Source organism: Mobula hypostoma, chromosome 11 (assembly GCF_963921235.1).
Source record: "Mobula hypostoma chromosome 11, sMobHyp1.1, whole genome shotgun sequence".
NCBI lineage: Eukaryota > Metazoa > Chordata > Chondrichthyes > Myliobatiformes > Myliobatidae > Mobula > Mobula hypostoma.
The window spans coordinates 50,017,258-50,161,436 of NC_086107.1; the positions used below are offsets into that span (position 1 = coordinate 50,017,258).

Here is a 144,179-nt window from a genome sequence, read left to right on the forward strand (position 1 = left end):
GTGTACGGTTTTGGTCACCAAGTTACAGGAAGGATATTAATGAGGTTGAAAGAGTGCAGAGAAGGTTTACAAGGATGTTGCTGGGATTTGAGAAACTGAGTTACAGAGAAAGGTTGAATAGGTTAGGACTTTATTCCCTGGAGCATAGAAGAATGAGGGGAGATTTGATAGAGGTATATAAAATTATAATGGGTATAGTGAATGCAAGCAGGCTTTTTCCACTGAGGCTGGGGGAAAAAAAAACAGAAGACAAGGGTTAAGGGTGAAGGGGGAAAAGTTTAAAGGGAACATTGGGGGTGCTTTTTCACACAGAGAGTGGTGGGAGTGTGGAATGAGCTGCCAGATGAAGTGGTAAATGCGGGCTCACATTTAAAATTTAAGGAAAATCTTGGACAGGTTCATGGATGAGAGGTGTATGGAGGGATATGGTCCAGGTGCAGGTCAGTGGGACTAGGCAGAAAAATGGTTCGGCACAGCCAAGAAGGGCCAAAAGTCCTGTTTCTGTGCTGTAATGTTCTATGATTCTATGGTTATTGGCCCTAATGTGTAAGAAATCAAAATCAGACTTGCTCTGAACCAGCCTGTCATAACACAGTACTGACCTGCATGTAATAAATCAAACATCATATTATTTCTGTATTAGAAATATGAGCAGTAGGTTTGTAAAGGGCTAAATTACAGCAGATGAATTGCCATTAGAATTGATTACCTGTACAATTGATAAATTTACTGTTCTATCTATGTCTATGCTGTTGTGTATGTGGCCTGGTTACACAATAATGTTATTAATAAAAACGCTGGAGATGGGAGCTAAGTTTCATGGTTCTTTACTGGCAGAATCTGAACTTGGCACACACACAGAGATCAAAACGTGCCTAATAGCGCATGCTCAATATGTGCCTAATAGCGCATGCAGCGATGTGTCCTTACAACATAAAATAGTCCCTTACTATACTGTAGGCCATACAGTACACTCCTCCCCTTTTATTTTAATAGTGTATCAACCGCTTTTTTTTACTGGGGCATTATGCTAAACAAGTATGTTTACCCTTAACATTCAAATGCCTACCATTTGTTTACTTAGTAACTTAATAATAACAAATTATAACAAAGTAACATAATGTTATCGAATTATAACAAGCATTTTTTTCTTTTGTATTTTTTCTTTTTTTTTACTTTTTTTAACGTTTGGACTAAGACCCATTTATAACTCAAGTCTTTGGGGAGGTCTCCTCTGCCTCTCTGGGTAATGTCTGACTTGAAATGTCTTCTTCGGGGAATGAGTCTCCACATGTACCTCAAATGGGTCTTCCATTTTTCAGTACATGGAGGTTCAGCTGCTGTGTTTTGTCTCCATAGGTCACTGTCACTTTAATTTTGCCATTGGGACGCACTTTCTGTCCTGTGTAAGTCTTTAGCAGAAGTTTAGTTCAGTTCAGAGGTATGTGCGAAAACAGCCGTTTGTACTTGTGTACAGATATCACTGTTAAAGCTGAGCCTGTGTCCAGTTCCATTTTCAGTCTCACGCCCGCCACTTGTGGAGTGATCCATATTACTCTTTGATCATCTGTCTCTTTCACGCTGTGAAGCTGCAGACAAGACAATTCACTTTCGTCGGAGTCATTTTCATCAGAACTGCCTTCTTTCATTTTGTGTACATTGTTGTATTTTCCTTTCTGGGGTTTCTTGTTTCTCTGTATTTTGCTCTTTTTCTGCTGTTGACTAGCTTTGCATACTCTGCTAGTGTGGCCCTGTTTGCCACAGTTTCTGTATTCTTTGTCTTTAAACCAACAGTCCTCAGGGTCATGTGACATGTTCCCGCAACGGTAACATTTCTGTTCAGTGACATTTTATTTGTAGCGCATTCCAGAGATTTTTGTTGTATTTCTGAAGCACCCCGTGCTGCTGTTTCCATTGATATTGCAATGTTCAGCGCCTTCTCTAAGGTAAGGTCTTTTTCACACAGGAGGATCTTCTGCGTGGTTTCACAGTGTATGCCACACACAAACCTGTCTCTCAATGCGTCCAATAGACCAGCTCCAAATTGACAATGTTCTGATAATTTGTGCAATTCAGCACAATATTCAGAAATGCTTTTATTTTTGCTCTGATTCCATTTTTGAAATTTAAATCTGCAGCAATGACCAGTGGTTTGGGGTTTAAATGCTGTTGGAGAGTGTCTGCTATTTGCTTGAATGTTTTGTCAGCTGGCTTTTCAGGGGTTAACAAGCTCCGTAGCAGGCTGTATGTTTTTGCTCCCATAATATTGAGCAAGACGCTGGCTTTCTTTTCATTAACACTGTTAGCCTCACAATATAACTCCACTCTCTCAATGTAAGTTGCCCAGTCTTCAATGCCACTATCAAATGCTATATTGGTTCCAATCATCGCCATCTTTGTTATGTTAATTAAGCCCCATTCTCCCCTTATTTTTCTTTTTGACTCACGTGTCCTTCTTGCTAGCGCCATGAGTGCACTCCGTCTAGATAGGTGTGTTGTTCCTTTTTATCTCCCATCTGGGGCAGGCAGACCCTCAGCCCCTGGGGGTCAGTACCGGCTGTGGTCTCGACTGGACGTACTGTGGTTCCGACTGTATCTCTTGGTCTCCCGACGTTCCCGACCCCATCTGTGCTCCCTCTTCCTTTCAGACTCGTGGCCTTGCTCTGCCTTCTTCTCCCGCTCCTTGGCTTGTTCCTTGCGCTCTTCTTCCGAGTGTCATTATCAATTAAAACACAGCGTTCCGATAAGATGTAGGTTCGTTAACCTCGTTGCCAATTTGTTGTGTATGTGGCCTGGTTACACAACAACGCTATTAATAAAAACTCTGGAGACGGGAGCTAAGTTTCATGATTCTTTACTGGCACAATCCGAACTCAGCACACACGTACAGATCAAAACATGCCTAACAGTGCATGCTTAATACGTGCGTAATAGTGCATGTAATGATGCGTCCCTACAACATAAAGTAGTCCCTTATTATACTGCAGGCCATACAGTACATATGCATTCCTCTAGTGCGCTTCGATATGTATTGTTACACTTCTGCTAGGTTCCATACTTTAGCATCAACACTAAAGGTTGTTTTACGTCATTGTGGTGCTGGCTATCAGTTTAATAAATCAATCATGACTTGCTGTCCAGTCAAGGGGTAAATGTACTTGTGCAGTGGATGCTGTCTATTTGTGCCCTCACTGAACATGAGTTTTGGTTGTTCTTATTTTTCAAAGATGGTGATAAATCAGATTGTCAGCTTACTTCAGCTGGTCGCACACTCTGGTTGACAGAGCTGTAGATTTGACCTCACATCAGTGGGTGAATGATCCAGGGTGATGCTGCAGTACAAGGGCAAGTTGACTATACTTAGATGTGAGGTTCTATAGTTAAGCTATTAAGCCCTGATTTTGTCATGGATGTTACAATCTGTACTACAAGGACTAATATACCAGAACAATGAAATCACACAAGCTGAACTGTTTTTATTCAAACTGGTCTGAATTAAAGCAATCCAGCTTGTTTTGCTGGAAATGAATGTGTGAAAGAACACCAGTGAACAGTTTCCCATTTTGATGACAAAAGAAGGAAAAAGGACTTTAATGGAATCAAGTCCAGCTTTTCTCCAAACATTCAATTTAAATTCAGTGTGTAAATACTTGGGTGCAGAATTCAGCATGTCAAATTCATAGTCACAAGTTTAAAACATGGATCTTCACACTTATAAATCCTAATTCATGCTATTTTGTCCACAACTTTAAATTTAAACATTTATCTCAAGAATTAACCTGAATAAAGAGAGAACATATTTTATGACTGGTTATCTCTAACCTGTTACAAATTGTACAAAGGTTATTATGGAAATGTCCCACAAACATTGTCAGGGTGTTTTTAAAATTCATTTTTTTAAGTACCATAACGATTTCAATGAATTAATTTCACCTTTGAAGGAGCAGCTCTGTATCTGAATGATGGGACAAAAGATGGAAGACAAAAAGTCATTCACTTCACAAGGACTTTATTTTAAGAGACTGTGTGCCAGTTTTTCATCTGATACATGGAAGCAAATAAAGCATAGGTCTGTCAATAGCATTTCTTGAAACACAGCAAAACATCTTGTTCTTAAAATTTGTATTTTTCAGTCCTTATTAATGTCTTGTATTCAGACATACAGGCACAAGAAATGTTCTGCAAATATCAAACAGTAAAGAAATAAATGCCCAGGATCAATAGGGAAGGAAATATTTGCAAGATTGAAGTATCTACAATGTTCTGAAAATTTATCATGAAATCTTTAAAAATCTCTCTCAGCCTCCACAACAGAGAGTTTCACACCTCATCTGAAGGACACCCAGCAATGCTGCAACATGTGAGCAATGAATCTGTTCAAATTATGATCTTAAAAACTGGAGCTCCATTCAACAGCCAGAGGCAAGATATATGAATTGGGCCAGCAATTCAGAAGCATGCGTTTTTTTTCCAGTCATGTGTCCTTGGTAGTTTAATCTTTCATTAGTTCATTTCAGAAGAAGTATCAATTAGTATTCAGCACTTGATGTACCAGAAAGATTAAGATTAAATAGTTAAGAAATCAGTATTTGGGACAAGCTTCCTCTTTCAAATCATGCCCTTAAATCTCTCCCAAAGATACTCTTACACCTATTCTCCTTAAGACATTGTTCCTTGCCCTATTCCCAACAAATTCAGTGTGATTCATTTTAAGAGGAATACAATATAAAACAAGGGTGTAATGGTGAAGTCTATGTTTGGAAAATTGAGAGCAGTTCTGGGCCCACAGCTAGGGATAGATATACCTTCATTGGATATGGTCCAATGTAGGTTTCCCCCTAGAAAAGCCTATCACACTCCATTATGCTAATCTTATCCTCACTCTCCTAGAGATAAAGGGTGGGAGTATCTGATTTAGAACTGGCAAACTGGAATGAAAATCCAGTCCAGGTCCAGGATGTTTCAGACTATTCTGAAAGGTGTGTCCACACCTGAGCAATAACAGCTGAAAGTACTTGGGCTACCTTCCAGCACCTGTGAAGATAATATGTGTGGCCTGTAAACCTTTAATCCAACTGAAATTATTCAAATTTAAATCCAGGTTAAAGTTCAATGGTCTTATATCAAAGTTTATTGTCATTCAGCCATATATAGTACATGTATATTGCCAAGTGAAACAATGTTCTGCTGCACCAAGAAGCACAGCACAGTACATATAACACAGTCAGACACCAATAAAACAATATTACTACAAATAAATTAACAAATAATAAAACAGAATCTGGAAGACTGACAATTAGCATAAGGTGCATTTATGACACAATTTAAAAAGTAAACAGTATAAAGTGTGACGAGAATACACATAGATAAGATCTTAGCTGTCCTGCGTGATCAGCAGTTGGTCTGCCACCTGTCTTCAAGAGAGAGATAAGGAACACAATGAAACAGCATCTGGAGATGTGTAATGAAGGGACGGGAGAGAGAGAGCTGTCTGGAGCGGCTCCCCCCTTTGAACCCTGAACTGTTTGAAGTGATGGACAGGCGATACCCCAGCAGGGGGATAAAAAGGGACCGGTTCGCTAAGGCAGGACACACACGACACCCAAGGTAACGAGACCCTGGAAGCGGTGCGCCTCTCACGAGTCGGTGGGAAGTATCGGACCTTAAACGCACAGGGTGGAAAGGTACGATCAGCGGGAACCCGGTGTGTGTCCACCCTCGCTTGGGTGCCGGGTTCACTGCAGAGGATCGACCGCATCTGGAGGAGGGGTCACAGTCGGTGACCTCAGGTGACATCACAAAGGACCCGCCCAAAAGCTGCTTGTGAGCCATATCGCCGGTCTGTGAGTGGAAGCCGTTTCTGAATGATCAGTCGTTCCCGTTCTCTCTCTCTCTCTTCCCCCCCCCACGTTGACCATCGCCATGGCAACGATTACTCTGAACTGAACTACTAAATTGGACTGAACTTTGTGTCACTTTGAAATTGGTCATTTATCCCTAGACAATGATAGAGCTTGATTGATGCTGTTATCTTAATTCTGTGCACATGTGTGCTTATCATTGCTGAACTGTTGCATTTATTATCCTTTCGATTACTGTGTTGCTTGTTTCTTTAATAAAACTTTCTTAGTTCTAGTAATCCAGACTCCAACTGAGTGATCCATTTCTGCTGGTTTGGCAACCCAGTTACGGGGTACGTAACAAAAGCTACCGGCACTTCATAAGTAATGAGAGCTGGGAGGTGGCAGAGAGTTCAGTAGTCTCACAGTCCGGGGGAAGAAGGTGTTTCCCATCCTGACTATCCCTGTTCTAATGCTGTGATACCTCTGACCTGATGGTAGAGGTCAAAGAGACTGTGGGACAGATGGGGGGGGAATCATTGGCAATACTAAGTTCCCTACGTTTACAGCACTCTTGTTATATATCTCAGATGAGTGGAAGAGGGACCATGATGATCCTCTTAGCAGTTCTCGCAATCCTTTATAGGGTCTTGTAGTCTAATGCCTTGTAATGTCCATACCAGACGGTGATGCAGCTGGTCAGGACCCTCTCAATAGAGCTCCTGGAAAAACTGGTTATAATGCAATGGCAGCGGGGGATCTTTCAATCTTCTCAGGAAGTGGAGACACTGCTGTGCTTTCTTGCCTAAAGAAGTGGTGTTGGGGGACCAAGTGAGATCATCTGTATGTGCATTCACAGAAACCTGGTGCTCCTAACTCTCTTCATGGATGAAGAATGTGAAGCGTGGTCAGCCTGCAACTTCCTGCAATCCACAAGATCTCTTTAGTCTTGTCCACATTGAGAATCAGGTTGTTCTGCTTGCACCATTCTGCAAGCCACTCTACCTCCTCTCAGTATGCCATCTGCTCATCGTTGTTGATAAGGCCAACTACTGTTGTGTCATCAGTGAACTTGATAAATCAGTGTGAGCTAGATCTAGCAGTACAGTCATGCATCATCTGCATAAACAGCAGTGGGCTGAGCTCACAGGCCTGGGGGCAAAGGTGATCAGCATGATGAAGCTAGAGGTGTTGCCATCAACATGAACTGATGGTAGTCTGTCTGTCAAGAAGTCCAAAATGCAGTTACAGAGAGAGCTGTTGAGACCCAACAAGGGAGTTTATCCCCCACCTTCTAAGGAATAGCCAGTTATTGGCATTTGGCCAACATTTTTGGTCAGTGAATATGCATATGCCAGATGGGAAATTTATTTGCATTATGTATATGATGATGGCTCAGTTTTCCTTTTTTAATTCTTTCCACTGTCTTTCCTAATAACGTTCTCTCTTTTCCATGTCCTATAATTTGTTAATCAAGCTGTTCTAATTTCTGTATTTCCCCAGTCCCAATGAACGGTCTTTGAACTGAAACATTAACTCTGTTCATTTTTCCACACATCCTGATGAAGGGTCTTGGCCTAAAACGTTGACCGTATATTCCCATCCGTAAATGCTGTCTGACCCGTTGAGTTCCACCGGCACATTATGTGCATTGGTCTAGATTTCCAGCATTTGCAGTACCTATCGTGCCTATTTTTTCCACAGGTGATGCTTGACCTGTTAAATCTATTTTATATATCTTAATATTCCCATTTGCTTCTGTCTCTTGCAAAATAAATCTCAATCGCTCTGCTTCCATTACCTATCCAGTTAATGTTTACTCTGAGGCTGCCTCCATTTTACCTTTCCTCCATTTTTTCTCCCCCACTCCTCGCTCACACATTTCCTTCTCCCCTCTCAGAATGTGTAAATTTGCTCCAGAGAGCTTATTTTTCCCAGGACTTACAATTTGTCATTGTTGAGAGCAGGTAAAAATATGCATGGCTTCAAATAAGAAGTAATTGGGTCATCTCATTTAAAAATCGTCAGATTTGTTGCTTAAAGTTACAACGACATTAGCAACACCACCAAACGTTAGATAACTATCTTGAATAATTTATTTGTTATTAAATTGGTGTATATTTCAACAGCCTCTCCTCCAGACATATTAAGATTATTCATCTCTCTGACATGTAAAAAGTACCCTCTCACAAAATTGCTTCTGCATATGATTAGTGTTACTGTGAAACGAGTTTTCTTGAAGCTTTAGCATTGTAATACTGTTTGTGTGCCGTGATGGAAAAACAGAACTGCCCAGACTCTGAAAAAGCCTGAAAGGAAATGGATTTCGAGCCACAAGATCATTACACAACTACTGTTGACAGCTTCACTCCAATGGCCTTTGTAATCATGCTCTGCAGAAGGGAAATATTTTCATTTGAAGAAATTGAAGCTGTGGTTTTTGTTAATTTTAGTGAGTTGATGTTAAAAAATCATGAAGGAAAATAAATATATATTTAATATATGCTAAAAGTTAAAAGCATTGCCCCAGTTATACCAGTGTGCAATCCTTGAAGGCTCAGAATTAATTAAGTCTCACATACTTGTCTAATCCTTTTGCTGTGCTGCAGTGTTTTAGATATGACTTGTCTTAAACAAAAAAAACACAAATACAAAAATCCAGAGTTGTTTTGTGAGGTTATAACAACATTCATGGAATTATAAAGTAGAGGACAGAAATACAAGTTAGAACAAGCACTGTATCAAAGTAGAGTATGCAAGGAAGGTGTTCACCCCAACAAATCATGCTTATTCTATCTAAGAGCCTTAACAGTCAGACACTCACTCATCCACTCCCAAACTTGTATTCCATACCCCAGCCCTTTTTGCTTCATCATGGATTAAATAAATTCCTAAATGAAGGTTATTATTGAATCTATATTCACCACGCATTCTGAACCAACCAATGCATTAAAAAAAATGTTTCCTCACGTCAGTTCTGTTTGGCTTGTGTATCAACTTAAATCAAGACCTTGTAACTATTAATTGTTCAGATGCTGGAAATAGATTCTCTGCATTTACTCTATCTAAACATTTCATGTCCATCTAATCTTGCATCTTTCTTTTCGGTCACTCTTGCATCTTTCTTGGTGAATCTCATTGGGTGACCAGGAGTGGAGAGGGTCAGCAACTTTAAATTCCTCAGTGTTATCATTTCAGAGGATCTGACCTGGGTCCAGCATCTAAGTAGCATTACAAAGGAAGCACAGCAGTGCCTCTACTTCCTTAGAAGTTTGCAAAGATTCAGCATATGATCTAAAACTTTGACAAACGTCTATAGATAGGTGGTGATAGGTCTGGTATGGAAGCACCAATTGCTTTGGATGGAAAAGCCTACAATAAATAGAGGAGGCAGCCAAATCCATCACAGGTAAAGTCCTTCCCACCACTGAGCACATCTACAATGAGCACTGTTGCTGGAAAGCAACATCTATCATCAAGGAACCCACCATCAAGGTCATGCTCTCTTCTCACTGCCGCCAACTGGAAGGTGGCACAGGAGCCTCAGAAACCACACCTCCAAGTTCATGAAAGGTTATTTTCCCTAAATCATCAGGCTCCTGAACCAGGTGAGATAACTTCACTCAATTTCATTCACCTCAATATTGAACTGATTCCACAACCTGTGGACACACTTCCAAGAACTCTTCAACTCATGTTCTCAACACTCACAACACGCTGGAGGAACTCAGCAGGTCGGGCAGCATCCGTGGAAAAGATCGGTCGACGTTTCGGGCCGGAACCCTTTGTCAGGACTGTAGGGGGAAGAGGTAGAGGCCCTATAAGGAAAGTGGGGGAGGGTGGGAAGGAGAAGGCTGGTCAGTTCCAGGTGAAAAACCAGTAAGGGGAAAGATAAAGGGGTGGGGGAGGGGAAGCAGGGAGGTGATAGGCAGGAAAGGTGAAGAAAGAATACTGGGAAACACAATGGGTAGTAGAAGGAGGCGGAACCATGAGGGAGGTGATAGGCAGCTGGGGGAGGAGGCAGAGTGACATAGGGATAGGAGAAGGGAGGGGGAGGGAATTACCAGAAGTTGGAGAATTCTATGTTCATACCAAGGGGCTGGAGACTACCTAGACGGTATATGAGGTGTTGCTCCTCCAACCTGAGTTTAGCCTCATCATGGCGGTAGAGGAGGCCATGTATGGACATATCTGAATGGCAGTGGGAAGCAGAGTTGAAGTGGGTGGCTACTGGGAGATCCTGTCTGTTTTGGCGGACGGAACGGAGGTGCTCGACGAAGCAGTCCCCCAATCTGCCTCGGATTTCACCGATTTAGAGGAGGCCACACCAGGAGCACCGGATGCAATAGATGACCCCAACAGACTCACAAGTGAAGTGTTGCCTCACCTGGAAGGACTGTTTAGGGCCCTGAATGGTGGTAAGAGAGGAGGTGTAGGGACAGGTGTAGCACTTGCGTTTACAGGGATAAGTGCCAGGTGGGAGATCTGTGGGGAGGGACGTGTGGATCAGGGAGTCGCAGAGGGACCCATTCCTGTGGAAGGCGGAGAGGAGTGGAAAGGGAAAGATATGCTTAGTGGTGGGGTCCTGTTGAAGGTGATGGAAGTTGCGGAGGATAATGTTATTTTGTGCTTCCAACTCATGTTCTCGATACTTCTTCATTATTTAGTTATTAGTATTGCTTTGTTGTCTTTTTTCTTTTTTGTACAAGCACAGGTGGTTGTCTTTAGCATATTGGTTGTCTGCCTTGTGTGCAGTTTTTCACTAATTCTGTTGTGTTTCTTTGTATTTACTGTGAATGCCTGCAAGAAAGTAAATCTCAGGGTTGTATATGGTGACATATACAGTGGTATGCAAAAGTTTGGGCACCCCTCGTCAAAATTTCTGTTACTGTGAATAACTAAGCGAGTAAAAGATGAACTGATTTCCAAAAGGCATAAAGTTAAAGATGACATATTTCTTTAATACTTTAAGCAAGAAAACTTTTTTATTTCCATCTTTTACAGTTTCAAAATAACAAAAAAGGAAAAGGGCCTGAAGCAAAAGTTTGGGCACCCTGCATTGCAGTATTTAGTAGCACCCCCTTGGGCAAGTATCACAGCTTGTAAATGCTTTTTATAGCCACCTAAGAGTCTTTCAATTCTTGTTTGGGAGATTTTCACCCATTCTTCCTTGCAAAAGTTCTGTGAGATTCTTGGGCCGTCTTGCATGCACTGCTCTTCTGAGGCCTATCCACAGATTCTCGATGACGTTTAGGTCGGGGGACTGTGAGGGCCATGGCAAAACCTTCAGCTTGTGCCTCTTGAGGTAGTCCATCGTGGATTCTGAGGTATGTTTAGGTTCCTTATCCTGTTGTAGAAGACATCCTCTTTTCATTTGCGTTTTTTTTACAGACAGTGTGATGTTTGCTTCCAGAATTTGTTGGTATTTAATTGAATTCATTCTTCCTTCTACCAGTAAATGTTCCCCATGCCACCTGCTGCAACACAAGCCCAAAGCATGATTGATCTACCCCCGTACTTAACAGTTGGAGAGGGGTTCTTTTCATGAAATTCTGCATCCTATTTTCTCCAAACATACCTTTGCTCATTGCGGCCAAAAAGTTCTATTTTAACTTCATCAGTCCACAGGACTTTTTTCCAAAATGCATCAGGCTTGTTTAGATGTTCCTTTGAAACTTCTGAATAGAACTTTTTGGTCGCATAGAACCAGAGGGACATCAGGGACTGCTATGCACTTAGTTTCATCGAACCATGGCTCACAGCCACAATTTTGAACGCAGCACTGCAACCCAATAACTTCATCTTTTTCCACAAAGACAGGTCAGTTGACTCATTTAAAGATGGGGGGGGAGCATGCTTTGTGATTAACTCATCGTGGTGCACAGATGTGATGGTTCTCTCTCAGTCCTGCTCACCCAACCTGAAATATATAGCAGTCATGTATCGTCCATTTTATCTACTGAGGAAGTGTTCCCCCATCATTCCAGTAGTACTGTACAATCCAGCTCAGGCCAACATCAGACAAGAAGTTGAGGAGCTGAGCATCGTGATCAGCAGGCATGAAACAGTGTATCCTGATGCCTTCCCTATCATTGCAGAGGATTTCGACCAGGCCAGCTTGAAGAAGTCTCTGAACATCTACCACTAACATATCACCTGTGAAACCAGAAGAACCACTGCTATGCTGGTATACCACCATCAAGAATGCTTACTGTGCCATCCCGTGCCCACACTTCGGAATGTCTGATCACCTGGATGCACTTCTACTCCAGCATATAGGCAGAAACTAAAGACCACAAAAACAGTGATGAGGACTAAAAAGGTATGATCAAGGGAGACAGAGGATAGCTTACAGGACTGCTCAGAGTTGGTGGACTGGACAACATTCAGAGATTCATCTTCAGATCTAAATCTGAATATGCCACAGTTGTCATCAATTTCATCAAAGTCTGTGTAGATGAGTGTGTGCATTTGAGAATATGCTGGACATGCCCAAAACAAAATCTGTGGATGAACAAGGGGATTCATAGTCTGCTAAGGGCTAGACCTGTGATATTAAAGACGTATGACTCAGAACTTAACAAGAAGTCTGGGTGTGACCTACAAGGCTATTTTAAGAATGAGAAAACAATTCTTATTGAAGTCAGTGATGGAATCGAATGCACATCACCTCTGGCAAGGTTTACAGGCCATTACTTCCTACAAGGCAAAACGTAACATCATGAATGGCTGTGATGCTTCACTCCCAGATAAGTTAAATGCATTTTATGAATGCTTTGAAAGGGAGAATAAAATTACACCTGTGTAAATCCTTGCAGCATCTCTGTCTTGGAGGCCAACATCAGGACAGCTTTCATGTGGATAAACCTTCACAAGGTGGCGGGCCCTGATGCTGCACCTGGTAGGGCTCTGAAAACCTGCGCCAAACAACTGATCTTCAGTTTGAGGTTTCCACCTGCTTGAAAAAGTGACAATCAATAGAAGCCAATCAATATACTCTTCACTACACATCTATAGAAGTTCATCAAAGCTTTAGATGCCATGCCAAATCTTCGTAAACTCCTAAGGAAGTAGAGGTACCTACTTCAAAATTGCACTTACGTGCTAGGCTGAGGACAACTTCTCCAAAGTAGTAACACAGAAGAATTTAAAGTTGCTGAGCCTCTCCTCCTCTGATTCCCCAATGAAGACTGGCTCACTGGCCTCTGGTTTTCTCTTCCAGTCAATAATCAGCTCCTTTGTTTTGATGACGTTGACTGAGAGGTTGTTATTATAACACCACTCAGCCAGATTTTCAACCTCCCTCCTATATGCTGATTGATCACCACCTTTGATTCAGCCAGTGGTGTTATCAGCAAACTTGAATGTGGCATTGGAGCTCTGCTTACCCGCACAGTCATAAGAGTAAAGCAAGTAGAGCAGGGGGCTAAACACACATCCTTGTGGTGCATTTATGCTGATGTAGCTCATGGAGGAGGTATTGTTGCCAATTGTAGCAACAACCTTGCTCTCAACATCAGTAAGACTGTGGACTTCAGGAAGGGGAAGTTGAGAGAGCACACAAAAGTCCTCTTTGAGGGATCAGCAGTGGAAAAGATAAGCAGCTTTAAGCTCCTGTTTATCAACATCTCTGAAGATTTATCCTGGACCCAACACTTTGATGCAATTACAGAAAAGGCTTGGCAGTGGTTATATTTCAGTATCAGTTTGAGGAGACTTGATATGTCATCAAGGGCACTCACACATTTCTACAGATATATCGTGGAGAGCATTCTAACTGGCTGTATCACCATCTGGTATGAATATATCACTGCACAGAATCAGAAAAAGCTGCAGAAAGTTGCGAGCTCAGCCAGTTCCATCATGCATAGTAGCCTCTTCAGCACTGAGGAAATCTTCTAAAGGTGATGCCTCAAAAAGGTGGCATTCATCATTAAGGACCCCCCATTACCTAGCACATACCCTCTTCTCATTGCTACCATCAATCAGGAGGTACAGAAGCCTTAAAACACACCCTTGTCATTTTAGGAGCAGCTTCTTCCTCACTGCCATCAAATTTCTGAATAGACAATGAACCCATCTACACTAACTCACTTTATATTTTTATTTTGCTCTCATTTTGCACTACTTATTTAATTTAATCTATATTATTAAAACATTCTTATTATAATTTATAGCTTTTTATTATGCTACTGCAAAACAATGTATTTCATAATGTATGCCAGTGATATGTTCCTAATTGATTTTTTTTTTAGAAATTGATTGCAAGCAATTACATGTATTACATTTGTCTTTACAGATTATGATGAGCAGTTGTTAAACTTCATTTCTGTATCTTTGTTTTATTACCCTTGACCTTTTGACATTACAAAATATAATGTCTGAATCTTTTTTTGGGCAGTGGGTACGGGCATTGTGGAAAATTCCTGAGGTCCACAATTTTTTTTGTATTTCTTGTTTTGTAATGTCTGAACTTGAAATTTTAATGTTGTGCCCTTTTCCTCTAGAGATCTTCCCGCTGGGAGAAATAGCTCCACTCTATGGACTCAACTCCCAGCCTTTACCACTATTAAAACATTAATAGAGTACCCTTTAAGCTTCTAAATTCAGGGAATACAAAACAAGTTTACATGGGCAGTCCTGCTTTCAGTGTCGCAATCCCTTGACTGTGACTTCAGCACCTACAACTGAAAAAACACTCGATACTGGAGCTGCAAAGGCTGTGTGTAATTAAAGATCACTTCTTCACTTTGGTATTCCATTATCCTTGAGATCCCTCCCACCAGTTTTATTGCTTCTTACACTTCTTGGTTGGCTTTTAATAAGCTGTCCACCAAGCCATATGAATCTCTTTGATTGCCCATATGTCGTAATTCCTCACAGTTAATACCACTTCCATTTTCCTTCTCCCTGTCCCAGCAGTGTTCTTTCTCATTCAACTACTTAGAAAGTTATTTTTGATGTCTGCTATTAAATTAGTCTTCACCATCTTGTCCACTGTACCCTATTTTGGAAAGGTTTTGTGATAACACTCTTCTGTGAGAGGAAGTGCATCAAGTTAGAAGCTGGACTGAGCTCCGGTTAGGACTCCAGTTGAATACTCATGCTGTTTCTTCACCAAGTGAAGTTCTTTTTGTGGCTTTAATGGTAACTGCCTTGATTGTGGTTTGTCAGACTACGAAACAAGCTTTGAATTTTATAACATACTTATAAACACAATCAGAAGCTTTAAGACAATGTTCAAAATCCTTGGTTGGATTTAAAGTAGGTTGTTCCCCAATAGCTCCAATGAACTCTATTGCCTCAAATTTGTCTACTTAATTTGCTGGCATCTGCCTTTGGAAGCTTCCTATTCCGATCAATACTATCATCTGTTCCACCAACTATCCTGTCTCAGCTGCAGACTTAGCATTAACAATCTTTCATTCAGTCTATAATATAGGGTGAGAAGCTGAGGACTCAGTAGAGATCCTGCAGAGGTATTGCACATTACTAGAAAATCATATATTACACCAACGGATGTTCATTATATTTAAACAGTATTTATTTTTTTAACCAAGACAGAAATTGTGTTTGAAAACTTTTGGATCAATGTGTCAACTCAATTTGACAAAGAATAATAACTTTGGGTGAGACTGGCAGAGAGGTAAGAACAAATGGAAAGATACTGTCGCCAGCACAGTATCAGATTCAAATTAAAAATAAACAAGGCTTGGTCAGAATTTTGGAAGCAGAGTTTGCATCAGGACTTATCAACTGAAGGAATAATTTTGAGTGACTCTTTAAATAGCCACAGAATGTTGCAAAAGATGATGCCATTTTCATAATTTATCCCGTGCAGTAAAAAAAAATCTTCAGGACTTTCAGGCAAGTTCTTCAATTCCTCCCCACAATCAACTCACATATAGATCTTAAAATAATCAGGCCAACTGATGCTGGGTTTCAGGATTAAATCCACTCATTATTTCTATTTCAGATATTCAAATTAAGTATTCTTCTTATAGACACAACATCCCAAAATATTTCTTAGTTCCTTGAATAACTAAAAAGTGCAAAATATTGAAGTTTTATTTTCATCCAAACCATTGTGCAACACAATGCCTATTTTACAAAAGAAGGAAGTGGTTGGAAATTATTCTTTGAAAGTGAAAATTTGAAGACTGCTCAGAAATTAGTAAGATTGCAAAGTGTCTTTTACAAAGGTTCAACCAGGCCAGATGGGGCTCGGTACAACACTTTCTAACAGAACTACCTGCCTTTAAAGATAGAAAGACAATTAAGCCTGTCACCATCAATGCTATACTCATTCTAAATTACCGAGTCATAAGGTACTTTTCAAAGCAAATGAAGATCAATGAACCTTCCCAGAGAGAGAGAGGAAAATTTGTAATACTGGGTACTTTAATCTACCCATTTATTTTGAAGTATGCCATATAATCATATCTGTGTTATTTAAGAAGTTTCTTGCAAAGACACATAAATGATTCATATATCATTTTGGGAGCAGTTTTCTCAATAACAAAGATTAATTATTATGGACAGCAGTCAATGAAGATTTATCACTGCTGTGTACATATTTCATATTCTCAAACACCATTCATATTTCTCTTTATGCTGGCTGTCACAGACTGCAGAGGGAACAACAGAATGTTATAGTTAGCACTAATTTATGGTCATCTCTTTAGGAGAAGATAGTCACTGGAAAAGCCAAACACAGTTACAAAGACAATGCAGGTACGCACCTTGTCATCAGGGTCGTCCTTCCAGCCAAGGACTTGAGAAGAAGAAAGCTGAAGATAAAAGGAAACCACACATAACTTTAAGAAGCAGCAATCACAATTTCAGCAAATTGATCAGTAACATTTTAAGTTGAATACAGCACTTAGTCCCTTTGAACCAAAAGGACCATGGGCGCACATAACGATTATCACGATGCTCTAACAGCTCGGGGCTCCACAGCTCGGAGCCAATCCCAGTGTCCTCTGAAAGGCGTCTGTGTATGTCCCCAACATGGAATGCAATGGGTTTTCTCAGGGTCCTCCGTTTTCCTTCCACTGTCCAAAGATCTATCAGGTCTGAAAATTGGTCATTATAAATGGTCCTATGATGAGATTAGGTTTAAATTGGGGTTGCTGGACAGTCCAGCTCAAAGGGCCAGAAGGGCTTCTTTCTTGCTGTATCTCTAAGCAAATAAATAAAATGTAAACCTATAGATAATCAGCCTCCTTCTTCAAGAGGATTCTGATTGATATAGAATAAGCAATAAAAATTCAATTGAAAAAGAAATATACTAATGAATACCATATTTTAAAGCAAATATTTTGCACCTTTTTAAAATCACAACATTGAAATAGAGACTGCTGAAAAATTGCTATGAGTTGATTTTGGGATTTTCTACTGACCTCATTGACCAACGATGGGATGACACCATGTAATTTCATGAGCACTGAGCAATATGCTCAGGGGGAGCAATATCCTTGCAGGTAGGTTTGCTAGCATGGTTCGGGAGGGTTTAAACTAATTTGCAAGAGGGATAGGACCCGGAGCAATAGAGCAGTGAAAGAAGTGCATGGAGTAAAGCCAGATCTAACATATAGAGAGGCTTTGAGGAAAGCGAAGCAGAATAAACGGTGTAAAGACAGTAAGGTAGAAGGGCTGAAGATTGTGTACCTCAGTGCAAGAAGCATCAGGAACAAAGGTGATGAACTGAGAGCTTGGATACATACATGTAATTATGACTACAGAGATTTGGCTGGTACCAGGGCAGGAATGGATTCTCAATTTTCCTGGATTTCAGTGCTTTAAAAGGGATAGAGAGGGCGGAAAAAGGGGAGGAGGGGTGGCATTACTGGTCAGGGATACTATTACAGCTACAGAAAGGGTGGGTAATGTAGCAGGATCCTCTTTTGAGTCAGTATGGGTGGAAGTCAGGAACAGGAAGGGAGCAGTTACTCTATTGGGGGTATTCTGTGGGCCCCCTGGTAGCAGCAGAGATACTGAGGAACAGATTGGGAGGCAGATTTTGGAAAGGTGTTAAAATAACAGGGTTGTTATCATGGGTGACTTTAACTTCCCTAATATTGATTGGCACCTGATTAGTTCCAAGGGTTTAGACGGGGCAGAGTTTGTTAAGTGTGTCCAGGACGGATTCCTGTCACAGTATGTGGACAGGTCGACTAGGGGGAATGCCATACCAGATCTAGTACTAGGTAATGAACCAGGTCAGGTCACAGATCTCTCAGTGGGTGAGCATCTTGGGGACAGTGACCACCGCTCCCTGGCCTTTAGCATTATCATGGAAAAGGATAGGATCAGAGGAGGACAAGAAAATTTTTAATTGGGGAAGGGCAAATTATGAGGCTATAAGGCTAGAACTTGCGGGTGTGAATTGGGATGATGTTTTTGTAGGGAAATGTACTATGGACATGTGGACGATGTTTAGAGATTTCTTGCAGGATGTTAGGGATAAATTTGTCCCGGTGAGGAAGATAAAGAATGGTAGGGTGAAGGAACCATGGGTGACAAGTGAGGTGGAAAATCTAGTCAGGTGGAGGAAGGCAGCATACATGAGGTTTAGGAAGCAAGGGTCTATTGAGGAATATAGGGAAGCAAGAAAGGAGCTTAAGAAGGGGCTGAGAAGAGCAAGAAGGGGGCATGAGAAGGCCTTGGTGAGTAGGGTAAAGGAAAACCTCAAGGCATTCTTCAATTATGTGAAGAAAAAAAGGATGACGGGGTGAAGGTAGGACCGATTAGAGATAAAGGTGGGAAGATGTCCTTGGAGGCTGTGGAAGTGAGCGAGGTCCTCAATGAATACTTCTCTTTGGTATTCACCAATGAGAGGGAGCTTGATGATGGTGAGGACAATATGAGTGAGGTTGATGTTCTGGAGCATGTTGATATTAAGTGAGAGGAGGTGTTGGAGTTGTTAAAGTACATTAGGACGGATAAGTCCCCCGGGTCTGACGGAATATTCCCCAGGCTGCTTCATGAGGTGAGAGAAGAGATTGCTGAGCCTCTGGCTAGGATCTTTATGTCCTCGTTGTCCATGGGAATGGTACCGGAGGATTGGAGGGAGGCGAATGCTGTGCCCCTTGTTCAAAAAAGGTAGTAGGGATAGTCCGGTTAACTATAGACCAATGAGCCTTATGTCTGTGGTGGGAAAGCTGGTGGAAAAGATTCTTAGAGATAGGATCTATGGGCATTTAGAGAATCATGGTCTGATCAGGGACAGTCAGCATGGCTTTGTGAAGGGCAGATCGTGTCTAACAAGCCTGATAGAGTTCTTTGAGGAGGTGACCAGGCATATAGATGAGGGTAGTGCAGTGGATGTAATCTATATGGATTTTAGTAAGGCATTTGACAAGGTTCCACACTGTAGGCTTATTCAGAAAGTCAGAAGGCATGGGATCCAGGGAAGTTTGGCCAGGTGGATTCAGAATTGGCTTGCCTGCAGAAGGAAGAGGGTCGTGGCGGAGGGAATACATTCATATTAGAGGATTGTGACTAGTGGTGTCCCACAGGGATCTGTTCTGGGACCTCTACTTTTCGTGATTTTTATTAACGACCCAGATGTGGGGGTAGAAGGGTGGGCTTGCAAGTTTGCAGACGACACAAAGGTTGGTGGTGTTCTAGATAGTGTAGAGGATTGTTGAAGATTGCAGAAAGACATTGATAGGATGCAGAAGTCGGCTGAGAAGTGTCAGATTGAGTTCAACCTGGAGAAGTGTGAGGTGGAACACTTTGGAAAGACAAACTCCAAGGCAGAGTACAAAGTAAATGGCAGGATACTTGGTAGTGTGGAGGAGCAGAGGGATCTGGGGGTACATGTCCACAGATTCCTGAAAGTTGCCTCACAGGTAGATAGGGTAGTTAAGAAAGCTTATGGGGTGTTAGCTTTCATAAGTCGAGGGATAGAGTTTAAGAGTCGCGATGTAATGATGCAGCTCTATAAAACTCTGGTTAGGCCACACTTGGAGTACTGTGTCCAGTTCTGGTCGCCTCACTATAGAAAGGATGTGGAAGCATTGGAAAGGGTACAGAGCAGATTTACCAGGATGCTGCCCGGTTTAGAGAGTATGCATTATGATCAGAGATTAAGGGAGCTAGGGCTTTACTCTTTGGAGAGAAGGAGGATGAGAGGAGACATGATAGAGGTGTACAAGATAATAAGAGGAATAGATAGAGCAGATAGCCAGCACCTCTTCCCCAGGGCACCACTGCTCAATACAAGAGGACATGGCTTTAAGGTAAGGGGTGGGAAGTTCAAGGGGGATATTAGAGGATGGTTTTTTACTCAGAGAGTGGTTGGTGCCTGGAATGCACTGCCTGAGTCAGTGGTGAAGGCAGATACAGTAGTGAAGTTTAAGAGACTGCTAGACAGGTATATGGAGGAATTTAAGTTGGGGGCTTATATGGGAGGCAGGGTTTGAGAGTCGGCACAACATTGTGGGCCGAAGGGCCTGTACTGTGTTGTACTATTCTATGTTTTATGTTCTATGAGCCAAGAAGAAGCCACATCCAGTGACCTCAGGTGTACTATGACAAGATACTGTCTTGATTGCAATATAATCCTCGCTCATTTGCTGTGACCTGGATTCATTATGGACTGAATGAAGACATTACAGGAAAGAAGCAAGAGTGTATGGTTTGCTGATCATTTTCACTGCTTGGAGGGAACACATAAAAATGCTAGAGAAACTCAGCAGGCCAGGCAATATCTATGGAAAAGAGAAAACAGTCGATGTTTTGGGTCAAGACCCTTCATGAGGACTGGAAAAAAAGATGAGAAGTCAGAGTAAAAAGTTGGGGGCAGAGGAAGAAGAAGTAAAAGGAAGTAAGTGACAGGTGAAACCGGGAGAGGGGGAGGGGTGCGGTAAAAAGCTGGGAAGTTGATTGGTGAAAGAGATAAAGGGCTGGAGAAGGGGGAATCTGATAGGAGAGGGTAGAAGATCATGGTAGAAAGGGAACAGAGATGAGCACCAGAGGGAGGTGATGGGCAGGTAAGGAGATAAGGTGAGTGAGAGAATTGGGAATGGGGAATGGTGAAGGGGGTTGGGGGGTGGCGCATTTATCGAAGGTTTGAGAAATCGATGTTCGTGCCAGGTTGGAGCCTACTCAGATGGAATATAAGGCTTTGCTCCTCCAGCCTGAGTGTGGCCTCATTGCAGCAGTAAAGGAAGCTATGAACTAACACATCAGAATGGGAATGGGAAGTGAAATTAAAATGAGTGACCACAGGGAGATCCTGCTTTTTCTGATGGAGGCATAGGTGCTTGAAGAAGCAGTCTCCCAGTCTATGTCAGTTCTCACAGATATACAGGAGGCCACACTGGAACCCCCAACAGACTCACAGGTGAAGTGTCACCTCACCTGGAAGGACTGTTTGAGCCCTGAATGAGAATGAGGGAGGAGGTGTCGTGGCAGGTGTGTCCCTTGTTTCACTTGCAAGGAGGGAGATTGGAGGACAGGGATGAATGGACAAGGGAGTTGCATAGGGAGAGATCTCTGCAGAAAGCGGAAAGTTGGGAGAAAGGAAAGTTGTGCTTGGTGGTGGGATCCTGCTGGAGATGGAGGAAGTTATATAGAATTATGTGCTAGACACAGCGGCTGGTGGGATGATAGGTGAGGACAAAAGGAACCCTATCTCTGGTAGGGTAGAGGGCTGATGGGATAAGGGAAGATGTGCACCAAATAGAAGAGATGTGAGTGAGGGCTGTGCTGATGGTGGAGGAAGAAAATTGCCTTTCTTTAAAGAAGGACATCAAAGAGATTTATTTATTGAGAGATACACTGCAGAGTAGGCCCTTCTAAGGTGCCTAAAAGCCCCTCAATTTAACTCCTAGTCTCATCAAAGGATAATTTACAATAACTAATGAATCTATTAACAGATACATAAAATCAGAAGACCATAAGATGTAGGAGCAGAATTAAGCCATGTGGCCCATCGTGTTTGCTCCGCAATTTCATTGTGGTTGATCCAATTTTCTTCTCAGCCCTAATCTCCTAGCTTCTCCGTGTATCCCTTTGTGCCCTGACAAATCAAGAATGTATCAACCTCTGCCTTAAATATGCATAAAAACTTGGTCCTCACAGCTGCATATGGCGAAGAATTCCACAGATTCACCACTGTCTGTGCAAAGAAATTCCTCCTCATCTCTGTTCTAAAAGGACGTTCCCCCCCCCACACCGTTTTAAGGCTGTGTCTCCTGGTCTTAGACTCTCCCACCATAGGAAACATCCTCTCCACTTCTACTCAATCAAAGCCTTTGACCATTTGATAGGTTTCAATGAGGTCAGCCCTCATTCTTCTGAATTCTGGTAAATACAGGCCATCAAATTAAGCCATCAAGTGCTTTTCATATGACATGCCATTCAATCTGGAATCATTTACATGAATATCTTTGGAACCGTCTCCAGCTTTTGCACATCCTTTCTGAGATAAGGGGTCCAATCCTGTTCACATTACTTCAGGTGAGGCCTCACCAGTGCTTTATAAAGTTTCAACATTACACCCTTGCTTTTATGCTCTAGTGCTCTTGAAATGAATGCTGCCATTGCATTTTCCTTCCTCACCACAGTCTCAACCTGCAAATTAGCCTTCGGGGAATCCTGAACAAGGACTCTCAAGTCCTTTTGTACCTCTGATTTTTGTATTTTCTCTCCATTTAGAAAATAGGCAATCCTTTTATTTCTTCTACCGGACTGCATGAGTGCACACTTCCTGACACTATATTTTATCTGCCATTTCTTTCCTATTCTCCTAATCTATGTCCTACTGTAGCTTCTCTACTTCTTCAAAGCTGCTAGTCCATCCACCTAACTTTATATCATCTGCAAACTTTGCAACAAAGTCATCAATTCCATCATCCAAATCACTGATAGAAAATGTAAAAAGATTCAGACCCAACACAGACCCCTGTGGAACACCACAAGTCACTGGCAGCCAGCAAGAAAAGGCTCGCTTTATTCCCACTCTTTGCTTCCTGCCAATCACCCACTGCTTTATCCATGCTAGGATTTTCCTTATAATACCATGGGATCATAGCTTGTTAAGCAGCCTCATGTGTGGCACTTTGTCAAAGACCTTCTGAAAATCTAAGTACGCAACATCAACTGATTCTCCTTTGTCTATCCTGCTTGTTATTTCTTCAAAGAATTCCAACAGATTTGTCAGGCAAGATTTTCCCCTGAGGAAACCATGCTGACTATGGCCTATTTTATCATGCACTTCCAAGTACCCTGCAACTCCATACTTAAAAATCGACTGCAACATTTTTCCAACCCTTCAGGCCAGACTAATTAGCCAATAGCTTCCTTTCTTCTGCCTTTCTTTCTTCTTGAAGAGTGGAATTGCATTTGCAATTTTCCAGTCTTCCAGAAACATTCCAGAATCTAGTAATTCTTGAAAGATAATTACTAATGCCTCCACGATCTCTTCAACCTCCTCCTTCAGAACTGTGGGGTGTACATCATCTGATTGAAGTGACTCATCTTCCTTCAGACCTTTCAGTTTTCCAAGCATCTTCTCTCTAGTTATGGTAATTTCACACACTTTATGGCCCAACGCCTGGAGCTTCCACCATATTGCTAGTGTCTTCCACAGTGAAGACTGATGCAAAATACTCACTCAGTTCATCCGCTATTTCACTGTCCCCCATTACTACCTCTCCAGCATCATTTTCCAGTGGTCCAGTATCCACTCTCACCTCACTTTTGCACTTGTATTTGATGAAACTTTTGGTATCCTCTTAAATATTATTGGCTGGCTTACTTTCGTATTCCATCTTTACCTTCTAATGACCTTTACAGCTGCCTTCTGTTGGGTTTTAAAAGCTTTCCAATCCTCTAACTTCTCACTAATTTTTGCTCTATTGTATGCCCTCTCTTTGGCTTTTATGTTGCCTTTGACTTCGCTTGCTATCCATGGTAGTGCCTTCTTTCATTTAGAATACTTCTTCCTCTTTAAGATGTATATATCCTGTGCCTTCTGAATTGCTTCCAGAAATTCCAGCCATCGCTGCTCTGCCATCATCCCTGTCAGTGATTTTTTTTCCAATCAATTCTGGCCAACTCCTCTCTCATGAAGTCCTGACGAAGGGTCTCGGCCTGAAACGTTGACTGTACCTCTTCCTAGAGATGTTGCCTGGCCTGCTGTGTTCACCAGCAACTTTGATGTGTGTTCCTTTCTCATGCCTCTGTAATTCCCTTTACTCCACTTTAATACTGATCTGACTTTAGCTTCTCCTTCTCAAATTTCAAGGTGAATTCAATCATATTATGACCACTTGCCCCATACGGGTTCTTTTACTTTAAGCTCTAATCAATTCTAGTTCATTGCACAACACCCAATCCAGTATAACTGGTCCTCCAGTGGGCTCAACCATGAGCTGTTCTAAAAAGCCATCTCATAGGCACTCTAGAAATTCCCCCTCCTGTAATCCAGCTCCCTTCTGATTTTCCCAATCTACCTGCATATGGAAGTCCCCCATGAGTATTGAACATTGCCCTTTTGGCATGCATTTTCTATCTCGCATTATAATTTGTAGGCCATATCCTTACTACTATCTGGGGATTTGTATACAAATCCTATCAGGGTCTTTTTACTTTTGCAGCTCCTTAGCTCTACCCACAATGATTCAACACCTCCAACCCTGTGCCACCTTTCACTGTTTTACCAACAGAGCAATGCCACTCCCTCTGCCTTCCTACCTATCCTTTTGATACAACGTGTATCCTTGGACATTAAACTTCCAGCTAGAATATTTCAGCCATGATTCAGTGATGCCTAGAGCAGCTCATCTGCCAATTTTCATGTACCTAGTTCCATATACTGCGTGCATTCAGATGTAACACCTTCAGTCTTGTATTCACCTTTTATGATTTTGTCGGACCATGCTCAACCTTTTGATTCCTAACTTTGCCTGAAATCTTACCAACATCTGCCTCAGCAACCTATTCACTAACTATTCTGGCATTCTGGTTCCCATCTCCCACAACCAGTTTAAATCTACCGTGCAGATCTAACAAACTTTCCCGCTCGGATATTAGTCCCCCTCCAGTTCAGGTGCAAACTGTCCCTTTTGTGCAGGTCCTATCTTCCCTGGAAGAGAGTGCAATGATCCAAAATTTCTTATGCCCTCCCTCCCACGCCATCTCCTTAGCCACATATTAAACTGTATAACCGTCCTAGTTTTAGCCTCACGCTAGTGGATTGACACATGACACAGCTTCTCCGTGGATTGTCATCTTGTTGTGGTGGAAAAGCTTGTGTGGTCCTGTGATCCCGAGGGAAATGCCATCTGGAGCTATGCTCTTAGTAGGGTCACCCATGTCAGTAAGGTCAAGGGTGAGGTCCCTGACAAAGAACAATCCAACCAAGCCCTCAACAGTGGGACAGGTGGACGAAGTTACTTCGAACTCAACGGCTGTGAAGGCCGATGAAGGCTGCAACAAATCCATCAGCTCCGATCGTCATGGTTTCCATGCCATTGGAATCAGTTGGTTGATTTGTGAAGTATCGTGTGCTTCTTGGAGTGCAACATCAAGTACACGTTAAACAAATACACGCACAGGCGTCTTCACACTGTGGTCCACTTCTTCAGAACGAAGTCCATCATCTTCGACCTCGACGGATAGCTACGACAACGACATGATACAGGTAGCAATCCTAAGACCTCAAACCTGGAGGTCCTGTCCTTTAACTTAGCACCTAACTCCCTAAAATCCCTATGCAGAAGCTCATCTCAAGTCCTGCTCATGTCATTAGTACCTACATGGATCATGACCTCTGGCTGTTCACCCTCCCAGTTAAGAATGCTGAGCAATCAATCTGAGATATCCTGGACCCTAGCACCTGCGAGGCAACATACCATCCCAGAATCTAGCTCTCGCTCATGGAACCTCCTGTCTGTTCCCCTAAATAACAAACCCTTTATCACCACAGTGTCTCTTCTTCCCCTTTCCCTTCTGAGTCACAGAGGCAGACTCCATGCCAGAGACCCGACCACTGTAACTTTCCTCTGTTAGGTCATCCCCCCCCCCCCGCCTACTGATAGTATCCAAAGTGATATATCTGCTGTTGAGGGGGATAACCACAGCAGTACTCTGCACTGGCTCCTTAACCCTTTTCCCCTTCCTGATTGTCATCCAGTTTCTTGTGTCCTCCACCTTGAGTGTAACCACCCTTCTATATGTCATATCATCCCTTCAGCCTTCCGAATGATCTCGAGTTCATCCAGTTCCAGCTCCAACTCCTTAACACAGTTTGTTAGAAACTGCAGCTGGATGCGGTTCTCACAGTTGTAGTGGTCAGGGATACTGGAGGTCTCCTTGCCTGCAAGAGGAGCCCTGCATTATCCTGCCTGACATCTCTGCTGTCGTAGCTGAGCAGATATAAAGAAAAAAGGAAAAAAAATTGAGCTTGTCTTTTCTTTCCTTTCTCTGAGAGAAACCTCTCTTTGCTGAAGTGTCGAAGAGCTACAGCCTTAAGATCACTACTCTGACTCTGCCCACTCAGATGACGGCTGCTGCACTTGCCACTGTCCTTAAATTTGCTCTTAAAAATCAATCTCAGCTGCCAACTGGCCACTAGTCAAAACTCCATTATACTGCTGCCACCAGCTCTTGCCTTTTATCCTTGGGCAGTAGATCTGATTGAAGTCCCCTCCTCTGCAAGCTTGCAATGTTGGATTGGCAGCTGGTCAAAGCTCTATTATGCTTTCACAAACCACTCCTGCCTTTTATCCTCAGGCAGTACACCTGATAGAAGTCCTCTCCTCTTCAAACTTCTGATGTCCGGATTGGCCGCTGGTCAAAGCTCATCTTTGGATAGTGGAAGGAAACCGGAGCATCCAGAAAAGACCCATATGCACACGGGAAAAACATACAAAATTTTCTTATAGAGGATGGAAATGAACTCCAAACTCTGACACACCGAGCTTTACTCTAACCACTATTCTACCATGGTGCCTCATCAGGATAGTGGGCTAACACAACTATTAAAAAGGTGCAGAAGGTGTAATTGGAAAGAGAGAATGTGAAAAATGCAACCCAAACCAGTATTGGTCTATGATAGCAGTGCCTGCAGCCAAAAACCCAGCCTCAATAATGGTGAGCTGATCTATTAATTTAATAATTCTAAAGAAAATGAACCACTGCACAAAAATGTTCTTGGACTGAAATTTCAATTCCAATACCTCCTCAGGAACTGTTTAGTCAAATATTTTCTTGCATTTATAGACTTCCTAAATTTGAACATTTAACACAACTTTACAGTCAATGAATCAGAACTCCGCATGTCAAATAGCCACTATGAAGAGAGATCGAGTCTACATTTCAACTTAATCTTTTTTCATCAGACCTAGAAAAGTGAACAGGGAGATGTGTATAAGTTGCAAAGAGGAAAATTATCAATGTAATAGTTACTTTAAAAACTGGTAAATGAAACAAAACAGTACAGAGACAAATTGAAAAGAAGATAAAATCATATTGATATGGGCAAAAATGTTTACCAGAAAATGTTAAATTTAAAACTTGTTCCAAAGAGTTTTAATTGGCCTTGTGGGGAGATGGTACTATTCCTCAAGCTTACATTGGGTATTGTTGAAGCAATGTAAAAGGCCAAATAAAGGGAGATCAAAATGCGAGCTTGATAGAGAATTTAAGTGACACAAAGCTGGAACTCAGGGTTGCCCTTGTAGACTAAATAGAGGCTCCTGTACATCTGCATTTTGTTTCTCCAGTGCAGATAAAATCACATCATGGACATTGCTTGCATTTGCAGAAATACAAGTGAAATATAAGGAGCTTCTGCTTTAAGATGGCACTGCTGAAGATGAGCAACAATGTACTGACAATGAGCCAATCAAGAAATACAACTAAATATTTCATTAATAACATTTCAATTATGGTAAATGATCACCACAAACAATGAAGCAGTGAGCGAAGGCAAGGCTGAGTCAAGGGTCAAAGCGTGCAGGTGCGAGGCAAAGTCGGGGAATGTACGAGGATTAGTTGGGATGAGGTCAAGACATATTCAAGGTGTAGTAGGGGTGAACAGAGTGGAACAAAGTCAGAGCGGAGTAGAGGCAGATTCGAGGCCCATCAACCTAAACCGAGAGTGAGGTTTGATCAATCTAAGTGCCAGGCCGATTGGGAAAGGTCAGGTACAGGCCGAAACGTGGTGATGGAGGGATGGGAGGGGGAGGTCCAGGCCCAGAATGTATCAATATGACAGGATCCTGGTCTTAGAGTGAGGAATGACCCCATGTATGGACAATTTAAACAATGGGCCAGATGGATTGAAAAGACAAGGAGTCAGGTCCTGAGGCAAGGGTCAAGCCAGTTCTGTTCGCTGCTCCATGACGTGTACTCCACTCTTTGAAGCTCTGGCTGTGACGTGCTCCGGCTGTTCTGGACTTCATGTCTGAGGACTCACTTTCATTCTAAATGCTACTTACTCACTTCTATTGTTTGAATGATTTGTATTTTTTCTCTCTCTGCACATTAGATGTTTATTATTTTTTTATGGGTTCACTTGGGTTTTTTTGCAAGGAGACAGATCCCAAGGTTGTATAATGTATACATACTCCGATAAGAAGTGTACTTTGAACTTGGAGCTTTAAACTTGAATTGTTGCTTCACTGGGAAGTACAGTTTTGTCTCTGGATGGGAAAAGTGCAGGTATTGCAGATCCATGGGAAAGTGCTGTGTGGAGGGGAGTGTTTGGTGAAGATGGAAGAGTAGGCCAGGATTCATAAAGGGATCAGTTCCTTCAGATGTGGAAGAGGGAGAGATGGAAAAGATGAGTTGGTAGTGGAGTCATTTTGGAGGTAGCAGAAGTAAAGGTGGTGAAATCTTTATAAAGTGAAGACTCTTGGGATGGAAAATAAGATGAGGGGAACTCTAATCTTCCTTTGGGGTGAGAGTAGATATGAAAAAAGTAATGAAGACATGGTAGAGAACCATGTCAACTATGAGAAGAAAGAGGTAATTTAAAGAACCTTAAAGACACTGATGAAGGAAACCTCAAGATGGGAGCAGATAAAACAATGATGTAGAAAGTTGGAGAATAGAATGACACTCTTACACAAAAATGATGAGCTGGAAAGATGTTGTGATACCATGGGAGTTTTGGGATAATACTGGATATTAGTAACAAATCTATCACCACACATTGGGGTAGATATGTCGAGTCAGAAAAAAGAAAGAAACAAACCATGTGAATCTAAGAGCAGAGTGGGCATTAGCAGTGAAGGTAATGAAATTAGAGTTCCGTATAGGTATAGAAAGCAGCACAAATATAATTATTAATGTAATAGAGGAAGATCTGAGGGTGGAGGGGAATGCAAATACAATTCAGATGAGGACTGCTCCACATATCCAATGAAGAGAAAGTGTGTGGAATTAAAGAAGTTGCTCAGTTAGCAAAGGAGTTTGACAGTAGAAAAGGACTTATTGGACCTCTGTTCAAAGAAGAAGTGCAAGACCTCCGAACATCATGCTGGGCAATGGGGGTCATAAAGTTATATGGCATGATAAAGGCCCTTCAGCCCATCACATCTATGCTGAACTTTTACCATCTGCACTGATCCCATAACCTTCTATCCTTTGCTTATTTAAGTAACTATCTAAATGTCTCTAAAATGTAGTGATTGTGTCTGATTCCAGCACTTCGTTGAACAGCAAGTTCCAGTTATCTATCACTGTCTAGAACAAAAATATTTTCTATCAAATCCCCTTTAAAACTCATTCCTCTCACTTTAAACCTATATGCTTTTGTTTTTGATGTCCTACCAAGGGAAAAATGCATCCATCTGTCCTTTCTATGCCTCTTATAAATGTATGTATTTCTATTAGCTTGCCTTTCAGTGTGTGTTGCTCCAGTGAAATCAAAACCAGCTTATCCAATCTCCCCCTTTAACTAAAGTCCTCCAAACCAGGCAACCTCCTGGTGAGCTCCTCTGCATTCTCTCCAGAGCAATCACATCCTTCCTATTGTGTGGCAACTAGAACTGTATTCAATAATCCTAGTGTGGTTTAACCAGTGTTTTGTAAAGTTTCAACATAATGTATCAATGCTTATATTCTATGCACTGACTCTGAAAGCAAGCATGCCATATGCACATTGGCACCACTTACGTTGGTAGAAAGGTGGAAAATGTCCTGAACAGCTTTTATAGGGAGCTAGGAAAAAGGCTGATGAGCAGGACCTCCACGGTAGTAATAACTGAGTTGCTCCCACAGCTTTGTGCTAGTCATGGCAAGAATAAAATGATGGTGCAGCTGAATGTGTGGCTGAGGAACTGGTGCAGGGGGCACGTTTCAGGTTCTTGGATCATTGGAATCTCTTCTGGGACAGGAGTGACCTGCACAAGGGAGATGGCTTTCACCTGAACTGGAGGAGAGCCAATATCCTGTCTGGGGAGTTTGCTAGTGCTACTTGGGAAGGTTTAACCTAGTTTGGCAGGGGGATGGGAACTAGAACACTAGGTTAGAAAGTGGAGGGATGGAGAGGGAAGGTAGATGTCAGGGCCAGTCAAACCTTCCCTTCCTGGGCTGTATTCTTGAGAAAGATATTTTCAACCAACTCAACAACTTTCAGCATAAAAACTATATTCTGGAAAAGTTCCTGTCAGGTTTTAGAGCAAACCAGCAAACTGTAGCAAGGAGACGGCCCTTACCAAAATTGTCAGCAACCTTGGGCTCAGCACTGATGCCAACAAAGTGTCACTTCTAATTCTTCTTGATCTAAGTGTTGCCTTCGACACTATTGACCACAACATTCTCTTAGATCACGTTAAGAACTGGGTTGGCCTCTCTTGTAGTGCACTTAATTGGTTCCATTCATACATCTTAGAAAATGTTTTGACTATCTTGGAGATCAATTTTTAAAAGGGATTTTTGTTCTAGATAGTGATAGATAACTGGAACTTGCTGTTCAACAAAGTGCTGGAACTTCAGTGTTGCTCAGGGAATTTGTCTTGGTTCCTTACTCTTCTCCTTAAACATACTCCTCTTAGGAGACATCATTAGAGAGCATAAATTTGATTTCCTTAGTTATGCAGTTGACACACAATTGTATACATCTCTGTTAAGCCTGATGATGATAACACCCGATTTTCTCTGACTTCTGGTGTGGCTGCAATAAACAAATGGATAAGCAATAATTTCCTAAAACTAAATGAAGATAAAACTGAAATACTTCTGGTTGGTGCCAAACCCAAAATAGATAAACTTCTTGATAAACTTGGGAACTCAGCTTTGTTTGTAAAATCAGAAGTAACTAGCCTGGGAATTATCCTTGATTCAGATTTGAATTTTAAATCCCATGTAAAGAAAGTGACCAGAGTAGCATTGCTAGACTTAAGAAGTATTGCAAAGGGATGTTTGTTTCTTCTTTCTTTTCAAATCTTTTTATTGTTATATTATACAAAAGAAATAACATGAGTACATTGAAGTAACAACACTTACAATGTCTCAAAAAACACACTATCTTAAAGATTGAAAGAAAATTTGTGATAACAAAAAAAACCTACTAAGCAGAAAAGTGAGGGAAATAAAAGAACCCATTTGGTGTACAACCCCGGAGTCAAGCGTCATACAAAAAGCTTCTAAAAATAAACATCAAACCGCCAGCAAGAAAAGAAAATATACCAAAAAATTTACAATTAGATTGTGGAAAAAATCTATCAATTAGTTCAAATGATAATAATGAGCAAATGAGCCCCATCTTTTCTCAAAATCAAATAAAAGTTCAAAGGTTCGACTTCTAATTTTCTCCAAACTAAGACACAGTATAACTTGAGAGAACCATTGTGACAAAGTGGGAGCTGATGTATCCTTCTACTTCAACAAAGTGAAATGTTTGTTTCTGTCATGTAACGATGCTGAAAAACTAATTCACGCCTGTGTATCAAAAAGATTAGATTACCACAAAGCACTTTTTACTGGCCTTCCAAAGCAATTATTGACAAATTTCAACACATTCAGAATGTTGCAGCTAGAAATTAAACCAAAAACCAGGATGAAGAAACATACCACACCCACTAGCTATACTGCATTGGCTTCCTGTATCTTTCAGAATTGATTTTAAAGTTCTCTTACTTATTTTTAAAGCTGTTAATGGTCTGGGACTGGAGTACATCACAGAATCATTTTCATTTTATAATCCTGCTCAAGCTCTCTGGTCTTTTTTCACTGATCTCTTAAAATTAAGTTATCTTCCTCAAAAGGTAATCGGCAGGTCAAGTGAGAGGGTCAATTTGAAAGGAGATGTGAGGGGCAAATGTTGTTTACAAGATAATGATGAGTGCCTGGAATTCTCTGCCTGTGAAGATGGTGGAGGCAGGTACATTAGGGACCTTGAGATAGACATAGGAACGTGAAGGAAATGGAAAGATATGGACATTGAGTAGACAGAAGGGATTAGTTTGGTTAGCCATTTGATTACCAATTGAATTCATCTGCAGAATGGGAGCTCACAGAATGAGTTAGAGATAAGTCCTCTGGACTCTGAGCACCAGTTTTAAAAAGCGAGCAGGGCCTGATAGGACTCATTTGTGGAACAGGAGATTGGTTGGGTTAATTGTAACTGGGGTTAATTAGCAAGGGCCAATAAAAGAAGCGGAGTTTGAGTCACAGTCACCATTGTTGGAATGGCCGTTATGTGACCTAGCTAGTGTTAGAGTGTTTAGGCTTTGGCTCAACAGGTGCGGGCTAGTACTTAAGTTTGAAAAGTTGGAGGCATAACAAGTGTAGGCAGTGGACTGCTCCTCCTGTGAGATGTGGGATTTCAGAGTACCCAGCAGTCTCCCTGATGACTATATCTGCAGGAAGAGCACCCGGCTTCAGCTCCTGACTGACAAGATCAAAGAACTGAAGCTGGAGCTGGAGCAAGATGTCTGTGCAGTGAGTAATGGAAAAGATTTTACAGATTACAGAGGAAGAGGTGTTTGCTACCCTGAGGCAAATCAGGGTGGATAAATCCCCAGAGCCTGACAAGGTGTTCCCTCGGACCCTACGTGAGCCAAGTGCAGAAATTACCGAGGCCCTAGCAGAGATATTTTTAAAAATCTTAGCGACGGGACAGGTACCAGAGGATTGAAGGATAGCCAATGTCATTCCACTGTTTTAAAAAAAGGCTGTAACCAGAAACCAGGAAATTATAGGCCACTGAGCTTGACATTAGTTGTGGGAAAGTTATTGGAAGGTATCCTAAAGGACCAAATAGAAGTATCTGGATAGACATGGACTGATTAAGGATCGTCAGCATAGCTTCGTCTGTGATAGGTTAGGTCTAACAAATCCTATAGAGTTTTTCAAGGAAGTTTCTAGGAAAATGGATGAAGACAAGGCAGTGGATATTGTTTACATGGAATTCAGTAAGGCATTTAACAAAGTCCCACGTGGGAGGTTGGTCAAGAAGGTTCAGTCACTCTGGCATTCAAGATGAGGTGGTAAATTGGATTAGACATTGGCTTTGTGGGAGAAGTCAGAGAGTGATAGTAGAGGGTTGCCTCTCTGACTGGAGGCCTGTGGCTAGTGGTGTGCCATAGGAATGGGCACTGGATCTGTTGTTGTCTGTCATCTATGTCAATGATCTGGATAATAATGTGGCTAACTGGATCATCAAATTTGCAGATGACACCATGATTGGGGGTGTAGTGGATACTGAGGAAGGCTACCATGGCTTGCAGAGGGATCTGCATCACCAGGAAAAATGGCAGATGGAATTTAATGCAGACAAATGCAAGGTTTTGCTCTTCAGTAGGACTAACCAGGGTAGGTCTTACATAGTGGAGAGTAGGGCACTTATTCCGCACTTTCATGGCACTCTGCATGAAGAAATTTCCCCTCATGTTCCACTTAAACATCTCACCTTTCAGCCTTAAGCCATGACCTCTGGTTTTAGTCCCATCCAACCTCAGTAGAAAAATCCTGCTTGCATTTATCAAGTCTAAACCCCTCAATTTTGTATACTTCTTTCATATATATAAAAAGTGAAAAAAGAGGCGAGAGTGGTTACTGGTCCACTGGAAAATGATGCTGAAGAGGTAATAATAGGCTACAATGAAATGGTGGATGAACTTAATAAGTATTTTGTGTCTGTTTCACTGTGGAAGACACTAGCAGTATACCAGAAATTCGAGTGTATTGATGGCAGAGTTGGTAGTCTGTTGGAATTCTTTGAGGAAACAATAGGCAGGATAGACAAAGGAGAGTCCATGGTACTACAAGAAAAATACTAGCATGGATAGAACATTGGCTGATTCACAGGAGGGAAAGATTCGGAGTAAAATGGTCCTATTCTAGTTGGCTGGCAGTGACAAGTGATGGTCTGCATGGGTCAGTATTTTGGACCTTTTTTTTGCATTGTTTGTCAGTGATTTGGATGATGGAATTGATGGCTTTTTGGCCAAGTTTGAAGGCAATACAAAGGTAGGTGGAGGAGAAGGTAATGTTGCAGAAGCAAGGAGTCTACAGAAGCACTTGGACAGATTAGGAGAATGGGCAAAGAAGTGGCACATGGAATATAGTGTAGGGAAATGTATGGTCATACCACTTTGATAAAAGGAATAAAGGTGAAGACAATTTTCCATCAACCCCAACCTTCCATGAGGCAAGAGATACAAAAGCTCGTCGGGATGAAGGACAACTATCATGCTGCTATAGACTCTTAAATGGACCTCTTGAACAATAATGGTGAACTCTTGACCTCAAGAATTATCTTGTCCTCGCCTTGTACCTTGTCTCCCTGCACTGCACTTTCTCTGCAACTGTAATACTTAATTCTGCATTCTGTTACTGCTTTTCTCATGTACTACCTCAATGTACTGATGTGATGAAATATATTTATATGGATAGCATGCAAAATGAAATTTAATCACTCTACATCAGTACACATGACAATAATAAACCAATTGACCAAGAATATTAAGAACTGGCTACGGCAGCCATCCTGTCCCTCATATAAGTGTTGCACTCTACTTAAAGAATAGGCAGTGCTCAGAAAATCTTTCTATCATAGTATTCCAAAAAGTTAAATAATTGAACATAACCATCAGATACAATGGGTGGAATATGTTTCAAAGCAGGCCATCCTCATCTTGCCTACTTCTCATTTTGTCTTTAGGTTGGATTAAAGCCTAGGGATCAAGACCAGATCTCTCCACATGAACTACAGACACAATATTTCATTCATGGCCAAACAGAAAATTTGAAAAGCCTTCAAACTGCACAAAGGCTTCATTTATCAGCTTAAATAATTAACTCCACTCATTTCAAATTAATGTTTGTTAATAGACTGTTGTCAGACACGTTCCTGTGCTTGAAAGGAGTGAAAGCCTGTAATTGAAAGTTCAAAGTTATCATAGTTTTGGCACTAATGAGAATCCCCAACCACCAGCTTGGAATGGTTTCCATTACATAGAGATTGATATTATAGCGAGGCCAAAATCCAGAGCCTGTTCCAAAAACAGAAACAAGGAATAATCATTCAAAGTCATTGTGGATTATTGATGAACAAATGCTTAGCTGCACTTTGTGGAGAAAATAAATGATAAAAAATCACACACATCAAACAGCTATTAACCCTTAAATCATAACCAGCTGTACATCGTTACGTATACTGTAGAACTCACTGGAATTTGAAATGCATCTATTGGAACTGCAGATCATCCATCCTTTTTTTGGATAGTGTTACACAGCCCATTTATTTTTGGTCAGATAAATCATAAAATGATTGTACCAATATAAAGGTAAAGTCATGTGGTTTAATGAAAGGACAAATATGTTTGACCAATTTATTTGAGTTTTTTGAGGACAATACAAGTAGCATGTGTAAAGGAGCATCAATAGCTGAGCAGTAAATTTGGATTTCTAGAAGGATTTGATAAAATGAGTAAAGAAATTTGTGCTGCTAATTACATAACTGCAGGTGGGGTGGGTTAGATTCTTATGGTAGTGAACCTGGTTCTGCTCAAGGGCTGTCTGTGTAGAACAGGCAAGCTATATCTGAACAAAGCCAGAAGCAGTGTTCTTGAGGTTAGTGATGTTGTTTTGGGAGTTATTTTTGTAGTGGGGACAAAAAAAAAAACAAAAATAATGGTAGAAAGCTTTTGGGAACTTTTGAGGAAAATAATAATAGGAAATATAAATGTATGAATCTAAGTGTCCATAACATAACACGATAACAAGATTGCATTATGGAGGCTATTTTAATCAATGTCAAAACAGAGTTACTACTATTTGTAGTTGTCAAAAATTCAGCAACTATAGATAAGGGGAAAAGAAAATGGGTGCAGTGTTATTTATTCAGGATGGTGTTATAATTCTAAAGATTCCTATTTTGCATGGATAATGTAGCTGTGGGCAGGTACAGTTCTATATTGAGATGTTTAAGTCAGATAATTTTATCAACAGCAGAGGATATCACCATAGCACCCACTTCAAAACACTATGAAACAGGTTTGTAGATCAGACAATGTGCCTGTTACAGCTTTGTCCTTATATCTATGGCTGTACACTGAAGAAATCTACATTTGTGTATCTCTCTCCCTTTCTTTCTCAATTTCATCATTTTGTTAGCAAGACCATAATGTCCTATGGTGTCGGTGAGGTCCAAATAGAAATGAAGGTATTCATTTTCCATAAGTCATTCGATCTTGTCAAGGATACACTTTCCAGTGGATTCATTTGTGAGATAGGGTATAGTGGAGGTGGCGCTGATGTTTTGCAGCAGAGGCATCAAATCTAGTAGAATGCTCGTGCAAAACATGTGATTACTTAGTAGACAACGATCATCACCAATGTCCAACACATTTTTACAAATAATTCTTTACATGTGCTTATCAGTTTCTGGGTTGTGTTGACTTTGTCCTTGTTTTGCTAGCCATCTTCATAGGGACATGAGGAGTGACATGGGGTCCAAAGTCACACCAAGACAAGTTGGAGTGGGTCATACCCCACACTGTGCTGCTGATGCTCACCTTCTGTGTGTCTTTGGTCTTCCAGTCTTCTCAATGATAAGCAGTGACCACTGCCTCTGAGAGTTTGTCCTGAACTTCCTCAGGAGGAAATATTTCTCCATGAAACGTGCTGCACAATGGTGCAGTCTTCAGTGCCACTGCCACCCAACTCCAGTGACCCGGATTTGATCAAGGTCTTTCATGCTGTCTGTGTGAAATTTGCATGTTCTCCCTGTAACTTTGTAGGATTCATCTGGGAGCTTTAGTTTCCTCCCACATCTTGAAGTACTGCAGGTAAGTTAATCGATCACTGTAAATTACTCCCAGTGTAAGTGAGTGGTAGGAGAATCAGGCAGAGTCGTCAAATAATAAAGCATGGAACAGGCCTTTCAGTCTAAGCCACCTAAGCTAGTCCCCATTTGTCTGGGTCTGCCTATCCCTCTAAATCTTCCTACTCATGTACTTATCCAAACTCAGCAGGGTATAGCTTACATGAAATAACTGGGGGAATGGGTTTGATGGGATTACTCTGAGAACCGACATAGGGCCAATGTGATGAATGATCTACTTTTATGCCATAAGAAAATATGAGGGTATGACATTTCAGTTATTGTTCGGTATGGACTCAATTTTATTGGAGGTTTGTTATGTGGCTAGGGTAAAGCCCTCTGTCTGTGCAAACTAGTATAATTTCAATGGTGCAAAAATACTTGCAGCAAAAACAAAAAGAAACTGTAGGATGAGTTTAGCAGATCGGGAAGCACCTGTGCAGCAGAGAGATAGTTGATGTTTAGGGTCCAGGACCTGGATGTGCCCTAATACATTCACTATCTCTCTGCCTCCACAGACGCTGCCTGACCAGCAAAGTTACTCTAGGGGTTTGTTTTTTGCTCCAGATTGCAGAGTCTGTAGTCTTTTCTGCAAAATTGTTTGTCCAGCCTTGTGGAATTCTGGTGTGGAGGAACTGGAGGGAGTTGCTGCTTTGTTTTTTAGATGGGCATACAGCTAGCAGAGAATGATCCTTGTAAGTTTCAGAATTAGACCTCCAATCTAGATGGTGTTACAGGTTTATGATGGATCTTTCCAAACTTTGCTACCTCTAAAATTCTTCTCAAATCCATTGCCAAAGAGGGCTTGAAAACCTGGTCACTGTTGCTAATCATAGATCTGAATCCCACTTATTCTTGGAGATTGCTGTCGCAATGGGAAGATTTAATATTCCAGAGGTATTAGCATTCCAGAATTTCATAGGTTATTCATGAAAATCAGTAGGAGAGTACAGCTTCCCATTCTCATTCCAACATGTCGATCCATGACCTCCCCTTACACCAAGATGATGCCACCCTCGAGGTGGAGGACCAACTCCTTATATTCCGTCTGGGTAGCCGCAAGCTTGATGGCATGAATACTAATTACTCCTTCTAGTAAAGAAATTTCCCTCCCCCTCCCCTCTTCCTCAATTCCCCACTCTGAACTTTTACTGCTTCTCACCTGCCTATCACTTACCCGGGTCCCCTCCTCGTTCCATTTCTATTCTACTCTCCTATCAGAATCCATCTTCTCCAGCCCTTGACCTTTCCCACCCACTTGGCTTCACCTCTCATTTTCCAGCTAACGTCCTTCCCCTCCCCCCCACCATTTTATTCTGGTGTTTTGCCCCTCCCTTCTCCGTCCTGAAGAAGAGACTTGGCCCAAAACATTTCTGATTATTCATTTCCATAGATGCTGCTTGACTTACTGAGTTCCTCTACCATCTTGTGTGTGTTGCTTTGGACTTCCAACATTTGCAGACTTTCTTGTGTTCAGGAGAGTACAGCTTCTTGGCTGTGGATTAGCCTGTCAGGTAAGAGTGTGGAAAACATTACTGACTTCTATCATTGACCCGGGATGCATCAAGCTTCCAGAGCTTTATCTTACCAGCCTCTGGAACCCCTTGATTCCTAGCTGCTGGAAAATCTCTGATCTTACCTCCATGGAATTGTTTAAGACATTTCTGATACCTTCAGAGGTTACAGAGGTGGTTTTAGGCATGTTACCAGGCATGAGGGACCAATTACAAAAGAAGTTTGAAGATGTAAGAATTGCTTTTCCTGGAACTGAGAAGAAATGACCAAATTTTAAAGATGACTGGAGCTCCTGAGAAGGGCAAAAGGAAAGTGAGTCTCTCTGATATATTGGTCAATAATAATGAGAGGTCAACAATTTACAAGCATTGGCAAAGATGTAGTGAGAATAGCAGAATTTCTGAGACATTGTGGAAGCAAAATCAAGAGCCTTCTGGCTTAAAAATTAGTGGCACCTAACTCCATAAATTATTATAAAAGGGAGTTTGATATGTATTTGAAGAACTTAAAGGCTAAAACACAAACAAGGGATTATGGTCAAGTTTCAACTCATCTGTCAAAGAACCTGTGTAGGCACAACACTGATGACTCTGTCCTGAAAGTATCAGTAGGCCAGGCCTTGTTCCCAATAGGAAATCACCCATACTTGCTATGGGAAGCAGTCACTTAACTTTTCTAGATCTGTTCATAGCAGCTTCCACTCAAAGTCATCCCTATTAAAATGTCCAAAGCCCTAGATGATAGGAGTGTTTGTGCAAAGCAATGCCATCTTGTTGGAGAGGATGGTTACTAATGAAACTGTGGCAATAGGCTTTGATATCTCAATAGGCCACATGTTCAGACCTAGTCAACTATTAAACCTGTCAAAGATTATAAATGTCTCTGAATATCTCCAATATTCAAAAATCAATTAAACAATGACAACATTTAAGATATCATTCAAATTAAACATAAAACAATGCAAGCTGAGGCAGGTTATTAAAGAGTTGATAGCATTTAGGTAATACAACTAATAAACAGAGAATAGAGCTTTGTACTTTATATCTGCTCCTTTTTTATTGAAATGAAATGTGTCATTATTGTCAGTACATATCTAACCTGGCACTCGTTCAGTGAAGGTTTCCTCAGTGCAAGAACTGCTTACAAAGTCCTGATGAATTCAACTTTAGAGTACAGTTGGTGAAAATGCACAAGTAAATTCAAGACATCCATGTTTATTTAGGAATCCTGAATGCTGTAGTTTATTCATTGAACTTCCAGTTCAGTGGGCAAACACTGGCATTTCCCAGAAGGTTACAGCCCTATAAATATACGATACAATGAAGGCTCTTAGTCACTTGACATCAAGGAATGGCTGGGAGTATGAATACACAATTACTGGCTCAGACAATATTTCACCTGTGATACTGAAGAAATGTACTCCAGAGATACAGGTGAGAAATATAAAAATAGGAGCTTTCATTGATACATAAAAATTCACATAAGTACTTTAGTGTGCCAGAGATCTCAGGGCAATTAGGCACTTTGCAGAAGCCAACAAAAAGAAGCTAGGTTTGAATAGAACAACCATCGCAATAGTCAGCAAGATTTTTCAAAGAGCAAACTTGTAGTAATTGCAGACAGTTTCAAGAAACTTAAGGTTGTAATAGTAGATGATTTTAACATTCCATATCCTGGAAACCGGGTTTCTGGCACTGAGCATAGGTCTGCGGTGCAGAAGGAAAAGAGGGAGAAGAGGGGAGCAGTAGTGATAGGGGACTCAATAGTCAGGGGAACACACAGGAGATTCTGTGGATGTGAATGGGACACCCAAATGGTATGTTGCCTCCCAGGGTCAGGGACATTTCAAATTGCATCCACAGCATTTGGAGATAGAGGGAGAGCACTCAGATGCCGGTACATATTGGTGCAATGACATAGGAATGAAAAGCAAAGTGGTCCTGAAAAGAAGATTTTAGAGAGCTGGGTAGAAATCTGAGAAACAGGACCTCCTGGGTAGTAATTTCTGGATTGCTGCCTATGCCACGCACCAGTGAGGATAGAAACAGGATGTGTGGCTGAGAAGCTTGTGTAGAAAGCAGGCCTTCAAATTCTTGGATGATTGGGATCTCCTCTGGGGAAGGTATGACCTGTTCAAAAGTGACTGGTTACTCCTGAACCCAAGGGGGACCAATATTCTCGTGGGCAGGTTTGTTAGAGCTCTTGGGGGGGGGGGCGCGGTTTAAACTAATTTGGTGGGGGTGTGAGAACTGGAGTGAAGGGACTCAGAACAGGACAGTTGTTGAAAAAGCAAAGGAAGTCAGACTGTCAAGAAGGGCAGGCAGATGGTAGGACAAAATTGCAGCCAGCAGGGTGAGTATCAGTGCGTTATTGATGCAGAATACAAAAGGGTAGCAAATACAGTACTTAAAGTGTTATATCTCAATGCACGGAGTATAAGAAATAAAGTGGATGATCTTGTTGCAGTATTACAGATTGTCAGGTATGATGTTGCAACCATCACTGAATCGTGGTTGAAGAATGGTTGTAGTTGGGAGATGAATATCCAAGGTTACACTTTGTATCACAGGGATAGGAAGGTGATGGCATGACTCTGTTGGTAAAGAAATGGCATCAAAGCAGTAGAAATAGTATCAGAAGATTTTGAATCCCTGCGAGTTGAGTTAAGAAACTGCAAGGCTGAAAGGACACTGATGGCAGTTATATACAGGCCACCCAGCAGCAGCTGGGATGTGGGTCACAGGTACAACAGGAAATAGAAAAGGCATGTCAAAAGAGTAATGCTATGATAGTCATGGGAGATTTTAATATGCATGTCAATTGTGAAAATCAGGTTGGTAATGGATCTCAAGAGAGTGAGTTTGTTGAATGCCTCTGAGAAGGCTTTTTTGACCATTTTATCATTGAGCCTAGTAGGGGATCAGATACTATATACTGGATTGGGTGTTATGTAATGAACTGGAGGGGATAAGCAAACTTAATGTAAAAGAACACTTAGGAGGCAGTGATCACAATATGATTGAGTTCAATTTGAAATTTGATAGGGAGAACGTAAAGTCCGGTGCAGCAGTATTTTAGTGGAGGGAAGTCAAAGCTAATAGAAAAACAAAAGAGAGGGCATACAACAATACAAAAATTAGTGCTAAGACAAAGGATTGGGAAGCTTTTAAAAACTTACAGAGAGCAACTAAAAATCATTAGGAGGGACAAGATGCAATATGAAAGCAAGCTGGCAACCAATATCAAAGTGGATAGTAAACGCTTTTTAGCTTTCCCTGTTGGAATTCTTTGAGGATATTAAAAGCGGGATAGATAAAGGGGATGTAGTGGATGTTATATATTTGGACTTTCAGAAGGCCTTTGACAAGGTGCCACACATGAGGCTGCTTACCAGGTTAAGAGCCCATGGTATTACAGGGAAGTTACAGCATTGGCTGATTGGTAGGAGGCTGCGTGCGGGAACAAAAGGATCCTTTTCTAGTTGGCTGTCATTGACCAGTGGTGATCCGCAGTGGTCAATATTGGGACCACTTCTTTTTATGTTGTATATCAATGATTTAGATGACGGAATAAATTACTTTGTTGCCAAGGTTGCAGATGATATGAAGAATGGTGGAGGGATAGGGTGTATTGAGGAAACAGGTAAACTGCAGATTAGGAGAATGGGCAATAAAGTGGCAAATGAAATAATGTGTTGTAAACTGCATAGCTATGCACTTTGGTAATAGAAATAAATGTGCAGACTATTTTCTAAATGAGGAGAAAATCCAAAAATCTGAGATGCAAAGGGATTTGGGAGTCCTTGTGCAGAATACCCTAAAGGTTAACTTGCAGGTTGAGTTGGTGGTGAGGAAGGCAAATGCAATGTTAGCATTCATTTCAAGACATCTAGAATACAAGAGCAGGGATATGATGCTGAGGCTTTATAAGGTACTGGTGAGGCCTCATCCTGAGTATTGTGAACAGTTTTGGTTTCCTTATTGGTAAAGAAAGATGTGCTGGTATTGGAGAGGGTTCAAAGGAGGTTCACAAGGATGATTCCAGGAATGAAAGGGTTATCATACTAAGAATGTTTGATAGCTCTGGATCTGTACTCGTTGGAATTTAGGATGAGGGGGGATCTCATTGAAACCTTTCAAATGTTGAAAGGCTTAGAGAGTAGATGTGAAAAGGATGTTTTCCGTGGAGGGGGAGACTTGAACAAGAGGGTCACAGCCTCAAGATAGAGCAGCGTACATTTAAAACAGAGATGTGGAGAAATTTCTTTAGCCAAAGGGTGGTGAATTTGTGGAATTTGGGTGTATTTAAGGCAGAGTTTGATAGGTTCTTGATTGTACTCAGCATTGAAAGTTACAGGGAGAAACAAGGGAGTGGGGCTAAGGAGGAGGGAAAAGGATGGGTCGTGATTGAATGGCAGAGCAGACTCGATGAGCAAATGACCTAATTCTATCCAATGACTTAGGGTCTTATGGCCTTCCTAAAAGGGCAACATAGGTTAGAGTTCATCAAATGTGTTCTGGAAGTTTCCATTATATATACAATGCCTATAAAAACATTCAACCCCCACCCCCAGAAGTTTTCATGTTTTACTGTTTTACAACATTGAAACACAGTAGATTAAATTTGGTTTCTTTTGACACAGATCAATAGAAAAAGACTCTTTCATGTCAAAGTGAAAACTGCAAAGTGATCTAAATTAATTACAAATATAAAACACAAAATAATTGATTGTAGAAGTATTCACCCCCTTGAAGTTGGTATTTAGTAGATGTGCCTTTGGCAGCAATTACAGCCTTGAGCCTATGTGGATAGATCTCAATCAGCTTTGCATGTCTGGACATTGCAATTTTTCCCCATTCTTCTTGACAAAACTCTCAAGCCCTGTCAGATTGCATGGAGATTGTGAGTGAACAGCCCTTTTCAAGTCCAGCCACACATTCTCAATTGGATTGAGGTTGGGACTCTGACTTGGTCACTCCAGGAAGTTAACTTTGTTGTTTTTAAGCCACTCCTGTGTAGTGTTGGCTTTGTGCTTGAGGCCATTGCCTTTCTGGAAAACCAAGTTGCAGATCTCTTGCAGACTGCATCTGGTTTTCCTCCAGGATTTCCCTGGATGTAATTATCATAATTCCATCAGTTTCAAGATGATTATAAGGAAGAGAAAGTCTTCTCCTTGGATTAGGATTCTAAATTGGAGAAAGGGCAATGTTAGTCGTATCAGAACTTGGTCCAAACAAGCAGAGTCCACTGTCAAGAAGGCCCACCGGCTCCTTTACTCCCTGAGAAAGCTAACGAAATTTGGCCTGTCCCCTAAAACCCTCAGTAATTTTTATAGATGCACTGTAGAAAGCATTTTTCTAGGGTGCATCACGACCTGATATGGAAGTTGTCCTGTCCAAGACCGGAAGAAGCTGCGGAAGATCATGAACACAGCCCAGCACATCACACAAACCAATCTTCCATCCTTGGATTCACTTTACACTGCACGCTGTCGGAGCAGTGCTGGAAGGATAATCAAGGACGTGACCCACTCAGCCAACACACTTTTCGTCCCTCTTCCCTCCGGGAGAAGGCTCAGGAACTTGAAGACTCATATGGCCAGATATGGGAACAGCTTCCTTCCAACTGTGATAGGACTGCTGAACGGATCCTGCCCCGGATCTGGGCGGTACCCTCCAAATATCTGGACCTGTCTCTCGTTTTTTTTTCACTACCTTACTTTCCCTTTTCTGTTTTCTAATTTATGATTTACAATTTAAATTTTTAATATTTACTATAAATTTTTTACTCCAGGGAGCGCGAAGCACAGAATCAAATATCGCTGTGATGAATGTATGCTGTAGTATCAATTGTTTGGCGACAATAAAGTAAAGTAAAGTAAAGACCTGGCAAGTGTGGACTGGGACAAGTTGTTTTCTGGCAAAGGTATTCTTGGTAAGTTTGAGGCATTCAGTAGTGAAATTTTGAGAGTACAGACTTTATATGTTCCTGTCAGCATAAAAGACAAGGCTAACCGGTTTAGGGAATGCTGTTTTTTGAGAGATACTGAGGTCCTGATTAAGAAGAAAAAGAAGGTGTTTAGCAGGTATAGGCAACAAAGAGAAGCCAGAGGTGAATTAAATTTACCTAATTTTGAATGCCAAACAGCTAAACCTTCTTGACTAGCCTGTCATGTGGGACTTTGTCCAAGGCCTTATTATTGTCCATGGAGACAACTGCCTTTACATCATCAACTTTCCTGGTAACCACTCAAAAAACTCTATCAGATTGACCAGACACAACCTGCGATGGAAAAAGCCATGTTGACTATCCCTAATCAGTCCCTGTCTATCCAAATATTTACATATCTGGTCCCTTAAAATACCTTCTAATAACCTACCCACTGCTGACCTCAGGCTCACCAACCTACGATTTTCCATCTTATTCTTAGAGCCCTTCGTAAACAACGGAACAAGACTAGCTCTCTTCTAGCCCTCCAGCACCTCACGCATTGCTGAGAACATTTTGAATACCTCTAAGAGAGCCCCCTGCAATTTATGTTCTAGCCTCCCACAAAGTCCGAGGAGGCACCTTTTCAGGCCCTGGGGAGTCTAATTTGCCTCAAGATATCAAGTACTTCCTTTTCTGTAATCCATAGACGGACCATGACCTCACTGCTGTTTTGCATCAGTTCTATAGAATCTGTTTTCTTCTCTGGTATAAGCACAGATACAAAAAAAAACATATAAAGATTTCCCCATCTCTTTTGGCTCCAGGCATAGAAAACCATCTTGATTTCCAAGAGTACCAATTTTGTCCCTTGTTGTCCTTTTTCTCTTATTATATCTGTAGAAGCCCTTGGGATTCTCCTTCCTCTTGCATGTTAGGCAACCTCATACTATCTTTTGGGCCTCTTGCATTTCTTATGCTCCTCAAGCATCTCATTTGTTCCTTGCTGCTTCTTTGGAGATGCCAGAGGGTGGTAGTAAATGGTTGCCTCTCTGACAGGAGGCCTGTCGGCGGTAGTGTGCCACAGGTATCAGTGCTTGGTCCATTGTTATTTGTCATCTAGATCAGTGATCTGGAAGATAATGTGGTAAAATGGATCATCAAATTTTGGGATGACATCAAGATTGGAACTGTAGTGGACAACAAGGAAGACTATCAGAGATGCAGTGAATTGAATTTGCTTTATTTTTTACATCCTTCACATATATGAGGAATAAAAACTTTATGTTATGTCTCTATCTAAATGTGCAATGTGCAATCATAGTAATTTATAATAATTAATTATAAATAGAAGAGTCAATGTAATATATAGTACACTCAAATCAGCATGAAGAAGCTGTCCCGGAGCCTGTTGGTCCTGGCTTTTATGCTGCGGTACCATTTCCCAGATGGTAGCAGCTGGAATAAATTGTTGTTGGGGTGACTCGGGTCCCCAGTGATCCTATGGGCCCTTTTTACATACTTGTCCTTGCAAATGTCCTGATTCATGGGAAGTTCGTTACTACAGATGCGCTGTGCTGTCCACACCACTGGTGTGTACAGACCACGTGAGCTCCTCGGTGATGTGGATGCCAAGGAACTTAAAGCTGTTTACCCTCTCAACCCCAGATCCATTGATGTCAATATGGGTTAGCCCGTTTCCATTCCTCCTGTAATCCACAACCAGCTCCTTTGTTTTTGTGACATTGAGGGAGAGGTTGTTTTCTTGACACCACTGTGTCAGAGAGATGACTTCTTCCCTGTGGGCCACCTCATTATTGTTTGAGATAAGGTCAATCAATGTAGTGTTGTCAGCAAATATAATTAGCAGAATAGAGCTGTGGGTGGCGATACAGTCATGGGTATACAAGGAGTAAAGGAGGTGACTCAGTATGCAGCCCTGAGGTCCTCCTGTATTGAGATTCAAAGGGTTAGAGGTGAGGGAGACCACTCTTACAACCTGCTGGCTATCTGACAGGAAGTCCAGGATCCAACTGCACAAGGTAGGGTCAAGGCCGAGGTCTCTGAGCTTCTTGTAGAGCCTGGATGGAACTATGTTGTTGAATGCTGAACTGTAGTCCAAGAACAGCATTCTCACATAAGCATCCTTCTTCTCCAGATGTGTAAGGACGGTATGTAGAGCAGTGGCTATTGCATCATCTGTCGATCGGTTTTGTCAGTAGGCGAATTGTAGGGGCTTCAATTTTGGGTGGTAGCAAGCTGCAGATGTAATCCTTGACCAGCCTCTCAAAGTATTTGCTTATTATTGAGGTGAGTGTGGCAGGATGCCAGTCGCTCAGGTATGTTACCTTCATCTTTTTTGGTACAGGGCCAATGGCGGATAATTTGAAGCAAGAGGGCACTCTACACTGGAACAGGGAGAGATTAAAAATGTCAGTAAACACAGCTGCCAGTTGCGCTGTGCACATCCTGAGTACTCACCCTGGGATGCCGTCCTGTCCCGCAGCCTTACGACCGTCCACTCGTTGGAAGCATCTGCGTACCTCAGCCTCAGAGATGACCAGGTTGTCGTTTGTAGCAGTGGCTTTCCTTGGAGGCTCGGATTTAGCGACATTGAGCCGAGCATAGAAGTGATTGAGCTCATCCGGGAGAGAGGCTGCGATGTTGGCGGCACCACAACGTTTGATCCGAACCAAATGGAAAAATGGGCTGAAAAGTGGCATATGGAATTTAATGCAGACCAGTGTGAGTTGTTGCGCTCTGGAAGAACAGGTGAGGGTAGAACTTGTGGAGTGAATAGTAGGGCACTGAGCAGTCCGGTAGAATAGAGGAATCTGGAAGTACAGATACATAATTCCTTGAAAGTGGTGTCACAGGTAGACAGGATCATAAAAAGAGCTTTTGGCATGTTGGCCTTTATATTGAGTATTAAAGTTGAGATAATCTGTTGAAGTTGTATAAGATGTTGGGGAAGCCTAATTTGGAATATTGTGTGCAGTTCTGGTCACTTACCTACAGGAGAGATATTAATAATATTGAAAGGGTACAGAGAAATTTTACAAGTATATTGTCAGGGCTTGAGAACCTGTGTTATAACGAAAGGTTGGATAGATTAGGATTTACTTGTATTCCCTGGAGCATAGGAGGGGAGAATTGTTAGAAGTATACAAGTTTATGAGGTGCATTGATAGTGTAAATGCAAGCAGGCTTTTTCTCCTGAAGTTGGGTGAGACTAGAACTAGAGGTCTTGGCATTAAGGGTGAAAGTGGAAATGTTTAAGGAGAACATGATGCCAGGGTCAGGGATGTCTCTGATCACGTGCACAGCATTCTGAAGTGGGAGGGTGATCAGCCAGATGTCATGATACACATCGGTACCAATGACGTAGGAAGAAAGAGTGAGGAGGTCCTGGAGAGTGAGTATAGGGAGTTTGGTAAGAAGTTAAAAAGCATGTCCTCGAGGGTGGTAATCTCAGGATCGCCACCTGTGCCACGCGCCAGTGAGGGTAAGAATAGGATGCTCTGGCAGATGAACACATGGCTGAGGAACTGGTGTAGGGGGCACGGTTTCAGATTTCAGGATCATTGGGACCTCTTCTGGGGCAAGTGGGGCCTGTACAAGAGAGTTGGGTTACTACAAGGGGACCAATATCCTTGCAGGGAGGTTTGTTAATGCTATTGGGGAGGGTTTAAACTAGATTTGTAGTGGGGTGGGAACCAGAGTGCCAGAGCAGATAGTGGAGCGGTGGTGAAAATAAGTGATGTTAAAATTCATGCAGTCACAAATAGAAAAGTTGTGTGTGATGGTAATAATCTTCTGAGATGTGTCTATTTCAATGCAAGGAGTATTGTGGGGAAGGCTGACAAGCTGAGGGCAAGGATTGACACGTGGAATTACGACATTATAGCCATTAGTGAAATTTGGCTACAGGAGGGGCAGGACTGACAGCTTATTTTTCCAGGGTTCCGATGTTTCAGACATAATAGAGGCAGAGGAATGAAGGGTGGGGGGGGCGGTGTGGCTTTACTAGTCAGGGAAAATGTTACAGCAGTGCTCAGGCAGGGCAGATTTGAGGGCTTGTCTACCGAGGCCATATGGGTGGAGCTGAGAAACAGGAAAGGTATGACCACATTAGTGGGGTTGTATTATAGACAATAGTCAGCGAGAATTGGAGGAGCAAATCTGCAGAGAGACAGCAGACAACTGCAGGAAACATGAAGTTGTGATAGTAGGGAATCTTAATTTTCCATATATTGATTGGGACTCCCATACTATTAAAGGTCTAGACGGGTTAGAGTTTGTAAAAGGTGTTCAGAAAAGTTTTCTAAATCAATATATAGAGGTACCAACTAGAGAGGATGCAATATTAGATCTCCTGTTGAGAGTTAGGACAGGTGATGGAAGTGTGTGTAGGGGAACACTTTGGTTCCAATGATCATTAGTTGAAACACCATTAGTTCAATGGTGGGAGGGAGGAGAAGATGGCGGTGCAACGCAGCGCACGCAGCCGTTCCAAATGATATTGGTATGTGTTAACTAGGGGCCGTGCACAGTCCTGATTTGATGGAGACAGCTGTGAGAAGCACGGAGGAACACCTGGAGAAACTTCTGAAATGCCTGCTTTGCTGCCGCTGCTACTGTGCGATCGAGAATCTGCGGAGGGGAAGGCCCCAAATCCTCGGCTTTGCCTATTGTCTGTTGCCGGGGCCGGGGTTGAAGTGCTCGGCAGAGATGGTGCTCGGTGCTCGATGTCAGAGAGCTGGTCAGAGGTTCGGAGTTTTCGGACGGACTCGGAATCGGACTGTGGTTGGATGCTTCCAGGATGTTGCATCGGCAAATTTGCGGTGCTGGAGGTTCACCGTCTGCGTGAGATGATGGGACTTTCGAGAGACTTTGAGACTTTTTACCGTGCCCATTGTCTGTTCTTTATCAAATTACGGTATTGCCTTGCACTGTTGTAACTATATGTTATAATTATGAGGTTTTTGTTAGTTTTTCAGTCGGTTTGTCATGTGTTTCTGTGATATTATTCTGGAGAAACAGTGTATCATTTCTTAATGCATGTGTTACTAAATGACAATAAAAGAGGACTGCACGTCCTCATAATCTATAATCTATATAATCCTGGATGAAGAGAGATCTGGTGCTCGGGTTGAGGTTCTAAACTGGAAAAAGGCCAAATTTGACGAAATGAGAAAGGATCTAAAAAGCGTGGATTAGGACAGGTTGTTCTCTGGTAAAGACGTGACTGGTAAGTGGGAGGCCTTCAAAGGAGAAATTTTGAGATTGCAGAGTTTGTATGTTCCTGTCAGGATTAAAGGCAAAGTGAATAAGAATAAGGAACCTTAATTCTCAAGGGAAATTGGAACTCTGTTAAAGAAGAAGGGAGAGATGTATGACATGTATAGGAAACAGTGAGCAAATGAGGTGCTTGAGCAGTATAAAAAGTGCAAAAAATACTTAAGAAAGAAATCGGGTGGGCTAAAAGAAGACATGAGGTTGCTTTGGCAGTCAAGGTGAAGGATAATCCAAAGAGTTTCTACAGGTATATTAAGACCAAAAGGATAGTAAGGGATAAAATTGGTCCTCTTGAAGATCAGAGTGATCGGCTATGTATGGAATCAAAAGAAATGAGGGAGATGTTAAATGGTTTTTTTGCGTCTGTATTTTCGAAGGAAACTGGCATGGAGTCAATGGAAATAAGGCAAACAAGTAGTGAGGTCATGGAACCTATACAGATTGAAGAGAGGAGGTGCTTGCTATCTTGAGGCAAATCGGAGTCGATAAATCCCCAGGACCTGACAGGGTATTCCCTCGGACCCTGAAGGAGACTAGTGATGAAATTGCAGGGGCCCTGGCAGATATATTTAAAGTGTCAGTATCTAAGGGTGAGGTGCCGGGGGATTGGAGGACAGCTTATGTTGTTCCATTGTTTAAAAAAGGCTCTAAAATTAATCCGGGAAATTATAGGCCAGTAAATTTGACGTCGGTAGTAGGTAAATTATTGGAAGGGGTACGAAGAGATAGGATCTACAAGTATTTGGATAGGCAGGGACTTATTAGGGAGAGTCAATATGGCTTTGTGCGTGGTAGGTCATGTTTAACCAATCTATTAGAGTTTTTCAAGGACGTTACCAGGAACATGGATGAAGGGAAGGCAGTGGATATTGTCTACATGGACTTCAGTAAGGCCTTTGACAAGGTCCCGCATGGGAGGTTAGTTAGGAAGATTCAGTCGCTAGGTATACATGGTGAGGTAGTAAATTGGATTAGACATTGGCTGAATGGAAGAAGCCAGAGAGTGCTAGTAGAGGATTGCTTCTCTGAGCGGAGGCCTGTGACTAATGGTTTGCCACAGGGATCAGCGCTGGGTCCATTGTTATTTGTCATCTATATCAATGATCTGGATGATAATGTGGTAAATTGGATCAGCAAATTTGCTGATGATACAAAGATTGGAGATGTAGTGGACAGTGAAGAAGGTTTTCAAAGCTTGCAGAGGGATTTAGACCAGCTGGAATAATGGCCTGAAAAATGGCAGATGGAGGTTAATACAGGCAAGTGTGAGGTATTGCACTTTGGAAGGACAAGCCAAGGTAGAACATACAAGGTAAATGGTAGGGCACTGAGGAGTGCAGTAGAACAGAGGGATCTGGGAATACAGATACAAAATTCCCTAAAAGTGGCGTCACAGGGAGATAGGGCCATAAAGAGAGCTTTTGGTACATTGGCCTTTATAAATCAAAGTATTGCGTATAAGAGTTGGAATGTTATGGTGAGGTTGTATAAGGCATTGGGGAGGCCGAATTTGGAGTATTGTGTACAGTTTTGGTCACCAAATTACAGGAAGGATATTAATAAGGTTGAAAGAGTGCAGAGAAGGTTTACAAGGATGTTGCTGGGACTTGAGAAACTGTGCTACAGAGAAAGGTTGAATAGGTTAGGACTTTATTCCCTGGAGCGTAGAAGAATGAGGGGAGATTTGATAGAGGTATATAAAATTATGATGGGTATAGATAGTGAACGCAAGCAGGCTTTTTCCATTGAGGCTAGGGGAGAAAATAACCAGAGGACATGGGTTAAGGGTGAAGGGGGAAAAGTTTAAAGGGAACATGAGGGGGGGGGGCTTCTTCACACAGAGAGTGGTGGGAGTGTGGAATGAGCTGCCAGATGAAGTGGTAAATGCAGGCTCACTTTTAACATCTAAGAAAAACTTGGACAGGTACATGGATGAGAGGTGTATGGAGGGATATGGTCCAGGTGCAGGTCAGTGGGACTAGGCAGAAAAATGGTTTGGCACAGCCAAGAAGGGCCAAAAGGCCTGTTTCTGTGCTGTAATGTTCTATGATTCTATGGTTATGGTTTTATGAGGGAAAACTTCTTTACTCAGCGGGTGGTGAGAGTGTAGAATGAGCTGCCAGTGGAAGTGGTGGATGCATGTTCGACTCCAACACCTAAGAGAAGTTTAGATAGTTACAGGGATGGGTATGGAGGGCAGGCGTAGGTCGATGAGACTAGGCAAAATAATATTTAGGCATGGACTAGATGGACCAAAGAACATGCTTCTGTGCTGTGGTGTTCTATGACTTTATGATGCTTTGTCAGAGGACAACAATTCATACAGAATTAGTAGAGGACTGCAGTTCTTGATTAAATAAGACGATCTAGTAAATTAGCATTAGTAAAAAATAAGTACTGTTGAAATTAATACATCTCCAGAGCACGGAGACTTACATCCTTTGCTTCTGAAAGATGTGACTATGTTGAAAACAGATGCAATGGTTGTCAATCCCAAACTTCCATAGATTTTTGAAAGATTCTTACATATTAGAAGGTGACAATGTAATCACACTGTTTAAAAAGAAAGGAAGAGAAAAAATGGAAGGAGAATGCTGAAATCTATTCTTAAGGGAGACATAACAGGCCCTATGTTTTCTGAAATAAAATCAAGTTTGACAAATTGGTAAGGGATTTTTGAGGTTGTAGGTACTGAAATAGATTGAAGGCAAATTAATGGACATGGTACTTTTTTGGCTTTAAGGTACCTCAAGTGATTATGAAACAAAATTAGACAGCATGATTTTGGGGGTAATACAGTGTATCAGCACAGATTGAGGATTGTTAACTGACAGAAAGAGGGAGTAGGAAAAAAAAACAGTTGCATTTTGAGAATGTGTGACTAGTGGGGCTAAATGAAGGGGAAGCACATAGCAAATTGAATATAATTTGGGAAAAATTGGAGGCCATCTATTATGGTTAAACATATTGAATGTTGATAGTTTTTGAAATCGTGAGCATTGAAATTATTTAGTAGTCACATGGCTCTGGTCACTAAGCCACTGAAATTCAATCTGCAGTTACAGCCACGAATGACAAAATCAAAAGTTGTGCTATAGTATACTTCATTGCAAGAAAATTTGGGCATTAAGACAGATGTGCCTTGTTCCAGATGTTTGGGTCCTTGCTGAAACTGTTTCCAGAATACCATATACAGGACCAGTCTTGCAACTTAAGGAAGGATGTACTTGTAATTGACAGGGTGCTGCAAGGATTCATCAGATTGTTGCCTAATGATTGAAGACATTTTGTTGTATGAAGAGAGATTAAGTAGACAAGACATATATTCACTTAAGTTTACAAGAATGAGAGGTGATTTTATTGAAAGGTACAAAATTCCAGCATTTAAAAGGATAACTAGAGAGATTTTTTTTTCTGAATGGAGTGGTTAGAAAGTAATTACAGTCTCGATATAAGGATTTGGACATTCACTACAAACATAAGATGAAATTTCTTCAGCCATAATGCAGGGAATATTTGAAATACTCTACCCAAGTGGGATGTCGAGGCTGTCACTGAGGTCAATAGATTTCTAAATGGTAACAGAATGCAGGAATATAGGATTAGTGCCAAAGTGGAAGGTCAGCAAAGATCTCACTGAATAGTGAAACAACCACAAGGTGCCAAATGGCCCACATGGCTTGTAAATCTTCTGACATCAACTTTCAAACCAGTAACTATCAAGAGGAATATGGAAACAGGATGCAAGTGAACATCACAACCTTCAAGTCATCGTCCAAGTATCACACCACCTGAACTTGAAAATATATTACTAATCCTTCTTTGTCACAGGGTCCAAATCAGCAATATCAGAGCATTTTTATTAGGTACAGCAAAACCGTTAGAGTTAGAAACAGGTTTATTATCACTGGCATTTGTTGTGAGATGTGTTGTTCTGTTTCGGCAGTACAGCGCAAGACATAAAAACTTCAATGATAATACATAAAGTTTCAATAACATATGTATATCTAGTGTAATTACTTTGCATCTGTTTACATGGAAGACAGACACAATCTGACATCAGAGCAACAGTAGTTAGAAGAATGAGGAAGGGGGACTAAGTATTAGTCAACATATTAATGGCTACTTTATTAGGCAGAACTACACATCTGCCCATTAATGCAAATATCTAATCAGCCAGTTACGCGGCAGCAACTCAATACATAAGAGCATGTAGGTCAAGGGGTTCAGTTACCAAACATTAGAATGGGGAAAAAATGTGTCATAGTTATAGTCATAGTCATAGTCATACTTTATTAATCCTGGGGGAAATTGGTTTTCATTACAGTTGCTCCATAAATAATAAATAGTCATAGAACCATAAATAGTTAAATAGTAATATGTAAGTTATGCCAGTAAATTATGAAATAATTCCAGGACCAGCCTATTGGCTCAGGATGTCTGACCCTCCAAGGGAGGAGTTGTAAAGTTTGATGGCCACAGGCAGGAATGACTTCCTATGACGCTCTGTGCTGCATCTCGGAGGAATGAGTCTCTGGCTGAATGTACTCCTGTGCCCACCCAGTACATTATGTAGTGGATGGGAGACATTGACCAAGATGGCATGCAACTTAGACAGCATCCTCTTTTCAGACACCACCGTCAGAGAGTCCAGTCCCATCCCTACAATATCACTGGCCTTATGAATGAGTTTGTTGATTCTGTTGGTGTCTGCCACCATCAGCCTGCTGCCCCAGCACACAACAGCAAACATGATAGCACTGGCCACCACAGACTCGTAGAATATCCTCAGCATCGTCCGGCAGATGTTAAAAGACTTCAGTCTCCTCAGGAAATAGAGACGGCTCTGACCCTTCTTGTAGACAGCCTCAGTGTTCTTTGACCAGTCCAGTTTATTGTCTCAGTGATCTCAGTGAACGGCACTGTGGAATGATTGCTGGTGCCAGACTGGGTAGTTTGAGTATCTGACAAACTGCTGATCAACTGGGATTTTCACAACACACAACACTCTCTAGATTTTGCAAAGAATGGTGCGAAAAACAAAATGCACCCAGGGAGTGGTAGTTCTGTGGGTGAGAATGCCTTGTTAATTTGTGAGTTCAGAGGAGAATAGCCAGACAGCTTCAAGCAGATAGGAAGGTGACAGTAACTCAAGTAACTACACACTACAACAGTGGTGTGCAGAAGAGCATCTCTCAATGCACAGCACATCGAACATTGAAGTAGACAGGCTGCAGCTGTAAATGACCATGAACATACAGTCAATAGCCACTTTATTAGGTACAAGAGGTATCTAATAAAATGACCACTAAGTGTTTAGTACTGATAGCCTGAAGTCTGAAAGTACCAAGATCCTGCTAATTTACATAGTATAATTTTGACAGAAGAGGATTTAGATCTGTGGGTATCACCTTCCAACAATTCCTTACCGGATCGGTTCCTGTGAATTAGAAAGAAGCAAATGTGAGAGTGAGACATTAACGACCTACTGACCTATAGATGAAATCCATAATGAAGGATTAATCATTAAACTCCCTGGAAAAAAGTTAGGATTGTGCAGTGCCAGCATGGAATTATGAAAGCAAATTATATTAATGTGATCTATTGGAATTCTTTAAGAGGTGATTAGAATAATCAGTAAGAGGGAACCAGCAGTTGCAGCTTATTTGGATTTTCAAAGGGCATTTTATAAGGTCCTGTGGAGAAGACAAGTCAAGAAGATTGTTAGAGAATATGGAACTGGGAGTTATGTACTGATATAGATTGAGACTTGTCATTGGACAGAATGCTGAATAGGAATAAACAGATCCTTCACATCTCCCTTGACTTCTCTTTGTGATTTTTATAAATGACCTGGATGAGGAAGTGGACAGATGGGTTAGCAAGTTTTCTGATGACACAAAGGTTGGGGGTGTTGTGGATAGTGTGGAGGGATGTCAGATGTTACGGCAGGACATCAATAGGATGCAAAACTGGGTTGAGAAGTGGCAGATGGAATTCAACCCAGATAAGTGTGAGGTGGTTCATTTTGGTAGGTCAAATATGATGGCAGAATATAGTACTAATAGTAAGGCTCTTGGCAGTGTGGAGGATCAGAGGGATCTTGGGGTCCGAGTCCATTGGACAGTCAAGGCTGCTGTGCAGGTCAACTCTGTGGTTAAGAAGGCATATGAAGTATTGGCCTTCATCAACCGTGGGATTGAGTTCAAGAGCCGAAAGGTAATATTATAGCTATATCAGGCACTGGTCAGACCCCACTTGGAGTACTGTGCTCAGTTCTGGTCACCTCACTACAGGAAGGATGTAGAAACTATCGAAAGGGTGCAGAGGAGATTTACAAGGATGTTGCCTGTGTTGGGGAGCATGCCTTTTGAGAATAGGTTGAGTGAACTAGGCCTTTTCTCCTTGGCGCATCAGAGGATGAGAGGTGACCTGATAGAGGTGCATAAGATGATGAGAGGCATTGATCATGTGGATAAATCCGTGGCTTTTTCCCAGCGCTGAAATGGTTAACACAAGAGGGCACAGTTTTAAGGTGCTTGGAAGAAGGTACAGAGGAGATGTCAGGGGTAAGTTTTTTTATGCAGAGAGTGGTGAGTGCATGGCAATGGTGTTGGAGGCAGATACAATAGGGTCTTTTAAGAGACTCCTGGATAGTTACATGGAGCTTAGAAAAATAGAGGGCTATGGGTAATCCTAGGTAATTTCTAAAGTAAGTACATGTTCAGCACAGCTTTGTGGGCTGAAGGGCCTGTATTGTGCTGTAGGTTTTCTACGTTTCATGTTCTATAGTCTATTTTGGGTGTGTTGCTTTGGATTTCCAACATCAGCAGGTTTTCTTGCGATTGAGATCCTTTACATGTTGGCAGGCTGAGACCAGAGGTGTTACTGCAGTGATGAGTGTTTGGGCTCCAGATAAACATGACGTGTAGTATATCTATAAATTTTGTTAAAAGAACCAAATGTTATACTTCCAGGATTGCTGATAATATAAACATCTGTGGGTTTGTGACATAGAGGAGAATGTAAAGTGCTTTCAAGATAAGAACTTGATTGATGAAATAAAATTTGGAAAAATAGTCATTCTTCTGTATCCAAGAGAAAGAGGAAAGCTTGTTAAATCGTGAAAGGTTTGGTAATGTTTGTTCAATGGGAGCTAGGTGCACTTGTACACAAGTTGCTGAAAGCCAACAATGCAGAAGCAACATTTGAAGAAGAGAACAAGTGGGTTTGCAGAACTCTAGCAAATGAGAATACGGGAGTAAGAAACACTTTAAATTGTATAAAGCCTTGGTGAGCTTGTTATGGTTTTAGTTCCATTACATCAGCTGCCAAATGAAGAGTCTAAAATTAAGCAGCACAGTTTGAAAGTAAAAGGTTGCCATTTAGGAAGGAAATGAGAAGATAAACCCTTGAAATTCTCCATCCTGCATGCCTGTGGAGGCTCTGTCATTGTGTTTTGTCAAAACACAATTCAACAGATTTCTAGAAAATGGTGATGAGGTAGATCAGCTATGATCTCAATGAATGGCAGAAAATGATTGATGCAAGACAGAATCTGTGTCTGCTCCTATTTCTTAAGTCTTGTACATTTCTGGATGTGGAAGAAAATCAAGCAATCAGCTTTTCATCATCTTGTTAAGTGCTGTTATTTTAGAGGTAGCAGCTATTAGCCTAGCCTGAAACATCCATCCCAAAAATACTTTTTTAAATAAATTCTACAGAAGTATTCTGACAAAAGCTACAGATTGGAGTGTAAGAAATCAGGCAGGAAGTTATTGCATCTGTGACATCAGCCCAGGACAGCGGGCCTGTAATAGGCTTGTAGAGCAGAGTGCTTCAGCTGTGCATGGAGCCCAACAGCCTCAGGTTATGCTGTGATATCAATAATTTGACCTGCTTCCCTTTGGGTGCACAAAACAGCAATGCCACCTGATTTCTTGTCACATACATGGCAGCTGCAGTATCGTGGACAGCAGCCAGATTTATTTCATGATTAAAGCAGCAGGCAACAAATGAAATTATTGGCCTACAAGGGCATATTAAGTATTTAATCAACAGGGTTCTACAGCTTTATCTGCAGTGCTTTTGCTGGTTGTTAACGAGTTGCTAAGGAATCACTGCGTTGATCTCTTTTTGTCTTTAAGCTTCCACACTTCGCGCTCTGGACACCACTTCATTCCACTTCAGCACCAGCAGATATATATTCAGTGTTTGTTCATTAGCACTTTGAAATCCCTAAAAACTTGCAACCTCGTCTGCCTTTCAACAGTCTTCCAAATGCTTTGATTCTTAATTTGGTTTCTAGACTTTCCCTCTCTTTCTCCCAGCTACTCATTTGGCTGGAATCCAAAGTATTCGTATGAAAACAGGGTCCAGATGCATTTCAAACCACACAGTGTACCACATAAATACAATTTGTTGACTTCCACACTTTAAGGTATTTCGGGGAGAAAATTCAATATGTTCATTTCAATGAGAAATGACCGATGACATTGGCCAAGCACCTGCCCCAAATTCAGACTGACATTCACCAAATTTGATTGAATCAAGCCAACCACAAAAGTTATTTAGGCACCATGCTAGTCTGAGCCTTGGGGTTTATGTAAGAATCAATACAGTTTGGTGCCTGGGGAGTGGGACAACATTGAAGGTTGGTGAGCTGAGTTTGCAATTATCCACTACAATAAGGAAGGAAATTATCAAAATGTGTTCGGGCTAATTTTTGAACATTTTCCCATAAAATCCATTGGTGAGGTGTCAAAATATAGGCAGAGCACAAGCCATACCCTTTCCAAGACCAATATTTGGGTGATCTATGTTTGTTGATGCAATTTCCATGTACAAACCTTTTAATCCTTGTTTAAATCAAATGTCTTAAATAACTGAAATATCCCGAATATATAAAATGTTCTGAATTCCATTTTGGTACCCTGTAAATTTTCTCAGGACTTTGAACATGGAAGATCACAGTGATTCTCTCGAATTAGCATGATAAATTTGAAACTTCTGATTTCTGCACTGGTCGTTTTCTCTTTCTTCTGATAGTATTCATCTGGACCTCCACATGTGCTCTTCAGCTGCAAGTCTACACATACTACATTTCTGAAAGCTTTGAAAACCAAATAAGACAATATTAACTAACTTACCAACTTGAAAAAAATAATTGCATTTATTTAACACATTTCACAATTCTAGGACAAAAAGAAAAGCAGAAGCCAATTTACACACAACAAAGTTCCACATTAGAATAACTGAATTTGGACAAGGAACTGAAAACAAGAGATAAATTGCAAAATCATTTTACTCTTGGAAGAGCCATTAGTGAATCTTGATTGCAGAGATACTCTGATAATCATCCTTAAGGCTTAAGGAGAGTCACTACCACTGTTTGTTTAGCAGGTTGGGCAACCTTTATATACATTCTGTCAAAACTTAAACCACAATTGACCCCTATGCAAATCAACATTTTTTTGAAATTCATGACCGTGATAACTTGTTGCAGAGGCCATTTTAGCTTTATGCATATTTTGAAATAATGTTAAGACAGATGCTCTAATTATGTCATGCTTGTGGAACAGTACATATTGGAAGCAATTTTCAGCAGATATACTTACTTGATTTTGTTGGATGCCACCAACTGAACAGATGGTCCAGCACCAAAACTGAGTCTATTTCATTCTTGTGCGTGTGTGTGTGTGTGCTTACTGTGCTCACCAAGCCCCAGCATTCCTCCAGTACCCTACCTAAGATTTTTTTGCATGCAAGTTCCATTGTGAGCTAATTGTGTGGAGTGCACACAAGAATATCTTCATTGAACTCTCCTGTTTTTGGCTCAAGTCCTTGCTCACTGCTTCACTCGCAATCAGCACTAACTATTCAGGCAGCCCATGTATGTCCTGTTCAGAATATGATGGAAACCTCCTTTAGATACACCATCAAATAAAACTTAATTGCCTCTGGCTTTCTCATGGTGCTCACCAAGACCCAGTTTAGGTTTCACCAGGATTAATAGACACCAGCCCTCACCACAGGCTTGGTCAAAACATGAACCCAAGAGCTACATTCCGCATCAAGGCAACACTTGACCAAGTTTGGCATCAAGAAACCCTGATAAAGGCCTTGGTCAAGAGCCATCAAAAGGAAAGCATTCCTGTGTCTGGAGTCTCAACTCGCACAAAAAAGTTGTTGGAGATGAGTGATCCAATTAATGACTACCTTTTCTGTTTGGCTACAAGTGACTAGTGGTGTTCTGCAAGGGTTGGTGTTGGGGAAACAGCTTCTTTTGATGTTATTTGTCAATGGTTTGGATGACAGAATTGATGGCTTTGTGGCCAAGTATGCAGATGGTACAAGGATAGGTAGAGAGGCAGGTAGTGTTGAGACAGAGTAAACTATTCACAAAACCATGCAACATTTATCCTTCAATCACTATCACTAAAAAATAGGTTATTTAGTCATTTCAGCAGTGCTAATTACAGGATCCTGTTGTGCTTGTTTGTCTACTATATTTTGATCTTAAAATTTTGACCATACAGTGAAGATATTTCATAAATTGTAACGTGTTCTGGGATCTAGGCACTGAGGCTATAGAAATATGAGATTTTCTTATGTTTTCCTTTCTGCTTTGACGTGCTTTTCTCCTAGATGTGATCAGGATGTAATTATGCTCTCAGGATCTCAAAAACTGATGGAAAACATATAAAATTGAAGATGCTAGAATCTGAGACAATAGCAGAAAATCCTGGAAGAACTTATCCAGTCAGGCAGCATCTGTGTGTCACAACCACGGATTCGGCAGCGCAGTAGATACGGCAATTGCACTTGTGAATTTGCACGGGTCAGGTAATTATTATTTAATCGTGATAGTACAGGTCCACAATCCCTTATCCAAAATCCTCGGGCCCAGTTGCATTTTGGAATTCAGAATTTTTCGGATTTCAGAAAATTGATAATTATATTGATAATTAACCTGTTTCTGTGCTGGTGGACTTTAGGACCCGGGGGAGCTCCGGACCTACGCACATCCTCCCATATACTTTAAGTCATCTCTAGATTACTTATAATACCTAATACAACGTAAGTGCTATGTAAGTGGTTGTTATACTGCATTGTTTAGGGAATAATGATGAGAAAAAAAGTCTGTACCTGCACAAACAATGAGTGCTGGAGAGAGAATTCTGGGTTTTCCCGATCCGTGCTCTTTTACAAATACTTTTACAGTTTATTTATAGAGTAATATACTGATAAATGAAATAGTGGGATAATCATAGACCATAAATACTCTAGTACATTTTATTTCCAACAAAAACATTCAATAAATCATAAAACTATACAGCTTCAAACGAACCAAATCAAACACATGGTAAATGACTTATTGGAATAAATGTAGAACATAAATATTCTAGGACATGTACAGGTTCAAACTAATCTAAGTACATACAGATACCTCTAGCTAAGTTTCATTACGTCTGGCAAACAAAGCTAAATACTCTTCAGGTACCTGATGGGTCAGGAACAGGATTTTCAAGTTACGAAGCAGTACTACGACAGACGGCGTTTTTAAAGACTTCTTCAAGTGTCATCTGTCTCATTAGCATAGGTTTATGTCTAAGCAATCTCTCTTTAACTGAGTAAACTGCCATAATCTCTTGCTCACTGATAAATGAACTTTGTTCAAGGCCAGCAATGAACTCGAATTGAGTGATGTCAGCTGTTGGCACGCCAAACAAGCCTTGTTGCGACATGCTCCACACTCCACGAAAAAACTTTGTTTTTCAATTTTCAGAATTTCAGATAAGGGATTGTGGATCTGTATTAACTCCATTCTTGTCATCGTAGTGCTGGTCGAGACTTGGACAGAGCACAGCAAACCTTCGCTGCTGTTTTGCATTCAGCCTTCCCTGAGATATTGGGGCTTTCAAAATCAACTGACTCTGAAGACTAGCGGTATTCTTTTAACGTTTAGATGTTCTTTTCAGCTGCAGTGTAGACTTCGTTTTCCTTTTGAGAGTTTTAGTTCACGCCCTGTTTGGCCTAGCATTTATTGTTTTGTTTTCCCTTTAACACTGTTCCTACTAAGGTATTGTGATCTATCGACCTGCTTCAGTGTCTCTCACTCTGCACTTGGGCCAGATCTGAATCGTAGTGACAGGAGGTCTCGAACACAAAGATGGACCCAGCGGAGAGAGAGCAGTTGAACCTGGCCGTGAGATTCATTGGTCAGGTAGTAGATAAGCTACAGGCAATGGAATCTGTTCTCAGTGAAGTTACGGAGGCAATGAGGCAGATAATCTCGTGCGGACAAGCCCAGCCTCACTTGGAGGAACAGGTACCATCCCTAGCCACAACTGGTCGACAGCTCACCATGGACAATCGGACTCAGGTGTCTGCGATTTCCGCACTCATGGCCGCTGTCCACGAACTTACTGTGAACAGCCAGCATCAGCTGACAGCCACTAACGTTCTCGCCAGCTCAATTCAGCAGCTGCAGGCCGCCTCAGTCCCACTCCCAGCATCTCACAGGTCCTCCTTTTCTGCTGCCCCGACAATCTCTGTTACTAATGCTCCCACTCCCGCGCCTGGACCAGAGCTGATTCCCATGACAGTTTAGGAACTGAGTATTCCACCACCAGGCAGATATTCTGGTGATCCTGATGGTTGCAGGAATTTTATTACCCAATGCGAGCTGAAACTCCAAGCCCAGCCTGGTTGTTTTGGTGATGATGCGTGAAAATTGGCATGCATGGTCAATCTTCTTGACGGACCTCCACTCAGCCTATTCAACATTTTACGGGGACAACGATGCCCCGTAGCCCAGTCGTTCTGACATTTCATGGCGGAGTTAAGGAGGGTTTTTGATCTTCCAGTGCAGGGTCAGGAAGCTGCCCACCAACTCTTGGTCCTGCGCCAAGACAGAGGAATGTTGAGAGTCTCTACTGTCAAGTTCCGTACCCTTGCAGCAGAGACAGGATGGAATGAGAGATCTCTCATCACTGCCTTCCAGCATGGACTGAATGCAGGGGTCCAGCATGAGATTGTCGTCTGGGATGAGCAGGATAGTCTGGATGACCTGATTAGTCTGGATATTCGAGTTGATGACCAGGTAACTGAGTGGCACAGGGAAAGAATGTTTCAAACTTCCTACGTGCTACCAGATCACCAACTTTCCTCGCCCTCTCTCCCTCCTTCACCAGATCACCATTCTTCCTCGCCCCCTCTCCCTCCCTCATCTGATCACCGTTCTTCCTCGCCCTCTCTCCCTCCCTCACCACCCAGCACCCAGCCCATGGAGGACCCTATGCAAGTGGGGCGCATGCGCCTGTCTCAGTAGGAACGAGAGCCGCGCCGGAGAACAGGTTCCTGCCGTTACCGTGGAGATCCAGGACACTTCCAGGCGGCATGTTCCAAGCTTCCAGTAAAAGAGAATACCCGTCAGCAGGGAGGGGAATCCTGTCGGGTCAGTTCTCTCTTCAGTCAGCTTCCCCTAATTCTGTAATGCTCGCAGCTTCCTTGTTGTGGAGGTCTCAGACCAATGAACTTAAGGCATTTATTGACTCCGGTGCAGCCGGGAATCTTATGGACATCTCTCTCACTTAAAGATGGGGAGTTCCAACTCAGGAATTAAGAGAAAAGAGCAACGTCAAGGTGCTGGACAGTCGACCTCTGGGAACCAGCGCAACGCTTACAATCTGACTCGCATAAGAGAAGGGGATGAGTGGAAAACAGCTTTCAGCACCTCTAATGGCCATGATCAATACCTGGTGATGCCTTTTGGTCTGGCCAATGCCCCTGCTGTATTCCAGGCCTTGGTTAACAATGTGCTCGGGGACATGTTGAACAAGTTTGTGTTTGTGCATTTAGATGACATCCTTATCTATTCCCACTCTCATCAGGAGCACGTCCAGCGTGTCCAGAGGGTACTCAGATGCCTTCTTGAAAATAATCCGTACGCCAAGCCTGAAAAATGTGAATCCATAAAGACCAGGTGTCATTTTTGGGCTATGTAATTACCCCATCCAGTGTTCAAATGGACCCTAGTAAAGTTCAGCCAGTTGCAGTGTGGCCCAAACTGACTACAGTCAAACAGATACAGCACTTCATGGGGTCTGAGAACTTTTATCGCCGTTCATCCAGAATTTTGGCTCTATCGTGGCTCCAATTAATGCACTCATCATGAAGACCTCATCAGGATTCCATTGGACAGACGATGCCACCCAAGCATTTTCCAAGCTAAAGGGACGTTTCACCACTGCCCCGCTGCTGCAACACCCAGAGCTATCTTGGCTATTCATTGTCGAGGTCGATGCACCTGATGTAGACATTAGAGCTGTCCTCTCTCAGCGCTCGTCTGCGGATAGCCGGCTGCACTCTTGTGCCTTTCTTTCCCATCATTTGACTCCGGCCAAGAGGAATTACAATGTTGGGAACCAGGAGTTTCTGGCTGTCAAGGAGGCCCTGGAGGAATGGTGACTGGCTGAAGGGGGAAGAACATCCATTCCTGGTCTGGACAGATCACAAGAACTTCTCCTATATTCAGAATGCTAAGAGACTCAACTGTCGTCAAGCCCAGTGGGCTCTCTTCTTCGAAAGATTCAATTTCATTCTTGCTTATCATCCCAGCAGCAAGAATACAAAGGCCGATACTCTCTCCCGGCAGTTCAATGGATCTGAGGACAATGCTGATCCAGAGCCCATTCTTCCTCGCTCGTGTATCGCTGCTCCAGTAATCTGGGGAATAGAGGCAGGGGTGAGGGCCACCCAATGATCAGATCCAGGCCCGGAAGAGGAACCTCCCAACTGGCTGTTTGTCCCTGCTGTGATAAATTCCAAAGTGTTGGAATGGGGTCACTCCTCCCATCTGGCTGGACATCCGGGAATTCAACGGACTCAGGAGTTTATAAAGAGATAATTTTGGTGGCCATCTATGTCCCAGGATGTCCACGACATTGTACCTGCCTGCCCCACCTGCACTCAGAACAAGAACACGCCAGCGTCCTGTGGGTCTGTTATGTCCACTGCCTGTGCCCCACCGCCCCTAGTCCCACCTCTCAGTGGATTTCATCACTGGTCTGCCCCCGTCTGATGGAAACACCACCATCTTGGTTGTTGTGGATCGATTTTCCAAAGCTGCCCACTTCATTGCTCTTCCCAATCTCCTGTCAGCTCGTGAGACTGCCACACTCATGGTTCAACATGTGTTCAGGCTCTATGGCTTTCCTCAAGACATAGTGTCTGAATGTGGACCACAGTTCACTTCCCGCTTTTGGAAGGTTTTCTGCTGTCTTGTAGGAGCCTCGGCCTACCTGTCATCTGGCTTCTACCCCCAATCTAATGGCCAGACTGATAGAGTGAACCAGGAGTTGAAGACAACCCTATGCTGCCTTGTCTCTTCCAACCCCAAGTCCTGGGGCTCTCAGTTGGTTTGGGCAGAGATTGCCCACAATAACCTCCAGTTGTCCTCCATGGGTATGTCTCCCTTTGAATGTCAGAAGGGATTCCAGCCCCTGCCATTCCCTGATCAGGAGACCGACATAGGAGTTCCTGCTGCTGAACAGCTGATCCAGCGCTACAAGCGCACCTGGAGACGAGCCAGGGCTTCCCTGCTGCACGCCCAGAAACAGCATTCCCGGCAGGCTGATTGGCTGAGTCGACAGGAAAGGGCATTCAAGCCAGGAAAGGAGGTCTGGTTGGCAACAAGGTACCTTCCCCTGGAAGTCAAGAACCGGAAATTGGTGCCACGCTACATGGGACTGTTTGTAGTGGAAAAGGCTGTCAACAAAGTGTCCTATAGATTGCGTCAGCCAGCATCACTGAAGATCCACACAATATTCCATGTTTCCCAGCTCAAGCCAGTTACTACCACTCCCCTGGCCCCAGTCACCCCACCTCCCCCTCCTCCCCGCCTGGTAGATAGTTCCCTTGTCTATACTGTGCGGCGCCTCCTGGCATTTCGCCAGGTACGTGGTAAGGTCCAGTACCTTGTGGACTGGGAAGGGTATGGCCCAGAAGAACGTATTTGGATCCCAGAAAAGGATACCTTGGACAAGTTGCTGATCCGGGACTTCAAGCTGGCACAGGTCTGTGGCGCCTCCGGGGCTGCACTTAGAGAGGGGGGCCCTGTCACAGCAATTGATTCGGCAGCGCAGTAGATGCTCAAAGTCGTATTAAAGTCTATGAACTATCGACCTGCTTCAGTGTCTCTCACGCCAGACCTGAACTGTGGTGACACTGTGGAAAGAGAAACTAGTTAACATTCATGTCGGTGATCCTGCCTTGGGATATGGTTATCCAACTTGATGTTTGGCAATGAATTCTTCCACTTTACGTACATTCTGTGTCACAGCTTTCTCACTATCATGTTTGGTCAATAGTCTTTATTTATTTGTCAAGTCTCTGCTGCTCAGCTATTTCTTCAATCTTGCTTGACAATGTGATGAAGCCTGGAACTTGGACTGTTGGAATGCTTCTACAAGTTTGATTCACCTATGAAGCCTGTCTCCCAGTCTTGCCACTAGTCTGCTGATTGTTAACAAACATAGTTTTGCCAAGACAACTGTGCTACAAATCCATTAGGCTTCTCCCAGCATGATGTCTGGATTAATGTCAGGTGTTTTGTCCAACATTCTTATTATTGATCACTGTAATGATTGTTTACTACTGTATGGCTTTCTTGGACAGTATGGAATTTGCTTTCGCACTGGAGCCACATCAGTGCAGCTGACATAGTGCCCACGAACAACAGGGTTACGTGCCTCAATGACTATTGCCCACCAGCACCTCCATCTACCGTGAAAACGTGCACTGAGAGGTTGCTCATAGCTAGAATTAAGTCCTGTCTGAGCAAGAACAGGACCTGCTGCACTTTGCCTACCACCATAACTGGTCTACAGCGATCCCAATTTCAACAAATCTCCATTCAGCCTCGGACCATCTGGACAGCAGCAATACCTACATTGGGCTGCTGTTTTTTCTTTATTATAGCTCAGTGTTCAACACCATCATCCCCTCAGTACTAATAATCAAGATTCAAAGCCAGGGCCTCTGTACCTCCCTCCGCAAATGGACCCTTGGATTCCTCAACTCCTCCATGCTAACAGACAACGTATGTTCAACGATGCAATGCTCTACTCTCTCTACACTTATGACTATATGACTCGGTACTGTTGTTGGTAAAATTTCAGATGGTGTCAAGGAGACACATAGAAGTGAAATAAATCAGCTTGCAGAATATTGTCACAACAACATCTTTGCACACAATGTTAACAAGACCAAGGAATTGATTGAGGACTTCATTCCACATTGAGGGGTCAGCAGTGGAAAGTGTGAGTAGCTTCAAACTCCAGCTTATCAACGGCTCAGAGAATCTATCTGGGCCCAACACATTGATGTAACCATGAAGAAGACATATTAGTAGCAGCAGGAATTTGAGGAGATTTGGCATGTCACAAAAGATGTGAGCAACATTTAAAGATGTACCGTGACAGTGTTGTCTCCAGATGACATTAGATGCAATCTCCACTGTGTAGGAGAGCGATCCAGTGCTGTCCTTAATCTTTTCAATACTCATTTTTCATCACTTCTGTAGTCCCTCTCTAGGACTGCTTGTCCAGGTGTGGAACATTGAACCTCCGTGTGTGAGCAGCCCTCAATTCGTCTCAGCTGTTTGTCTTTGATCCAGGAACAGCATAGCTGGTGACTTATTGGGTGTGGAGTGTACCGCATTGCGATATGCAAAGAGAAAGCTGGCGAGCTTCTGATTCAGTGTATTATGTTCTGCTGACATTGCTCGCAGTGTCTTTTTTGGACTCTGGACAAACTTTTCCGGCAAGCTATTTGTAGCTGAATGGTCTAGTGCAGATGTAACATGTCTTATTTCATTAACTTGAAGGAATGACTGAAACTGTTCCCCAACAAACTGTGGTTCGTTGTCACTAAGTGTTCTGTAACACCAGTCCTTGAGAAGAGGCTTCTGAATACAATAATAATGTGTGAGGCTGTAGTTGACACAACTGGGAACACTTCTGGCCACTTTGTAACTGCATTCACTGCTACCAAGAAATTTGTGCTTATAAATGGTCTGGCAAAATGCACATGAATCCTTTGCTAAGGCAATGGAGGCTATTCCTAGGGATGGAGAGCCTCACTGTTGGCATCTTCTGGACTTGTTGGCATCCCAAACAGTGCATGACAAGCTGCTCAATCTGCTGGACTATCCCAGGCCACAAGACAAAGATAAGAGTCAACACTTTCATTTTGTCTACATCTAGATGACCAGCATGTAGCTCCCCCAACACATAAGCACTCAGCTTGTATGGTACAATTCTCAATCCCCACATAAGACAACCCTCATCAATGGCAAGTTCATTCCGCTGCTGGTAAAAATAGGGGAACTGGAATTTCTGCTGCACATTCCAGATGTTTTGGCTTGCCATATAAACCTGAGACAGTGTGGGATCGTTTCTCGTTTCACTTTGAATCATCTCTGCCATAATAGGGAGACATCTGATTTGCATTAGGGAGAAATCGTTGAGGAGTGCCCTTTTTTGTAAATTTCTCAGTTATTTTCTTTCTAAGGCTAAAATGGACAGTCCATCAGCATTTCCACGATTGGTGGTTCTCTTGAATATGATCATGTAATTGTATCATCATTGAAAAAGAGCTCTTCACTGTATTATTGCTGCCGCTGTTAGTGGAACACGATTCTGAGGATTGAAAATGGACACCAGTGTTTCATAATCAGGGTAAGCTCGCTCCCATACAAGTACTGGTTGAAATATTTTAGATCTGGAAACCAGACTCAAAACCTCTCTTTCAATCAATGAATAATTTTTCTCTGCAGTGATGAGGGAACGTGATGCAAAGCCTAAGGGTGTTCACTTCTATCACTCATAACATGTGACATCACTGGAACCACAGCATAAGGTGAAGCATCCCAAACAAGCTTTAATGGATGATGTGTATCAAAATGTGTGAGTTCAGTGACCGATGTCACCATTTACTTTGACTTTCAAAAAGCCACCTGACAGTGCTTTGCCAATAAACATTTCTTCCTCATCTATAGTAATGAGATCAAGGGGTGGAGCACAGGAGCCAAGTTTGGCAAGAACCTGGTGTAGTAATCGACAAATCCTGAAATGAACTGCAACTGAGACATGCTCTTTGGCCTTGGGGCATCCACCACTGCTTGAATTTTGTCAGCACATTTATGTAAAACTTGTGCATCAATGCACAATGCACAGTAAGTGATGCTTGTCTAAAGAATTCATATTTGTTGCGTCATGCTCTGAGACCATAATCTCCTAATTTTTTTTTTCTTTTTTTTTTAATTTTATTTTTATTTGGATAAGGAGTTCACAATTATCATGTACTTTTTTCACACATATAACCTTTTCCATTTTTTTATATGTATAAAACTACAATTATTTATACATTCTTAAGTACACATTGAGATGATATAAAAGCAAAATAAACATTTAAATAGATAATTATGTACTGTGTTAAATCTAACCTATTAGGCTAAGTAATGAAATTAGTTGTTAAGAAAAATGGTAATAATAGTTTCCATACAACCCTTCTGGACCATTTCCACTGGTCCAAAATGTTGCATACAAGCCTATATACCAACCATTGTAGGTGTTTATATCCCAATTTGTTTGTGCTTGTTCCTGCCCGCAGACATAATTATCCAATCCCTATGTACTTATTTACTTAATTTTTTCATTTTTTTTTATCCCTTTCCCAAATCTTTCCCTTTACTTGTGTTAATTCTCTATTTTCCAAAAAAAAACAACAACAAACATTTAGACTAGGGGTGCTTACGTTAGCAATATTACTGCGTTGATGAGAAGAGCAATATAAATCATTAGGAGAGTCATCTAAAGTCTGCTCGCATTGGGGTTATATATTCAATCCATTTATTCCAGATTTGATAAAATGTTTCTTTTTGAGTTCTCAGGGAGTAGGTCAACTTTTCCATTTTAAATATTTCCAAGATAATTTCGTACCAATCTTCTAATGTAGGTGGTATTGGATTTAGCCATTTTTTAGTGATTGATTTCTTACTTGCCGCTAAGAGGGCCTGCAGCAACTTTATATCTTCCTTCTGTTCAAGGAACAATACATGCCCCAAATAGAGCGTCTCAAAGTTCAGAGGTATCTGGGACCTAAGTAGCTTAACTAATGTTCTATGAATACCTTCCCAAAATAGACTTAATTTAGGGCAATCCCAGAAAATATGAAAATGATTTGCCTCCTTGGAGCCGCACCTTCTCCAACACATCACATTTGTATCTTTATATTTTTCCTGATATGGGGTCTTGAAGTATCTTATAATGTTTTTCCAACAATGTTCTCTCCAAGTCAAAGAATTAGTCGAGGACCATTGAAAGCTGCAGATTTTCCCCCAAGCCTCCTCTGAAAGTACCAACCCCACTTCTTTCTCCCACTTCTCTTTAATATACAGTGTATTTACATTTTTAGCATGGGAGAGTGCATTATATAGGTGAGAAACTGATTTACTAGGTATTGAACTGCAAGCCGAATTCAGAATCTTGAAAAATTCTAATTCTACTGTTGATAGGTCTGTATATCTACAACTCTGGTTAACATAGTTTCGTATTTGAAGGTACCTAAAAAAGTCATTATGTTCTAGGCCATGTTTGTCCTGCAGGATTTGGAAACTTTGTAATACTCTTTTATCTATAAATGAGAGGTAGGTTGTAAGACCTTTCTTTATCCATAGCTCAAATCTTTTATCTCCTCTGTTGGGAAGGAATTCGGTATCATATGTACACCATCTAAAGAGTTTTAGCATGTTATTAATTCCACATGAATTAACCACCTTCTGCCATACTTTTAATGTAAGATTTATCCAAGCATTATTAAATTTTTCCAACTGGGCCATCAATCCTTTGTCAGCTATTGAAGCCTGAAGAGGAAAACTGTCAACTAATCCAAATTCTATTTCCTTCCATCTAGCCTTATATTCCCTATTACACCAATATAACAGAGGGGTTATCTGTGAGGCATAAAAATAATTTCTCAGGCAAGGAAGAACCATACCTCCTCTTTCCTTCCCTAACTGTAAGGTGTTATATCGAATTCTAGGTTTCCTTCCTTGCCAAATGAAGCGGGAAATCCATTTGTCCCATTCCCTGAATTGATTATCATCTACCTCCACTGGTAAAGTACGGAAAAGATATAATAACCGAGGAAGAATATTCATTTTTATAGTATTTATCCTTGAATTTAAACTTTAAAAGGGGATAAGATTCCATCTATGCATATCTGCTTTTATCTCTGAGATTAATGGCCCATAATTTACCTGTGACAGTGTTGAAAGATCCTTCGGCAGGGTTATTCCTAAATATTTTAATGATTTAGCTTCCCACTTAAGATCGTATGTATCCTGCAATTTTTTGGATGGTGTATAATTTAGGGACATAACCTGCGTTTTCTTTACATTTATTTTATAACCTGATATTTTCCCAAAGTCATCCAACAGTGTAAACAATCCTATAAATGATTTTTCTGGTTCACTCAGATAGACCAAAACATCATCTGCGAATAACGCCACTTTCTGTTCAATCCCTGCCACCTTGATACCTTTTACGATTTCGCTCTGTCTTATTAGTTGGGCAAGTGGTTCAATATATAGCGCATAAAGGAGAGGAGAAATTGGGCATCCCTGTCTAGTGCCTCTCTCTAAAATGAAGGAGTCAGAGAGGTCCCCATTTATCTTAATTCGGGCTGTTGGGCTGTCATACAGAGTCTGAATTACTTTAATAAACCTTTCTTGAAAGCCGAATCTTCCTAACACTCTGTATAGGAATGCCCAACTAACTGAATCAAAAGCTTTCTCAGCGTCCAATCCTACTACCATTGTCTCTGTCTCGTTCTTATTAACCTGTTCTAATATGTGCAGAGTTCTCCTTATGTTGTCCTGTGTTTGTCTTTGTTGAATAAATCCAGTCTGGTCTAAATGGATTAGGCCAGGTAAAAGCTTTTCCAATCTGCGCGCTAATATAGATGTAAATAGTTTGTAATCTAAATTAAGAACACTAATTGGCCGATAATTGCCACATTCTAGTTTATCTTTACCCTCTTTAGGAATAACTGAAATTATCGCTTCTCTCCAGGAAGGTGGAGTTTCTCCTCTCTGCAAGATCCAATTAAAGGTGCTAAGTAGTAATGGGGCTAACTGTGTCTTCAGGGACTTGTACCACTCTGAGGTAAACCCATCAGAACCCGGGGACTTTCCAGCCTTTAACCTAGAGATGGCCACATTCAGTTCTTTGACAGTTACTGGTTCTAATAAACTTTCATTTTGTAAATCTGTAAGTTTAGGTAGATCTAAAAAATTCAATACACTGTCTATATAGGGCTCATTGGGGGCCCGGGGTTGGGAGTACAGCTCTCGATAATACGTTTCAAAACTCTCTTGAATTTCCCTATTGTACTCTCCACAAGCTTTGTCTTTGGATTCTTTATTTTATGAATTGTATTGTCTGCTTGTCATTTTCGTAATTTATATGCTAATAACCTAGCTGATTTACCTCCTACTTCATAATTCTTTTGTCTCAGGTAAAGAAAATTTCTTTGAGTTTCCAACGTATAAATATCATCAATTTCACTTTGCAATTTCCTAATTTCCTGTTTTCGATTTGAATTACTTTTGTTGCTATCTCCAACTTGAAGTTGTTTTAATTTTCCTTGAAGGTCTGCAAATTTTTGTGCATTGATTTTTTTCATGTGAGTAGTAATGGAAATAATTTTCCCTCTCAGTACAGCTTTCAATGTATCCCATAAAATCACTGGTGATGTTTCTCCCGTGTCATTAAGGTCTAGATATTCTTTGATTTCTCCCCTTAATCTCTCCATTACTTTTGGGTTATTAAGTATATGTGAGTTTAGCCTCCATAGTGTTTTCCTCATTTTCCTTTCCAGGATTAGAGACATAGACACTGGGCTATGATCCGACAGATCAATTGTTGCAATATTACAGTTTTTTATCCTGAGTCTATCTGTATTAAAGATAAAGAAATAGTCTATCCTTGAATAGGCTGAATGAGGGAAAGAGTAATATGTATAATCTTTACTAGTAGGGTGTAATTCCCTCCAGACATCTATAATTCCCAACTCCTCCATCAATGAATTCACTTTCCGAGTCAGAGGTTTATTCTGAGTAACTATTCTTGAAGAATCTAATATAGGATTTAATCTAATATTAAAATCCCCTCCACAAATTACTACCCCTCGAGAACTGACCATTAGGTCAAAAATGTGTCTATAAAATGACCATTCACTACCTGGAGGAGCATAAACATTCAGCAATGTTATTTCTGTACCTTCTATTCTTCCTGTGATTTTCACAAACCGTCCTTCTTTGTCTCTAGTCTCTGAAATATGTTCATAATTAAGAGTACTTGATATTAAAGTAGCTACCCCTCTTTTGTGACTCAATTTATATGATGAATAAAATACATGCTTAAAGCCCATTCTTTTTAATTTTCCATGTTCAGATTGGCTCATATGTGTTTCCTGGAGGAAAGCTATTTGTGCCCTCTCTTTTTTCAATTTAGACATACTCTTATTTCTTTTAATTGGATTCAAAACCCCATTAACATTATAGGAAATTATTTTTACCAATTCAGTTTGCATTTTTCTCTAGTAGAAAAAAAGCACTCTCCTTTTCTAACCAAACAGTAAGCAATCCCTTCTCAACAGTAAACCAAGACATATAACCACACCCTAGACATTTCTGAACGTATAACATTTGAAAATTTTCCCCGACTTCCCACAGTGAGGCCTGAGCACCAACCCGCCTCAGTTCAGAGGGATAACCTCTATCTTCACCCTGTGTTAGAGGGCCCTCAGCAGTTTGAATAATCATAGAGAATTTTCTCCTATTTATGTCTCGACCATATTGCTATCATTCAAGTTATTCCGCCTAGATTATTTTCAGTTACCAGTTTTCATTTTACTTTTAAGTCCGATTTACTCTTTTCAGTCATTTCTCTTAATTAATCTGTATTCTCTGTACATTCGCGTCTGAATATTTGCAGCTTTTCCTTGTAGTTTGACACTCTGGTTCGAGTGGAGCGTCCTCGCCCCACTAACTGCCACGACTTCTGCCGAATCCTCTCCAGTCGCGACTCCGGTTGGGTGATAACTTTAATAGGTAGTCCCCGGTCTGCCAGGTCCGACGTTGCCTCCTCCACTGTAGCGTAAGTTTTTGTCCCTTCATCGTAAAAGACTCTCAGCCGAGCTGGATACAGGGTCTGGAATCTGATGTTGTTTTCCTTCAGGACTCTCCGTGTTTCCGTATATTCCTTCCGTCTGGCAAGAATCCCCGGTGCGTAGTCGTGGTCTAAACAGATTTTACAGTTGTTCCACATGAAACCTTTCTTTTGCCATGCTCTTTTAAGCACCTCTTCCTTCGTTCTGTAACTGAGAAATCTGATCAGAATCGATCTGGGCTGGGTGCCTGCCGGAGGCTGTGGTGCCAACGCGCGGTGAGCCCTTTCTATCTGTAGGTCTTTTGCGGCCGGTATATCAAGGTTCTCTCTAAGCAGCTTCTCCACGAAGGGAATCATCAATCCGGGTTTATCTTCGGTTCCTTCGGGAACTCCGTAGATCCTCACATTTTCCCTTCTCGAGCGGCCTTCTTGATCTATTAGTTTCCACTGGAGTTGGTCTTGTAGCTTCAGCATTTCTGCTATCACCTCCTCTGCATTTTGTAGCTTCTCTTCAATTCCAACAATCCTCGCTTCGGCTTCATCTATCCGCGAGTTAGTTTTTACTATTTCTCCTTTAATATCTTCCAGCTGTTTGCTGTTATCTTGTCGGAACTCGCGAATCTCTCCGAGAATCAAAGACAAAGTCACCGATTCCCCCTCATTATCTCCATCCTGGCTTGCCGTGGGGGAGCTAGGCCCTTCGCCTTGCTGCATCTCTTTATGTTTATCAGCCTTCAGAGCGGACTTTTTATTCTTGTTCTTAGACATCATCCTTGCCCCTTTTATTAATATAGTTATGCAATATTAAGTATTTGTCTAAATTCGATTTTGGGGCAGTTTACCTTCTTTTTTGTTGAGAGACCTTTTCCTTACGCCGCCATTCCCTTGATGACCCGGAGGTCCGTCTCTCTCCTAATCTTTTTAACGCTGACTTGAAAATTTAAGAATTTGGAGGAACATCAAATTCTTACTAGTAACAATGATGTCATCCAGGTAACACTGAGTGCCTGGACAGCTCACAGCACCTGGTCCATAGCTTTCTGCAAGAGTGCAGGTGCAGATGTGAAACCAAAAATAAGCCTATGATAGCAATAAAACCTTTTACATAGAAAACATAGAAAATATAGAAAATAGGTGCAGGAGTAGGCCATTCGGCCCTTCGAGCCTGCACCGCCATTTATTATGATCATGGCTGATCATCCATCTCAGAACCCTGCACCAGCCTTCCCTCCATACCCCCTGATCCCCGTAGCCACAAGGGCCATATCTAACTCCCTCTTAAATATAGCCAATGAACTGGCCTCAACTGTTTCCTGTGGCAGAGAATTCCACAGATTCACCACTCTCTGTGTGAAGAAGTTTTTCCTAATCTCAGTCCTAAAAGGCTTCGCCTTTATCCTCAAACTGTGACCCCTCGTTCTGGACTTCCCCAACATCAGGAACAATCTTCCTGCATCTAGCCTGTCCAATCCCTTTAGGATTTTATACGTTTCAATCAGATCCCCCCTCAATCTTCTAAATTCCAACGTGTACAAGCCTAGTTCATCCAGTCTTTCTTCATATGAATGTCCTGCCATCCCAGGAATCAATCTGGTGAACCTTCTTTGTACTCCCTCTATGGCAAGGATGTCTTTCCTCAGATTAGGGGACCAAAACTGCATACAATACTCCAGGTGTGGTCTCACCAAGGCCTTGTACAACTGCAGTAGTACCTCCCTGCTCCTGTATTCGAATCCTCTCGCTATAAATGCCAGCATTCCATTCGCCTTTTTCACCGCCTGCTGTACCTGCATGCCCACTTTCAATGACTGGTGTATAATGACACCCAGGTCTCGTAGCACCTCCCCTTTTCCTAATCGGCCACCATTCAGATAATAATCTGTTTTCCTATTTTTGCCACCAAAGTGGATAACTTCACATTTATCCTCATTAAATTGCATCTGCCATGAATTTGCCCACTCACACAAACTATCCAAGTCACCGCGCATCCTCTTAGCATCCTCCTCACAGCTAACACTGCCGCCCAGCTTCGTGTCATCCGCAAACTTGGAGATGCTGCATTTAATTCCCTCATCCAAGTCATTAATATATATTGTAAACAACTGGCGTCCCAGCACTGAGCCTTGTGGTACCCCACTAGTCACTGTCTGCCATTCTGAAAAGGTCCAGTTTATTCCCACTCTTTGCTTCCTGTCTGCTAACCAATTCTCTATCCACATCAATACCTTACCCCCAATACCGTGTGCTTTAAATTTGCACACTAATCTCCTGTGTGGGACCTTGTCAAAGGCCTTTTGAAAATCCAAATATACCACATCCACTGGTTCTCCCCTATCCACTCTACTAGTTACATCCTCAAAAAATTCTATGAGATTCGTCAGACATGATTTTCCTTTCACAAATCCATGCTGACTTTGTCCGATGATTTCACCGCTTTCTAAATGTGCTGTTATCACATCTTTGATAACTGACTCCAGCAGTTTCCCCACCACTGACATTAGGCTAACTGGTCTATAATTCCCCGGTTTCTCTCTCCCTCCTTTTTTAAAAAGTGGGGTTACAATAGCCACCCTCCAATCCTCAGGAACTAGTCCAGAATCTAATGAGTCTTGAAAAATTATCACTAATGCATCCACTATTTCTTGGGCTACTTCCTTCAGCACTCTGGGATGCAGACCATCTGGCCCTGGGGATTTATCTGCCTTTAATCCCTTCAATTTACCTAACACCACTTCCCTACTAACATGTATTTCGCTCAGTTCCTCCATCTCACTGGACCCTCTGTCCCCTACTATTTCTGGAAGATTATTTATGTCCTCCTTAGTGAAGACAGAACCAAAGTAATTATTCAATTGGTCTGCCATGTCCTTGCTCCCCATAATCAATTTTGTAAGTGGTTATGGTGAGAAATACTTTGAACACTTTTTCCACTTTCATATGTAGGTAGGCCTCGGCTAAGTCCACTTTGCTGAAGTATTTCCCTCCAGAAAGGTTTGCAAAGATGTTCGCTAATCTGGGCAGGGTGTATAGATCTTTCACTACTAGGCTGGTGGTGACCTTAAAATCACTACAGAACAGACAGACCCATTTTTCTTGACGACTGGGAACACTGGTGTTACCCATTGGCTTCACTCAGACTTGGAAAGTATTCTTTCAGCCTCCATGCAATCTAGCCCACTGGCTACTTTATCACAGATGTATAATGAACTAGATGGGCTTTGAAAAACTTTGGTGTGGCATTTTCATTTAACACTATTTAGACATGTTTGAGTTTTCCAATGCCATCCTTGAACACTGCTGAGGCATTATCCAAGACCTTCCTTAATCTACTTCCAGTTCATTCTATTGCAGGGGACATAGCATGCAAATGGTGGATGGATCTCTTGTCATGAAATGTTCTCAACAGGTATATAAAGGAGACCCCTGGTGTGAGGCAGTTAGTTTTCAGTTTAGTTTTGTGTTGGTTACTCCGTATTGCTGGGTATTTGTCTTATGACGCAGTTTCGTTTTAAAGTGGAGTTCTACTTTCTATTGTAAGTAGTATTGGAGAGTGAAGACCTTACCAAAGTACAAGAATTTGCAGAGTCGAGTAAAGCTGATATCATTTGGTGGTTTTGGAGTGGATCGACCTTTATTGAAACCCCGTTCAAGAAACAGTGACCTGCATGAGATAACCGCTGCTAAAGTAGGAAAGGTTGTGCAGTGTCTGTTCTCCAGAGGAAAAGGTCAGTTCCCTTAAACCGTTTTATTTCCGTCGTTGTAAATCCTGCGGACAAAGCAGGTTCCAGCTGGGATCAGCAGTAAAGTCACGTCTTCGAGGAATTCTTTACCTCAGGAAAGTCTCTCCTAATTGATTGTATAAATCTCTTGGACTTCCGAATTTACCATTTTAAGAACTGTTTTCGCATTTACCCTTTTAAGAACTGTTCCAGAGTTGCCGTATAGAAGTTAACTTCCAGTTAAATTAGTTGTTTAAGTACATTTCTCTATTTTTAAGCAGAGTTTAATAAATGTCTGTTTGTTTTTATAAAACCTGACTCAATTGGTATTCATTGTTGCCAGTCACGTGACAATCTCCAATCAGCTTGTAGTTGTCTCAGCTAGTACAGCCCCACAATGCTGGCACTCTTGTTTTATTACCAGATACAAGCCCAATGTGGCTGGTTGATTGTTGTATTTCACTGTTACAAATGTCATTCCCACAGGAGTTATACCTTCTCCAGTATAAATTCTTAGTTGAATATCTGCAGGTTTCAGTTCAGTATCTTTGAAATGCCATTCAAACTTATTTTCTGCAAAGACTGAAACAGCCAAGCCAATGTCCAATTCCATTTTAATTAATTTGCCATTGACTTCTGGTGTAAGCCATATTGCTTATCTCTGCTTTGTTTTCTCATTGTAAATCTCAAGGCTACTCAGTACTGTGTCACTCTCATCATTATCAGAGTTTTCATTAACAGCATGAAGATTAGTGCTCTTTTTGAAACTGCAACTTAACTTTTTAGCTTTTTTTCTTCCCTGTGCAGTCCATTTATTTTTGTCTACCTGACATGCTGTTTGTATATGTCCTATACTATTGCAATTTCTGCAAGTTTCACCTTTAAACTTGCATTGGTCTAGTGTATAGGAGCCCATGCCAAAATGGTAATGCAATTTGTTCATACAGGTTGGTTTCTGCTTGAAGACTCATAAGGCCAGATTTGGGAACAGCTTCTTTCCAACTGTGATAAGACTGCTGAACAGATCCTGACCCAGAACTAGGCTGTACCCTCCAAATATCCAGACCTGCCTCATGGTTTTTTTGCACTAACTTACTTTCCCTTTTCTATTTTCTATTTATGATTTATAATTTAAATTTTTAATATTTGTACTCCAGGGAGCGCGAAGCATAGAATCAAATATCGCTGTGATGATTGTACGCTCTAGTATCAATTGTTTGGTGACAATAAAGTTATGTAAAGTAAAGATGTTGCAATTTTGTTCACACTCACTTTCATTCCTCACTGCAACTCAATTGCATCTCTGGCTGCTCTTTCTATTGATACAGTGATTTCAACTACCCTTTTAAATGTAAGTTATGCTTCATTTAGGAGCCATGTTTAAATGCTTTCTTGTAAGATTCCACAATTCTCTTAATGCATAATTAAACCCTTCACTGAACTGAGAATGTTCAGACAATTTCTTCAATTCAGCCACATACATTGGAATGGACTCCACTTCCTTTTGATTCTGCTTATGAAAACTAAAACATTCTGCAATCAACAATGGCTTAGGTTGTAAATGTTCTTGCATTACATTTATGATATCAGCAAAGATCTTTCGGGTGGTTTGGTTGCAGCAGTTAAACTTGTAAGTGAACTGTATGTTTTTTCACCTATTGCACTTAGCAATATTGACACTTGTTTTTCATTGACTATTTCATTTGCTTCAACATGCTGTTCAATTCACTCAGTTAGCATCAACAGTTATCTGTTGTGCAATCAAACACATCTATCTTTCTGATGTAGACAACCATTTCTGTTATTTATTTATTATGATTATCACCTCGTACTTACTGTTTATAAACCCATGGGTGTACTTGTGGCTTGTTAATTTCATCTGTTTTCTGTCTTTTTTTAAAACTTGTGCATCTCTTTCCTCCTTCCAAAGAAAAACATGCTGCACTTCAACAGGTAGGTAGTTGTATCGGGTTTATTTTAAAACTTCTTCATTATCATTGTTATGTTTTGTAACATGAGAAACTAATCAAAAAGTAAACACAGAAACTGGAAAACATTGTTTTCTTTTCTTTTAGTAAAGCCGCTCACAAATGATGTGATAGCATCATGATGTATGCCATTCACATACTTCTTATATATAACCAGTAATGAATTATGTAAACAAAGAATGCTTAATCAAGCAACATAATTACAATATTATTCAAATATTACTGAAATATTGAATACACAACAATAGGAGCCCAAAGATGCACACTCTTGATTTTAGGAACTGCTTCTTCCTCTCTGCCATCAAATTTCTAAATGGACCATGAACCCCTGAGCACTACCTCACTATTCCTGTTGTGTAACTTATAGTAATTGTTTATGTCTTGCACTGTACTGCTGAAACAAAACATAAAATTTCATGACTCTACCTTACCTCACCTCATATCTGCTGAGGCTCCAAGACCGTTCACACAATGACCAAACATTGACTAGTTCCTTACTGTCTGGCCCAATTCGGTCCATACGTGCCACATCGCAACCCTTCTGCACCTTTAAGACTTCATTTCACACCGCAAAAATGCTAGCTCATACAGGTGGTTCAAAAGCTCAGCTATGGAGAGGATGTTACAGGCTATTGATTGTAGTGATCACTGTCCAGAAGAAATGTGATTAATACAGTGGTTTGTAGATTTGTTTTCTTCCTGTAAGATGTTGCTGTGGTTCTCCAGTGCCATCTTAACCAGAGTGTTTAAACCGGGTTTTTCCTGATGTTCATTCAATTTAAACCAACACCAGGAAGAACCTTTATCATGAAGAGTAATAGGGTTATAGATATTAAACTAATATTTGTACAAAGTAAAAGATAAATTAGAAGAACTGAATGGTTTTTTTTCCATTGATGAATGAGCTGCTAGGCCAATAACCTCCCTTATTTAGACTTACCTTGTGATTTTAATTGATGTTGACTCCATTTGAAACCATTGGTTTAACAGCCTGTCTGTTCTTGTTTGAATCAGTTCATCATTTGTCGGGCTTTTGGATGTTGATCATCCGCCTCTCAGCCAGAAACCTATACAAATTAAATAATTACATTACCACTAAATCTCCATGTGAAGGATACATAAACAATTACAATAATCTAGTGATAAACACTATAAGTATTATTGAGTTTGAAGTGGACATTCAGGTCTTTTACTTATTGGCAGTTTTTACTTTGGACACAACTGCCATTCAAAGTGAAATTAAGAAATGTCGATCTGAACTATGAACCAGTCCAGGCAAGGCAATAAGTATGGCAGGGCTGGAGAGAGGTTCTAACAGTGACCGAAAAATATAGTACCTGAACATTTTGCTTTTAGCTCAGTGAGTCTAGAAAACAGATCTGTATAGATTCTGAATATGATCTATCAGATTAAAACATGAGATTCATTGGAAAATTATCTGCTGCCATTCATTTCCTGGATTTACATACAAATTCTGCTATGCAACAGTATGTAACACACATAGAAGCTTGATAGCAACCTGTTAGGATCAAAATATACACGAATATATAACATATCCCTCCCCACATATGCTAAAGATTTCTCCCCCTTCCCATTTACAGATCAGTTACTGAACTATTAACATTCAATGCAGTAATCGTCAGATTCAACCAACAACAAAAAAAAAACACATTTTTCCCGAAACTAAGGAAAGAAGGTAGACTGTCTTTATTCCCAGACATAATCGTGAGGATTATTCTGCTGTGTGTGTTGAGGGTTAGTCACTGAACTAGAGATTCAATATATCTGGAGGCCGCTTGCTCCTGTGAGTGTACCAATGACCTGAGGATGGCTCTAAAGCCTTTTTATCTCTTGGTAATGTATGCATAGATCTTGGCTTGGGTACTGCATTTTCAGTTGGGGCACCTCAGAAAGCATAGGTGATGGGGGAGCGTTGGCTGTGTCATTTGAACTTTCTGGAGGTTCTGCAGTGATTGTCTCAGAACCCTGTCCTAGTTCTACAACTAGATATGGATTGGTCAGTTTGTATTGTTTTTCTGTAGCCTCAGAAATGGGCAACAGCTAATTGACTTGCCTTCTCCAGATGTTGCGATTACTAGTTTCCACTGTGCAGTCTGGGCCACCGCTGTCACACGTATCCACTTTGTTCCAAAGATGTAGTTCTGGGCAAATACTGTCTCTCCTGCTGTGCACCTTCTGTACCTCACTTTGACATGTCCCTCTGCTTGGGTTTTCTGTTCATTTAGCACAATTTGTTTTGTGTCTGGAGGCCTAAGCAGGTCAAGCCAAGTGCAATATTTTCTTTTCATCAGTGCAGTGGCTGGAGCCATTTTGCTGGTGGAGTGAGTAGTGTTGCAGTATATCAGCAAGAAAGTGATAAGATGCTGGTTGAGGATCCACTTCCCACTGAAGTCTCGAGGGCTTGTTTCATTGTTTGTATGAAGCATTCATCAAGACCATTAGTGGCTGGATAATATGGCGCTGACTTGATGTGATGATTACTGTTTACTTCTTGAACTCTTCAGACAGCCTTGTTACATACAAGCTGTTGAGGAAGTCCAGAATGGTTAAAGATGGAATGTAGCTCCTCAATGCACTTTTCATATATAGTGTTCTTCATGACACCAAGATGTATCCATTACGACCAAAAGCACGTGGCCTTCTTCAGGTCCTGCAACATCTATGTGAATCTTCTACCATAGCTTTTCAGGCCATTCCCATGACTACAAAGGAACGAGCTGAGGAACATTTCTCACTCGCTGACAACATGGGCATGCTTTGGCCCTCTCTTCAATGGATACATCCAGTCCTGGCCACAGAGATAGCTGCGTGTGATTTCTTTCAAGTGCACTATGTCAGTGACCTGCATGTAAGTCTTCAGCCTCTTACTTCTTTAATGACAACGCAGCAGCCCCATAGTAAACATCCTGTTTGGGCTGTGAGCTTCTCCTATCAAGCCAGGTAAGGTTTCAGTTCTATGGTTGGCTCTCCTTACTATTCATGAGTTACCATGTCCACCAGTTTAGATAGAACAGGGCCAGTATGAGTGAGCTTCTGGATGTATGCCACAGTTATGGGAGCTGTAGGTGCTTTCTTGATGTAAAAGATCTCTTTCAGAGCTAAGGGGAGTCTGAATAGCGCATTAGCATTCAAAAGGTGCTCGCACCTCCTCTATTTTATATTGCACTGATGTGCAGATAGTAACAGAGCCCAATTCTGCATTCGACTAGCAGCCAGGGAAGGAATGCCCATGTGTGGACCAATTATTGATGTCAAGGGGTGATCATCAGTCAATGGTGTAAATCGTTGACCAAAGAGGAACTGATAGAATTTATTAAATCCAGGGACAATTGCAAGAGCTTTCGCTCAATCTGAGCATTGTGGCTTTCTGCCTTGCTTAATGTCCTCGATGCTGTTTGCCCGATCTGTGAGATAACTTCTCCCACACTATAGGGTGATGCATTGCAGGCCAACCATACGGGCAGTGACAGGCTGAAGTGTGTGAGTGCTTCAGATTGTGACAAAGCTGTTTTGCTCTTTTAAAAGCTTATTCACAGGGATTTCTCCACTATCAGTCTGTTGATTTATTTAAAAGCTCATACAGTGGTGTCAGCATGCTAGCTAGGTTAGGAAGAAACTTTGAGTGGCATGAGAGTTGTCTTAAGAAAGATCTTAATTGACATTCTGTGGTGATGAAGTCTCCACGATTGCCTTCAACATTGGAGGTCCATAAAAAGCTCTGAGTTGTCGACCACATGGCCCAAACATTCAAATCGAAGTTCGGAAGTACTCACACTTGTCCTTCCAGACCCTTCACCCATATTCCTTGAGTCTTTGGAGCGTAGTATCCAGATTTTCATGTGCTCACACTATTTTTTCCCAATAATGAGTACGACATCCAACCATCATTGCACCCCTGTGAACCCACTCAGAATCTGGTCCATTGCTCATTGAAAAATGTTGGGAGCTGAGGTGATGCCAAATGGAAGCCTTCGGCACCTGAATATTACTTTGTAAGTCACTGTGGCCAGCGGTCCTGGCTCCACATGTATCTTCAATTACGTATGACACAAGTCAATCTTGCTAAATGTCTGTCCTCTGGCCAATCCTGCAAAAGGGTCATCAATGAGGATACGAGGGTATTTTTCAGCCATCAGAACAGGATTAATGGTTACCTTGAATTCTCCACAAAGCCTTAAAGACCCATCCCTCCTTCGGACAGCAAACACTGGACTTGCCCATGTCTTTACACACACTGGTTCCAATATCTTACTCTGGAGCAGTCTTTCCAACTCAGCCTCTGCCTTTGGTTTGAGGGCATATGGAACATGTCTTACCTTCAGGCATTTGGATGTCGTGTTGGCCTTAACAACCAGTTTACTTCTATTCCTTTCATATTGCCTAGTTCTTCATTGAATACTTCTGCATGTTTCTTCAATAACTCTTGTAGACCAGTTATCCCACAATCAAGTGCACTTCTTGCCAGTTCAGTTTGAAATGCTCCAACCACGAGCGGCCCAGAAGCGCTGGCAAACTACCTTCAACAATTTATAGTGAAAGTCCCTTTCTCTGTTTGTTAATCTCTACTGTAACATATATTACACCCCTCACTGGAACAACCTCACCAGTGTAAGTCTTTAAAATCAACCTTGCCTCTTCTGAGGTGTGACTCTGCAATGCCTCCTTGTAGCCTGTGTCTGATACCAGCGATACTGCAGCGTCCCATGTCCACCTTCATCCTCTCTGAGGCTCAATGCAGCAGCAGGGTCACCCAATAGTTGTCTTTGTGTCCTGAAACACAAATAGCAGGGGTCTGGGTTCAACAGTTTGGAGAAGTATGGATAAAGTAGGATAAAGGTGTGAAAAAAGATAAAGTAAAAGCAAAAGTCAAAAAAGAGAAAAATAAGAGTGGAGTGCAGAAAAGTCAAGCGCAAAAGAGACAAAGATTACTTGATTTTAAAGGCACAATGAGTGTAGGGGAACTTTATCTGAATGCCTGTCATATTTACAACGAAGTCAGTGAACCTGGGCACACATCAATACAAAGGGGTATGATTTAGTAGCCATTACAGAAATGTAGTTACAGGGTGGAGAGAATTAGGAATTAAATATCCAAGGATAACAGGTAAAACAGAAGGATAGGCAGGAAGGTAAAGGAGGTGGGGTAGCGCTCTTAATTAAGGATGAGATCAGAGTGATAGTGAGAGGTAAGATCTAAGGAGCAGAATGTTGAATCCATGTGGGTAGATATTAGGAATTGTAAAGGGAAAAAAAATCACTGGTGGGAGTTATTTAGATTAGACTGAGGACACGCAGTCCTCTTTTATTGTCACTTAGTAATGCATGCATTAAGAAATGATACAATATTCCTCTGGTGTGATATCACAGAAACACAGGACAGACCAAGACTGAAAAAGTAACAAAACCTTTATAACATATAGTTACAACAGTGCAACAATACCGTAATTTGATGAAGAACAGTCCATGGCACAGTAAAAAAGTTCAAAGTTTCTCGAAAGTCCCATATCTCACGCAGATGGGAGAAGGAAGAAAACTCACCCTGCCATGCCTGACCACAGTCTGACTCTGAGTCGTCTGAAAACTTCAAGCTCTGATCAGCCCTCCAACACTGAGTACCGAGCACCATCTCTATCCGAACGCTTCGACCTCAGCCTCGGTTGACAGCAGCAGGCAAAGCCGGGGATTTTGGGGCCTACCCTCCAGAGATTCTCGATCGCACAGTAACAACAGCAGCGAACCAGGCATTTCAGAAATTTCTCCAGATGTTGCTCTGCTTCTCACTTCTGTCTTCATCAAATCAGAGTTGTCCATGGCCCCTATTTAACAGATACGATATCATTTCACCAGAGAGCTGCACATGCTGTGTCGCGCTGCCATCTTCTCCTCCCACCAAGTATAGGCTACCAAAAAGTAACATTACAGTGGCACAAGCAATAAATTGAAAAATATCTGAGGAAGGTAAAAATGGAACAGAAGTTATCATCAGAGGACTTTAACTTGCACATATATTAGGTGAATCAAGTTGGTTGAGGCAGTCTTGAGGAGGTCTTTATAGAATGCATATGTGCTTGCTTTCTCGGACAGCATGTTCCTGAACCTACAAGGGAACATGTTAGCTTGGATCTGGTCCTATGCAATAAGACAGGTAAAATTAGCAATCTTGTAGTTAGGGATCCTCTTGGAAAGAGTGATCACAGTATGAATGAGTTTCTCATACAAATAGAGGATGCAATAGTTTGATCTAAAACCAGTGTATTATGCCTAAACAAGGGAAACTACAATGGGATGAGGGAGGAGTTGGATAGGGTAGACTGGGAATACCGGCTATACAATGGGATGGTTGAGGAATAGTGGAAGGCTTTCAAAAAAAATTTTCACGGTGCTCAACAAAACTAAATCCTAGTTAAAAGCAAGGACAGTAAGGGTGGGGAGAGCCAACCATGGATAACTAAGGAAATAAGGGAAGGCATCAAACTAAAAGCTCGTGTATATAAAGTCACCAGGAATAGTGGGAAACTTGAAGATTGGGAAAACTTTAAAAAGCAACAAATAACGACTAATTGAGCAATAAAGAAAGGGAAGATGGACTATGAAAATAAACTAGCACAAAATATAAAAATGGACAGTAAAGATTTTTATAATTATATACAGCAGAAAAGTGGGGCTAAAGTGAACGTAGGTCCCTTAGGGGACGAGAAGCGGGAATTGATATTGAGTAATGAGAAAATGGTAGAGGCTTTGAATGACATTGTCCACCATCTGCCAGACCCTTGCCCACTCATTTAGCCTATCTATATCTCTCTGCAGACTCTCTGTATCCTCGACACAACTTGCTTTTCCACTCAATTTAGTGTCATCAGCAAACTTAAGTACACTACACTCGGTCCCCTCTTCCAGATCGTAAATGTGTATCGTGAACAGTCGTGGGCCCAGCACTGACCCCTGTGGCACACTGCTCACCTCTGATTTCCAATCAGCGAGGCACCCATGTATCCTAACTCTCGGCTTTCTATTGGTTAACCGATCCTCTGTCTGTGCTAACATATCATCCCCAACTCTACACATCCTTATCTTATGGATAATTCTTTTATGTGGCACCTTATCGAACACTTTCTGGAAATAAGGGTTATTGCCAGGCTGAGCAGGTTGCTATAGATTCCATAATAAATTCAATGTTTTTGCACCCACCACAGTCAGAAAGGTTAGAACATGAATATTAACTGAAATTTGATTTGCCAGTGCAAAATATTCAAATCCTTCGGTATGTGAACTCCATTGTTCTGTCATTTTGCCATACAGCCCCATACTTTGAAACGTTGGCACCATTTTCAAGTACAATCACGTTCCAGAAAAGTTAATTGGTTTAATACGTCTCTCTCTCCCCCCCCCCGTATTTGTTTTAGTTAACCATTCCGTTCTCAGATTCTTCACTCACTACGCTTCCTGTGGCCGTTCTCTTAAAGTATCTTCTTTTCACTCACCCACACTGCACAATGGTACACCACCAGCGTTTCACGTGGACTTCTCTTGTCAAGGGGAACAAAACAATAAATACCGCTTGAGGGCTTGTCACCTCATTACCAGTTGTTATGTTTGTGATACTGGGAAGTCAGGTGGCCGTGAATAAAACACACGAGAGGCGGTGAGGTGAGGAACAAATGTTCTGCTGTTTATTTTACTTGTAAGTCATCTACCCTGAATACCCTCTCACATTACGTTCAGTACGTAACACATGGGAAAGCTTAACAGCAACCTGCAAGGGTCAAAATATACATGAATACATGACAAAAACTGTTGTGGAGACTTCTGAATGTATCCCTGCCTAAATAGTGTCTGCCTCATTCTCTGGAGGGTGGCAGAGCAGAAGTACTGAAGGCAATTTGAAAATTAAAGCATGATCACCATTCTCCCTCATTACTTTCCCATGGTTCTTTAGGGCAGAGCGAAATATTATAAATTAAAGTTTGAGCATTAATAAAGATCTATCAGTGTTGTCAGATGAGTGGGGAATTAGACTGAAGAGATAAATTAACATGTGCTGCAGAAATAATCGGACTGCTGAAGCTATCTAGGTTAATGACCATTGCTGCAAATTACAAAATGATTATCTCTTTCAAGCTGTTAGGTTCAGTAACTATTCCCTGCAGATTCCCCTTGATAACACAATCAGTGTTTACTTCAGAATATCAACGTGTCAAAAATCAGAAATAAGCTGAGAAGTGACAAATCATGTTTTGGTTGGTCATCATTCTTTCTCACCAGTTTTAAATTGGTACTAACAGCAAAACTTCAGCATTTCTAATTTGGATTGTAAATAGATCTAATGAACTTGAAGAGAAGTCATTGTTTATATAGTATGTCAAATTGCTACCTCAGTGAGCATACTGTATGCAGTAACCTGTTTCAAACTTAAAAATGGCAGATGGTGAAAGTTCCTCAATGTCAAAGAGATCTCACAATGGTGTAAATAACTCATTTATTAGTTTGTTATTGTAAGTATTCTTTGGAAGAAGAACTGAGGCCAAAAAGGACAAAGAGAATCCAATCAATATCTGTCAACAAAGATGCCTCTAAAGTATCACACAAGCTGAGCCCTGAAGGCAGTACTTGCCAGATCAAATGTGTAGTAAATTGTGAAAGAATGGTCAAAAAGGAAAAACCCACGTCCTCACTTCTGCCAGTCAGATTTGCCTTTACCCATGGTGCTATAGGTAGGAGTTACTACCACGTCGCCCACATGGAGACAGAAGCTTATAACTTTATCAAAATCACTAATGCTTTGATGTGGAATATAACGGCAGCTGTGCATTAAACACTCCTTCCAAAGTCAGGATCGCTGATGCTATTCATTTTATGTGATCTATTGCATATTTAGTACAAGCAGTCAAGTGCGAATTTACAACACAGACTCACTCACTCAATGTGTGTCACAGCTGCCTTACTAAATGCAATAAATGCAGAACAGATCAATGAAACACAAATGATTCAGGGGGAATTGTGAACATGCACAAAATGAAACTGTACACCACCAGAATGTGTATCCTGGCAGCAAGGCATCGACATTGATCTAGGATTACTCTCAAAACAAGTGACCTATCTTGGCTCAATGAGAAGCAGAGAAATGTATGCCAGGAACATCACAAGGTGCACCTAAGATTGAAACTGCTAATCAAGTTGATCTGGTAAAGCTAAAGGGAAGGATTATATCCAACCCAAATAGCAGCCACACATTCCATAGGAATATCTATAAATCAATCAGACAACTGCTCAGTAAACAACTCTACAGTCCTGTCACATCCAATTGTGAATGATAGGCAATTAATACACCAGTGGTAGCATCTATCATGATAGTACTAGATTTCAGTACTCGATTCACAATGCCACCTTCAACCAGTGTTTGATCCTCTTGTCTCCTCATGAAATCACCGACATAACAAAACTCATCTTCAACTACATTTTCTCACAATTTACTCCACTTACCAGACTGATGGCCACTCACTTAGCCTCTTTATGTACTCTTGATAACTGACACTCTATCTTTGTGTCATCAGTAAACCGAGTATTCAAACAGTGCTTTCATACATACGTTTCATGTATGTACATAGTAACAAGCTGACCCCAACACCTTTCCTCTGACTCATCATTCATTACAACATGCTAAGCATTTATGTCTTGTCTCTTTCCTTTTAGCCAGCTGATCTTCAATGTATTGTTATATACTGCACCATAAACTTTGATTTTCTGCAATAATCTTTAATGCCTTTGGGTATTTAGATACTGTATTAGTTCTCCCTTTTCCTCAAAGAGCTCCAATACATTGGTAAAACATGATTTCATTTTCATAAAGCCTGATAACCTGACTTTTTTGTTTTCCTGTAAATTTTTTAAAAATAAATTTTAATATTTTCCCTGTGACTGATGTTAATAACTCTAACATCAACTAGCCGTATTCAGCATGAGGGAAACTGGCTTTGATAAATGAAGGCCAATCATTTTTCCCCTTAAACTTCTTGCCAATCAAATACCAATTGTTTCACCAATGACATTCTTCAGAAGGACAGAAGCCAATGATTGCATGGTTCCATTCATCAATAATGAAGCATTCCAGAGCTGCATTCAACAATACCTGGTTGACATCTATGCTTGGGGTGAAAAGAAGAAAAAAATACTTGTGGTACACAAAGTTAGACAATGACCATCTCCAGCAAGATAAACTAATCCCATTTCTTTGATATCTAGTGAAATTTTGATTGATGAATTCCTCACCATTAATATCCAATGACTTTGTAAGGCTGTATAGCAGTATTGTGGAGGAGGTTATGTCCTCATTCAGAGATATATCTGATGTAGATAATGCTGCTGTGATGAGAGTGCTGCCTGATGCAGAGAACAGAATGAATTACATATATTCTCTGGCATGTAGAATGTGAGATGACCTCAACCGAGTATATAAATTAACGAGTATATAGGGGAAAACTACAGAACAGATCCAGAGTACTGTTGAACAATCTGGACCATGGGTCATAATATCAAAATAAAGGGTCAATTACACAGAAATGAAATAATGAGAGTACTTTTCTTACAGAATCATAAACTCAGAAATTTTCTGCCACAATGATCATGCAGTCTCTGAATAAACTGCAGATTGAGATAGTTTTTTTCCCCCTGCCCTTTATGTAGCAAGAGAATGGGGTAATATGAAGGTTCACCCCTGCACATCTCAGAATGGACTCAGTTAATCAGAGGCTGATTCCTGTTCCCATTTTGTAAGTTCTCACTCAAGCAATAATAAATATTCAATTGTCACAGATTCCTTCATACCTCCTACTGGAAGGGAACAGAAGAGAAAGACAGAGAGAGAAAAAGAGAGAGGAACAGAGAGAGAGAGAGAGAGAGAAGGAAAGAGAGGGAAAGAGAGAGAGAATCAAAAAAGAGGTGCAACAGATCATCTAGATAAGCAATTGTTCTAAAGAAGCTGACTAACAAATGCACCAAATCTAGATGATCTGTATATTTCTCTACCCATAAGCCATACTTTATCAAGTGCTATGAGCATTGCTTTCAACAACTGCCTCTGGATTCTCACAAAACACTACATGAGGTATATCTGGCATATCCCATTTGGCTGTATAAAGCGCACAGAGCAATGTTAATTTTGTCTTTGATAATACTGTAGAGATGGAATGGACATTCAGTTATGTCCCTTGACTTTCCATAGATACAGGATGACGTTGAGAGCATACACCCCCACCCCCACCCCCAGTTAGCAATACAAGACTCAAGTTCATCTGATGAGAGATCATGAAGAAACTCTTTGGTTACAGCCTCTATGGAACTGCAGCAGTTATAAAGAGATGATGCTGTGAAGACCTCTACTAATAAGGCTGAAGAATGGTACAATGATACTTGTACGACCTCTAGATATACCCTTGATCAAGGTGTAAGTATGCTTGAGAAAGACTTTCCCATACTCTCTCTAATCTGGGTAAATGGAAACCCAGCTGTCCCTCAGTAATTATCTTTCCCAATGATAAGACCAGAACACAGTAGCAGAATTAGGCTATTTAGCACGTCGAGTCTGCTCCATCATTCGGTCATGGTAGATTTATTTTCAATCTCAACCCAATTCTCCTGCCTCCTCCCCATAACCTGTGTTGCCCTTACTAATCAAAAAATTATCAACCTCCACTTTCAATATAGCCAATAATGTGGCCTCCACAGCCATCTGTGGCAATGTGTTCCACAGATTCATCACCCTCTGGCTAACTAAATTCCTCCTCATCTCTATTTTAGAAAAACGTTCTTCTATTCTGAGGCTGTGCCCTCAGGTCCTACATTCTCCCACTATTGAAAACATCCTTTCCACATCTACTCAATCTCAGCCTTTCAATATTTATAAGAATTCAATGTGATCCCACCACTCCACAACAGGCCTAAAGCCATCAAACTAGCCTTTCATTCCTAGGATTATTCTTGTAAACCTCTTCGGACCCTCTACAATGCCAGCACATCTTTTTTTAAATAAGGGGCACAAAACTGCTCTCAATACTCCGGATGTGGTCCAATCAATGCCTTATAAAGCATCAGCATTAGAACCTTGCTTTTATATTCCACTTCTCTAAATATATATTAATATTTCACTTGCCTTCTTTACTACCTAATCAACCCACAAGTTAACATTTTGACAGGAGTCTACAATGGAGGGTAAAGTATTCACAAGCTTTGTTCAGCTGGAATTCCTGCACTAAGAATTCCAAGTCCTTTTGCACAGCTGATTTCCGAATTTGCTCCGCTTTCGAAAAGAGTCTATGCCTTTATTCCTTCTACCAAAATGCATGACCACACACTTCCCTACACAGTATTACATCCACCATTTCTTTGCCCATTCTCCTAATCTGTCTAAGTCCTTCTGCAGACTCCCTGCTTCCGCAGCACTACCTGCCCCTCCACCATAGGACCAGCATGCAGCATTTGCAGCCAAACAGAACCTGCGAATTCTTTACTTTCCATCGTAGACTCTTGTCAGCTCTTCCTGTAATGAATGTCTGCTCATACACAATTGTGACCTATACAGTATGTTCCCTGGTGACTGCCTCACCCAAGAACCTGGAGTGGTTTTGATACGCCCTGGGGCACAAATATTAACCAGTTCATCTCACGACTCCCACACCAACATCTGAGAAGTGATTGTTTTAAAATAATGACAGTGTTGTTGACACTTAAGCTGAAGCAATTTACTTTGTCACTACATGCCTACAAAATCCACTCTCCCATCTTCAATCACCAAGGCTCTGTAATGCCACTGGACTCCATAAGAAGCCTATTGGGATCAGCTATGAAATCTATTTCCCTGATTCTCCCCTCTGCCCTGGAGTTTTGTGATACTTTTCAACAATCGGAATTTGAATCCGAATCAGCATCACTTTTATTATCACTGGCTTATATAATGTGAAATTTGTTATTTAGCAGCAGTGAAGTGCAAAGACGTAAAACTCTACGAACTACAAAGATAAAATAAACAGTGTGGTAAAAGGACTAATGTGGAAGTGTTCATGGGTTCACGGAACATTCAGAAAGCTGATGGTGGAGGAGAAGATGCTGTTCCTAAAATACTGAGTGTTGGTCTTCAGGCTTTTGTACCTCCTCTCTGATGGCACTAATGAAGGGTGACATTACTAGTTAGGGAAAATGTTGTGGCAGTGCTCAGACAGGACAGACTGAACAGCTCGTCTAGTGAGGCTTTATGCATAGAACTGTGGAATAATAAAGGTATGGCCATGTTAATGGGATTATATTACAGACCACCCATCAGTCCACGACATTTAGAGGAGCAAATTTTGTTGAGAGATCGCAGATGTTGCAAGAAACATAAAGTTGTCGTAATAGGTGATTTTAACTTTTCACATATTGACTGGGGCTCCCATGACTGTAAGAATGCTGGAGTTGAAAGACATTGTCAGATCCGTTCAGGGAAATTTCGTTAATCAATACATAGAAGTCCCAACTAGAGAGAGTGTGATACTATAAGATCATAAGACCATAAGATATAGGAGCAGAAGTAGGCCATTCGGCCCATCGAGCCTGCTCCTCCATTCAATCATGGGCTGATCCAATTATCCCACTCATCCCCACTCCCCTGCTTTCACCCCATACCCTTTGATGCTCTGGCTAATCAAGAAACTATCTATCTCCGCCTTAAATACACCCAATGACTTGGCCTCCACAGCCGCTTGTGGCAACAAACTCCACAGATTTACCAGTCTCTGACTAAATACTAGATCTCCTTTTAGTGAATGAGACAAGGCAGTTGACAGAAGTTTGTGTAGGGGAACACTTTGCATCTTAGTGATCATAATATCATTAGTTACAAAGTAATTATGGAAGAGCATAGGTCTGGTCCTCAGGTTGAGATTCTAAATTGGAGAAAGGCCAATTTTGATGGTATCAGAAAGGATCGGCAAGTGTGGATTGGGGCAGGTTGTTTTCTGGCAAAGGTGTATTTGGTTAGTGGAAGGCCTTCAAAAGTGAAATTTTGGGAGTGTATAGCTTGTATGTTCCACAACAGGTCAATGACTGATGCAATCTCAATGGCTCCCCACACAGCTTTAGACCACCTGGACAACACAAACACCTATGTCAAGATGCTGTTCACTGACTATAGCTCAGCATTTAATATCATCATTCCCACAGTCCTGATTGAGAAGTTGCAGAACCTGGGCTTCTGTACCTCCCTCTGCAATTAGATCCTCAAATTCCTAATCGGAAGAGCACAATCTGTGCGGATTGGTGCTAACAAATCATCCTCGCTGACGATCAACACAGGGGTGTGCGCTTAGCCCACTGCTCTACTTTCTATATACACATGACTGTGTGGCAAGGCACAGCTCAAATACTATCTGCTGAAGATACAACCATTGTTGGTAGAATCTCAGGTGGTGACGAGAGGGCGTACAAGAGTGAGATATGCCAACTAGTGGAGTGGTGATGCACCAACAGCCTGGCATTCAACATCAGTAAGAGAGAAGAGCTGATTGTGGACTTCAGGAAGGGTAAGACAAAGGAACATATACCAATCCTCATAGAGGGATCAGAAGTTGAGAGAGTGAGCAGTTTCAAGCTCCTGGGTGTCAAGATCTCTGAGGACCTAATCTGGTCCCAACATATCGATGCAGCTGTAAAGAAGGCAAGACAGTGACTATGCTTCATTAGGAGTTTGAAGAGATTTGATATGTCAACAAATACACTCGAAAACTTCTACCGATGTACCATGGACAGAGTTCTGACAGGCTACATCACTGTCTGGTATGGGAGAGGCTATTGCACAGGACCAAAAGAAGCTGCAAAGGGTTGTAAATCTAGTCAGCTCCATCTTGGGTACTAGCCTACAATGTATCCAGAACATCTTCAGGGAGCGGTGTCTCAGTAAGGCAGTGTCTATTATTAAGGACCTCCAGCACCCAGCGTATGTCCTTTTCTCACTGTTACCATCAGGTAGGAGGTACAGAAGCCTGAAGGCACACACTCAGTGATTCAGGAACAGCGTCTTCCCCTCTGCCATCTGATTCCTAAATGGACATTGAACCCTTGGACACAATCTCACATTTTTTTTAATATACAGTAATTCTGTTTTTATCACATTTTAAATCTATTCAATATATGTGTACTTTAATTGATTTACTTATTTATTATCTCATTATTTATTTATTTATTTATTTATCTATCTATATTATGTATTGTATTGAACTGCCACTGTGAGTTAACAAATTTCACATCACATGTCGGTGATAATAAACCTGATTCTGATTCTCAGTATAAAGCAAGGATAACAGATTGAGGAAACAGATTTTTAAGAGATATTGAGGTGCTGATTAAGAGAAAGAAAGAGGTTTCTTAAGGGGTATAGGCAGGTAGGGACAACTGAGGTGCTTATGGATAGCAGAAATGCAAGAGAACATTTAAGAAGGAAATCGGGAGGGCTAAAAGAAAACATGGGGATGCTCTTGCAAACAAGGTGAAAGAGAATCCCAAGGACTTCTACAGACATATTAAGAGAAAAAGGATAACAAGGGACAAAACTGGTCCTCTGGAAGATCAGAATGGCAATCTTTGTGTGGAGCTCAAAGAGATGGGAGAAATCTTAAATGGATTTTTGCATCTTTATATACATGGGAGATGGACACAGTGTATAGAAGTATGGCAAAGCAGCAGCAAGGTCACAGACCCTATGTAGATACAGAGGAGGACATGTTTGCTGTCTTAAGGAAAATTAGGGTGAATAAATCCCCAGGGCTTGACAAAGTATTGCCTTGGACCCTGTGGAAGGCTAGTGCAGTGGTCCTAGCAGAGATATTTAACACATCCTTAGCCACGAGTGAGGTGCTAGAGGAATGGTGGATAACTAAAGTCGTTCCATTGTTTAAGAAAGGCTCTGAAAACAAGCCAGGATTTTATAGGTCTGTGAGCCTAACATCCACAGTGGGAAAGTTATTAGAGGTATTTTAAGGAATTGAGTATATAAGTATTTGGATAGACATGGACTGATTAATGATAGTCAACATGGCTTTGTGCATAGTAGGTCAAGTCTAACTAATCTTATGGTTTTTTGAGAAGGTTACCAGGGAAGGTGATGAAGACAAGGCAGTGGATGTTGTCTACATGGGCTTTAGCAAAGCCTTGACTAGGTCCTCATGGGAGGTTGGTCAAGAATGTTCTCTCATTTGGCATTCAAGATGAGGTAGTAAATTGGATTAGACATTAGCTTCATGGGAGAAGCCAGAGAGTGGTAGTAGATGGTTGCATCTCTGACTGGAGGGCTCTGACCAGTGGTGTGCCACAGGATTGGTGCTGGGTCTGTTGATTGTCATCTACATCAATTAACTAGACACTGGATAAATCAATTGGTGGATTGCACCAAGACTGAGGGTATAGTAGACAGCAAGGAAGATTATCAAAGCTTGCAGCAGGATCTGGACAAGGTAGAAAAATAGGCTAAAAGTGGGAAGATGATCTTTAATGCAGGACAAGTGTGAGGTGGTGCACTTTAGGAGTACCTGCTAGGGTGGGTCTTACATGGTGAGTGGTAGGGCACTAAGGAGTGTGATAGAACAGAGGGATCTGGGAATACAGATTCATAATTCCTTGAAAGTGTTGCCACAGGTAAGTAGTATCATAAAGAAAGCTCTTGGCACATTGGTCTTCATAAATCAATGTATTCAGTACAGGAGTTAGGATGTTATGTTGAAATTGTATAACCTTGGTGATACATAATTTGGAGTATTGTGTGCAGTTTTAGTTACTTACCTATAGGTAAGATGTAAATAAGATTGAAGGAGTGCAGAGAAAGTTTACATGGATGCTGTCAGAATTTGATGACCTAAGATATAGGGAAAGTTTGAATAAGTTAAGACCTTATTCCTGAGAAAGCAGAAGATTGAGGGGAGATATAATAGATGTATACAATATTATGAGGAATATAGGTAGGGAAAATACAAGCAGGCTTTTTCTATTGAGGTTGGTTGAGATCAGAACTAAAGGTCATGGGTTAAGGGTGAAAGGTGAAATTTTCAAGGGGAACATGAGGGAGAAGGTCTTCACTCAGAGGATGGTGAGAATGTGGAATGAGCTGCCAGCACAAGCAGTGGATACAGGTTTGATTTCAATATTTAAGAGAAATTTGGATAGGTACATGGATGGGAGGGGTCGGAAGGGCTATGATCCAGGTTTCAGGCCGATAAGACTAGACAGTCATGGTTTGTCATGGACTAGATGAGCTGAAAGGCCCGTTTCTATGCTGTAGTGTTCTATGACTTTCTGTCTTTGATGGTAGGGATGGCTGTGCCCATGATGTAGTTGGCTTATTCTACATTCCTGTGCAGTCTCCATATCAGTCAGTGATGCCACCAGTCAGAATGCTCTCCACCATACATCTATCAAAATTTTTAAGAGTCTTTGGTGAAAAATCATGTCTTGTAAAACTCCTAGTGAAGTAGGGCCAGAGGTGTGCATTCATCCTGACCACATGAATGTTCAACATGGTGCCAGTGAACCACAGCAATGTTCTGCAGGATACATACAATACTTCTAAATGTACCTCTTTTGAATTAATCTCTTTGCAATTTGCAGCATGCAATTTCTGTTTAAGCAATGTGCTACATATTTTATCCTCTTCAGAAGGACTCAGTGGACTTAATTCTCAGCCAAGCAGGTACGGCATATTTAAGTGGACAATGGTTCATCGCCTTGACTGGAAGCAAGGCAGGAGGGAGTGACTCCAAGCCAGGCTGAAATACAAAGGAAAGAGATCCCATCTACCCAGCATCTTGTTAGCATATATGCTGTCGCTGGAGAACAGAATTAAGGACCTGAGGGCAAGGTTGCTGTATCAAAGGAAAATGAGAAATTCTTGGGTTCTGTGTTATATCAGAACATGGCTTGCTCCCAGCATGCCACATATGGCGATCAGGCCGCAGGCTCCTCGGTACACAGGATGGACTGAACTGCTGATTCAGAAAAGGAAAAATTTGAAGTTGGCTGCTTCATGATAACCTCTGTGGTGCTCCAATGTTAAACTCATTATCCCCCAAACATCAATACCAAAAAATCCAATGCTGTCCATTCTATTTACCAAGGAAATTCTCGTCCGTAACCTTGACCACAGTTTACGTACGACCAGTAGCGCAATATAATCAAGTGCTTGAGACACTGCATGATCCCGACACATTTTGTATCATAGTCAGGGATTACAATCAGGCTTGTTAGAAGATATCCCTGCCCAACTACTATCAGTATATAACTTGTAGCACCAGAGGTCCCAATACGCTAGACCACTGTTATACTAAGATAAGGAATGCCTACCGTTTCATGCCCACACTGCACTTCAGTAAATCGGATCATTTGGCTGTCCTCTTACCTGTATACAGGCAAAGGCTAAAGAGCAAGGCTTCACAGGTTAGGACAGCAAAGAGGTGGTCGGGGGAGGCAGAGGAGCAGCGACGGGATTCCTTCATGTTGGTGGACTGCCCGTATTCAAGGACTCATCTCAGCTATGAATACACCATAGCTGTCGTGGATTTTATTAAAACAGTTGTAGACGACTATATCCCCACAAAATTATCCAGAGCTCTCCCCAGTCAGGGGCCCTGGGTGAACCACGTGATCTGCAATCTGTTGAGGACCAGATCAGAGACATTCAAGTGCCTAAGAACAGCATGGTAACCTGCCTCAAAGACTATCATCCAGTAGCACTTGTATCCATAGTAATGACGTTTTTTGAGAGGGTAGTGATGAAATGTATCAACCCCTGACAGAGACATGACTTGGATCCATTCAATTTGCCTACTGGCACAACAGGCCTACAGCAGATGCCATCTGATTGGTTTTCACTCAATCCTGACACATCTGGACATCAAAGGTGCATATCAGTATGCTCTTAATCGACTACAGCTCGGCATTCAATACTACCATCTCCTCAAAACTAACAAAAAGACCTTGGCCTTCAATACCTCCTTGTGCAATTGGACTCTCGATTTCCTCACTTGCAAACCCCAGTCAATTCAGATTGACAGCATCTCCTCAACGATCTCCATCGGCGCAGATCCACCACAAGGCTTTGTGCTTAGCCCGCTGCTCTACTCACATTACACTTACAACTGTGTGGCTAAGCACAGTTCTAATGCCACATTCAAGTTTGCTGGCCAATGACACTCTCATTGGCAGAATCAAAATTGGTGACAAACCAGCACATAAGCGAGAGGTTGAAAATCTGGCTGAGTGAAGCCACAATAACGACCTCTTACTCAAGGGCACAACTTCAGGATCGAAGGTCATCCTTTTAGGACTGAAATCCGGAGCAATTACTTTAGTGAGAGGGTGGTAAATCTGTGGAATTTGTTGCCACAAGCGGCTTTGGAGGCCAAGTCATTGGGTGTACTTAAGGCAGAGATTGATAAGTTCTTGATTAACCAGGACATCAAAGGGTATGGAGTGAAAGCAGAGGAGTGGGGATGACTGGAAGAATTGGATCAGCCCACGATTGAAGGGTAGATCAGACTCAATAGGCTGAATGGCCTATTGCTGCTCCTGTATCTTATGGTCTTATGGTTTAATTCAGCAAGATCATCAGCAACCCCTGCGTTGGGCAACAAGGCCTCGGCTAAGTTCACTTCCAGAAGTGGGGCAACGCAAGCGTAGGGAAAAAAGCGAGACATGGTACAGGCAGAAGTACAGATCCGTGAGGAAGCAAAGCCGATGTCAAAGGCAGTGGAACAAGGGTCCCAGGGTGCCTGGACAAAATGGGATCTGCCCAAGCACAAGACCTCATGGGCAAAGTTATGGAGACTGGAGCCCTTCCGTATTTCCTTCCTCTTGCGATCTGTGTATGACACGCTTCCTTCACCATTACATCTGTACACATGGGGGATGAGAGAGGACCGAACTGTAAGCTCTGTGATCAAAAAAGGACACTGGCTCATATACTGTCCAGGTGTAAAACAGCCCTAACTCAAGGACAGTATAGGTGGCGCCATGATAAGGTGCTTCTGGTTCTTGCTGACACACTAGAGCGGGAGAGATGCAAGAAGAGGACGGCTGGCACAGATTTGAGGAAGGCCATCACCTTCGTCAAAGAGGGAGCTAGGCCTTTTGTAACCGAACAACCAAAGCCCAATCTTCTGCTAACGCCCAGGTCCTGGGAGATGAGGATTGATGTGGGAAGGAGGTTGCAGTTCCCAGATATGGTGCACACCACCCTACGCCCAGACATTGTACTGTGGTCAACCGAAGACAAAAAAATAATTCTGGTTGAGCTGACTGTGCCGTGGGAGGAGGGATGGGAAGAGGCCCACGAGAGAAAGGCCTTGAAGTACCAGCCCTTAGTTCAGGAGTGTAAAGACAAGGGATGGCAGGCATGGTTGTTCCCTGTGGAGATCAGCTGGAGAGGTTTCCCAGCCAAATCAGCATGGCGGTTGTTGTCAGATCTGGGCCTGGACGAAAGGAGCAAAAAACAAGCTGCTCATAGGATGGGGGAAGAGGCAGAACGTGTCTCTTGTTGGATTTGGAGTAGGCGAGAGGAGGGAAGCTGGAAGCCAGGAGCAGATGGGCAGTGATTTGGACACCACTGCCGGCCCACCAACTGGAGCTTGTCGTGGTTAAGGGTTGAAACACTCGGTGAAGGTTAGGAACCACCTGATGACATCTGCTTCTGGCTGAAGGCTACGGTTACCTTATAAGGTAACTGGAGAATGCGCCCTAACAGGTGTATGTAACAAGGAGCTGATTATTGACTTCAGGAGGAGGAAACCAGAGGTCCATTAACCAGTCCTCATCAAGGGATCAGAGGCAGAGAGAGTCAGCAATGGTGTTATCATTTTCAGAGGACCTTTCCTGAGTCTAGCACATTAGTACAATTGTGATACAACAACACCCCTACTTCCTTAGGAACTTGCGAAGATTCTGCATAACATTGAAAACTTTGACAAACCTACAGACATGAGGTGGAGAGTATATTGACTGACTGCATCACAGCCTGGTATGGAAGCACCAATGCTCTTACATGGAAAATCCGTGCAAGTGTAGTGGATACGGCCAGTCCATTATGAGTAAAGCCCTCCCCACCAGTGAGCACATCTACACGGAGTGGTGTCGCAGGAAAGCAGCATCCATCATCAAGGACTCCCACCACCCAGGTCATGTCTTCTCACTGCTGCCCTCAGGAAGAATGCACAGGCGCCTCGGGACCCACACCACCGGGTTCAGGAGCAGTTATTACCACCTAACCATTAAACTCTTGAATCATGGAGATAAATTCACTTAACCTCACTTTCCCCATCACTGAAATTTTCCTACACCTAATGTACTTACATTCAAGGAGTTTTCATCTCATGTTCTGATATTTGTTGCTTGTTTTACTATTATTATTAACATCTATCTTTTTGTATTGTCACAGTTAATTGTCTTTTCCACACTGGCTGAGTGCCTAATTGGTACAGTCTTTCATTCATTCTGTTATGGTTCTTGGAATTATTGAGTATGCCTGCAAGAAAGTGAATTTCAGGGCTATATATGGTGACGTATATGTACTTTCATAATAAATTTACTTTGAAATTTTCGAACAACAAACATGGCAAAATGCCAAGCTTTACCCAGATAAATGCCGAAGGGGAAATTATGCCGATTGACTAGTCTGGAACCGAGAGAAACTGGTGCTGAACGTGTCCAAAGGAATATTGTACAGCTCCACACATCAATATTACCAAATATGAGTTGACCTAGATGGGCCCAAATTCAATTGCTTGATAACAGATTTAGAATTCCAATCCAGATTCCTTCAAGTGTAAAATCCAATTTGATTTTGGCCCTAGATATAAAAAAAAACTGATGTACATTGTCAATGTGCTGCTTTCATTCAATACAGGGAACAAACTGGAAATACAGGCATTGATGGCGGAGTTATCTCATATAAAATAGCTGAGTTTAACTTTGAATACTTAGAGATAAAGATTTTAAAATGAAACTGTATTTATGTAGAAATCTCAAGTTTAATTAAATATGACTTGGATGTTTGGATGAGACATTGACATGATAGGTGAAGATATTTTAGTCATATGGAGAGAAGAAAGAGCCCATAATTGTTCTCCTCGGATCATGAAATGTTTAAATGCGCATTGACCATCAACCGCAATTTACTCGACATCAATCCTGCATTAATATAAGTTTTTTTTTTCCCTCCACATTCTCCTTCCCAGATTCTACCACATACCTACACACCATGGACAATTTACTGTGGCCATTTAACCTAACAATCTGCATTTCTTTGGAATGTGGAAGGAGACTTGAGCATGCAGAGGAAGCCCACACAGTTACTAGGAGAAAGTGCAAACAGACAGCAAAGGATTGAGTCTAGGACTCTGGCATGGTTGAGGCAACAGTCTTACTCACTGCATCACTAAGCTGTCCTTTTCATCGATAAGGAGAATCAGTTTTCACTGTTATATGGATCAGTAAGAACAAGAAATGAGGGTAATTGTCAAAGGAATCAGAGAACAACGAATTGCAATGATGTTTCATGTTTACCTTTAAGGATAGTGTAAGTAAATAGGAATATCTAAAAGAAATTAGTTATGTTTTTGAATTTTTTTAAATCTATGTAATATGGAATGAGTAGGGGAGCAGGATTACCCTCACAAACAGCTGATATCTGCACACAGGGCAAAATGGCATTCATCTGTGCTGCATGATTTGAGAATAAAACCTTAAGAGATATACTTCATTAAACTGCATTGTTAGCTTTGTCATAACATACAATGTGTAACTATATAGACCCCTGCTTATTCAGGAGAAAAAGAGGTGTAACACTGGATCTGTCACTTACCACATCCAGCAGCGTAAGAGCTAGGAAGTCAAAAATAGTGTTAGTCATATGAATTTTATGTTACTCTCAAGAACTGGTATTATTATGTAAGCTTACAGAGCACTGAGGACTGGAGACTGGGATATTTGTAGTCAATCTGGTTTTGAACTGATTAAGTTGCCTAGTCCTTAATGCTGCAGTGCCAAGTTTAACCCCAACTGCCCCCCACGCCCGTGTCCTGAATCTGTATGCTATGCTCACAAACGTTTTACTCACTTACTCACTTTCCATTTAAGAATTCATTAATATCCACACTGACAGAACCAGAAGGAAAAGCAACATTCACGTAGTCGCTAAGCTTCCTACTAGGTGGAAAACCTGAATCATATTTTTATATGGTTAATGTTTGCTTCGTTTTGTTGTCTGACATAAAGATCAAGCTGAGGAAGTTGAGGTATGCAAAGGATTTCAAAATAATTTTGGTTTCAGTAACCTGGAATTCAAAATATAAATTATGTTGACTACAGATATGAACTACTTATTAGATTTGTTCTCATCACCTCACACACGATATTTTTATGCATTTTACACCAATTTTCTTTACACCAATGAGACCAACAGGGTTCAATGGGAAAGGAATTTGCACGTTTTCACACAGGGCATCATTTATCAGAACATGAACACAGTAGATAGCATGGTCCCTACTGGCTAGATGTTATTGTGAAAAAGAATTATACAGGAATCCATATGGAGTAAATGGAGAATACCTCTCTCATAGTTTGTTATTCAGAATAAAAGTATGAGATGAGAATGAGATAAATATGTTGCTGCACTTTCTCCTGAGAAACAGATCCTTGTTCAGATGAAAACTGAAGAACTGAAGCATAGAGCTATCTTGCTTGGAGCAAGGGTATTTCTATCTCTCCAAATTAGATCAGTCTAAGGCTAAATTATTGCTCATCCAGTCAAACAGCATTGGAGGAAAGTTGGATTATTTAAGGTCAGCACACAGGCTAGTCCAAAGGATATTTTTTAAGGGAATTTTACACAAAGCTAAACAGACAGTCAAGGTTGTTGTGTAATATTGCTAAGTATAACAGCTAGTGTAGAGATGCACAACAACAAGCTAACTCCTGCACTGATACTGATCGCGCTTTGATCTCATGTGTTTTCCCAGTGTTTTGGTTTCCTCCCACATCTCAACGAGGCTCTGAAAGATACTTGACGACTGTAATGTACCTCTCTTGAGGGCTGATGGTAGGACAGCAAGCTAACACACACTAGTCCCCTCATTGTTGGACCAGCAGTGGAAAGGGTGAGCAGTTTCAAGTCCCTGGGTGTCAATATCTCTGAAGATCTATCCTGGGCCTAACATATTGATGCAATTACAAAGAAGGCATGACAGCAGCTATATTTCATTGGGAATTTGAAATGTCATCAAACACTCTCAGAAACTTCTATAGATGTACCTTGGAGAGAATTCTAACTGGTTGCATCACCACCTGGAATGGAGGAGCTACTGCACAGGATCAAAAAAAAATGCAGGAAGTTATAAACTCAGTCAACTCCATCATGAGTACTAGCACCTTCCATCATTAAGAAGTCCCAACATCCAGGACATGCCCTCTTCCTATTGCTACCATCAAGAAGATACAGGAGCCTGAAGACACACACTCAATGTTTCATGTCCAGCTTCTTCCTTTCCACCATCAGATTTCTGAATAGACAACGAACTCATGAACAGTACCTCATTATTTGATTTGCTTTTTTTTTTGCACTACTTACTTAATTGATACAGCTCTGGAGACAAAGTGCCAGCAAACATCTTTTATCTGATTCCCATGTTTATCTTGACTATATCCCTTCCCACCAATTCTCTTGTAAAAGTGCTATTCTATTTCCTCAGTTCCTTCATCTCTGCCACATCTGTTCCCAGGAAGTGGCTTTTCTTTCCAGAATTTCAGAGTTGTCCTCCTTCTTTAAAGAACTGGTTTTCCCTTCCTCCATCATTGATCCTACCATCACTCCCATCTTCTTCATTTCCTGAACATCCGCACTCACCATATCTTCCTGGTGTCCTCTTGTCCTTAGCTATCATCCGATGAGCCTCTGCATCCAACTCATCATTCTCCACAATCCTTCCAGGTGAGGCAACACTTCACCTGCAAATCTACTGGGGTTGTCTATTGTGTCCAGTGTTCCCGTCTGTACATTGGTGTGATCTGTCATTAATTGGGGATACTTTGTCAAGCATCTCTGCTCCATCCGCCAACAGCAGAACTTCCCAGTGGCCCAACATTTTAATTCTGATTCCCATTCCCATTCAGACATGTCATTCCATGGCCTTCTCTTGTGCCAAGATGAAGCCACCCTCAGGGTGGAGGAGCATCACCTTATATTCCAAATGGGTAGCCTCCAATCAAAAAAAATCCCTCCCCCTCCCCTTTTCTTCTATTCCTACTCTGATCTCTTACCTCTTCTCACCTGCCTATCACCTCCTCTAGGTCCCCTCCTCCTTCTCTTTCTCCTATGATCCACTCTCTTCCCCTATCAGATTCCTTCCTCTCCTTTATCTTTCCTACCCACTTGGCTTCACATATCACCTTCTAGTTAGCCTCCTTCTCCTGCCCCCATCTTTTTATTCTGGCACTTTCTCCCTTCCTTTCCAGTCGAGAAGAAGGGTCTCAGTCTGAAACTTCGACTACTTATTTATTTCCATAGTTGTTGCCTGACCTGCGGAGTTCCTCCAGTATTTGGTGTATGTTATTTATTTATACTTCTTATTGAAATTTATAGTTTTTTTTTGTTATGTATTACAATGTGCCGCTGCTAAACAATATGTTTCACAAAAAATGCAAGTGATATATGTTGCCATCAAGGGAAGTTAAAGACAGCACAAAAGCAGAAGGGAGCACATATAAGACTGTGCAGCAAAAATGAGAAAGGTAGAGGACTGGAAAGCTTTTAAAAACCAACAGAATGCAACTAAAAGCCATAAATAGTGAAAAGATGAAATATGAAGGCAAGCTAGCCAATAATATAAAAGAGGATACAAAAAGTTTTTTTTCAGCTACTGTATGTAAAAAGTAAAAGAGAGATGAGACTAAACAATGACACTGGAGAGGCAGTAGAGGGAAATATAGGAATGGTGGATGAATGTAATAATTATTTTGCATCCGTCTTCACTGTGGAAGGCACTAAAAGAATGCCAGAAATGAGGGAAAGTCTTGGGGCAGAAGTGAGTGTCATTGCTATAACTAAGAAGAATATGCTTGGGAAGCTGAGAAATATGAAGGTAGATAAATCACCTTAACCAAATAGACTGCACCCCATGGCTCTGAACAAGGTAGACAAGGAGATTGTGGAAGCATTAGTAATGATCTTTCAAGAATCATTAGATTCTAGAATGGTTCCTGAGAACTGGAAAATTGCAAATATCACACCACTTCTTAAGAAGGGAAGGAGGCAGAAAAAGTAAAGTATATTCTAGGCCAGTCAGCCTGATTTAGTGGTTGGAAAGATGTTGGGGTGTATTATCAAAGAATGATGCTTTGGGCTACTTCGAGGCACATAATAAAATAGGCCAAAGTCAGTATAGCTTTCAAAAGAGGAAATCTTGCCTGACAAATCTGTTGGAATTCTTTGAGGAAATAACAGGCAGGATAGACAAAGGAGAGTTGGTGGATTTTGTTTATTTGGATTTTCCGAAGGCCTTTGACAAGATAAGAGCCTATGATATTACAGGAAAGGCACTAGCATGAATAGAAGATGTGCTAACTTGCAGGAGGCAAAGACTGGGAATAAAAAGAACCTTTTCTGGTTGGCTGCCAGTGACTAGTTGTCATGGTCTGGATCGGGGTCCCTTTAAATTTAGCTTGTTTATGTTACGATCTGGACCGTTGATTCCCTGTTTTCCAGTGTCCCTCGACTTTGGTAATTAGAGGCAATTAACACTCGGCTGAACCGGTAGTTTATAGTCTCCGGCTTTCAGCCGTTCGGTGCGAGAGCGTCTGCAAAGTCACCAAGGTATGGCTTGCCGATGTCATCTGGCCGGAGCAAGCCTAGTCTCCGCCCGAAGCGAGTGCCGGTAATTCGCCTTTCCTCACCTGAGCAACCTGGTCAAGTTACCTCGCCAAAGCGAGCCTGCTAAGTTTCCTCACCGAGGTGGGTCCGTCAGTTAACCCGCCGGAGGGAATTAAGAACTGCTGTCTACTGTTCCTAGGCCGAGCCAAGAGCTCACCACTACCCGGAGGCTCCAAGTCAAGTCCTGGCTCCGGCCCCATTCTAGCACCAAGACAAGTCCTGGCCCTGGCAGCATTCTAACACCAAGTCAAGTCCTGGCCCTGGCAGCATTCTAGCACCAAGTCGAGTCCTGGCCCTGGCAGCATTCAAGCACCAAGTCGAGTCCTGGCCCTGGCGGCATTCAAGCACTAAGTCGAGTCCTGGCCCTGGCGGCATTCAAGCACCAAGTCGGGTCCTGGCCCTGGCGGCATTCAAGCACCAAGTCGAGTCCTTTCCCTGGCGGCATTCAAGCACCAAGTCAAATCCTGGCCCTGGCGGCTTCCCAGTTCTGAGTCAAGTCCTGGCCCTGGCGGCCTGTGATTCCTGTCTTACCCCTTGCCTAAATCTCTTCTCTGCTCCTCTCGCCTCTAGCCCTCGTCTGCAGCCCTCGCTTGCACTTCGATCTAGTTCCATCACTGGAGCTAGATAGGTACTGTCTGGTGTTCATTCATGTTGGTCTTGTCTTGTCTTGTCCTCGCCTCCGTGGGGTAAGTCTGGCCGTCTTGCCGTTGCCCCATGGGGAGTCATGTCTTGTCTTGTCTTGTCCTCGCCTCCATGGGGTAAGTCTGGCCATCTTGCTGTTGCCCTGTGGGGAGTCATGTCTTGTCTTGTCTTGTCCTCGCCTCTGTGGGGTAGGTCAGGCCATCTTGCTGTTGCCCCACGGAGGGTCATGAGTCCTGGCCCTATGTCCAGTACCCAAGGAGGGGTCCCAGCTCTCTGCTCTGTGCGTGAGTCCTGGCCCTACGTCCTGTACCCAAGGAGGAGTCCCAACTCTGTGTTCTGTGTATGTGTCCATGGTTCCATGTACCTGTTCTCCCGAGACCGAGGCTCAGTGTTCCCATGTTCCTCCTCTCCCTAGCCCATGTCATGTCCATGCCTGGTTCTGGGGTCCGAGCCCGAGGCAAGACCCAGGTACTGGGTCCTTGCCCATTCTTGGGCTCGGAGTCCATACCCTAGCCTCTTCATGTCTCCTCTAGTTCTGGGAGCCGATTCCGAGTCCTAGCCCAGACCCTTGGTCCCAGCCTAGACATAGTCCTCAGTCCTTGTCCAGTTCGCTATTTCCTGCTCCTGCCTTGCTCTCCTGGTATCGAACAATGAACTAAATCTAAGTAATCTCACAAGATGTGTCTTGCATTTGGGTCCACCCTTGCTCCCAAAGCCCCCACCATTGTGACATTAGTGGTATGTCACAGGGGTTGGTGCTGGAATCTCTTCTTTTCATGTTAAACTGTACGTCAATGATTTCAATGAAGGAATTGATGGCTTTGTGGCCAAGTTTGTGGATGATGCAAAGATAGATGGAGGTGCAGGTATTGTTGAGGAAGTAGGAAATTTGCAGAAGAACATAGACAGATTAAGAGAATGGGCAAAAGAAGTGGCAGATGAAATATAATGTAGGGATGTGCATGGTCATGCTCTTTGGCAGAAGGAACAAAGGTGTGGACTCTTTTCTATGTGGGGAGATAATTCAAACATCAGAAGTACAAAGATTCTTGGGAGTCCTGGTACAGGATTTCCTAAAGGTTAACTAACATCATGAGTCAGTGATAAGGAAGATAAATGCAATGTTAGCATTCATTCTGAGAAGAAAATAATATAAAGGCAAGGATGACATGCTAAGGATTTATAAAGCATTAGTCAGACCACACTTGGAGTATTGTGAGCAGTTTTGGACCCCTTATCTAAGAAAAGACATGCTGGAATTGGAAAGAGTCCAGAGGAGCTTCATGTGAATGAACCTAGGAATGAAGGGTTAACATATGAGGAACATTTGATGGTTCTAAACCTGTACCCGCTGGAGTCTGGAGGAATGAAGAGGGATGTCAATGAAACTTATCGAATATTGAAAGGCCGAGATAGAACGGATCTCAAGAAGATGTTATCTATAGTGAGGCAGTCCAGGGCTAAAGGGCACTGCCTAGAATTGAGGGATGTCCAGTTAGAACAAAGATGAGGAAAATTTTCTTTAGCCAGATGGTGGTGAATCCATAGAAATTATTGTCACAGATGAATCTGCATGCCAAGTCTTTGGGTATGTTCAGCGTGGTGGTTGATAACTTCTTGATTAATTAGGGTATCAAAGTTTATGAGGGGTAAGGCAGGAGAATGGGGGTTGAGAGGGACACTAAATCAGCCAGGATGGAAAGGTGGAGCCTTTAGCCTTAATGGGCCAAATGGCCTAAATCTAAATCTGTTCCTATGTCTTATGTCTTATGTCTCTGTTTAAAGATATTAAACTTGCCTGATTCATTAAGTACTGTCAATGAGCATATGAATGAGAAGATTTTACAGCTAGGCGACGAAGGATAAAGAGTGTTGGAAATATATTGGAACACAACATAAACTCAATGGGCTGAACAGTCTCCTTCGACAGTATGTTGTTATGGAAAACAGTTTGAAAAATGGTTATCAAAATGCAAAAGTAACCTATGCCCATTCAGTTCTCTGCTTTCACATGAAATGAACGAAGTCTTATTAAAATTTCAAGAGTGGTTAACATCAGTTGAAGTTAGACTGCACAATATAAAGACCACCTGCTGTTCCTAAGAAATGCTAAAGAACTCATGGGGCTGATTGCCATAGTGAGTGCAACTAGTTAAGTCAAGCATATCATCAATCCATAGAAATCCAGGAAGCTATCCAAGTACAGATTTCAAAACAGAAGCTCAACACAGTTCAGAAAGTGCGTACCCAGAGTCAAGAAGCAAGAACTTGAACACAAAGCTGTTGAGAGCATAATAACGCAATACAGTACATTGAGAAGATAGGCAAAGGAATTTTCAAGTATCTAATCCTGTCATGTGTGCCATCAGTCTCTAATACTGCTGAATACACCACATTCTCCTCACAACCCTCAGAACTGTCCTTGCCCCCAAATCAGCTGGAATAATGCAGCAAAAACAGAACAAAGTACAAAATGAATATTGTCTTAATTTTTGCAAGAAAGGATCATTTCGAACCCTCAATGCAAAATGAGCACACTTCCATGCTTTAATTTGCATCTATCTTCATTTTAATAAGTGATTTCAAATACCTCTTGATAAATTTTGTTATCAAAAATATTTGTTGTTTTTTTAAGACACTACATTTTTATTTCCAGAGTTATCTGTTTAGTTTATTTTAGGTTTTCCATCTGATTTCTTCTTCCTTTGTTCTACTTGCCTTTACTTTTCTTCGTTGTGATTCAATCAAAAACTTCACAACCATCTCTCTCTATCAATCACCGGTTGGAGCTGAGGAAGTTCCTATCATGTTTCTTTTTAATGCGGTGGCTCAGGGAACTGCTGTCTTCAAACTTCTATTGGACCTGTAGGTGACTCTACCAGCTTGTATTATGCAAAGGAGCATAAATCAACTTGTGTATCTCTTTCAACTATTCTCTGGGGGTTTAGGAAATCACTATCTAAAAGAGAAAATAAGGGCATTTAATCTACAAATTTCAAACAAACTTTTTGTAGTTTGTTTATGGCTTTCTCTTTGTTTCAACACTAACAGGAATATGTTTCATGAAATATTGTTAATAAATTTTCTCAATGTTTTGTCAACATCACTGAGAATAGGAAACCAATTAAGTTTCTTTAGGGCACGTGATTGTGGTTTATTCTGAAGGTACTCTCTGCCTTTCATTATTAAATATTAGCCTGTTGCTTTTCTTTCTTGGGAATATATTCAGAAGCACAGTATCTGTCTGGAAAAGCAAATTAAAATGATAACTATGAATATAGAACATTCAGCCCACAATATATATACCGACTATGGTATTAATTTCAAATGAAATTAATCTCAACTGCTTGATCCGTATAGACAATAAACAATAGACAATAGGTGCAGGAGTAGGCTATTCGGCCCTTTGAGCCAGCACCACCATTCACTGTGATCATGGTTAATCATTCACAATCAGTATCCAGTTCCTGCCTTATCCCCATAACCTTTGATTCTGCTATCTTTAAGAACTCTATCCATCTCTTTCTTGAAAGCATCCAGAGACTTGGCCTCCACAGTCTTCTGGGGCAGAGCATTCCATATATCCACCACTCTCTGGGTGAAAAAGTTTTTCCTCAACTCCGTTCTAAATGGCCTACCCCTTATTCTTAAACTGTGGTTCTGGTTCTGGACTCACCCATCAGCAGGAACATGCATCCTGCCTCCAGCATGTCCAATCCCTTAATAATCTTAGATGTTTCAATAAGATCCCCTCTCAGCCTTCTAAATTCCAGAGTATACAAGCCCAGTAGCTCCAATCTTTCGACATATGACAGTCCAGCCATCCCGGGAATTAACCTTGTGAATCTACACTGCACTCCCTCAATAGCAAGAATGTCCTTCCTCAAATTTGGAGACCAAAACTGCACACAGTACTCCAGGTGTGGTCTCACCAGGGCCCTGTACAGCTGCAGAAGGACCTCTTTGCTCTTATACTCAATTCCCCTTGTTATGAAGGCCAGTATGCCATTAGCTTTCTTCACTGCCTGCTGTACTTGCATGCTTGCTTTCAGTGACTAATGTACAAGAACATCTAGATCTCATTGTGCTTCCCCTTTTCCGAACTTGACTCCATTTAGATAATAATCTGCCTTCCCGTTCTTACCACCAAAGTGGATAACCTCACATTTATCCACATTAAACTGCATCTGCCATGCATCTGCCCACTCGCCCAGCCTGTCCAAGTCATCCTGCATTCTCATAACATCCTCCTCACATTTCACACTGCCACTCAGCTTTGTGTCATCGGCAAATTTGCTAATATTACTTTTAATTCCCTCACCTAAATCATTAATATATATTGTAAACAGCTGCGGTCCCAACACTGAACCCTGCGGTACCCCACTGGTCACCGCTTGCCATTCTGAAAGGGACCCGTTAATCGCTACTCTTGGTTTTCTGTCAGCCAGCCAAGTTTCAATCCATGTCAATACTCTGCCCCCAATACCATGTGCCCTAATTTTGCCTACTAATCTCCTATGTGGGACTTCATCAAAGGCTTTCTGAAAGTCCAGGTACACTACATCCACTGGCTCTTTCTTGTCCATTTTCATAGTTACATCCTAAAAAATTCCAGAAGATTAGTCAAGCACAATTTCCCCTTTGTAAATCCATGCTGACTCGGACCAATCATGTTACTGCTATCCAGTCCATGCTGACTCGGACCAATCCTGTTACTGCTATCCAGTCCATGCTGACTCGGACCAATCCTGTTACTGCTATCCAGTCCATGCTGACTCAGACCAATCCTGTTACTGTTATCCAGAACAGATATCCCTCTGTTCTCTGCATACTTCTATGTCTACCTACATGTCTCTATTCGCCACTATTGTATCTGCCTTCATCACCCTCTGGCTAAAGAAATTCTTCCTTATCTCTGTTCTAAAGGGATGTCCTTCTATCCTGTGGCTATACCTTCTGGTTCTGGACTTCCTCACTACAGGAAACACCCACTCCATATCCACTCTATTTAAACCTTACAATATTCAATAGGTTTCAGTGAGATCCTCCCCTCTCCCTTAATTCTGCTGAACTCAAACCAGTACAGACACAGAGCCATCAAACACTCCTCATATGTTAACCCTTTCATTCCTAGGATTATTCTCATTAGCGTTCTCTGGAGCTTCTCCAATGCCAGCATATCCTTTCTTAGATATGGGACCAAAGGTGCACGTGATACTCCAACTGCAATTTGGCCAACGCCTTATAAAGCCTCAGCATTACCTTCTTGCTCTTAAATTCTAGTCCTCTCAAAATATATACTAATATTGCACTTGCCTTCCTTACCACCAACTCAAGCCTGCACGAGGACTCCCAAGTCCCTTTGTACCTTTTTGTACCTTTGATTTATGAACTTTCTCCCTGTTCAGAAAATATTCTATGCCTTTATTCCTTCTAGCAAGGTGCATCACCATACACTTCCCTACACTGTATTCCATTGACCATTTCTTTCTCCATTCTCCTAATCTATCAAAGATCTTCTGTAGACTCCTCGCTTCCTTAACACTATCTGCCTATATTTGATTCTTCCACAAACTTGCCCACAAAGGCATCAAATCTATCATCCAAATCATTGACATATAATGTGAAAAGAAGTGGTCCCAACATCAACCCCAACAGAATACAACTAGTCACTAGTACCCAACCAGAAAAGGCACAATTTATTCCCACACTAGCATCCAAGAGGACACCTTGTTGTAGTTTGGAGGCGAGCGTGCGCCGGTGATCCAGAGAGCTATGTTGGCTGGAGATGGGACTTTGTGCTTTGGCTCTTGATAAGGTCACCTATGCCAATCAGATCAAAATGTACAAACCAGACTAAGAGTGGTCCACTGGTCCTCCAGGTTTGAGGGACCAGCTCAGGGCTAAATAACTACCCTGTCTAGTAAAACAAAGTTGTTATGGAAACAGCAATGAAGAATCCTTCTACATCTAAGTGCGTTGGTATTCCTGAGTCTCTACTCAGAACTTGCACGACTGACAGTAGTGGAAACCAAGCTAATGATACAATGAAGGGAGCCCAGGACACCACCAGAGATGGAGGACCTTCATTGCTGCCCTAAACACCAGTGACATAATGGGCAATAAGTAAGAAATTGCCACACTTCATTCTACAGTCTTCAGTCTTCATATCCTTGGGTATCTCAGTTTCCTTGATCCTCTCAGACAGTGGAGCAACTGATCAGATCACTCCACTCATGAAGGTGTTCCTGTAAAAATTGGTTAGAATGCGGGGGAGGAAGTCTCACTCACCTCAATCTCCTCAGGCAGTGGAGATGCTGCCGTACTTTCTTGACTAAAGAGGCGGTGTTGACAGACCAGGTGAGATCACTCATTATGTGCACTCCCAGAAATCTAGTGCTCCTGACTTTCTCCATGGAAGAGCCAGTTATGTGCAGTGTGGAGTGATCAGCCTGCACCTTCCTAAAGTCCACTCTCAACTCTTTGATTTAGTCCACATTGAGAGTCAAGTTGTTATGCTTGCACCATTCTACCAGTCACTCCATCTCCTAGCTGTGAGCCGTGTCATCATCATTATTTGATGAGGCCAGCCACTCTTGTGTCACCAGCAAACATGACAGAGTTTGAACTGGATCTAGCAATACTGTCATGTGTCAGCAGTGTGAACAGCAGTAGCCTGAGCACCTGTGCTCCATGTGATGGAGCTAGAGATGCTTCAGCTAACACGGACTGATTGTGGTCTTTCTGTCAAGAAGTCCAAGATCCAGTTACAGAGTGAAGTGTTGACACCCAGCAAGGACAATTTACCCACCAGCTTCTGCGGGATGATAATGTTCAATGCCAAGCTGAAACTGATAAACAGCATCCTGACATATGAGTCACAATTATCCAGGTGGGACATGGTGCTTCATATGGAGTGTGGAGGTTATGGACCGATTTGACTGATAAGTGAACTGGAATGGGTCCAATGTAGCAGTAAGATGGGATTTAATGGAATCCATGGACAGCCTTTCAAAGCAATTCATTATTGTTGGGGTCAGTGCACTGAACGGTAGTCATTAAGGCAGGTTACTGTTGCTGTCTTGGGTACTAGGATGATAGTGGCTGCCTTGAAGCCTATGGGAACAGTTGACTGTTTCACTGAGATGCCCCCTGCAACTGGAGTCCAATAAGAAAAAGCAAGATGTTGCATGATAGCATTTAAAACTTCCTGCTTCAGTTGTAATCTGACTCTTGTTATGGGGAGGGTAGTATACAGACATGTGGTCGGACACCAGACACTTGTTAGCTACAGCCAGAACAGGAACTAACTGGAATATCTGCTGTGTCAGTTCCTGGTGAGACAAGGTAATACTCCAGTTCTACTGTGGAGAATCCAGCCAGTCAAGGACATCTGCTTATGGAGACTGAGAGTTTTCTGGTCACCAAAAAAAAATCTTTTTTTCCCAAATGCATTTCTCCTTCAAGAAACTGTGATAGGATATTGGCTTCCATAGATTCTTGTGCAACAGCACAGTGATACGTCTGCAGAGACATTGGCTCAATCCTGACTTCAGATGCTGTGTAGAGTTTGCATGTTCTCCCCATGACTGGTGCCTTCCACATCTCAAAGACTTTAGGCTAATTAGGCTAATTGGCTGTTGTAAAGTGATCCTGGTGTGTAGAAGAGTTTACGGAATCTAGGGGAAATTGATAAGGATGTTGCCAGAATCAAAGCAAGGCTTACTGTGAATTGGCTGTTAATACTCAGTACTGGCTTGATGGGCTGAAGGCTGTTTCCTTGCTGTACCTGTTCATGACTCTGTGAAATAAGGGGAGGCGGAATGGTTCTTGAAAGAACTTAGCTGATGTTTGCCTGATGCTCCAACAAAACTTGAAGTGGTTGATCACCTCAGATGTGGTGTAGATGCAGAACAAGTTCCAACTGATCACTTTTGCATTCAGAAATCGTTCTGCCTCCTTTTTAAGTGTGTTTAGTGACTTGCCCTCTACATCTATGTTGGATTGAATTTGAAAGTTGGCAGCCCTCTGCGTAAATACATTTCTCCTCATCTCTGTTCTAAATGCCTTACCCCACATTGTGCTTAAGAAAAATGTGCAGGGTGATAGAATTTCTAGCCCATGACTTTGCACAATGGCACTGTTGTTTTAAGGGGTTGGAAATGTAACACCATTACAAAGGCAGTCATTCCTCATCAATGCATTAAGCTTTAATTCAAGAATATTCACATAGCTTAATTATAGACTTTAAGTGCTCAGTACAGAGTGCTGTTATCCATTTGGATAATGCAGTGATTTTCTAAATCTTTCCACTTACATACATATCTTGCATTGTGGAAACATTAATTATTTAAGTTCAAAAGGTTTTTTTGATGATTTTGATCTCTAGAAAAGCAATCAATAAACCGCGTCTGATTGCACAGCCTGATCAGTCTCTAATAGGGCTCTTATGTCCAGATTTAAAATTGACTGAGATGCTTATCCTACTGTTTCTTCATTACAGAGAGTAGTTCATAAGAAGCAGAGTATTAAAGGACATGTCCATCAGGTAGCTATGGAAACTAAAGCTATCTAAGTAACAGATGACTTCGTTTCATAAAATTCTTCTGAGGCAATAGCAGATCTTTATCCCTGTGACAATCACCATGTCTAGTGATCACAAATAAATTACTTTCACATATGATTTGTAATTATGACTTTGTAAACAGGTGAATTGACTTCTGTGGGAAGCTGTATTACAATAGCTGGATATAATGAAATATGAAGAAGTTGGAAAATTTGAAGTAATAATGATCAATTATTAAGACAAAAGAATTAAGATGAAGAAAAGTAGTAGCAAAATGAACCATTCTCCTTTTATACTCATAGTCGCTGTGAGCACTGTTAAATTTAATTCTATGTTCAAAATTTTTAAAAAAACTGTTTCTGAGTTGCTTTGTGGGATGCTTTATTCTGCAGGGAATACAATCAAATGTGGAGAAGTTGTGCAATGTAGCATAATGATAATCAGGGGGTAGCTAATCTATACATGGCAGAATGTCCAAGTTAAATCTTTAGTCTTTGTTGAGTTAGTCAGCCTCAGCCAAATCATTAGCAGGATTGGATAGAGTCTAACCATCAATGTCTTTAATCTGGAGATTTATTTAATGTTTGATACTAATGTAAAATGGATTGTGCTGGACTGTTTGCCTGTTATGCAAGCATTTAAGTTTCTTTTCCACATGGATTCGATGGTAAGCTTTTTTGGCCTTGATATCAGGTTGTCTAAAGACACAGAGGTGGTCTAGGATGTGTGGAGCACCCTTGCTACTTCTCCCAAATGCGATAATAAATCTCCCTTTTGGAATTGTTAAGTCTCAGGTTTCTCCTGAAAGGAGTGGTATTACAACATCTGCCTTCATGTGGAAAGCACAATAGTAAATTATCTGAAGCCAGTTTTTGGCAATGTGATAAGCCATGAATTGATCCTGGACCATAGGATCAAATGTAATGGGTGTGTCTTAGAACTAAATAGAATGAAGTGTAAGGAGAAAAGTGGAAAGGCTTAAGAAATAAATTCCAAGATTAGGGTCTGGCCAGAGGAAGTTCTGAGACTTTTAATTGGCCTAGTTTCAACAGTTTTTCTGGGAAACACACAATCCTGTTTCAAAACCCCTTTGTGCGAGTAGATGCTTTCCAGGAAAACTACCTGTGAATGGTTCAGATCTGATTTTAAGATTATACAGTTTTGATCTGAATTCCCAGCTGAAAAAATAATCTCTGCCTACCTACTTTATCTGCTTCTTGATCAATAAACACCCTGATCGAGACACATGCATTTTTAATCATCATCTTTTTGGGAATGTGAGTGTAACGGTTACCTCACCAGATCTATATACAGAAATTGGGGCTATTAATCCAGACCTCACCATACTTTATTCACGTTTCCGTACAACACTGAAAGAGGCCATTCAGCTCATCGAATCTAAGTCAGGTCTTGTGCGTACCCCTGTAATCTATTGTCTCTCACGTTTCCATCAAAGGCTCCTGATTTTCCTGCTACCCATTAATGTGATTCTCACAGTGACCAATTAACCTACAAATTAGCCTGTCTTCGGGCTGTGGAAGGAACCAAAGCATTCAGGGGAAATCCAAATTGTCACAAGGAAATGTGCATGCGCCACCCAGACAGCTCCCAATGTCTGGGGTAAACCCAGGTCTCTGGCATGGTGAGGCATGGACTCTACTGGTTGCCTGACTTGGCTGCTGTTTAGATGGATCATGCCAGAGTTTCTGCAGCTATATTACTTACTGTGCCACTGAGTTAACTTCAATTAAACATAATCTGGATTGAGAAAGATGGTATTGGTAATGGTCCTGTAAAAGCCCATCTGATTCACTCACGTCCTTTAGGAAAATCAAATCTGCTGGAAGGAGATCTTATATGAGAGAATATAGTTTCAGATACACGTTATTTCAGAGAGTATTAGAAGTAGTCTGGTAAGCAGATAAACTTAGGGCATAATTATGAATGTAAAATGAATGCTGGTTAGTACTAGCCTCATCCTAGAGTGACTATTCAAAGAGGAATTTTAAATTCAAGAGAGCACAAGTCTAATCCATGCAATTCAATATCATGATGTAGCAGTGTTGCTGTAATCCCCCTAGGGTTACTGAGAGGGCAAGAAGCAAGCCTATGGGATATTATGAGCAAACAATGAGAATTTTAAAAATAGAAGAGTTGGTGGACTGGAGCCTGTGCAGTTTGTGAAACACAGAACCAACTTCTCCTTTCCAGCTCAACTCAAATAAATTAGGTCCCAATGAAGTCAGAACTAAATAATGCATTTTAAAGCAATAGTCAAGAGGTTTACAGATGTTGGGAGAAAAAAATCTTATTTGCATACAGAATAGTTATGATCCAGAACTCACTGCCTGTTGGGTTGGTGGAAATGGAAGCTTTGAAAAGAGAATCAGTTATGAACCTGAGTGAGAATAATTTACAAGGTACATAGAAACAGAAGAGATTGCTCTACAGTGAGTCAGCACAGACTCCACAAGCTAAATAGCTTTCTCTGTCATGGCTTGGAACTCTATGTTGAGAGAAAGTTTCAATTGAAGCTTACTAGTTTTGTGTGGGAGACCAGCAATGACTTCAGAAGATTGATATTAGTTATTAGTTTCAGAGCTAAAATCTCACACTATAATATTTGCAGTTAATTACAATGGTGCCATTCCTGTCTCCTCACTTCCGGCTGGAATATCTGGATAGTATCAGGAGTAGGAATCCAAACAGATTTTTACCTCTCCCTAGTCCGGAAGAATTTAAGGTGATTACAAATTCCCAACTAATTCACTGCTGGGAAGATAAGAAAATGAACCAGAGATCTTTACATATCTCACTGCTGCAATACACATATCCATGCCTAAACCTCTGGCTTAGCTTACCTCTATTTGACTTTTAAACACAGGTAAGCTTCTTATATACAGTACTGAAATGATTTGTGTAAATCTTCTGCTGCTGCATGTCAAAAACTAGTTCTTACTTTTAGTGTGGTAAAGATGATATACAAAGTGTTCACCTCTGTTTCTCTTTATTCTAGTCAGGTGAATGCAGAGCCAATATTCATGGGCATCTTCTAACCCGTGCTCAAGAGCAACATGCTTATGAAGGTAGGATTGCAATAATGGTGACAGTTATGTAAATATCAAAAAGCTTGACATTTACTGTGGCATTTTATCTTCCAATGATCTATGGACTCTATGTGTAAGACTCAGTCAGTGACATGAAGCCCGAATAACTGTTGCACAAATATTCCAGAGGAGATATGATCTGCAATTGGTGTCACTTTAACAGGAGCTTTATAACATAAAACTTTCCTCAAGAAACACACCATAAGATTAGAAACACAAGACATTCTGCAGATGCTGGAAACCTTGAGCAACACACACAAAACACATCGAAAACAGCTTGTCATATAAAGAGTGTTTGATGGTTCTGGGCTTGTATGCACTGGAATTCAGAAGAATGTGGGGTGACCTCATTGAAACCTATCGAATGGTAAAAGACCTCGATAGAGTGGATGACAAGAAGATGTTTCCTATGGTGGGAGAATCTCGGGCCAGAGGGCTCAGAATAGAGGGGTGTCCTTTTAGAATGGTGATAAGAAGGAATTCCTTTAACCAGAGAGTGGAGAGTCTATGGAATTCATGGCCACAGGCAGTGTGAAAGCCATGTCTGTATGTATATTTAAGTCAGAGGTTGATAGATTCTTGATAGGTCAGGGCATGAAGGGATATGAGGAGAAAACAGGAGATTGGGGCTGAGAGGAAAATTGGATCAGCCATGATGAAATGGTGGAGCAGACTCAATGGGCCAAATGGCCTGATTCTGCTCCCACGTCTTATGGTCTTAAATGCTGAAGGAACTCAACAAGTCAGGCAGGATATACAGCCGGAATGGACTGTTGACATTTTGGACGAAGACCCTTCATCAGGTCTGAAAATGAAGAGGACAGAAGCCAAAACAGAAAGGTGAGGGCAGGGGAAGAGGTTGGGAGCTGGCAGGTGATAGGTGAAACTGGGTAAGGAAGAAGGTGGGTGGGAGTGGAGGAACTAAGTAAGAAGCTGAGGATCTTTTGATCATTTTCTTAACTGACAGGCTTACCACTGCTCCCTGAAATAAATGGATCAGGTAAGTCTTCATACCAACTTTCATCTCTTTATTTGCATCCCTGCGATAAACTGGCAAGAGGGGATTTACTTCATGCTTCAACACTTTGCACAATTATTCACTTGAGTGACTTAGCATTTGGATGCAGGTATGTGACAATTGCGGTCTTTCAGACATTATGTTACTGTCCTATTGATGTGGTTCTCTTGCCTGCTATCAATTGCTGAATAATATTGAAAATCAAAAGCAAACTGCAGCTACTGGAAAACTGAAATAATGTCAGAAAATACAGGGAAAACTCAGCAAGTCAGCCAGCATATGTTGAAAGAGAAACTATTAATACTTCAGATTCAAAAACTCTCATCAGAACTGGGAAAGAGAGAAAACAAGTTAGTTTTCAGAAGCAGGCGAGGTGGGGGGTGTGGAAGGAAATGAGTAGGACAGGGATAGTTGCTAACAGGTCATTGCTGCTTTGCTATTGTGTACTGGATACACACCTTGCTTAACATAGTATCCGTACACATCATTTCAAAGCATAAGAATACTGAGATTGTACATAAAGAACCATTATACTACAATAGTGTTACATTTACAGAGAAAGTGCAGTGCAGGTGAACAATAAAGTGCAATGCCATGATGCGGTAGATTACAGTGTCAAGAGTTCTTACTTATTATACAAGAGTCCGTAGCAGTAGGATTGAAGCTGTCCCTGAAACTGGTGGTGTGTGTTTGCTTGCTTTTTTATGGTCTGTCCCATGGAAGAAGGGAATAAAGAAAATATCTGGGCTGGGTGGTCTCTGATTCGAGTTGCTTCTTTTCTAAGGTTGTGGGCAATCTGGACAGAGTCCCTGGAGGGGAGGCTGGCTTTCATGATGGACTGAGCTCTGCCCACAAACTCTTGAACAGAGCAAGTCACCTTATCAAGCTGAAATGCAAATGGCATATCTTTAATAGGAAGAAGCTAAATATGTTGGTGGAGTCAGTCAGAGTAGTTTAAAAGCACATTATGCTTCTTTCTGTAAATTGTTGGTAATAGTAAGGCTGTGGGGTTATGCCCGGTAGGTCAAAATGGCGACAAGCAGAAATAGCAAGTTCTGACACAGGCAGAAGGAAAAAAGTTTAAATTGCCTGAAATTAGACAACTTAATATTGAAGGCTGCCATATGCCCAGATGGTAAATGAGGTTTTGTTCGTTGTGATGATGTTTGCTGTCTGAAAAGTTCTGATCTCAAGTGAAGAACTTCAGCCCTATCTGATATAGACAGTATACGCACAATTAAGTTTAGATAATATTCTGAAAACAGAATTAAATTTCAGAAAGGATTCTTATTGAATAAAAGATTTCCAAATTATAAAGTATTTCTAAAACACAAAGGATTTCCAAAACACAGATACAAATCCTAACAAGACTCACTAACAAGTTATAGATGAACACGCTATCTGTCTCAGAAATCAAAGGCAAAGGAATGGATTCTAGTCATTCTGTCTTTCTGACATTCTTCGCCTCGTTCCTTGACCATTCTCAACAAACCTGCATTCTCTTTAACATTTATACTGCTCTCTCTCTCTTTTTGCTACTTGGTGACTTCACACAAATGGTTTTAAAGCTTCTGGTGACAGAAATCCCAAGCACCCACAATGAATGCTGTGACTGTCCGAGAAAACAAATCTCCAAACTATTGAAAGATCATCCATTTGATTTGCTAAATGATAGTGTCAGTCTAATCTACAAGCTTCCTTGAACTAAATAACTTAGCCAGAATGATCTAGTTTGATGCAGGTGCAATAAACATAGCCCCATTTTTTTACACTACATCTCTTAGCAGCCAGCCCCATGCTGTGGGCCAGTAGCCTGCACGCTATAGTCAGTGAAAGCTGTCACTTCAATTTCAACTGGATTATTGCCGGCAATTTACTTAAGAACTGATGACTAGTTCTTGCTTATGATAAGAAGCTGTGCAAGAAATATAGTCTGGAGGTTTAACTTAGAAAAACAACTTTTTGATCCCTGGAAGAGTCAGTTGCCGTGTTAGAAAGCTGTGTTTTGCAAAAGGGCCTGTGGGCCCTGGACAGTGAATACCCATCGCATCCTCTAGTTTGTGCTGAGCCTTGTAACAGGATAAGTGGCCTCAGGCAGAAAGGCCAGATTTGGACTGGGGTGATAAATTAATTTGGCAAGTAACAGGAACTTTAAATTAGAGGGCCACTTTGTGAACACCAAATGCTGGATTCACTGTATTCAAATTACACTGGATTTGAAGAAACTCAAGAGCATCACTGCTTCACCTTTTGGTCCCTGAATGGTGAAAAGGGAAGACTGATGTTGCAACTCCTGCAGATACATCGGAAAGTGCCATAACAGTAACGTAATATTGAAAGTAGTAGATAGGAAGAACAGAGTGGATGATCTTAAAGGGAGACTCACCTACTGCAGGGAGATGCAGAACTGCTGTGTATTCTGTTTCACCGAGACCTGGCTCTCCCCTGCCACCCCCGACTGTGCCATCCGACCGGAGGGATTTTCGATCCATCGGATGGACCGCACGGCATCTTCGGGCAAGACGAGGGGAGGTGGTGTCTGCCTACTGATCAACACTGTGTGGCACTCAGACACAGTGGCACTGACAAGCTCCTGCAGCTCAGACCTGGAACACCTGTCGGCGAAGTGTCGTCCCTACTATCTGCCACGGGAATTCACCTTGATCATACTGACAGCGGTCTACATTACCCCCCCCGGTGGACATGGAGTGTGCTTTGAACATACTGTATGCCAACATCAGTGAACTTGAGAGCAGGTATCCGGAGGCTTTGCTCATTACATCCGGGAACTTTAACCTGGCCAACTTCTCAAAGGCGCCGCCAAAGTTATACCAACATGTCTCCTGCCCCACTAGAGGCCCAAATATACTTGACCACTGCCACACAGCAGTCAAGGATGCCTACCGTTCCATCCCACGACCTCACTTCGGAAAATGGGACCATCAGGCCGTACTCCTCCTCCTGGCTTACAAACAGAAACTGAAGCAGGAGGTCACAGTGTCAAAAGTAGTGTCACGTTGGACGGAGGAAACGGATGAGGTCCTCTGTGACTGCTTTGAATCGGTGGACTGGTTAGTATTCAAGGACTCGGCAGCTAACCTCGATGAGTATGCCTCAGATGACACGGTCTTTTGGAAATGCACGGAGGACGTTGTGTCTTGCAAGACAATCCAGGTATTCCCTAACTGGAAACCTTGGATGAATTATGAGGTCAAGTCCCTTTTAAAGGCTAGAGCTGCGGCTTTTAGGTCCGGGGATACCAGTTGCTACATGGAATCCAGGCATGAACTCCAGAAAGTCATTAAGGGCGCCAAGAGGCAATATCGAGCCAAGTTGGAAGCCCAGGCTAACCAGAGGGATATCAGTAGACTATGGCAGGGTCTAAATGAGATCACTGGGCGCAAAGAAAAGGCTGGCAATATCAATAACTGTGGCGCTTCTCTTCCTGATGAACTTAACGTATTCTACACAAGATTTGAACAGAAGAGAAGCGTCCCGCTCCCTCTGGACCTGGTAGCATCGAGATTCATCGTCACCGAGGAGGACATTAGAAGGGCCTTCCTGCAGATAAATCCAAGGAAGGCAACGGGCCCAGATGGCGTCCCAGGACAGGTTCTCCGGGCCTGTGCAAGTGAGCCAGCTGGAGTGTATGCTGACATCTTCAACTGCTCCTTGCTTCAGTGTAAGATCCCCTCATGTTTTAAGAAGGCAACAATAATCCCAGTGCCGAAGAAGAGCAAGGTGGCATGCCTGAGTGACTATCGACCTGTGGCCCTGACATCAATTGCTATGAGGTGCTTCGAGAGATTGATTATGGCACACATCAACCACAGGCTACCGGTCAACCTCGACGCTTTGCAATTCACCTACCGGAGCAACAGGTCAATGGCAGATGCCAACTCTCTGGCCCTACATTCCTCCTTAGAACACCTGGAGAATAAAGATGCATACATAAGTCTCCTTTTCATTGACTACAGCTCTGCCTTTAATACCATCATTCCAAATCAACTGATCCCTAAGCTCCAGAACCTGGGCCTTAGCACTCAGATCTGCAGCTGGATCTTCAACTGCCTCACAGACAGGACCCAGGCTGTAAAAATAGGGGACAAGCTCTCCTCTACAATTACTCTGAGCACCGGTGCCCCACAAGGCTGTGTACTCAGCCCACTGCTGTACTCACTGTACACCCATGATTGTGTAGCCAAGTTTACATCAAACTCAATATATAAGTTTGCTGATGACAGAACAGTTGTAGGCTGTATCTCGGGTAATGATGAGTTTGAGTACAGAGAGGAAATTAAGAACCTGGTGGCATGGTACGAAGACAATAACCTATCCCTCAATGTCAGCAAGACGAAGGAATTGGTTGTTGACTTCAGAAGGAGTAGCGGATCACGTGACCCAATTTACATCGGTGGTGCGCATATGGAACAGGTCAAAATCTTTAAGTTCCTCGGGGTCAATATCACAAATGACCTGACTTAGTCCAACCAAGCAGAGTTCACTGCCAAGAAGGCCCAACAGCACCTTTACTTCCTGAGAAAACTGAAGAAAATTTGACCTGTCCCCTAAAACCCTCACTAATTTTTATAGATGCACTGTAGAAAGCATTCTTCTAGGGTGCATCACAACCTAGTATGGAAGTTGTCCTATCCAAGACTGAAAGAAGCTGCAGAAGATCGTGAACACAGTGCAGCACATCACATAAACCAATTTTCCGTCCTTGGACTCACTTTACACCGCATGCTGTCGGAGCAGTGCTGCCAGGATAATCAAGGACACGACCCACCCAGTTAACAGACTCTTCATCCCTCTTCCCTCTGGGAGAAGGCTCAGGAGCTTGAAGACTCACACGGCCAGATTTGGGAACGGCTTCTTTCCAACTGTGATAAGACTGCTGAACGGATCCTGACCTGGATCTGGGCCGTACCCTCCAAATATCCAGACCTGCCTCTTGTTTTTTTTTTTTACACAACCTTACTTTCCATTTTTCTATTTCCTATTTATGATTTATAATTTAAATTAATATTTACTAATTTTTACTATTTTTAATATTTAATATTTGTAATCCAGGGAGCAGGAAGCGCAGAATCAAATATCGCTGTGATGATTGTACATTCTAGTATGAATTGTTTGGCGACAATAAAGTATAAAGTAAAGTAAGGAACAGATGTGTGAACCAAGGAAAAAGAGAATATATGTGTCTGATGGTGGAATCTTATTGGAGCTTACCAAAGTTGGGAAGAATGTTCCGTGAAATGTGGAGGCTGATAGGGTGGAGGGTAAGGATCAGGGAAACTCTGTCCCTGCTCTGTCTAGGAGGAGAGTGTTGCAAAAATGCAATGCAGACAGGGGTTCTGTCCATTATGATACAGGGGAGGCCACTGTTCAGAAAGAAACATTTACTGTTTCTCTTTCCATAGGTGCTGCCTGACCTAATGAATGACACCAGTTTTATAAAAATGCAGTGCTAAAATTATTGAGCAACAAAAGGCACTTGAAGCAACATGAAGCAACATAACTTTTCTGCCTCATTATTTAATCTTTGCTGAAACTCCCAGTCTTTCTTCTTTTTCATTCCTGAGATATCTTCAGCTTGCATCACCTGATCACTGTTCTTCCATGTATTCACCAGTAGGAGGCATATGATAACTATAATATGGTTTGAGCACCACTAGTTCAACCAATATTGACTGAATAGTGATTATTACAAGTAGTACAAAAATGGGAAGGCTTGCATCTATAACTACACCTTCCCTGTCACATTCAGGACCTCCCAAAATATCTAGCAGTCAAAGAAATGCCTTGGGGAAAAAACGCTGAACACTCATCAGACAATTTGCAATGCAAGATTACACAAGAAAAAATAGTTAAAGATCAGGCAGCATTCTTTTCAGTGTTGTTAATTGAAGTTTACATATTGATCAGGTTACCTTTCTATGAAATAGTGTTATGCAGGAGCCAGTTAGAGTAACTAGAGTGAAGGTCAACCCAGAATGTCCTCAGTGTCAGGTCATGGGATGGAATGGTTTGTTTGAGGACCTTGTCATATTAAAACCTTTGTCAGCTGAAGGAGGGATATTGGAAATACTTGCTCCTTAAAAGGAACTTTTCTGAGATGAGTTCCTCCTGGCAGATTCCACAGGCTGGTTTCTGCATACTGTAACAGGTCCACTTTAAGTATCACTGAAGCAGACCCACAAGTATAATGATTTATTCTTCTGAATGAGATTAGGAAGATACTCTGTCTATAATCTCCAAATTATAATCTCTGTCTGAGCACAGCAACCAAGATAGGCAATACTGTATTTTGGAATCAGATAAAGGCATGGCATGAAATACAGATTTTTTTTACCCACAGAAACTGTCCCTCTATTATATTGCATAAATTAGCATGTAGAAACTTAGGAAACAACCTTGCACTAGATTGCAAAATAGACTAATTTGTAGTAAAAACTTCTGGCCTTCATTAAGTGTGCACATTATGGAATTGCAATGTTAAATTGACGATTCTTAATCTTCCATGTGGTATATCCAGCGTGGTTAAAATAGATGTCCTTCCAATTTGAACAGTGTACATTCTGTGTTTGAAGTATGAATCACCTCATTTTGGATTTTGCCTCTGTTTTGCTGCACTACAGTATTTCATTTAAACTAATAATCAATTTGATGAATAAATTCTTCTCTGGCTTCGAGCCAGTTACAGGTATTGATTATAACTAACGCTTCAGATGATGCCTGGGCATGTCTAGTCTGGTGGTATTTTACCCCTGCAGTCCTAGAATCCGATTGTAAACAAGGTGGGAGAGCGGACACCTGATTGACTACCCAATCAGGAGGGATGGATGACGGGATTATAAATACCACCAGACTAGACATGCCCAGTCATCATCCCTGACAATGGTGGCAGAGTTTGTCATCGAAAAGTCGATTAAACTCAATACCCGTACCTGGCTGGAGCCCATGTTGAGTTTATTCATCATATACGCCGGGGAAAGCACCAGATCCTTTTTAATAAACAATTTGTCTGTCTTATGTTGAGCAAATTCATAAAGCTGTATCATTGATTTTAATTAGCTTCCTTTTGCCAATTACTGTAAAATTAAAGTACTCTATATTAAGTTAACTTATCTTCAATCTAGCTTTAAACACAAGACTATAAGATATGGAGCAGAATAAGGCTATTTGGCCCATTAAGTTTACTCCCCCATTCCATCATGACTGATTTAATACCTTTATCAAAGTTCAAAGTAAAATTATTATCAAAGTACATGTATGTCACCATATACAAAGCCCTGAGATTTTTTTTTTACAGGCAGACTCAATAAATCCAATAACCATAATAGAATCAATGAAAGTCCAATAGGACGGACAACTAGTGTGAAAAGCACAACAAAATGTGCAAATATAAAAAGAAAGAAAAAAATAATTAATAAATAAATAAGCAAAAAATATTGAGAAGACGATATGAAGAGTCCGTGAAAGTGAGTCCGTAGGTTGTGGGAAGATTTCAGTGATAGAGTAAGTGAAGTTGAGAGAACGTATCTCCCTGGTTTAGGAGCATGATGATTGAAGGGTGATAACTGTTCCTGAACCCTGGTGGTGTGATCCTTAAAGCTCTTGTACCTTCTTCCTGATGGCAGCAGCAAGAAGAAAGAATGACCTAGGTGGGTGGTCCTTGATGATGGATGCTGATTTCCTGCGACAATGCTCCATGTAGATGTGCTCAAGGTGGGGAGAGCTTTACCCGTGATGGACCTGACCGTATCCACTACAGTTTGTAAGATTTTCAATTAAAAGACATTGGTATTTCCATTCTAGGCTGTGATGTAGCCAGTCAGTATATTCCCCACTACACATCTATAGATGTTTCTCAAAGTTTTAGATGTCATGCCGAAACTTTGCAAACTGCTAAGGAAGTAGAGGCACTGCCATGCTTTCTTCAAAATTGCACTTACATGCTGGGCCCAGGACAGGGCCTCTGAAATGATAACACCAAGGAATTGAAAGTTGCTGATCCTCTCCACCTCTGATCGCCCAATGAGGACTCCAGTTTTCTCCCCCTGAAACCAGTAAACAGCTTCTTCGTCTTGCTGACAGTGAGTAGGAGGTTGTTGCTGTGGCACCACTTGGCCAGACTTTCAATCTGCCTCCTATATGCTAATTTGGGCCCATAACTGTGGTGACATCAGCAAATTTGAATATGGTATTGGGGCTTTGCTTAGCCACGCAGTCATAAGTGTAAAGTGAGTAGAGGAGGGGGTTAAATACACAGCCTTGTGGTATACCTGTGCTGCAGGTTGCAGGAGATGTTGAATCCTGTCTCCTATTCTCAATTGCATTCTGCTACTTTTTCTCCATGACCTTTGACATCATTACTAATCAGGCCCTATCCCTCTCATTCCCATTCACTTGCCTTCTTCACTTAATCTTTGATGCCTTGACAAACCAAGAACCTATCAACCTCCACTTTAAATATACTCAATATCTTGACCTTCACAGCCATCCATGGCAATGAATTCTACTGACTCACCACTCCCTGGATAAAGAAACTCCTCCTCACTTCTGTTCTAAATGGATATCCCTCTATTCTGAAGCTGTGCCATCTGGTCCTAGACTTGCTCACAATAAGAACCTCCTCTCCAAGTCCACTCTATCTAAGCCTTTCAATTTTTAACAGGCTTCAGTGATATTTCCTCCTCATTCCTCTAAGCTCCAGTGAGAACTGGCTCAGAGCCATCAAACACTCCTCATACGTTAACCCTTTCATTCCTGGAATCATTCTCATGAATATCCTTTGGTCCCTCTCCAATGCCAGCAGATCTTTTGTGGACTCTAATTAGCAAATTTACATTTCCGATCTTAAGATGATCTTTAAAGTCTAATATATATACCTCTACCAAGGGGACTCAATGTCCATCTAATGCTTGCCTTACTGTTTTCTTTTTCCCGCCATTATGATTGCTGGTCCCTTCCTACTTTACCTATGGATAATGGCCATTATTTTAAACGGTTTTATGCATCCCAGTGACCTGAACATATACATGGAATGACTGTGTTCCAGATTATTAATCTATTTTGCAAAGATCTCTATCCAATTCCCTCTGAGGGTAGCATTTAATCTCCAATGCTAATTTTCAAACATTGCCAGAAATCTTATAAACCTGCATTAGATTTTGTTTTTTTAAAAAGAGGAAGCTGCAGCAAAATGCACCATGGAGTGCCATGGAGATCCATATCTTACTCACTGAGTAAGCTGGATGTGACTGCAGGCCAATATATTCATCAGAATCATTACTAAAATAACAAACAGCAGGAAAGGAAACTACAATGGGAAGGGTGGGACAAACTGAATCATCTCAGAATGAATCCCAATATCCAAACAATGGCTTTGATAGAAACCTAATCACTCCTGTGGCTTTTATTGACCTCTCAGAGGCATACAACACTCTCAATCATTAAAACTACTTTCATTCATCTATGGGAAGACAAGGATCCGTGTGATAGTCATAGTCATAGTCATAGTCATACTTTATTGATCCCGGGGGAAATTGGTTTTCGTTACAGTTGCACCATAAATAATAAATAGTCATAGAACCATAAATAGTTATATAGTAATATGTAAAGTATGCCAGCAAATTATGAAATAAGTCCAGGACCAGCCTATCGGCACAGGGTGTCTGACCCTCCAAGAGAGGAGTTGTAAAGTTTGGTGGCCACAGGCAGGAATGACTTCCTATGACGCTCTGTGCTGCATCTCGGTGGAATGAGTCTCTGGCTGAATGTACTCCTGTGCCCACCCAGTACATTATGTAGTGGATGGGAGACATTGACCAAGATGGTATGCAACTTAGACAGCATCCTCTTTTCAGACACCACCGTCAGAGAGTCCAGTTCCATCCCCACAACATCACTGGCCTTATGAATAAGTTTGTTGATTCTGTTGGCATCTGCTACCCCCAGCCTGCTGCCCCAGCACACAACAACAAACATGATAGCACTGGCCACCACAGACTCGTAGAACATCCTCAGCATCGTCCGACAGCTGTTAAAGGACCGCAGTCTCCTCAGGAAATAGAGACGGCTCTGACCCTTCTTGTAGATAGCCTCAGTGTTCTTTGACCAGTCCAGTTTATTGTCAATTCGTATCCCCAGGTATTTGTAATCCTCCACCATGTCCACACTGACCCCCTGGATGGAAACAGGGGTCACCGGTACCTTAGCTCTCCTCAGGTCTACCACCAGCTCCTTAGTCTTTATCACATTAAGCTGCAGATAATTCTGCTCACACCATGTGACAAAGTTTCCTACAGTAGCCTTGTACTGAACCTCATCTCCAACTGTGGCAGAGTCATCCAAAAACTTCTGAAGATGACAAGACTCTATGCAGTAGTTGAACTCTGAGGTGTAAATGGTGAAGAGAAAGGGAGACAAGACAGTACCCTGTGGAGCCCCAGTGCTGCTGATCACTCTGTCAGACACACAGCGTTGCAAGCACACGTACTGTGGTCTGCCAGTCAGTTAATCAAGAATCCATGACACCAGGAAAGCATCCACCTGCATCGCTGTCAGCTTCTCCCCCAGCAGAGCAGGGTGGCTGGTGTTGAAAGCACTGGAGAAGTCAAAAAACATGACCCTCACAGTGCTCGCTGGCTTGTCCAGGTGGGCGTAGACACAGTTCAGCAGGTAGACAATGGCATCCTCAACTCCTAGTCAGGACTGGTAGGCGAACTGGAGGGGATCTAAGTGTGGCCTGACCATAGGCTGGAGCAGCTCCAGAACAAGTTTCTCCTGGGTCTTCATGATGTAGGACATCAATGCCACCGGTCTGTAGTCATTGAGGCCACTGGGGCATGGCGTCTTCGGCACAGGGACGAGGTAGGACATTTTCCACAGTACAGGAACCCTCCGGAGCCTCAGGCTCAGTTTGAATACATGGTGAAGTACTCCACATAGCTGAGGGGCACAGGCTTTGAGATCCAAGCACATGGAATATTGCCAATCTCAGATGAAACTCAGAGGGAAACACGATCCATGGCAAAGCACTGGATGAACCAAAAGACCTGCACCAACACCATGCTCCTTAATATTAACATCTATCTACATCAGCAACCAAACAAAGAGTAAAAAATATTGGAGAAAAATTCTGCACTGTCTGTAAATAGTGAAAGACAATGTTTTAGGTTTGCAACCCTTCATAAGAACTGAGGGAAAAACAGAGATGCAAGATTGATTTTAGTCCGAGTAGGTGAGAGGAGAAATATGTAGAACAAAGCGAATATCTGTGTTAGGAGGAGTTGAAATGGCCTAACGGGGACATTTATCAGCCAATTTTACAATTTAGAGGTTGGTGTAATGAGTTGTTAATGGTTAGGTAGCAGGAATTGCCCAGGAGGCTAGTTTATTTGTGCAGGATAACAGCAGTTAACAGGTAATGGACAACGCTGGAAATACTAATCAGGTCAAGCATAAACTGAAAATTTGCCCAGATCAAGCATATCATAACCATTACACTGACCAAACAGTCTGACCACGATGTTGCTCATTAACTTGGGAGTAAACTTAAGGAAATCAGAGGTCAGCCATTTCCACTCGTGCGATCATAATTGGAATAACAAGCTCAACACCAGCTGGAACAGTGCACACCTCACACACTGCATAAAGCCAGCATACATTGGAATAAACCTGAACTGCACTCTCTCACAAAAGCTTAAATGAGAAGAGAAATAAAGTCAGTATCCGACGTAACATAAGACCAAAAGACCATAACATATAGGAGCAGAATTAGGCCATTTGGCCCATTGAATCTGTTCCACCATTCCAACATGGCTGATTGACATCTCTCTCAACCCCTTCTCTTGCCTTCTCCACGTAACCTTTGGCGCCCATACTAATCAAGACTCTATCAGCCTCTGCTTCAAATATACCCAATAATTTGGCTTCCACAATCATCCATGGCAATGATTTTCACAGCTTTATCACACGTAACATTCTCAATAAGCTTGCAAATTCAAATGAATGTTAGGCCCACCCACATTCAGATCCTCAGTTCTTGTCCTCGGTTAATCCAGAGCTGAACATACTTGCATCATGCAGGGACAGCAAACTCACAAAATAAAACAGGTTGGTGCCTATCAGGTTAGCACCACCAGGCAAATGGAGCACTGTGGCCAATCTAAAAGGAAGTAACCTACCACCTCAGCATGATTACTCCACTGCAGAGAAACACAAAGCCGATCAGGAGCTCCCTCATAACACGTCAGGTAGCCGATAGGGCAAGGGCAACTTGGAGACCTTTACAATAGGTTGAGTATGGACATTCAGGATATTAAACCATTAACTTGGATGGTCTTAGTGTTTCTGCACACACTGGCTGAACAATGAAGAATCAACATGGACAATACTACAATATCTGAAGCCTGCAAGTGTGGCAAGAATCAGATTGTGCAATGCCGTTAGGTCATCCAGTCCCTGGACTACAGAGAAGCGCATGAATACGGAGCTTGCCAAAGCCAACTCATGAACCTTGTGTAATACCCATCAGTGGTATGATGTATGACATTGGTAGAGACAAGAAGGGCAGACTTCATCACGTCAGGCACACGCTGAAGCAATCATTAACTCAATAAAGAAGCTGTTTTAAATGCACAGGGATTAAATCAACACAGAATGATAGGCAAGACAGCACATCATTGATGCACTGAGAATGAAAACTAAAGGAGATTGTAGTGGGGGAGTTGGGAGGGGGAATAAAGCAAAAATGTTAGTGCCTCTGAGAAAAAGTTTAAAAAGAAGCAATACATTTTTTTCTTTAAAAAAGTCTAAACAGTTTCTACATGAAAAACAAGTCACAGGCCAGCTCAAATATTCCAGGGTAATTTTCTTATAAAAAGCAGTCTTTCCTCTGAATGTCCTTGGCCCATGAGAATTCATATTTTATACCTTGAGAGTAATTACAAATTAGGTGAACCAAGATATTTGATTGTGCTTTTGTGCTAACCTAGAGTATTTCTGCTATTTTACAGCACATCTCAAATATTAGACTTGGGACGCATCTTGGTGTTACATACTTCTAGGTAAAACTTTCCAGAGTTTCAGCTCCAAAGAGCTGCTTCTTGCCAGCCAAGGAGTTCCAGTCCCAAGATTACCCTCAATCACTTTGATAAGACACACTAAAGGAAGATAAATGCTTTCGTGGGAGATGATGAGATTCACTGAGTGCCAAAGTGTGACTTGAAAAACCAAGACGCAGTGCACATACTTCACAATCAATTGTCTTGTGTTTATTTAATGCTGGAGAGCTGAAGTCTCAAAGGCAAAGCATCTCAATCTTCTCTTTAATCTTCTTTATCCTTCACAGTCACTAGAATACAAGAGTACTGTATCTGATATACACGCATAAAAATGGCAAATGTGACTCATGCACTGTAGTGGTCCTGGAGAGCACAATATGTGAACCTAGTGACCTTCAGAGGTCTAAGGTTGAATTCAACCACCGACTGGTCAATGGATTACAGAGAAATTGGTGCAGCTGGAAACTCATGTTGATTTATAAAATGTAGAATTTTCTGTGTATCTGAGTACAAGAAACAGAGAACTCAAAGATGAGACTGGTCTTGACTAGAGAGTTGAAGTATGTTTTAGAATTAGCAAAAGAAACCAATCTCGTCTGAATGTTTGGCAAGGAGGAAACAGTTGCGTTCTTTAATAAGAGACACAAGAGACTGCAGATGTTCAAACTCGGAGCAAAGTTAAGAACTGCTGAAGGAACTCAACGGGTCTGGCAACATCTATGGAGGTTAATGGACAGACAACATTTTGGGCCAAGATGCTTCACCTAGACTGAGAGAGTAGAATGGGAGATAGCCAGTATGAGGGAATGAGCTGAGAAGGGGTTGAGCAATAGTGATGACCAATAGATGGAACACGGTTGCAACAATGACACAATTAAAACCCTGCCATAAGATTTTCTCCAAATGGTCATCAAGCCTGTTAAGCAAAAGCATTTAGCAGACCCGGACCTTACTTATTCAGTGATACTTTCAATACCTGAAACTCAAGTACAAATGGTGTCATGTTCATTGGCTGCAGGAGTGACAGTTCCCTGCTTTACATCATGCCACCAGCCCCACAGCTCAATCTGAAAGGAGGATGATAATGCTAACACAATGTTTTCTGCATCTGTTCATGCTGCCCTGGACCCCATGTTTACTCTTCTTACATTTGTTCTTGTGGAATTTAGACAGCTCCTGCTTGTGTGCCTGGTGGTGCCTTGGCAAGTTCCACTGGCTGATTATTACTCTGGCATACCTTCTTTCATCATGTGCATGAGAAGCACGAGTTACTGTGGTTAGAATGCTTCGAAGTAACCAGCGGGCATAACAGTGAGTTAGGCTTTCACAAAGAAGTATGCCATCAGGCTTACCAACATTACCTCCTTCAGAGCTGCAGAGTCAACATGCAATAATCACCTGTCAAGCTGCGAGATGTTCATCCTTGGTCTGTGCAAAGGCTGACAGGTGGTACAGACATCCTTTCTTACAGCTTGACCTGCCTGCCAGCCTTGCATTGATTACTTTTCTCCAAGGATCTTAGACCATGTATTTTTTCTGGGGAAACATTGATGCCAGTTACATTTACTGGAGACAAAAAAAATGAATGAATTGAAACAAAAGCTCATGTTGAACTGACTACCTGTCCGAAAAGAACTAGAGTTTAGAAAATGATACATAAATATCCTCAAGCCAGTCAGTGAGATCATCAGACTAGCCTTTTCAACAGTTGTGTGCAATCTTATTGGCAACACTGAATGGCCATACACATAACTAGTAATCAGAAGAGACAGCAGGCTGAAAACAAGCCACAAAATCTCACAAGTTGCATTGCTTGGTGCTATTGTATTTTTGTCTCAGCAGGTTCCTCCTAAGTAACTTACCTTTACAACAGACTCAATGCAACAACAAGTTCTTGCACTATGAAATGAATTCCTTCACTCCTGCCTTCCCATCGGTACACCCGAGTGGTTGAAGAACAGGGAAAGTGATGGCTGCTTTCTTCAAGACAGGAGGAGAGAAACAGCAATACAAGTCAAATATTGATATAAAACTATCAGCAAACTGGGTCCCCAGGGGATGATTTTGCGTGCAATGTACTGATTTGAATCTGCTGTAATGGCTGCTTAAGATTGTTATTCCTTTAATTCTCATTATCACAATGCAACTGGCTCCACTTTCATAGAGTCATTTAGCAAAACGACATGGAGAAAAACCATATGGCAATACTGGTCCATGTCAATGTCAGCATCCCCCAGCTAGTCCCAGTTGCCCACATTCAACCCGTAACTTTCCAAAACCCTTCCCTCCACATAGGTATCCAAATGCCTCTTAAGGTTTGCAATAGTATCCACCTTGAGCGCTTCACTCAGCAGCTTATTCCAGGTACTCACCACTGTCGGAGTAAAGAAGTTACCTCTCAGGTCTCTTATAATCTCTCTCCTGTTATCTTGTATTTGTGCCCCTAGCTTTGGACTCTTTCTAAACTTCTGTGAGATCACCCCTCATTCTCCTCTGTGCCAAGAAATAAAGATCCAGCACAGCAATCTCTTCATAAATCTCAGGCCCTCTAGGCCAGGCAGCATCTTTGTAAATCTCTTCTGCATCCTCCAGCTTGACAACGTCTTTCCTAAAACAGGGTGACCAAAACTGTACACAATACTGTACTCCAAATTTGGCTTCCCAACAACATAGAACTGCAACTTAATGTCTTCTTCACCATCCTGTCGACATGTGTGCCTGCTCTCAGTAAACTGTGCACTTGTACTCCTAGATTCCTCTGTTCTACAAAACTTGCCTGTTGTGCTTTGCCATTCATGGTACGTGTCCTACTTTGGTTAGAATGTATCACCTCACACTTAGCTAAGTTAAAATCCATTTGCAATTCTGTAGTCCATCTCTGTAACTGAAGAAGACTCTGTAGTTCATTGTAACATGGTTGATTATCAACAGGATTTAATAAGATACTAATTTAAATCATTAGCAAACTTGCTACTTGGGTCATGAGCATTCGTTTCCAAATCATTTACATAAAAGTGAATAACAGAGCCCAGTGACCTCTGGGGCACCATATTTGTTACAGACCTATCAACCTTCATCATCACCCTCTGCTTGTCCAATTCTGAATCCATTTCACTAGCTTCCTAGTGTATCCTATGCAAACTAACCTTTTAGATCAGGCTAATAATAAATCTGCCATACTGGAATGGTGGAGCATACTCGATGGATCAAATAGCCTAATTCTACTCCTATATCTTATAGTCTTTTAGTCTAATACTTTGGATACTGACTTTATTATTCTTCTTAATTAAGCTTTTATGGGAGAGTGCAGCTAAGATTTACTCCCAATGTATTCTGGCTTTATGCCATGAGTGAGACGTGCACTGTTCTGGTTGATGTTGAGTTTGTTATTCCAATTATGATTCCACAGCTCATCCCCCTGGTGAGCTCAAACTGAAAATCCTGGACTTTGTGCAATTCTCATGTTTCTCTTCTCTTCAATAAACTTTATCTTTCATGAACTTGGATCATGCTACACAGAAAAATAGTGTATGTACATCTTTTATCAGACTAAAGTGATTCTCCCACACTTTCCCAGCAATATTATCTTACCAGTGTGGCTTTAGCCATTGTTCCAGAGTGACACCCGGCAAACTATATTTTCAAGGTGTTTTAATGACTATCGCCAGTGGCACTCACGTCCACTGTGATGAAGTGCTTTGAGAGGTTGGTCATGGCTTTAATCAACTCCTGCCTAAGCAAGGACCTGGACCCACTGAGATCTGTCTATCACTACAATAGGTCTACAGCGGTTGCAATCTCAAAGCCTCTCCACTCAGCTTTGAATCACCTGGATAATAGTAATACTTACATCAGGCTGCTGTTTATTGATTACAGCTCAGTATTCAACACTATCATAGCCTCAGTTCTAATCAATAAGCTCCAAAACCTGGGCCTCTGTACCTCCTGCAACTGGATACTTCACCACCAGGAGAGTGCTGTTTGTGCCGGTTGGAAATAAGATCTCCTCCTTGCTGACAAACAACGTTGGTACACCTCAAAGATGTGTACTTAGCCCACTGCTCTACTCTCTCCACACCCACGACTAGGCACAGCTCAAAGGTCATCTATAAATGTTCTGAAAACATAACTATTGTTGGCAGAATTTCATATGGTGTCCAGCAGTGAGGTAGATCAACTGATTTGAGTAGTGTAGCACAGCAACCTTACACTCAATGTCAGTAAGATCAAGAAAATTATAGTGGAAGCTGAGGAACACACAATAGTCCTCAACAAGGGATCAGCAGTGGAAATGGAGGGCAGTTTCAAGTTTCTGGGTGTCAACATCTCTGAAGAACTATCCCAGGTCCAACATTTTGATGCAATTACAGAGAAGGTACATGGTGGCCATATTTCATTTGAGGAGACTTGGTATGTCACCAAAGGTACTCGCACATTTCTGCAGCTGTACCATGGAGAGCATTCTAACTGGCTACATCACCATCTGGTATGGGGGGGAGGGGGGCTCTGCACAGGATTGGAAAAAGCTGCAGAAAGTTGTAAACTCGGCCAGATCCATCATGGGAATTATCCTCCCCAACATTGAGGACACCTTCAAGATGCAATTCCTCCAAAGGGGGTATCCTATCACTCAAGATCCCCTTCACTCAGGACATGCCCTTTTCTCTCTACTACCATCAAGGAGGAGGTATAGGAGTCTGAAGACACACACTCAACATTTCATAAACAGCTTCTTCTCATCCACCATAAAATTTCTGAATGGACAATGAATCTATGAACACCACCTCACATTTATTCTCTCTCTTTTTGCACTACTTATTAAATTTAATTTTTAATATACTGTATATATACTTCTTATTGTAATTTATAGTTTTTTATTATTATGCATTGCAATGTAGTGCTGCCACAAAACAACAAATTTCATGATGTACGCCAGTGTTACTAATCCTGATTCTGATTTTGAAGGTACAACATTCAGTTCATCTGGAGAAGTCTGAAAGTCACATAAAACTGCAAATGTATTTATTTACACATCAGTGGTTTTTGTGCATTTAGGTATTTGTGTTTAAATCTCTAGAAGTGAACAAATATTATTTAACCTCAATCCAGTGCAAAAGTTTCATTGTGTGAAGGTATATTCCCTGCAGTATGACATTTCTAAGCAGCATTTGAGGATTACCATAAACTAACAGGTTCATTGAATCAGTAAATAACCCAAATTAAAAATGCTGCAAGTACTCTGCAATTCAGGTAATATCTGTGGAGAAACAGAGTTATTGTCTCTGGAACTTGTAGGCTTATGTTACAGCCCCTTGCCATTTATACTGCAGGTCCCTAGCACGAACATCCTGTGCATGTTTAAGATATATGATTTTCACTAAACTGCCATCATCTGACTGTAGGGTTGGTGGAAGCATACATGATTCACTACTACCAACAGTGAGCTGAGTTCATTTTAAGAGACTGGTCTGACGTGATGACGTAATTACGTGAAGGACTTTTACCACGTTTTGCGTTCAGTGTTTTGGATTACAAAAAGTGAGTTGTTACAGTTTGACTTAAACATAAAATGCCTCTGATGTCTTTATTTGTGAAAACCTACACTATTAAAATTCTGACTTAATTCAGATTTCATTCAAGTTCATCCAATAGGAATTGAAATAAATTTGAATGTGATCTCATCCCATTTTCTGAAAGTGGGACACAAGGGTAGTTAGGTTATTGTTTACTGTTGGTAGAATGCATTCCTTCAGCTTCACGTGGTCTGTGTCTATCACATAGAAATATCACTTTAACAGCAGTTTTCTTACCTTTTCAATAGAGTTGACAAATAAAGATCGTATGTGTGAACTGAAGAGGAAAATGGCCACCTGTTTCCAATCAGCTGTCTGAAGGTTCTTTGTTAACATAACACATCACAATCATTTTAGTTAATCACTATATTAATTTTAGATCCCTCGCTGCTAGAATACATGCAGCTCTATCATATCTTGCATATCATTTATTCAATATTTGATGTGTTCTTTTGTGTTATGTTTGTAATAGGACCACACCCTGGGACGCTGTTTTATATTGTAGGGTTGTATTTAAGGCTCATCAGCTCATAGTTCCCCTACAAGGTGCAATAATGCACAAGCTGACGTCATTGATAATAGAATAAAGTAGCAATGCAGATCGATCCGCGTGATTCGATCGCCCATGTCAGCCATCTGTCGTTGTCTGTCATGACACCTGTGAGGGCAAAGTAGGTGCCATCTGAAAATAGAATTCAAGCAGCCTCATAAAGCCTGTGTGTATTATACAGAGTTACATTCTGTTGTTTCAAGGACAGATCCTACCTTAAAAGTTCAGACGATGTTATTAAACTTGCTAAATTGCATTACATTAAAGTATAACTGTGGAGCTAGAGCTAAACGAGAAATGCTGGAAGAACTCTGCCAGCTATTCAGCATCAATGGAAAGAGAAATTTGTTAGTGATTCAGGTCAGGGACCTATTCTTCCCTTCCCCTGAGAAACAGTTTCTGACCCAAAATGTTTTCTCTTTCCACTGACTTTGCTTGACTGGCTGAGTTTTTCCAACCTTTCTGTTTTCCAGTTTTATTGGTTGTTTGGACTATGAAGCCACTGGAGCAGTATAATGGAAAATTCTCCATTTGTCTGGATCAGTGCAGCCTCAGAAGCAAAATGTCCTGACACTTTCAAGACTAACTGGCCACAATAGCTAACATACCATCCATCACTAAGTCTATAATTCCTCCACCACCGGTCCCAACTAACTGAACTTTGAACTACTAATTTGAACTTTGAACTTTGAATTGCACATCATCACCTCAATGTACTCTGGTAGGGCAGCACTGTAGCGTAGTGGTTAGCACAACGCTTTACAGTGCAGGCGACCAGGTTCAATTCCTACCACCACCTGTAAGGAGTTTGTAACATTCTCCTGGTGAACACGTGGTTTTCCTCTGGGAGCTCCAGTTTCCTCCCACCGTCCAAAGCTCTATTGCTTGGTAGATTAATTGGTCATTGTACATTGTCCTGTGATTAGGCCAGGATTACATTGGGGGTTGCTGGACAGCATGGTTCAAAGCGCTGGAAGGGCTTATTCTGCAGTGCAAGTCAATAAATAAATAGATAGCTTCCACAATGCTCCAAAACCCAGAAGAGCCTCTACCATCTGGGAATGAAACAAACAATAGGGAACACAGCCACCTGCCAGAACCCTTCCAAGCTGCACACCATCCTAATTTTACAATGTTACTGTCATCGTTGTCAGATCACAATGCTAAAACTTTCTAGTCAACACCACCAAGGCTTACATAAGTGCAGTGCATGTGTTTGTGCATATGGTTCTCACTGTAATTGCAAGCAATGTGGGAAATAATGTGAATCACAGAGACACAAAGTACCACCAGAATATATGCACCTTCTTTATTCATCTCTCCAACTGTACTGCCCATGTGCAAATATGACAAACATACCTGTCACACATTTACATTTTCTGTATTAGGAACATAAAAAACTCCACCTAGTGTATGCTATACAGCCCTTCGAGCCTTTTTGCACCATTCAGTATGATCATGACAAATTTAAGATTACCCTCAGCTCAACTTTCTAGCCTGATCAGTCTAATGCCTGACCAAAAATCAACCTTTTTTATATTCAGTAATTCCTTCATCACAGCTCTCTGTGTGAAGATTCCCGAAGACTGACAGCACTTGGAAGGAGAACACTCCTACATATTCTGGCTTTCTTTTTCTCTTCCATGCTCATCAAATTTTCAAAGTGCTCTCAAATTTACCAAACACATCTTTTCTTTTCATAAGACAATGCTGACTTAGCTGAAATTGTATTATGATTTGCTGGACATCGTGCTAAGCCCATCTTAATAATAAATCCCATATTTTCCCATTGACAAATGTCAGGCCTACTATCCTTTTTCCTCTGTTATTTCTCCCTCAATAGGAGGTGATAAGTTAACAGTTTTCCAATCTGTTTGTATCAAGAATACTGAAAGATTATTATAAGTATTTTAACTTTCTTTGCAGTCACTTCTTTTACTACCCCATGATGCAAGCCATCAGATTCAAAGGATGTCTTGGCCTGTAATCCCATTACTTTTCCTTGTACTTTTTTCTCTAATAATAGTAGTTTTGACTTCTTCCCTCCCTTTTACTCTTTTCTTAACTGGAGCTAAGTCACTGGAGTTTACAGCAGAGATGAAGGTCGCCCACCTCTGTCAGTGTGCAGAGGACCTTCTTCATCATGTCAGTAGCTAGGTTTTCTCTGCTGTTAGTCAGTCAAGTTCCAGCTGGAGACTCAGGAATTCCATCGCACTCGCATGTGGAAGGATTCCTCACTGCCGTTTCTGTAATAATTTTGTTTTACCAGTCAGAGTTGTTAGCCCTAAGCTAAACCACCGAACTTGGAGACTCAGTGGACCACTCTTAGTCTGGACTCTCCCCTTTGACCTGTTTGGCAGGGGTGACCCTACCAAGAGCCAAAGCATAAAGCCCTGACTCCAGCCAACATAGCTCTCTGGGTCATTGAGGCACGCAAGACTCCAAACCATGACAAGGTTGTGGTTCTCTTTGAGGCTTTTGGGCACATTTTAAATATAATATTCTAAATTTGAAATATATTCTTCTGCAATTTCCTTACTTTCCATCATTAATTCCCCAATCTTTTCCTCCAATGGACCAAAGATTTTCATAGCGTCTCTCTTCCCTTTTATATATGTGTTGAACGTATTGCTATCAATTTTTATACTTCTTGTTAGTCTACTTTCATAATCTATCTTTACCCTGCTTATTCTTGTCATCCTTTGCCATATTCCATGATTCTACAGATTTCCTGAAGTACCACAAATTTCAAAATATTGCATCTTTTATTTTTGTAATTTAATTAGCATAAATGGAATATAGTTCTTGTACAGTATTTATTGCTCCATAGAATATATATTTGTAGAGAGTTTTAAAATATCTTGAGTATCTTATCTTTTAGACTTTCACTTCCCTAAGTACACTTCAACCCATTTTGCCCTCATAGCTTTGTAACTTTTTTTTTAGCTTAAGAATCTTTTTCTGACCTCAGTTTCTGATTCTTGTGCTGAATATTAAATTCTAAATTGTGACTATTGCTCTTTGCCATAGATCCTCTCCAAAGAGACTCTGAATTAATCCTGTCTCATCATAAATGACTAGGTCTAAAATACTTTGCTCTAGCTGAGTCACAGAGATATAGACAAGTTGTGTCACCAGGTAAGAACATGCCAGATGGAATATAATGTGAAGAAATGTGAGGTCACCACTTTGAAGCAGAATACAGAAAAGCATAGAATTTGTCAAATGGTGAAAAGCTGGGTAGTATTGATGTTCAGAGAATCTAGGTGTGTTTGAACATAGGCAGCACTGTAATGTAGTGATAAATGCAGCATTACCCCAGCCTGGGGCTCAGAGTTCAGAGTTCAAATCCAACACCATCTGTAAAGATTTTATACGTCCTCCCTCTAAAGGCCTGGGTTTCCACCGGGTGCTCCAGTTTCCTCCCACATTCCAAAGACGTACTAGTTAGTAGGTTGATGGTCTTTGTAAATTTTACTGTGATTAGGTTAGGGTAAGTGGGTGGGTTGTTGTTCAGTAAAGTTCATAGGGCTGAAAGGTGCTGTTTTGTGCTGTATCTCTAAGTAAGTAAGTAAGTAGGTAGGTAGGTAGGTAGGTAGATAGATAGGTAGATAAGGGTAACTGACAGACAACATGCAGTCGCAGCATTCCTTGTGGGAAATGGTACGCTAGCCAACATCAAATCAAATCAAGCAATTATTATTCAAACCATACATGGATACAATCAAACAAGACAGAATTCCTCTGGGGCAAAGATGCATTACATACATTCAAAATAGTGAGAGATGGAAAAAAAAACACACATTGTTACACAAGAAAACATATGTATAGTCCAATCCCTGAGTGTCATGCAAATTGATGGTACAGCTTCCAGCAATCCAACCTGTCATTCCACTGGTTGAGCACTGGAGGGCAGCACTAATAGGAGAGGCCAGCTCCCAACCAAGCACCCATGCCGTGCCATACCACCTCCAGACTCTTCTCAGTTGGACTGATTGATTCTCGGAGCAGGGCTTATTGCAATTGTAAATGAATTCGATTAAATCACATCGGTGTTTTGTGTATATATCTAAGAAGTGATGTACTTGACATTGAGGTGTGCAGAAAAGATTCACTGGACTAGTTCTAGGAACGGAGGACTTACTGAATGTGAAGCAATTGAATTCTCAAGAATCCAGAAGAATGAGAGAATTACATCAAAATTTCCTGTATCGCTCAAGAACCCAGCACATGAGCTGAAAAAATAAGGTAGCCTTTTCAGAAAGAAGGAAAATAAATCATACAGTCAGGATGTGGCTGGAATTTTATTTTTCCCCTGAATGACTGAAGGCTTAGGCATTCAAACAGAGAGCAATTCGTTTCTGGAAGTTAAGGGCTTGAAGGAATATACTGATAGTGCTGGGGTGAGAAAATAGTCACATATTGATAAATTGCACAGTGCCCTTGAACAGCTGGAAGATTCATTCCTGCTCCAATTTCCTGTTTTATCTTAAAAACACTTCCAAGCAGTAATGAACTGGGAATTTGTTTCATCGTGTCAGTTATCTTTTCTGTAACACCTTCTATGTGTTAATGCAGAGCATGGATTAAAATATGAATGTGGGTATTAATATGTGCAGATGGTCCTAAAAATGCAATACATACCCAAAATTAGCACAAGGGCTTATATGAAACAATTAAGAAGTCCCTTAAATAAAGGCAATACTTGTCAAAAGTAATGAAATTGGCTCTACATTAAACATGTACAAGTATGTGACTAGTGTATCAAAATGAAATGAAAGCATTTCTTGTTTAATTACAAAATCAATTAATTTAATGATTTGAAATGTGATTATTTCAACAGTTTATGCTTACTTGAATAGATATCAGTCTGTACATC

At 41.5% G+C, this 144,179-nt stretch overlaps 1 long non-coding RNA gene across 1 annotated transcript; it reads right to left on the reverse strand.

The window, feature by feature from the left end:
* Positions 1 to 12,650: 12,650 nt before the first annotated feature.
* LOC134354283 (uncharacterized) lies at positions 12,651 to 61,509 on the reverse strand. The gene is made up of 3 exons (XR_010019760.1): positions 61,379 to 61,509; positions 16,583 to 16,630; positions 12,651 to 12,795 (listed from the first exon to the last, which is right to left on the reverse strand). It is a non-coding gene; the product is annotated as an uncharacterized LOC134354283 (long non-coding RNA).
* Positions 61,510 to 144,179: the final 82,670 nt, after the last annotated feature.